This window comes from Zonotrichia leucophrys, chromosome 14 (genome assembly GCF_028769735.1).
Source record: "Zonotrichia leucophrys gambelii isolate GWCS_2022_RI chromosome 14, RI_Zleu_2.0, whole genome shotgun sequence".
Taxonomy (NCBI): Eukaryota; Metazoa; Chordata; class Aves; order Passeriformes; family Passerellidae; genus Zonotrichia; species Zonotrichia leucophrys.
This window is the reverse complement of record NC_088184.1, coordinates 1,514,741-1,650,253: the sequence shown is the minus strand read 5'-3', so window position 1 is coordinate 1,650,253 and position 135,513 is coordinate 1,514,741. Positions and strand designations below refer to the sequence as shown.

Genomic DNA, 135,513 nt, shown 5'->3' with positions numbered 1-135,513 from the left:
AGCCTGCCCACCCTGCCGGCAGCACCCCGGGGCTCAGGGGGTGCCGGGGGGCACAGGGGTGGCTCTGAGATCAAGGGATCCCCAATAGGGTCAGGGTGACGTTCCCGGGATTCAGGAATCCCCAGAAGGGTCAGGGGGATGTCCCTGGGGTTCAGGAATGCCCTACACTGTCCGGGTGATGTCCCTGGGGTTCAGAGATCCCCGGTAGGGTCAGAATAATGTCCCTGGAGTTTAGGGATGCCCTACAGGGTTAGGATGAGGTCCCAAGGTTTGAGGGGGTCCCACCGGGTTTGATGACACCCCTGGGACCAGGGGGAGCCCCATAAACTCAGGATAAAACCCCTGGGGCTCAGGGGTACTCTGTAGGGTCAGGATGATGCCTCTGGAGTTTAAAACTCAGGATGAAGCCCCTGGGATCCAGGATGCCCCACAGGGTCAGGATAAGCCCCGTGGGGCCGGAGGCACCTCCACCCCACAGCCCTGGGGGCTGATAACCCTGAGCACACCCCCCATTGCTGCACCCCAAATCCCGGCATCAGCCCTGCCTCCAGCCCCATCCTGTGACCCGGACAGAGCCAGGGAGGGATGCGGGGGCTGGAGGCGACCCCGGCCCGCAGCGGGGCCCCCTCGGCCCCTCACCCCCGTGCGGCTGCCGACAGCTGCAGGGAAGCGGCGTTCCCAGCACAGAGCCGCACATTCCTGGCGCTCGGGGCTGCTCTGCAGCCGCCGCGGCCCCGCCGGGGGAGGCTGCCCTGGAAAGAGGAGGATTAAAAACTCTTTGGCTGCAGTGACACATCGCAGCCGGTCCCCTCGCACGGCCACCTGCTCGTCCCGGCGCTCCGAGATGCTGCGGGCGCCGCGAAAGGGCAGGAGGGACCGGGCACCCCCTGTGTGAAAAATGCATGTATTTTATTATTGGTTTTTCGCAAATATTCAAATGAATATTATATGTGTTGTGTTAGAAAGTGATGCTGTATTAATTCTCTTAAGCAGTGTGTTAAACATAGTTTTAGGTTATAAAAATTGTTAAAATAGAAACTGCTATGTAGGATATTGTTATTTTTTTTTTTTTAAGAAAGGACTTGCAGCAAAATAGCAGCCACAGGACATCTGAATCTTTCAGAGAAAAAGAATTTATTGCTCCATTATCAGAAGAAATGAACTTCTTCCTGCCTCGAAGGTGCTGTTAGGATTCAGAGGAAGAAGTTGATGATGACCAGACAGAATCCTGTGTTTGAATGGAATTTATGCATCATGTATGAGGTGTATGAATATGCAACAGGTTATTGCTTTTAAGGGTTAATCCTAATCGTGCTGCCCAGAAAAGGTACCTGGACTGTCTGTAACTCTGTTTTTATAGTCTCATATTGTCCTAATTCAAATTGTCCAAATTATTATTACTGTAATTGCATTACTATCTTTATAACCATTTTATTACTATTAAACTTTTAAAATTTTACAAACGAGGGATTGGCGTTTTTCACCCCCTGCTCAATGCCAGGGACAGGGCAGGAGGGCTCAGCCCTGCCCGGGTATTTCCTCCTGAATTCATTCACTCTGCAGCACCGCTCGGGCAGCTCCAGGAGCGCCTCATCCCCCACGGACCATCCTCCTCATCCCCCTCCTCCTCATCCTCCTCATCCTCAGCCCCCCGGCTCCCCCCGGCTCCGATTTCCCGGGATTTTCTGCTTTAAGCAGCTCCACCTGCCAACAAGAAAGAGCAGAAAGCGGAAAATCGGGGTGATCCCCGTGAGCCCCGAGTTGGCCACGCCGAGCCCTTGGAGGGAGCAGCCCTGGGATGTGTTTTGGGGGCGGCTTCAGCTCCCCCAGTGCTGCTCTGGGGCCGTGATTAATGGGGTCTGGCTGTTGTTGGTGCCCCGAGCTGTGTGTTCGGGGTAGAACCCGTGTGTGGGTGTGTGTGCATCCTCATCCTGCTCCGTTCCCACAAACCAGGCGGAGGTGGGAGCAGGAACGCTCCTGCCCTGGGCAGCTCCACAAAGAGGGGCTCTGCAGCATTGAGGAGGGGGGATCCCACTCCCCAGTTCTGCTTCTCTGCACCCAAAGCCATTCCCAGGATGGGGCTGGGGGCTCTCCTCCCCTGGGAACAGCCCCAGAGACACTGAGGCACATTGTGAGGTTGGGGTCCTGTGGCAGGGACATGGGGGCCACCAGACCCCCCAGGCTCTCAGAGGACACCCCGATGTGGAGCTGGAAGGGGACCCCCAGCAAACCCCACTGTCACAGACATCTTTTATGAAAAATCCTTTCCTTTGGATTTTTCCTCCTGGGAAGCTAAAAGGCCTCAGGAACAAAATGTGAACAATGGTTATCTGCTGCTGTGGAATGCAACAGGTTTGTCTGTGATTGGTCTCATGTGGTTGTTTCTAATTGATGGCAAATCACAGTCAGCTGGCTCGGACTCTCTGTCCCAGCCACAAGCCTTTGTTATCCTTAGGAAAGGATTTTTCATAAAATGTGTCTGTGACACAGGCCCAACAACCCCACATAGCTGTGCACAACCCCTACAGCTGTGCACAGCCCCACACAGGTGTGAACAGCCCCCAACAACCCCAAACAGCCCTAAACGGCTGTACACAGCCTCCCAACAGCCTCACACAAAAGTGTGCACAGCCCTCCAACCCCTACAGCCCCACATGGGTGTGCACAGCCCCCCAACAGCCCCATGCACAGCTGTGCACAGCTGGTCACAACTGCACCCCACCGTGCACACCCCACACAGGACTGTGCACCAAAGCATAACCACACACAGATCCATGCACAGCCGAGCAGGAGTGCCAACACGTGTGCAGGGCATGCACACCTGCACACAGCTGGGCACAGCTGCACATGGCAATGCACACCCATGCACACCTGCACACAGCTGGGCACCATGCACACAACCCTGCTCACCCATGCACACCTGCACACAGCTGGGCACAGCTGCACATGGCAATGCACACCCATGCACACCTGCACACAGCTGGGCACAGCTGCACATGGCAATGCACACCCATGTACACCTGCACACAGCTGGGCACAGCTGCACACGGCAATGCACACCCAGCCATGCATACCTGCACACAGCTGGGCACCATGCACACAACCCTGCTCACCCATGCACACCAGGACAGCTGCAACAGCCCTGCAGGACCGTGCTCAGCAGCACAAACCTGTGCACAAGCACACACACAGACACTCCCAGCCCTGCACAACAACACCAATAGCTTCACACAGCTGTGTTTGTCTGTGCAATCTCACGTGCAGCCATCAGAACCCTTCACAGGAGTGTGCACAGCCCTGCACAGCCACACAGAGCTGTGTGTCACAGTACAGGCACACAGAGCCATGCACAACTGGCTGTGCACAGCTGAACCACGATTCACCGCTGCACACAGCGTGCTCAGTCACACACAGCTGCACACACACGGCTGGAATCACTCACAGCCCCACACAACTGCACATCTGTGCAAACATCCACACAAACTGTGCACAACACACACAGAGCTGCAGTCACTCACAGCTCACACAACTGCACATCCACACAAGCTGTGCACAACGCACAGAGCTGTTCACAGTACACACACGTGCTCATCGTGCACAGCACACAGCAGCACACCCCTGCACACAACAGCTACACACAGCCTGCACACACACACACCACACAGAGCAGTGCACAGCCATTCACCACTCACAGCTCCACACAAACGTGTGCACAACAACCGTGCAGAACTGCCCTGGAGCAAAACCAGCTCTGCACAAACACACACACAGAGACACACACACACAACTGTTGATACACACACACAGAGTTGTTATCACACACAAAGAGCTGTTATCACATACACGCACAGCTGTCATCACACACACAGCTGTTATCACACACACACACACACACACACACACACACAATCACTCACACCCCTGTGCACACCCGCACACTCCATGCCCGGCTGTGTCCCTCCGCAGCCCCGGGGCGGGGGCAGCGCGGATTCCCCGTGCCCGTGTCCCGGCGGAAGGCACCCGGCCGTGCTGCCCTCCCCTTCCGGTGGCCATGAAGCCGGCCATGGAGCCGGCCATGGATCCGGGCTGGGATCCGGGCGAGCCGGGCGAGCCGAGCTGGGCCCGTCCCGGGGCGGCGCTGGGCGGCCGGGGGCTGCTGGCTCTGGCGGCGGCCAGCGGGGCGGCCGTGTGGGCAACCTGGGCCGTGCTGCTGATGCCGGGCTTCCGCCGCGTCCCGCTGCGCCTGCAGGTACCGGCACCCCGATACCCTGTGCCTGCAGGTACCGGTACCCCGAACCCCTATGCCTGCGGGTACCGGCACCCTGATCCCCTGTGCCTGCAGGTACCGGCACCCTGATCCGAGCCTGACCGCTGTGCCTGCCGGTACGGCACCCTGTGCCTGCGATACCGCACCCCATCCCCTGTGCCTGCAGGTACCGGCACCCTGATCCCGAGGCCTGTCCCCCTGACCCGCTGTGCCTGCCGGTACCGGCACCCCTGACCTGCTGTGCCTGCAGATACCGGCACCCCAATACCCCGATCCCCTGTGCCTGCAGGTACCGGCATCCCGATACCCTGTGCCTGCAGGTACCGGCACCCCGATCCCCTGTGCCTGCAGGTACCGGCACCCCGATACCCCTGTGCCTGCAGGTACCGGCACCCTGATCCCGAGGCCTGTCCCCCTGACCCCTGTGCCTGCAGGTACCGGCACCCTGATCCCGAGGCCTGTTCCCCTGACCCCCTGTGCTTGCAGGTACCGGCACCCCAAACCCCCAGGACACCGATCCCGGCCCCCCTGACCCGCTGTGCCCCCGCAGGTGCCGTACCAGCCCTCCAGCCCCCGGCAGGTCGCCAACACTCTGGCGCTGCTGCAGGGCCGTGCCGGCAAGACCGTGGATCTGGGATCCGGAGATGGACGGCTCGTAAGGATCCTGGGGGAAATTGAGGTGTCCGGGGTGGGCCAAGGGCAGGGAGGGTGGAGGGGACACTCCCACCCTGCTGCTGCCGGGTTTGTGCCTGCCTTCTGGGTGGCCAGGACCATCCCTGGTGATCCCAGAGCGTCCTTGATGGTCTTAGACATCTGTAGGTGGTTCTCAATTGTCATGGGTGTCCCTAGGTGTCCCTAGACTGTCCTAGGAGGTCCTAGACTGTCCTAGGGGGTCCTAGGTGTTCCTAGGCTGTCCTAGGTGGCCCTAGGCTGTCCTAGGTGGTTCTAGACTGTCCTAAATAGTCCTAGACTGTCCTTGGTAGTCCTTGGTGACCCAGCACTGTCCTAGGTGGCTCTAGACAGCCCCAGGTAGTTCTAGGCAGCCCTAGGTGCTCCAGGGTGGCTCTAGATGGCCATAGGGGGTCTTTGGCAGCCCTATAAAATGCATGCAGGGAGCAGGGTGGCAGTGAGGGCATGGGTGGTGCTGAGCTCCAAGGTCACCCTGCCTGTGAGCCAGCAGGATGGGGTGGGTGCAGCTGGGCAGCAGCCCCTGCCCTCCCAAACCCTGCCCCACACTCAGCACTGAGCTGCTTTGGCTTTCAGCCCTCCCTCTCTCCCTGTGCAGGTGCTCGAAGCTTACAAGCAGGGGCTGAGGCCAGCCCTGGGCTATGAGCTCAACCCCTGGCTGCTGTGCCTGGCCAACTACCGTGCCTGGAGGGCTGGTTACCACGGCAAGGTCTCCTTCCTGAAAAAGGATCTGTGGAAGGTAACAGCATCCCGAGGGTCTGGGTGTGCTCAGGGCAGGGCCAGAGCTCTGTTTGCATCTCCAGGATGGATTTGCTGATGGCTGCTTGCTCCTTCCCCATCCCACACTGCTCCTGGGAGGTGGAAATCCATCCTCCTTTGCAGGGAATGCCAGCTGGGGCAGCAGCCCGTGGCCAGTTCTGCTGCATGGAGCAGCTCTGAGGAGAGGTCTGGGTGCTGCTGACAGGCTCACCTGCAGGGATGAGCTTCTCAGGCTGCCATGAGGTATCTGCAGCCTGAGCAGAGAGAATCCATCAGGGAATGTGGGTCTGGGAGGTGCTGGAGGCAGGTGTTTCCCAAGACGTGCTGCTTTCACACCCACACTTCCCCAGCCCACACCTTTTGTGGCATCTTTGATCCCTGCAAAGTTCCAAAGATCACCCACAAGGTTTGGACGCTCAAGCAGCTGTTCCTGCTTTGCCTGCTGCTCGTTATTCCCCTTTTCCTTCTGTTTTAAGGTGAATCTCTCTGACTGCCACAACGTGATCGTGTTCCTGGCCCCCAGCGTGGTGAGTCAGCCCCTCACACCCTGAGTCCTTCTGGGCCAGCTCCAGGGGGCTTGTCTTGGGAAACAGAGGTGAAATAAGGGTGGAATGGGTGGAATAAGGCCAGGTGGGCATCCCTGTGGCTGAGTGGTTTGGTGCTGCACAAATTTGGATTTATGGAATGATGGAGGTTGGAAAATCCCTCTGGGTTGAAGTCCTGCAGTTCCTCCAGCACTGAGCCATGTCCCCAAGTGCCACATCCATGTTAAAGCCCTGCAGGAAAGGTGACCCCACCACTGCCCTGGGCAGCTGTGCCAGTGCCTGACAGCCCTTTCAGGGAGGAAATTTTCCCAATATCCAACCTGAACTTCCCCTGGTGCCACTTGAGGCCGTTCCCCTTGTGCTGTTGCTCCAGGTCCCAGCCTTACCCCGGGCCAGTACCAGCCCTCTGCTTTGAAGGGTAGATGTCCCAGAGGATCCCTGGTGGCACTGCCACTGTGTGACCGTGTCCTAATGCCGCCTCCTGTCCCTGGCTGTGTCTCTCTCCCCAGAAGCCTCCCTTGGCCACCAAGCTCCTGGCAGAACTGCCCGACGACGCGCGGGTGGTGGCCGGCCGCTACCCCTTCCCCTCCTGGAGCCCCAGCTGCACCCTGGGCCAGGGCCTGGACCAGGTCTGGGCCTATGACATCAAGGAGGTGCGGAGGGAAGTGCAGGACAGGGCCCAGCAAAGCCAGGGCTGAGCCCAGCCTCGTTAAGCCTGGTTTAACAGCAGCCTCCTTAAGCCTGGCATTAAGGGTCAGTGCCACTCCAGCCCTTGGCTGAGCTCAGGACAGAAGTGCTTGGCCAGCATTTCTCCTGGGGACTTGCAGGGTGGCAGATCTTCATTTTCCAGAGTGTGAGCAAAGCAAGAGAGGAGAAAATCAAACCTGGAAATCCTGGGGTTAACGCAGGATTTAAGGGATGAAACTCCAGTGCCTCTTTTTAGATGACTGCTGCTTTATTTCAATTGAAGTTTTAAAAATAAAGTTTTGATTGATTGTTCCTCTGAGGTTTTTGCTTTGTCTTTGAGCTGCTGGATGGTCCTGGAGTTGGAGCAGCTGCTGCTCCTGGCTTTGCTCTGCCATCCTTTCCAGCTCACCTGCATGCAGGATCAGTTTGGCCCTGCTCATCAGTCTAATATTCCATTTTCCACTCAAGCACAGGGGAAAATGGGGTTTTCCCACCACAGAGGCACAGAAGCATGGAATGGGCTGGGTTGGAAGGGATCTTGAAGGGACCTTGAAGCTGCTCTTGTTCCTCCCCATGCCATGGGCAGGGACACCTTCCACTGTCCCAGGCTGCTCCCAGCCCTGCCCAGCCTGGCCTTGGGCACTGCCAGGGATCCAGGGGCAGCCACAGCTGCTCTGGGCACCCTTTCCCCACCCTCCCAGTAAAAGAGCAGCTCATCCCTTTGTCCAAGCCCAGAACAAATACTGGTCTGAGCCAGCCTGGCTCTGTCTCAGGTGAGGGGAGCAAGGCAGGAGCAGCCCTTGGTCCAGGTCCAGGTCTCATCCAGGGAAAATATTCCATCAGGAGCAGGAAGCTGTCCCTGCAGTGCACTCCCAGCAGTGCAGAGCTGCCTGGGATCCCTGCCTGTGTCCCAGGGGTGCTCAGGGAGGAGCAGAATTCCTGCAGGGCACAGCCCAGCCGCCGCTGTCTGGTCTCATTTCAGTCCTGTGAATTCAGAGCAGAAACACCCACGAGGTTTCTCTGGCTGTTCCCGCTCCCAGCCTGAGCAGGATCCGTGCCTGGCACTCCATGGGGCACAAACCTTCCCTGCAGTGGGCTGTTCCCAAGGCTGGGGCTGCTCTGGCTCCTGGCTGGCACTGCTGGCACGGGGCACTGGGGGCACCTCGCTGCCCTCTGCCTTCCTCAGGCGCAGGATCTCCTGCTTGTACCTGCAGTGGAGGTGCCACTGTCACCATGAGCAGCGTGGAAGTGCCACTGCCACCACTCACAATGGGCAGTGTGGAACTGCCACTGCCACCATGAGTAGCATGGAAGTGCCGCTTTCACCACACATGTGGAAGCCCAGGACACCACAGGGAATATTTCTCTGTCTGCTCTGGGGTGCCCTGACCCCCAGGGGAGCACTGACTTTGACCCTCATCCATGGAGAAATTTTCCCAGACTTCAAGATAAACTAGAATCCACAGAAATGTAAAATAGATTATAGAGAGTAGTGTAGGTGTGTCACTTGGTGAGAAATTGAGGTTTTGGGATTTTTAGTGTGTTGTGGATGGAAGCAAGATGGAGGGCACAGGGTGTTGTCCTGGGTTTCTTCTTCATGCTCCTTCTTCATGGGTTTGGGTGGCATTTTGTAATTGGGCAGAAAAGTCTGCATTGTGGGCTCTGTGGGATCAGATATTGGGTTAAAAGGGAAAATAATCCAGGTGTCAGCTCTTAACTGGATAGTTTAGTCTTAAGAGACCTTGTACCAAGAGATTGTTGGCCATTTTGTGCCTTGTTGCTGAACTCACAGTAGTGAAACTGTTTTAATGATAAGAAATAATAAATACCTGAGTCCAAACATGAATTACTATCTCAAGTGCCTTCAGTCCAGACTCAGAGAAACCCACAACTGGCACCCCCACACTGCTCCCTGGGCAATGAGCCATGCCAGGGGCTGACCTGGCACCCAGATCCCGCAGCCTCGCCCAAGGAAAAGGTGTTCATGGGCTGTGCCAGGCAGGGGCAGAGCCTGACCCAGCCCAGGAGCAGGGGGATCGTGCCCTGCCACCCCTGCCCTGCTGGTCCTGTCCCTCCCTGCTGCTCTCCCTGCTCCAGGGCAGGATGAGCCAGGGAAGGGGAGCACAGACCAGTGTTGTGGTGTGTTGCAATATCCTGTTTTACCTTCTCCCTTCCCCTCGCCCCTCGCTGAGTGTGCCCTGTCAATCAGGCTAACATACCAGCAAGGCGTCGTGTGATAGGTGTCCCTAGTACCTTGAGACCCTGCCCCTTCACCTGGTTGGTGACTCACCTGTCCCCTCCCCTTCCCCTGTGCTGAGCTTAAAATGTGAATGAGACCATGCGGCCTCCATTCTGTTACCAGCAGTGGGCCAGTGCAGACCTCTGTACTCTTGGAATAAACATCTGGCTACCTTCTAGCAGAATCCATTCCCTTTCTCTCTACCATCGCCAGAAGCTCTCTCTCCTGAGAAGAACGGAGTCCTGTCTTGTGCCCCGCTGCACTTTGCCGCCAGCCAAGGTATCTCTGGGGTAAAACACCGCAGTGCTGCCTCTGGCCCAGCAGCGAAGGTCAGAACTGGCCTGGGCACCATCTAACTGGTTATATTGGGATACATATTCCAATAGACCAGGGGCAGCTGGGAGGACTGAGGTTAGAACCTGGGAATAAAAGAACTCTGAAGGTTTTAGGCTTTAGGTTCAGCTTTGGGTTTTAGGTTCCTATGAAGGTTGCAGGGAAACCTTTAGAGTGCCTTCCAGTGCTTAAAGGGGCGCCAAAAGAGTGGGAGAGGGACTTTGGACAATGGCATAAAGTGACAGGGCATGGGGAATGGCTTCACAGTGCCAGAGGGCAGGGATGGATGGGATATTGGGAATTAGGAATTGTTCCCTGTGAGGGTGGGCAGGCCCTGGCACAGGGTGCCCACCCTGGATCCCTGGCAGTGCCCAAGGCCAGGCTGGGCAGGGCTGGGAGCAGCCTGGGACAGTGGGAGGTGTCCCTGCCATGGCAAGGGTGGCACTGGATGAACATTTGTGTCACTTCCAACCCTTTCCATGACTGTGATTCCTCCCAAGGATGGGCGAGCTCACAGGATGGACACCTGTGGTGTGTGGGGAGTGTCTGTCCTTCTGTCCTGCTGCCCTGTGGCACAAGAGGGGGTGGCAGCCGCCTGCACAGCTGCAGGAGCAGTGGGACATGGGCAGTGCTGTGGCAGGGCCAGCAGTGGGCACGGGCCAGCACTGGCACAAGCCTGGAGGGGGCTGTCCCCCCCTGTCACCTGGCAAGGTGCTGGTCGATGTAGCCCTGCAGCTCCAGCACCTGCTCCTCTGCCACCACAGCCCGGGTCAGCAGCTGGCTCCTCTGCTGCTCCAGCTCCTCCTGCAGGGCACACAACATGGAGAAAACGTGGAAAAAAAGAGAAAAAAAGAGATAACTGCCATGGCAATGATGCTGCTCAGCCTCTCTCTGCTGTGTGAGTCCGACCTTCCAACCACTTCCCCATCACTCCAACCTCTCTGCCATGATTTCTCCCTTCTTTTGGCCACAGAGGCAGGCCCCGTGCAGGTGTGGAGCTTTACACTCCCAAGAAACGAGCTTTACACCCCCAGGGAATGAACTTTAAGCCCCCAAAGAATGAACTTTACACCCCCAAAGAATGAACTTTGCATCCCCAAGGAATGTTGGAGCACTCCCTCAGGTTGCTGTGTACAGGGAAAGGCAGCACATGGAAGGGAATATCCAGGACATGGAAGGGAATATCCAGGACATGGAAGGGAATATCCCTGCAGCCAGCAGGAACCAGTCTGGGAAGCTGATTCAGATTCAGCCTAGACTTGAACCAGGTCAAATAGAATCAAAGAATCGTGGAATTGTGTAGGAATTCACGAGGATCCAGGTGTTAACCTGGCACTGCCAAGGCCATCACTGATCCGTGTCCCCAAGTGCCACATCCACATGTCCTATAAATCCCTTCAGGGGTGATGACCCCACCATTGCCCTGGGCAGCTGGGCCAGGGCCTGACCACCCTCTCCATGAAGGAAATTTCACTATGTCCAACCTGACCCTCCCCTGGCACAGCTTGGGGCCATTCCCTCTCCTCCTGTCCCTGTTCCGTGGGAGCAGAGCCCAACCCTTACCCGGCTGTCCCCTCCTGTCAGGAGCTGTGCAGAGCCACAAGGTCCCCCCTGAGCCTCCTTTTCTCCAGGCTGAGCCCCTTCCCAGCTCCCTCAGCCCCTCCTGGTGCTCCAGACCCTTCCCAGCCCTGTTCCCTTCCCTGGACACCCTACAGCCCCTCCATGTCTATCTTGTCATGAGGGGGCCAGAACTGCCCTCAGGACTGCAGATGTCCCAGCAGTGCCAGCACAGGGCAGCAATCAGCCCCAGTTTATTCCAGAGATGCCAAAAGGTTGTTCTGAAACATGGGCAGGACTGCCAAGGGGCTGCTCTCCTTGCTTTAGGAGCAGGGACAGTAAATTAGCCTGGAGACAGCACCAGCTGGGAGGGCTGAGGCCCAGCAAGGCACCATGGAGAGTGATCCCCAATGGGAATGGGCACGGCCCTGGGGCTGCCAGGGCTCCAGGAGGGTTTGGACACTGCTCCAGGGGGGCCCAGGGTGGGATTGTTGGGGTGTCTGAGCAGGGCCAGGGGCTGGGCTGGGTTATCCTGGGGGTCCCTTCCCTTCCCACTCAGGATTTCTGTGACTCCATGGAAGTTTCTCCCTCAGGCTGGAGCAGCCCCAGGGCAGGGCTGAGGCAGCACATCCCTGCCTGGGGGTGAGAGATCAGCCTGGCCTCCAGTGGCTCTTCCAGCCTTCACCTGGGTGTTGAGTGTGAATTCCCGGAGCTTCCTCCTGATCTCTGCCCAGCCCTCCTCATCCAGCTGCCTGCCAGAGAAAAGCTCACATGGATCATGCCCAGACACCAAATCCAGCCCCTGCAGGGACCACACAGCTCCACACAGGTCACACATACAGATATATAAATCTATATGTGTCTCCATGAATGCAGACATACATACACACACATATATGCATAAACTCACATCTACATCTACAGCCATACATCCAAACTGACCATTTTAGGTATATGAGCAGTTTTCAGTTAATTGCATGTTATTACTTTTTAATAAAGGCACTGGTTACATATATAGAAAATCTGTTGAGTGGAAATATTGTTCTGATACAGATGTGGCTGATGTTACAGAGTCATTTTCTGTAGATGCCATTTTAATATTTGGGAGTATTTTTGCGCCTTTTTTTTTTTTGTTGTTGTAAAAAAGATATGGGGAAAGAGAGAAGAGAAATGCAGCCAGGAAATTAGGATAAAAAGGAGGCCGAGTCCTCCAAAAATCAGAGAGATCCCAGGGAATGCCCCATGGCCTCTCCCTTTATTCGAATAAAGCTAAAAAAGGATTCCTATGGCTCCTTTTTGGACATAAACCTCTGGAGTTTGTGGATTAATTTCCCCAACAGCTGGCCCCAAGCCCAGCCTGGGCTCTGCAAAGGTGAGAGGCTGTGGGAATTGGGGCTGGGGGAACACCAGAGCTCCCATCTCCAGCTGGAGGAGCCAGGTAACAGCACATTGTGGGAATCCACAAAATCAGAGGGGTTTGGGAAAGCTGCAAAAGGCAGCCTCAGAAACAGCAGAACTGTGATTGGAACTAAGCAGCAGCCATGAGATTGGTCAGCAGAAAAATGATTTAAAAAGTAGAAAAGGACAAGGACAAACAGAACAATAGTCTGTGTATTAATGCTTGTCTAGAATAACTCCCTAAGCTGCAGAAAAGTTTATCTAGCAAGATATTAGGAAGTTTGAAGCTTAATAATGGAGCTCTGTGCATTGTGTTTTAAGGCTTTAAGCAGGTATTGTATCCAAAATAAGCAAGCATTGTTTTAACTGTGCATGTAGTGGTTGGATAGAACTACTGTCAATGTGCTTTTGCTTTGTGTGATTGGTCAAAAAGCTTTTAAAGTGAGTTGTAACATTGAGTTCTTGGTCTGCTGCTGGCATCTTCCCATTGTCATAGCCATGGAATGAGAGTGATGGTGGAAAATCAAACAGCTCAAGGCACGTTGGTGATTTGTACACATTTCTGTAATGTGCAATACACACAAATTAACCCAGCAGAATTTGGAGCGTGTGGGGTCTCATGGCAGTTAAAATAAACCCCAAATGATGAGATGCATCACTGAAATTCAGGTTCTGGACCTTGCATGCCCTTCTCCTGTGGTGCCTGCCCAAATTGCTGCATTTCCTCACGGACACTGCTATTTTCAGTGTGGAACACATGGCAGAGCCTGGTTGGGGCTCAAGACACCTCTCCAGAGCCCAGGGGCTCTGGCACTCACCCACTCCTCAGTGCTGGCATCCAGCTAATGGAATATCTGACATGTTTTCTAGGTGACCATGTCTTCTAAAGGGCTGAAAACCCCAGCTCAGGTTTCTCCTGTGCTTTGTTCCACCCCTCTATAGCTGGTTGAATTTTAGCAGGATAATGGAGCAGGGGAAGAGACCCATCAAAATTTAGGAATTTCAGGGTTTATTGGGAGGCCAGGGCGGTGTCAGCACGGCGGCACCAAAGGATTCCAGCCCAACTCCTGCACTGGGAAGGAGGAACAACAGGGCCATCCCAAATTGGTGGTGTCTCACAGGCCTTTCTCAGGTTGTGATCCACCAAAGCACTTGGGCATGTGCTTAACTTTGGCTTTTGAAGAGGCCAGTGGGGCTAAAAACATGATTAAATCAAATATGTGCTTAAGAGCTTTCTTGGATCCAGGCCCAGTGACCAAGGCTCTTCCTGCAGGAGAGGGGACAGCTGCCTCCTCTTCCCAAAGCAGCCCCAGCAGCTCCCTTCCCTGCCTATTGCTGCCTCCAGACAGGCAATCAGGATCCCTCAACCCACACATCCATGGGAACGTGGAATGGCAGATATCCCAAGGCAGAAACAGCACTTACTGCTCCGGAGGCACTGCGAGGGCAGAGGCTCCTTTCAGGCTTTTCTGGAGGCAAAGGAAGAGCAGAATTCCTGTGAACACGAACCCATTGCAATCCCAGATCCTGCCATCATCAAGACCTTAAAGTCCATCCAGTGCCACCCCTGCCATGGGCAGGGACAGCTCCCACTGTCCCAGGTTGCTCCCAGCCCTGCCCAGCCTGGCCTTGGGCACTGCCAGGGATCCGGGGTGGGCAGCCTGTGCCAGGGCCTGCCCACCCTCACAGGGAGGAATTCCTTCCCTACATCCAACCTAAATCTCTCCTCTGTCAGTTAAATCCATTCCCTTTGTCCTGTCACTGTCTGCACATGTAAAATGACACTATCCCTCTTTTCTGTGCCCTTGGAAGTGGCACAAGATATCCAGCACTCCCACAGCCACCAGTGCCTCGCCAAGGAAACCAAGGGTTGTACAGTCTGAAGGTTTCAGGCCTCCCCTCCTCTGAATTTCTAAATAAATGCATCCTGTGCAAATCAAGGCCCACATTTGCCCAGTGGGAGGACATTTGCCCGTCCCTGGCAGTGCCCAAGGCCAGGTTGGGCAGGTCCTGGACCCACCTGGGATAGTGGAAGGTGTCCCTGCCATGGCAGGGGTGGTGTCACTATCATATTTCCTGAAAAATCCTCTTTACCCAGGATTTTCTACTGGAAAACTGAGAAGCCTCAGCTTCTCCTGTGTTTACTACTCTAAAATGTAGTCTAAAGATTGTTTATCCAACATGTGAATTGTTTTAATTAATGACCAATCACAGCCAGCTATGTCAAAGCTCTGAAGAGTCACGGGCTTTCATTATCATTCTTGTTAAACCTTCTGTCTGTATCTTTCTCTATTCTTTAGTATAGTTTCAGTAATAATATAATATAATATAATATAATATAATATAATATAATATAATATAATATAATATAATATAATATAATATAATATAATATAATATAATATAATATAATATAATATAATATAATATAATATAATATAATATAAATTAGTGTATATATCTACTAACATATACTAAATGTAATATATATAGTATATATTAATATATACTATGCTAATATATATTTAAGTATTAATATAATATAATAAATTATAATATATTAAAATCTATATTATATATTTATATAATGTATTATATATAATTTTTATATAATTTTAATATAAATATATATTTATACATTATTTTTATAAATATATAATATATAATATATAATATATAATATATAATATATAATATTAATATATTATAATATAACATATATTAGCACATATAATACCATATATATAAAATTATATATATAATATAATATATATTAGTATTCTTTAATATAATATAATAACATAAAATAAGAAATCACCCTTCAAAAAACATAGAATCAAATTCTCATCTTTCACCTAGTCCTAAAACCTCCTGCAAATACCACAAATAGTAATCCTGAGTGTGGCATTGATCCCCCCTTTGTGGAGTCACAACACAGGGGTGGAAGAAGAGGAGCTTTAAGGCCCCTTCCAACCCAACCCATTGCATGATTCCATGATTCTGTCACATGGAGGTGACTGTTGTGTCCCCTGCCTGTGGCCCAGGCATAGCAAACCCTCAGGGAGAGCATGGATGTGGCACTTGGGTGTGACAGCACTCACAGGGGTCCCAGGATGAGGGAAGAGATGAGGATCTGACTCCATGTTTCAGAAGGCTGATTTATTATTTTATGATATATATTATATTAAAGCTATACTAAAAGAATAGAAGAGCGTATTTCATCAGAAAGCTGGCTAAGAATAGAAAAAGAAGGAATGAAAAACAAAGGATTGTGTCTCAGACAGCTGACTGTGATTGGCCATTAATCAGAAACAACCACATGAGACCAATCACAGATGCACCTGTTGCATTCCACAGCAGCAGATAATCAATGTTTACATTTTGTTCCTGAGGCCTTCAGCTTCTCAGGAGGAAAAATCCTAAGGAAAGGATTTTTCATAAAAGACGTCTGTGACACTTGGGGACACAGCTCAGAGGCGGCCTTGGCACTGCTGGGGGAACAGTTGGCCTTGGTGATCTGAGAGGGCTTTTCCAAGCTAACCAATGCTACAAATGCCTCAGGGAAGGGGCTCATGCACTGTTCCCAGCTCCCTCCCTACCTGCTGCAGCTCCTGCAGCTGCAGCTCCAGCCGTGCCTTGTGCTGGCGCAGGCCGTGCAGCTCCCGGGAGCTGTTTGCCAGCAGCTCGGGGTCAGGGATGGTCAGGTGGAGCTCGGCAGGGCCACCGTCCATGGCAGTGCTGCCCAGGGCGCGGATCTGCTCCCGCTGCAGCCTGAAACAGCACAGGGTCACTGTCTGCCTGTCCCTCTGGGTGACACCACCAGAGCTCTGCTGCTCCTGGGGTGCCACTCACTGGGACCTGCTGGCTCTGGTCACCTGCAAAGGGAAAGTGGGAGAGTTTCTGAGGGGAGCTTGTCCCAGAGCTATTTGTGGCTTTTCTACCACGGGTATTTCTGCTGCTTCCCACAGCCCAAGCTGCCGAGAGCGCTGCGAGCGCTGCAGGGACGGGCTGGGAGGTGGAGCTATTTGTGGTACCTCTGCCTTTCCACACCATCCACCGTGGGCTCAATCTCTCACCCTGCATTGGGAGTGGGAGGAACATATGTGCAAAGCAGCTCCACGGGGTCCAGAGCACCCTGACGTGCAGCTGGAGGCAGCTTGGTGCTGGATTGCCAGGAGCAGGGGGATCAATGTGCATTCAGGGCAGGGATCATGTGCATTCAGAGCAGGGAATGTCATTTCGATACAGGAGCAGGGATCATGTGCATTCAAGAGCAGGGATCATGTGCATTCAGGGCAGGATAATGTGCATTCAGATTACAGAGCAGGGGGATAATGTACATTCTAGATTACCGAGCAAGAGATAAATGTGCATTCAGATTACCAGGAGCAGGGGGATAAATGTGCATTCCAGATTGCCAGGAGCAGGGGGATCAATGTGCATTCAGGAGCAGGGGGATAAATGTACATTCTAGATTACCAAGAGCAGGGGGATAAATGTACATCCCAGACCCTCTGCTCCACCTGGGAGCCCTGCCTGCCTCCTGCCAGGGCAGGATTGGCTGCTGTGGGGCTGTTCCAGCTGGACCTGAGGAGGAGGAGGAGATGCTGGGGTTTACCCATAGGCAATGAGCAGGTTCTCGTGTTTCTTGGCCAGCTCCTTCAGGCGTTTCCTGTAGCCCCGGGCTGCCCGGGCCAGCTGCTCCTCCCGGCGCCTGTAGGAGGCCTGGATGTCCCTGAGCATGCTGTCCACAAAGCTCTGCATGGCAGCGTGGTCAGCTGGGGCTTTGCTGTGTCCTGGCACGCTGCTGGGTTTGCTGTCCATGTAGTTCTGTAAATGCACAGAGAGGGAAATCCAGGGGGAATGGCTTCCCACTGGGTTAGAGGGGATAGGGGCAAGGAACTGTTCCCTGTGAGGGTGGGCAGGCCCTGGCACAGGGTGCCCAGAGCAGCTGTGGCTGCCCCTGGATCCCTGGCAGTGCCCAAGGCCAGGCTTGGAACAACCTGGGATAGTGGAAGGTGTCCCTGTCCATGGCAAGGGAGTTGGGCTTTAGGGTCCCTTCCAACCCAACCCTTGGACAGGGCATGGAGTCACATTCTCTAGTGGAAGGTGTCCCTACCCATGGCTGGGAGTGGCACTGGATGGGCTTTAAAGTCCCTTCCAACCCATTCCATGGTTCCGTGGCAGCTCCCCCATCCAGATTTCCTGTATGGCCACATAAAATTATCCGTGAGCTTCTGCTGGGAGTTTTCTTGGTCAGATTACAGGGATTTCAAAACCCCTTTCCTTATGTATTTACTCTAATTTATTGGCTGCAGCCTACAAGAGGAGTGTGCCAGTATGGAGACACCTGAGGGAACAACTGGGGCTGTGTCAGGGGAGATTTAGGTTGGATATCAGGAAAGGTCCTTCCCCCAGAGGGTGCTGGCACTGCCCAGGCTCCCCAGGGAATGGGCACAGCCCTGAGGCTGCCAGAGCTCCAGGAGAGCTTGGACAGGGATGCCCAGGGTGGGATTGTTGGGGTGTCTGTGCAGGGCTGGGAGTTGGAATCCATGATCCTTGTGGCTCTCTCCCCACTGAGGATGGCTCTGAGCCCCTCCCGGGGGTACCCACAGCCAGGTCCCCCAGGCACTGTGCCAGCCGGCACCGATACTCCTCGTTCAGCTCCTTCAGCTGCAGCTGCAGCCGCGCGTTCTCCGCCTCCACCTCGCGCAGCCGGGCCTGGGCCGAGAGCAGCACCTGGCACAGACACAGAAACCCTGCTGAGACACCTCCTAAGGGCTGAGGGCCTTCATTCCCAGCTATCTGCCTTCACTAGAGCTGGGAAGCTCCCGGGTTTTCAGAGGAACCCACTGGAAATATTTATAATCCCCATTCCCCTGCCACTTTCTGTCATTTGCCACCCCGCACCCCGGTGATGCCACCAACTCTTTCTGAAAAACCAGCGAGCAAAATTCCTCCCACAGGCTCTGCAGGCAGCGCTTCCACCACGTGCAGGGGGAACCTGCACGGGAGGAGCTCGGTGTGCCCAGCTCCCTGCGGAGGGAGAGGAGCTGGGGGGCCGGGATTGGGGCGCCCCAGCCCGGGGGATGCTGTGGGGCTGCATCCCTGCTCACCGCTGAGTGCTCGGCCCCGGCCGCTCCCTTCGCCTCCTGCAGCTCCTGCCCCAGCGCCAGCCTGCACACACAGCGGGAGAACGGCGTTACTGAACTGCCCTAACTCCTTCTCTGTGCAAAATGCATGTATTTTATGGTTGGCTTTTTTGCAAATATTCAAATGAATATTGTATGTGTTGTGTTAGAAAGTGATGCTGGGTTAATTCTCTTAAGTACTGTGGTAAATATAGTTTTGGGTTATAAAAATTGTTAAAATAGAAACGGTGCTATGTAGGATATTTTTTTAAAGAAAGGACTGGCAGGGAGATAGCAGCCACAGGACACCTGAATCTTCCAGAGAAAAAGTATTTATTGCTCTCTTATCAGAAGAAACAAACTTCTTCCCACCTCGAAGGCGCTGTCAGGATTCAGAGGAAGAAGTTGATGATGACCAGACAGAATCCTTTATTTAAATGAAATTTATGCATCATGTATGAGGTGTATGAATATGCAACAGGCTGTTGTTTATAAGGGTTAATCCTCTGTTAATGTGTGTCCTTTTTCAGGCTTATGCTGCCCAGAAAGAGGTACCTGGACATCCATAACTCTTTGTATTTATTGTCTCATATTGTCCTAATTCAAATTGTCCAAATTATTATTACTCTAATTGTGTTACTATTTTTAAAACATTTTATTACTATTAAACTTCTAAAATTCTATAAACAAGTGATTGGCATTTTTCATATTCTCCATCCCAAGGCCAGGCTGGATGGGGCTTGGAACAACCCTTGATAGTGGAAGGTGTCCCTACCATGGCAAGGGAGATGGGCTATAGGGTCCCTTCCAACCCAACCCATTCTGGGGTTCTGTGATTCTCCATAGGTCCAACACTGGCAGCTTTGGGAAGAAAATCACTTTGTAATGACAGAAATCTCCCAGCAGCAGCTGCCAGCCTCCAAATGTGCATAAAGCAGTGCCACAAAACCTGTCCCCAGTGAGGATGAACACCCTGCACAGTTCAGAGGGTCGAGTCCTGCAGCATTCCTGATGGGGCAGTGTCACAGACATCTTTTATGAAAAATGCTTTCTTTAGGATTTTTCCTCCTGAGAAGCTGGGAGGCCTCAGGAACAAAGTGTAAACATTGATTATCTGCTGCTGTGGAATGCAACAGGTGCATCTGTGATTGGTCTCATGTGGTTGTTTCTAATTAATGGCCAATCACAATGAGCTGGCTTGGACACAGAGCTGAGCCACAAACCTTTGTTATCACTCTTTGCTATTCTATTCTTAGCCAGCCTTCTGATGAAATCCTTTCTTCTATTCTTTTAGTATAGTTTTAATGTAATATATATCATAAAATAATAAATCAGCCTTCTGAAACATGGAGTCAGGTCCTCATCTCTTCCCTCATCCAAGAACCCCTGCGAACACGGTGACAGGGCAGCCTTTCCTGGGACATCAACCCCATTCCAAGGTGATGGAAAAGCCCCTCTGTGGGCAAGGGCTGGGCTGCATTAATCTCTGGGATGTCACACATTTGCTGTGTGTCACAGAGAGTGGATTTTCAAGGTGTCCCTGAACATCACCAACTTTCACCTGACAGCTCTGAAGAGCCTTGAAACCATCAGGTTTTCCTTCCAGGCCTCATTCCTTCCCTGTACCCCCAAAGGCAGGCTGCCTCCCCTCCTGCTCTGTGGGTCACATCCAGTCCCACAAACACCTGGCCAAGCACAGGGACACTCACACTCGCTCCTCCAGCTTCTGCTGCTGCTCCTCGTGCCTTTTCTTCAGCTTTTCCAGCTCTGCTTTTATGTGATCCTGGTTTCCAGGCAACTGAGGGACAAACGAAGAGGAAGATGAGGCAGAAGGCTGAGTGAAGAGAGGACAAAGTGGGGAGAAGCTGGAGCTGAGCCCTTGTCCAGCCGGGCAGTGCCATGCTGGGGGAGGGCCTGGTGTGGCTGGGAGGGGCAGGAGTGGAGTTTGCTGCCAGCCAGGGCACGTGCAGGGGCACATGTGTGGCTCTCACGTTGAGAGCCAGATTCCAGCAGGAGCTGGTGGAGGAGCCCAGGCTGGTTCTGCAAGGGCTGCAGATGGGGAGGAGGCAGGGACCATCTCTGTGCGCTCAGTTTTGGGTGCTTCATCACCCCCAGATTTCTCAAGTGTGAAAAAGAAGAGGAAAAATTTCTCCTCTGCATTTGGTGGCTTCTAAGCTGCTGCCTGTGTTCCCCTGCCAGGGCACGGACCCAGGGAATCACCTCTGCCCTCCCCAGCTCTGCCTGCACATCTGCAGCTATTCCTGTCTCGTTTTGTAACTGCAGGGTTTAAAAAAAGGATTTAAAATGAATCAAGGCATCAGCTGATCCACAAAACTCAAGTTAGCAGCAGGAGGTGCCAGCCAGGGTTGGAATCCATCCCCCTCTGCTTCCTGCAGCAGACCCCTGCACACACTCACGTTTCTTTCCAGCTCCTGCTGCTCGTGCTCAGGGGCAGCTGCATCCTCAGGCTGCTTTGGGGAGAGACAAGAAGGGGCCTGGTGGATCCCTGTTCTCTGAGGGGCTGGTGGAAGGGCAGAGAGTCCCTCACCTTGCCCCTGTGAGCAGAGCGGGGCTGTCCTGCTGCTCTGCCTCTTCCCAGCCCCGGGGAGGAGGGATGGGCCAGGCCAGGGGGGAGGCTGCTCTCCTTGGCCAGGCTGAGCAGCTCCTGGGTCAGCTCCTCATTCCTCAGCACCTGCAAGGTCAAACAAGAAGGAGAGAACTTCTGAAATCCCCCTCTGATCAGCACATCCCTGCTGCTCCTGCTGTGTGCTCCAGGCAGGCACCCTCTGCCCTCCTCAAATCAAGTTTGAATTTTGGTTCTGTCTCCCACGTCCACAGTGGTTTTCTGCTTCTCGTGGAAATGCACTCCAGGCAGCAAGGTTATTCCCATGGAGTGTTATCCCTCTGCACATCCCACACTGAAGCCCAGACCCCTGAGCCAGCCCTGGCACAGCTCTGCCACCACCTCTGCAGCCTCCAGCTCCCTCCTCACCCCTACCCTGCACCCTCTGTTCAGCTTCCCAGCACTTCAGGAATGTCCTTCCCCATGGAGCAGCTTTGAGCAGTGCTGGGCTCCACAGCACAAGGAGAAGAGACAAGTTTTCACCATCCATCCATCCATCCATCCATCCATCCATCCATCCATCCATCCATCCATCCATCCATCCATCCCTCCCCCTCATCCATCCATCCATCCATCCATCCATCCATCCATCCATCCATCCATCCATCCATCCATCCATCCATCCATCCATCCATCCATCCATCCATCCATCCATCCATCCCTGCAGATGACACATTCCCAGTTGGATGGGATTTCTCCCCAGCCCACAGCCGGTGTGGGCAGTGTTTCAGAGTGCTGCTGCTGTGGAGTGACACATTTCCAGAAGATAAAGAGGATGTGAACAAGGGAAGCTCCGTTCCAGGTGATCTGGAGGGAACACTGGGGGAATTCATGTCTCCCGGGAGGGTTTCTGTGTAGATAACAAAGCTCTGATGGGGTTTATGGCTGGGGACAAGCTTGAGTAATTGTTACCATGGCAGTGAATCGGAGGATGGGAGGCAGAGGTCATCTGAGTCATGCGTGGAGAGAATAGCTTATCAAAAGATAGCGCGGGGCGGGCTGGGGGAGAGCGGGGAGAAAGGAGATGACAAAGAGGTGAGATATACAGCTGTGAGACCTGACAGCTCGGCACAGACAGCTCCGCTTGTTCCCGGCTCCCAACGATCCATCTGCAGCTGTCACCCTGACAGTTTGATCGCAGGGGTCACAGGGACCGGTTTAGCCAAAAGAAAAAGGGGCAGTGCCCGGTTTGAGTTGGGCTCCGCTGCCTTTCCCGAGCTCCCGAGCCTGGCGCGGCTCCAGGGAAAACCCAGAGCGCGTTTGGGTCCCCTCGGGGGCTGCGCCGAGCCCGGGGCACAAAAGGAGAAGGAAACGGGGAGCGAGGGAAGGTCAGAGCCTTGAAAAGGAAGAATTTACAGCGAGTGAGGAACAGGCCCGAGTGCCTGCCCGGCATCTCCGGGAGCCCTTCCCGGGCCGGTCCTGCGGGATCCCCGCACAAAGGAGCCGCCACAAGCCCGGGCTGCGGCTGCTCCCGGCCCCGGGGCCGTCAATGAGCTCCGAGCCGCTCCTGCGCCCAGCAGCCATGACAACATATTGGCAAGGTCACAAGTAGCACTTGTAATTGGGAATGTGTAAAGGGCTCATTGTCTGCCCCAGAGGAGCGCCGGGGAAGGGGAGGGGGCAGAACCGCAGGCTGCTGTTCCCGTTTCCTTTGGGAAAGTCCGCACTGGGAAAATAATGAGCAAGAGGCCCATGTCCCGACAAGTGCCAGGCTGCCAAGCTGGAGCCTCGCTGGCTTCAGGCAGGGATTTTTGGGAGCTGGAGCCAAGGAACTGGAGTAAACTCCTCGGCACATGGAGGACATCCAAGGAATTCACCTCTGGCTTCTGGCCCTGCTTCAGCACTCGGAGCAGCCTGCTCTGGGGAAGGTGTCCCGTGGCAGGTGTCACACACAACTTTTATGGAAAATCCTTTCCTTGGGATTTTTCCTCCTGAGAAGCTGAGAGGCCTCAGGAACAAAATGTAAACAATGATTATCTGCTGCTGTGGAATGCAACAGGTGCATCTGTCATTGGTCTCATGTGGTTGCTTGTAATTAATGGCCAATCACAGTCAGCTGGCTTGGACAGAGAGTCCCAGCCACAAAGCTTTGTTATCATTCTTTCCTATTCTATTCTTAGCCAGCCTTCTGATTCTATTCTTTTAGTATAGTTTTAATGTAATATATATCATAAAATAATAAATCAAGCCTTCTGAAACATGGAGTTAGATGCTCGTCTCTTCCCTCATCCAAGACCCCCTGTGAACACGGTCACAGCAGGGGCTGCAATCAGGTGGGTTGGTTTAAATTCCTTCCACCCCAAAGCATTCCTTGACTCTACGGTTCCTCAGGATGCTCTCTGGCACTGAATCCACGTGCTTTCACCTCTGTGCCACCCCAGGATCCATGTGAAAACCGTGTGTTATTGCCTCCAACCCGCTAAACCCATCATTTAGAGACGTCAGCTGCCTGAAAACGCCGGTTTTGACAAACACATTGCACCCCCTTGGGGACGAGAGGCAGCCGAGAGCGCTGCTGGCTGAGCCGCTCCTCCCTGCGCTGCAGCGGGATCGCGGGCTGGGATCCCCCCCTGCAGGAGCTGAGCTGTGAGAAATCCCCGGTTCCCAGCTCCTGGGAGACAAACGCTGCCTGCCCAAGGGTGATCACTGTCCTGCCCTGCCACAGCCCATGCGGACACTGGAGCCGGGCAGCATTCCTGCCGCACATCCTGCATGGAAAACCAGGTCACTGAGCTGCGGCAGCAACGCTGCTGGGGGAGGGAGGGAGCAGCATCGTGTCACTCATTCCATCCGTTCAAAAACAGCAGAAGCGGCAGGGGGGAGAGGAGGGGACAGAGGAAGGGCTATTGAAGTAGCCACAAAAATACACAAATCTGGGTCCAAAACCTCCGGTTAATCCTTGCTGAGCGAGCAGGCAGTGGGAAGGTGTCTGTCCCTTAAGGAACTGTCAGGAACTTGCTTGAATTCGGGGTTTTTATAAACTTTCCGACCTGAAAGCTGCCGGGCCCCTTCCCGCCGGCCGCAATGAGAGCGGCTCCAATCCGTTCACGTGCGGGCTGCGCAAGCCAAGCAGAAAAAAGGGAAACAAAGGGGGCTGGCAGCGCCGGGGGAGCGGCCCCGCAGCCCCGCCGTGACCCCCGGGCAGCGCCGGGGAACGGGAGGGACAGAGGGAGGGATCTGCCGGGGGGGACGGCACGGGCGAGGTAGCGATGCCCTATCCCAGGTCCTGTCTTCATCCTTGTCCCCATCCCTGTCCCCAGTTTTATCCTCAACTCTGTCCCCTTTCCTGTCCCTATCCCTGTCCGAATCCCTGTCCCTAGCCCTGTCCCCAGTTCTATTCTCAACTCTGTCCCCATCCCTGTCCCCATCCCTGTCCCCAGCCTGTCCTCATCCCTGTCCCAGCCCTGTCCTCATCCTGTCCCTATTCCTGTCCCAGCCTGTCCTCATCCCTGTCCCTATTCCTGTCCCATCCGTCCTCATCTCTGTATCCATCCCTTACCCATTCTGTCCCCATCCTGTCCCCAGCCCTGTCCCAGCCTGTCTCATTCCTGTCCCCATCCCTGTCCCCATCCCTGCCCCCATCCCTGCCCCCAGCTCTGTCCCCAGCTCTGTCCCACTCCTGTCCCCATCCCATCCCCATGCAGTCCCCATCTCTGTACCCAGCCCTGTCCTCATCCCTGTCCCTATTCCTGTCCCCAGCTCTGTCCCCAGCCTGTCCTCATTCCTGTCCCCATCCCTGTCCCAGCCCTGTCCCCATCCCTGTCCCCATTACCAGGGCAGGTCTGCAGGCCCTGTGAGGAGGAGCTGGGTCACACCAAACCCCAGGGACAATCCCCAGCCCAGGCTGTGCCGTGTCACAGCTCAGAGCCTGGACATGTCCTGGGTGTGCTGGGACCCTGAGCCCCCCCTGGGCTGGGCTGGGCCCCCCTGGGCAGCAGGAGGGGGGGATTCTGCCCCCCCAGGTGAGACCCCACCTGCAGAGCTGCCCCAGCCCTGGGGCCAACAGCAGCAGGACCTGGAGCTGCTGGAGAGAGTCCAGGGGAGCCCACGGAGATGCCCCAAGGGCTGGAGCCCCTCTGGAGCCAGGCTGGCAGAGCTGGGGGTGCTCACCTGGAGAGGAGAAGCTCCAGGGACACCTCAGAGCCCCTGCCAGGGCCTGAAGGGGCTCCAGGAGAGCTGCAGAGGGACTGGGGACAAGGGATGGAGGGACAGGACACAGGGAATGGCTCCCACTGCCAGAGGGCAGGGATGGATGGGATATTGGGAATTGGGAATTGTTCCCTGTGAGGGTGGGCAGGCCCTGGCACAGGGTGCCCACCCTGGATCCCTGGCAGTGCCCAAGGCCAGGCTGGGCAGGGCTGGGAGCAGCCTGGGACAGTGGGAGGTGTCCCTGCCATGGCAGGGGTGGCACTGGATGGTTCTTGTGGACTTGGTGACATTTAAGAGATCCCTCAACAAGAACCTTGGTACAATTGCATAAGAAACCTCTCTAGACCTGAGCTGTGATGGGGCTGCACAAATGAAAGCCAAGCAAGGCTCCTGCAGCCAGGGAAGGTGATGTGGAGCTGGAACTGTGGGATAACCCCTGGGATGAGCTGTGGGATGACCCCTGCAGCCTCCTCACCTCCTTGTCCAGCTCCCTGCCCAGGGCCAGGTAGTTGCTCTTGAGGATGATGAACTCCTGCCCCAGCTCCTGCCGGCTGCTCTCCAGGCCCTGCAGGCGCTCCCGGAGGGAATCCCGCTCCTCCCGAAGGGAATCCCGCTCCTCCCGAAGCGAATCCCGGCCCTGCTCCAGCTCCTGCACCCGCCTCTCCAGCTCCTGCATCTGCACAGGGACAGCAGGGTCAGGGCAGCACCGCCAGCCCCAAACCAGAGCGGATTTCATGGGAATTCCTCGGGATCTGGGGGATTCAACTCCCTCTCAAGCCGGGAGGAGATGGCAGTGGGCACAGGGGTGTGCTGGGGGCTGCAGAGCTGGGGAAGGGCTGGCAGGGCTGGAAGGGGCTGTTCCCAAAGTGGTACCATGGTTTTCAGCTGGAAGTTCTCTGTCTCATAACGCTCCTTCATCCTGTTTGTCTCGATCTGGAGATCCACCAGGTCCTTGGAAATCTGGGGGACACAAAGGCAGTGAAGGCCATGGATGGGTTCTGAGGCCAGTGTGGTGTTTGAGCACAACACAGCCCCCACAGAAGGAGGAATTAGGAATTCCTCCCAGATTTCCCACTGTGCATCCAGTGGCCATCACAGCTCAGTTCCCTCCAGCTCCCAAAGTTTTACCTTCAGTTTTTCCTCCTCACTCAGGACCATCCTGGCTGGGAAGTCCATGCTGGAGCCAGGCAGTTCCCCCATCTCCTCCTGTGGGTCTCCAGGCTGCTGCCCCTCCTGGTTCCTGTCCTCCAGCTGCACCTGGGGGCACAGAGCAGCTCCAGCTGGGCCCTCCTCTCCCCCTGCCCATCCCAACCCTTTCCATCCAGCTTCTCAGAGCCTGGACAGATCCCAGCCAGGCCCCAGCAGCCATTTCTCCCCTGTGGGGAGGATTTCCTTGGCAGAGTGCTGGTTCTACGGGCTGGGGAGGGGCTGCAGACGTTCACAGCTGGATTTTTGGGCAGCAAGGTGCTCTGTCAGGATACTCACACTCTCATTCTCTGCAGTAATTCCAAGATCCATGTGCTCAGAGGCCAGGGCTCTGCTCAGGGCTGGGCAGGCAGTGGCTGAGGAGCCCAGGAAGGATCTCCAAGGAGGTGCAGCACTGTTGCTACCAACTCTGGTTACCAGAGGCTCCCACCTGCATTTTAAGGTGGCTCCAAACCTTCCAGCCACCCTGGGTGTTGGAATTCAGGACATCCCTCTGACTGCCCTGGATGGCTCAAACCCCTGCCAGGGAGCTCAGAGACCTTGGCACAGAGCCCAAGACACCCGTGACTTTGATTTTAACCCATGGAAAAAATTACCAACCTTAAATGAGGATCTGCAAGCCATGAAAGTCTAAGTAGAATGATAGTTAGTTTGTCATGGGGTGAAAAATAGATTTTTGGAGTTTTTAGAATGGGGGTTGAGGGGGCAAGATGGAAGAATATGGGCATGTCCTGTCCTTCTTCTTGTCCTCCATCTTCTGGGTGATGGTGGCACTTTTGGATTGGTTTAAGGTAGAAGAAGCTCACTGTCTAACATAGGTGGGAGGTATTGGGAAGTTATTGTAAATATTGTTTATGTAGTTTTTAGTATAAAAAGATAACACCAGTGTGCCTCTGTCTGACCTGCTGAACAGACCTGGGCAGGTCAGGAGATAGAATTTTATAGATAAGAAACAATAAACAACCTTGAGAATGAGAAATGAAGAGTTCTGACTCCTCCTTTGACTGCTGGGCTGGGAAAAGAGATTTTCTAACCTATCTCAGGTCACTGTGAGCAGCAGAGATCCCAGAGCTGGGAGCTGCTGGAGGGAGAGCCCTGGCACTTCAGGAGGATCCTGCACTCCCAGGGAACAATTCCTGCCCTTTATCCCATCCATCCCTGCCCAGGCACTGCAAGGAGCAGCTCAGGAACAGCCAGGGCAGGCAGGGAGGGGTTCCAGCCCTGCAGGGACCATTCCCAAAGCTGGCTGCAGGGATGGGCTCCATCTCCAGGACTGGGACATTCCAGGGCTTCAGGGGTGACAGAAGAGAGGGAGAGGGAATTTGTACATGGCCAACAGTGATGGGACAAGGAGGGAGATTTTAAAGAAATAGAGGAGAAATTGAGAATTAATAAAGAGCAGGGATGGATGGTATATTGGGAATTGGGAATTGTTGCCTGTGAGGGTGGGCAGGCCCTGGCACAGGGTGCCCACCCTGGATCCCTGGCAGTGCCCAAGGCCAGGCTGGGCAGGGCTGGGAGCAGCCTGGGACAGTGGGAGGTGTCCCTGCCATGGCAGGGGTGACACTGGGTGGGCTTTAAGTTCCATTCCCACCCCAACCGTTCCATGATTCCAAGGGCTGATTAACCCACTAGTTAACCCACTAAACCATCCACCTACTCCAAGCCCATCCCATAATATCTGATTTTCTTCCAGGACACTCCCCTGCATCCCTGCACTCCTTGAACCTCCCGTGCCACCTCAGGCCCCAGGACTCTGAGCTCTGGGTCAGCAAAGACCTTTCCCAACCCACCCTTCACATCAGAGCTGCTGTGTGGGAAAAGAGGTTTCAAAGCAAAGATTGCACTGAAACCAGCCTGGATCAGCCCAGACAGTGCCAAATCTGGGCTGTGCTGCTCTGGGGGCTGCTGCTGCCTCCAAACTGGGACCTGCCAGGCTGGAATGGGACAAATCCCTCAGCCAAAAGTGTTTGGAAAATCTCCAGGGTCACAGTGAGGGTAACAGGAGAGGATAACATGGAAAACCTTGAAAAGGGTGAAATCAGATGGGCTGGGAGACCTTCAGGGGGCCCTTCCAACTCAAAACTCTTCCATGATGCTAAAACGAATTCCAGCTCTTAATCTCCTCATTTCAGGCTTATTATTGCTGCTATTTCTGGAGAGTGGGTGAGTTTAGGTAAGAATCTGTCTCCCACAGAAAAAAAGCTTTGACAATATAATGTTCAAAAAAGCCCAGAGCTCTGAATAACTCCTCAGGATCTGTCAGAGCTCAGCAGATGGGAGGGAGAGGGGCCATCCATGACAAGCAGAGCTCCTCACCTGTGCCAGGCTGCTGGGGGAGCCCCCAGACCCTCAATGAAGGTGGGCAGAGGGGCTGAGCACTCGGGGGGCTCAGGGGAAGGAGAAGCCAGCAAACCCTGCAATTCCAGCTTGTTTTGCTGCAGAAGAACTTAACAGACCTGAAGTAATTTCATTAAGGTAATGGAAGTGTTGATGAGAATTCGCAGTCTCTTCACACCCAGCCCGAGCCCGATTCGCACCCTGCCCACGGCTCTGGGCACGGGTAGAGCCGAGCAGCAACAACAGCTTCATCCCGGGGGGGTCTGAGCCCCACATGGGCACCCCAGGGATGGGCACCCACAGCCCCAATGGGCACCCCAGGGATGGGCACCCCCACCCCACAACCCCACATGGGCACCCCAGGGATGGGCACCCTAAGGATGGGCACCCCCACCCCACAGCCCCAATGGGCACCCCAGGGATGGGCACCCACAGCCCCAGTGGGCACCCCAGGGATGGGCACCCCAAGGATGGGCACCCACACCCCTCAGCCCCAATGGGCACCCCCACCCCAGAGCCCCACATGGGCATCCCAGGGATGGGCACCCACAGCCCCAGTGGGCACCCCAGGGATGGGCACCCCCACCTCACAGCCCCGGGAGCTGCCCCGGACCCCCTGATTTGGGGGAATAACTCCCCCCCATCCCATTGCTGCTCTCGGAGCCCACTCCAATTAACGGCAATTAACATATGCAAACACGGGGTTAATTATGCAATAAAAACCTGCGTGCCAGGTGCCCTACCGGCACCAGGAGTGACAGTGACAGGAGTGACAGTGACAGGAACAGAAGTGACCACATTTTCCCAGGGGCTGGGAATACAAAGCCAATTTTGCGCCGGGCAACACCACCAAAAGCAGATTGGGGCTGAGAGGTGAAGTTTTGGGGTGACGCTGAATCTCCAGCACCGCTCCGGGCTAAACCACGGCCAAACCCCGGCTCTGTGCTGAGGATTTGAGGTGAGGACTCTCCTTGTCAGGAGCACCTTAAACCCAGCCCCGGGAGCGCGGCTTTAGGAGATGGAGCCGCTCCTACACCCAGGGATATTTGTCACTTTGAAATTCATCCAGTCACTGACCAGAAAACTGTGCTCGTATATACTTTTGGTTTGGGGTGTCCCCTGCTCGTTGTCCCCGCTCTTCCAGCCCTGGCAGGGTCACCCATGGCCCTGTGCCCCCCGGGGACCCCGGGCGGAGCAGGGGAGCAGCTCCGGCACAGCCGCTCGGGCTCAGCGCAGTGATGGCTCCATCTGGCTTCCAGCGGCTGCAAAGGAACCCGAGCCCGAGCCCGGATCCGTCAGAGTCCCCCGGGATGCTCGGGGAGCCCTCTGTGCCCTCGGGGTGCCAGGGGTGAAAAATGCCTATTTTATGATTGGCTTTTCGCAAATATTAAAATATTATATAGTATATAATATACCTTAAATATAATATAATATACCTTAAATATAATATACCTTAAATATAACATAATAATATAATGTAATATAATATAATATAATATAATATAATATAATATAATAATATAATATAATATAATGTAATATAATATAATGTAATGTAATGTAATATAATATAATATAATATAATATAATATAATATAATATAAATAACATACTATATACTATTATATATTATATATTATATAGTATATAGTATATAGTATATAGTATATTGTATAATATATAATTAGAATATTATGTGTGTTGTGTTAGAAAGTAATGCTGTATTAATTCTCTTAAGGACTCTGTTAAATATAGCTCTATGTTATAAAAATTGTTGAAATAGAAACGGTGCTATGTAGGATATTTTTTTTAAAGAAAGGACTGGCAGCAAGATAGCAGCCACAGGACACCTGAATCTTTCAGAGAAAAAGAATTTATTGCTCTCTTATCAGAAGAAATGAACTTCTTCCCGCCTCGAAGGCGCTGTTAGGATTAAAAGGAAGAAGTTGACAATGACCAGACAGAATCCTGTGTTTCAATAGAATTTATGCATCATGGATAAGGTGTATGAATATGCAACAGGCTGTTGTTTTTAAGGGTTAATCCTCTGTTAACGTGGGTTCTTTTTTAGGCTTGTGCTGCCCAGAAAAGGTACCCGGACTGTCTGTAACTCTTTGTATTTGTTGTCTCATATTGTCCTAATTCAAATTGTCCAAATTATTATTACTCTAATTGTATTACTATTTTTATAACCATTTTATTACTATTAAACTTTTAAAATTTTAAGAAAACAAGTGATTGGTGTTTTTCACACCGGGGTTGCCCGAGCCTCACTGCCCCAGGGATGGGGAATCCCTGAGCTCCCACTGATCCCCCCAGTGAATTTTCTCTTTATTTCCAACCTAAACCCACCCTGTTCCAGTTTAAAATCGTCACCGTGTCTCTTGGCTTGAGGAAAAGCTTTTCTGTGATTTTTCCAAGCCCTGAGCTGCCACAAGGAATTCTCCAGGCTGGACAGGCCCAGCTCCCCCAGCCTGGGTGAGGGAGAGGAGGAGGGAGATGCAGAACCTCTCTGAGCTCCCCCAGAGAATCAGCAAAGGTTCTTCCAGCCCCAAACCATCTCCAGGGTCCCCTCTGGGTCTGCTCTGGCCCAGCCAGGCCTGCCCTGGGCCGGGATCCCCTCCTGGGGGTGTTTGGATGCTCCAGGGGGCTGAGGGGAACCCTCTCCCTGCCCTGCCCCATGCTGGGTTTGTGGGTGCTGTGGGAAATGGATTTGGAGAGAGTTCTTAGGGTTGGATAGAAGGTTTGCATGGGATATGTTTCTATGTAAACTTTGAGATAAGAAATGCCTGGGTCAGAAAAGGGATGGCAGTCCCACAGGCTGCCAGCACCCACAGTCACCCCACGTCCTGTCTGTCACCCCCTGGCACCTCCTGGCGCCTCCCTGCAGGGCTGGGAGGAGACTTGGGATGGGGCAGGGCTGGGATCTGGGGTAGGAGGAAAGCTCTGCTCCTTCTGCCATTGTCTCACTGTCCCTCAGGAGGAAAGCTCTGCTCCCTCTGCCACCTTCTCACTGTCCCTAAGGGGGAAAGTTCTGCTCCCTCTGCCACCTTCTCACTGTCCCTCAGGAGGAAAGCTCTGCTTCCCCTGCCACTCTCCCACCCTGTCCCTCCCCCTGGCACCCCGAGGGCCAGGCTCTGGAGACCTGAGCTGGCACATGGTGAACATCTCTCCCCTCTCCCTGCCCACCCTGGCATTGCCCTCACGGTGGGCTGGGCACGGTGGTGCCTCCATTCCCTCCGCCCTCCCCACCCAGTTCCACTCTGACAGCCACTGCTGTCCTGCCCTTCCCTGCACCCCAAATCCCCTCCCAGGGTCCCCCTTTCCCCACACCTCAGTGTTTGGGAATTTCTCCATCTTTGCCCCCAGCAATGGCCCTGACCTGCCTGAGTCACATCTTGGGGACGTCCTCACCTCTCCAGTCCAACCAGCCCGGCCAGGCAGGTGCTGGTGGCACCACGTGTGCCAGCAGGGCAGAGCTGCCATCCCTGGAGCATCCCTGGGGCTGCCAGGACATGGGCACCTTTCCCAGCTCCCACACGAGGCTCTGCAGCCCTGGCAGGGCAGCTGGGGGTACTCAGAGATGCCCATGGGGACCTTTAGAGCAGCTGCCACCACTCCCCAGTGCCCACCTGCAGGACCAGAAACGTGGGTGAGCATCGGGCACGGTGCCACTCCTGGGCTGGGTCCCTGCTGGTGTCCCCACCCTGTGGTGCTGGTGTCACCCCTCCCCTCTCTCTGGGACACGTTTTTGGTCCTGAACGAGGAGCGCTGGTTACCCTGGCAACACGAGATGCTCTCCTCCAGACAGGGACAATATTTGGCAAGATTTGCTAAAAATACTCCCTAAGTCAGCTGTGACAGTGCCACACGTGTCACCTCCCTGCTCCCCAGGCCTCCTTGGGTGGTGCTGTCCCTGCAGAGTGTCCCTGGTCACTCACCCTGCCTGGTGGGCCCTGCTGGGTCCCAGAGCAGATGTGGCCCAGCACTGTCCCCTGCCCAGCCCGGGGACACAGCAGGGACAGCTGGTGGCATGTCCCACCCAAAGGGACTGGGCAGCTCCCTGGGGAGGGACTGCAGGGGCTGCTGGGGAAGGTAAATGATTCCTTAGAGTTTAAATAGCTTTAAAAACTACTTTTTAAGGATTTTGCTGCTTTTCCCTAATACCATTACAGCCTTCTCCATGGCAACCAGGGGAGGGGCTCAGACTTTGCTCCCGGCTGGGAGTTCATTGCTGGAGGGATCACACAGGGGTCCCCATGGCCAGGGACACGCTGGGAGGGAGGGACAGGAGCCACAGGCAGGTCCCCAGGGTGGCTGTGGGCACATGGGGGGCCCGGGGTGCAGCTGCAGGGTCCCAGCAGCTCCTGCCACACCTGGAGCCCAGGCTGCCAGGGGGGTTTGGGGTGCAGACAGGCCTGGAGGAGCTGCCTCAAGGAGCTGGTCGCAGACAACTTTTATGGAAAATCCTTTCCTTAGGATTTTTCCTCCTGAGAAGCTGGGAGGCCTCAGGAACAAAATGTAAACAATGATTATCTGCTGCTGTGGAATGCAACAGGTGCATCTGTGATTGGTCTCATGTGGTTGTTTCTGATTAATGGCCAATCACAGTCAGCTGGCTCGGACAGAGAGTCCAAGCCACAAACCTTTGTTATCATTCTTTGCTATTCTATTCTTAGCCAGCCTTCTGATTCTATCCTTTTCTTCTATTCTTTTAGTATAGTTTTAATGTAATTTATATAATAAAATAATAAATCAAGCCTTCTGAAACATGGAGTCAGATCAACATCTCTTCCCAAATCTAAAACCCCCTGTGAACACTGTCACAAGGAGCTCTAGAGGTGGAGATGGGCCCAGCTCCTCCCTGCAGCACAGCCACTCTGGGGAGGGATTTCCTTATTTACCATCCTTATTTTCCCTTTGCATCTCATTTGGTATTTCCCTGGGGAGGGCTACTGCAAGCAGGGATAAACCTGCTCCCAGCTGCAGGCAGGGCTTGTTTAAACTTCCCAACGAGGTTTTGTGGGTTTTGGCTGGCTGACCTGTGCTGGTTCAGCTCTTTTTAGCTTCCAGATTGATTACACCTTGTGTCAATATGTGCTCAGTGCCTATTAGGGGGTGCATGTATCCCTATGCCCCATTTCTCCCTCCTGATCTATAAATTCCCAGAAGACAGGATTAAAATAGAGGGGGAGGAGGATTCCACTCGGGCCAAAAGGGAAGAGGGGAAGCAGAGCCTGTGGGAAAGTTGGGTGGCAAGGCTGGAGCCTGGATTTGTCTCTCCAACCCCTTTCCATGGGCATGGCAGTGCCTGGTGAGGGGCTGGGGAATGCCAGGCTCCCAGGGGAAGGGGCAAGGTGGGGTGCCCATGGTGTGGGAATGGTGGGGAGAGAATCCCTGCTCCTTCCAAAGCAGCCTGGGGGAACCAGGGCTGGGAAAAGCAGGGCAGAGATTGCTGGTGCTGGATGCCAGTGGTGCCAGCCTGGTGCATCTCCAGGGAGAAGGGGACAGGGGAAGATTCAGCCATGGCTTTTCCATCCGGCCACAGGGCTCCTCTTGCTGGGGCTTTTCCTTTTATTTCTTTCCTGGAAACTGGTAAAAGATTCCACAGAACCTGGTTGGAGCCTGGTGGGGAAATAACCTGGGACACAGGATGAGGTCAGTGCCTCCCCGGGGTGGTTTTGATGAGCTGCCAGGGCAGAGTGTGATGTGCCAGCCCTGGAGCATCACCCGCCCTCATCCCCCTGCCTGGGGCTGCCAGAGGAGCAGGGGACCCCCAGAGCCTCCACCCCACAGGGAGACCCTGGCTGTACTCTCAGTTTCCCCTTGGGCTCAGGGGCACTGGGCAGAGCAGGGTGGAGAGCTGCCAGCAGCATCCCCAGCACAAGGCAGGACAGGAGGGAAAATGGGAAAATGCCATTTTCCCATTGGGGCTGAGGGTTCTGCCCCGAGGGTTTTAGTGCCACACAGAGAAGGGTTTTCCCCTTTTCCCATCACCATAAACCCTCGGGTGTTTCAGCCCATCCTGCATTAAGGCTGACCCCCAAACTTCAATCCCTGTGTCCTGTGGATGCTCCAAGCCCCAGCGTGTGGCTTTTGTGTCCTGATGGAAAGCGAGGAGCCACTGCCAGGGCTCATCCCAGGGCAGGGAGGGGTCAGTGCTGCTGCTCAGGAGCTCGGGGCACGGTGCTGGGGCACCCTCTGAGGTTGCCCCATTCCTCCCTCCGTGCTCAAAGCCCACACAAACCCCATCCGTGGCAGGTCCCCCGACAACTCGCTGCGTGCCCTTGTCCCGAGCTGCCCCCAGGCAGTCCCAGAGCCCGTCGCGGTGCCCGGGGCTCCAGCAGCAGTGGGGTTAAGCCCGGCCGGGCGGGAGCCTGGACAGGCGTCAAGGTGGTTGCTCCATCCATCCCTGCGCAGTCCGAGGGGCCGGAGAGCGGAGCGGGAGCGGGAGCCCTGCCCTGCCCTGCCCGCCGCCATGAGCGCAGGCAAAGGTGAGCCTGGAGCTGCCCCTCGGCCTGGGGGACACGCAGGGACCGGGGGGGGACACGCTGGGGCTCTGCCCGGGCTCCGGGCACCCTTGGCTCTGCTCCTCCTCCGCTGCTAATCAGACATTTGGGGGGACCCGAGCTGCCTGGGGGGGCTGCGGGGCAGAGCCCAGACGTGGATGGGAGTGCGGGATGGGCAGGGACCGCGGCACCGGTACCGGCACCGGGACCCTTCGGTGCCCAACGAGTCCGGGGGCACCGGGGAGGGACGGGGACAGGGGTCCGGAGGCCTTTCCCCATGAAAGGGAGGAGCTGCTGCTTCAGTATGGGGATGAATTCGGGGGGTCCCTGCACCCGAGGGGTCACAGCAGCACTGGGGGGGATCTTGGACCGTTTCCCAGGGGATCCAGCTCTGGAAACCCCCGCAGCTGCAGGGCCGGAGTGACCCCTTTATTCCACCCAGTCCCGGTGGTGCGGGCACCCACCAAGGGGTCCCAGGAGGGTCCCAAGGATGTCCCAAGGGGTCCCCAGGGTGTCTAAAGGGGGTCCCAGGGATGTCCCAAGGGTGTCCCGGGGAGCGTCCCGGGGGAAGGTCCAAAGGGGTTCCAAAGGGTGTCACAAGGGGGTCCCACGGGGGTCTCAAGGAGGTTCCGAAGGTGTCCCAAGGGGTTCCCAGGGTGTCTAAAGGGCGTCTCAGGGATGTCCCAAGGGGTGCCAAGGGGGTCTCAAGAGGGGTCCCAAGGGAGTCTCAAGGAGTTTCCAAGGGTGTCCCAAGGGGTCCCCAGGGTGTCTCAAGGGTGTCCCAAGGAGGTCCCAAGGGGGGGTCCCAAGGGGGGGTCCCAAGGTGTCCCCCAGAGCAGCCGCAGCCCTGCCCTGACGCTGTCCCCTCTCTCGGTCCCCAGCAGGCATCCCCCTCCTGCTCCCCCTGGCCCTGCTGCTGGCCGCGGCCTCGCAGCCCCCCGGCGGGGACCCCCCGAAGGACGGGGGGGACGGGGAGGCCCCGCGCTGCCCCAGCCCCTGCGCCTGCAGCCTGGACGATTACAGCGAGGAGCTGAACGTGTTCTGCAGCGGCCGCAACCTCAGCCGCCTGCCCGAGGACGTGCCCCACAACGCCAAAGCGCTGTGGCTGGACGGCAACAACTTCACGGTGCTGCCGGCCGCAGCCTTCAGGAATCTGTCAGCCCTGGACTTCCTGGACCTGCAGAGCAGCCAGCTGGGCTCCGTGGAGCAGCACGCCTTCCACGGGCTGCGCAGCCTCTACCACCTGCACCTGGAGCGCAACCGCCTCAGGCACCTGGCCCCGCACACCTTCCTGCACACGCAGAACCTCGTGTCCCTCAGCCTCAACAACAACCACTTCAGCAAGGTGGAGGAAGGGCTCTTTGCAGGGCTCTCCAACCTCTGGTACCTCAACCTGGGCTGGAACTCGCTGGTGGTGCTGCCTGACAAGGTGTTCCACGACCTGCCCAACCTGAGGGAGCTGATCCTGGCTGGCAACAAGCTGCCCTACCTCCAGCACCAGCTCTTCTGCAGCCTCACCGAGCTGAAGGAGCTGGACCTGAGCGGGAACGCGCTCAAGGGCATCAAGATCAACATCTTTGTCAAGCTGCAGAAGCTGCAGAAGCTGTACCTGAACCACAACCAGATCAACGCCATCGCCCCCCGCGCCTTCATGGGCATGAAGTCGCTGCGGTGGCTGGACCTGTCCCACAACCGCCTGGTGCAGCTCTACGAGGACACCTTCCTGGGGCTGCTGAGCCTGCACGTGCTGCGCCTCTCCACCAACTCCATCGCCGGCCTGAGGCCCAGGACCTTCAAGGACCTGCAGTTCCTGGAGGAGCTGCAGCTGGGCCACAACCGGATCCGGGGCCTGGCCGAAAGGAGCTTCGAGGGGCTGGGCCAGCTGGAGGTGCTGAGCCTCAACAACAACCAGCTGCAGGACATCAGGGCCGGCGCCTTCCTGGGGCTGCACAACGTGGCTGTGATGCACTTGTCAGCCAACTGCATCAAGGTGCTGCCCGACTTTGTCTTCAAGGGGGTCACCAAGCTGCACAGCCTCCACCTGGAGCACAGCTGCGTGGGCAGGATCCGGGCCAACACCTTCTCGGGGCTCTCCAGCCTGCGGCGCCTCTTCCTGCAGCACAACAGCATCTCCCTGATCGAGGACCAGAGCTTCAGCGACCTGCACGAGCTCCTGGAGCTCGACCTGAAGCACAACAGGCTGAGCCACCTCTCGCCCCGGCTCTTCACGGGGCTGAGCAACCTGGAGTACCTCTTCCTCTCCTCCAACCAGCTCCTGGAGATCTCCCAGGACACCTTCAGCCCTCTCCAGAGACTCTTCTGGCTCGACCTCTCCCACAACCAGCTGGAGACACTGGACAACAGCGTCATCTCCCCCCTGGCCAACCTGCGGTACCTCAGCCTGAGGAACAACTCCCTGGAGACCTTCTCGGTGTCGTTCCTGTGCCCTCCCTTCTCCCTGGAGCAGCTGTGGCTGGGGGGCAACAACTGGCACTGCAACTGCTCGCTGAAGGGGCTGCGGGACTTCTCGCTGCAGCACCCGGCCGTGGTGCCGCGCTTCGTGCAGTCGGTGGCTGAGGGCGACGACAGCCACGTCCCCATCTACACCTACAACAACCTCACCTGCCTGCAGCCGCCGGGCCTGGCGGGGCTGGACCTGCGGGACACTGCCCAGGAGAGCTTTGCTCACTGCTGAGCTGGGCTGGCCCTCCCAGGGACCTCAAACCGGCCCTGTGCCACCCCAGCCACAGCACACATTTGCCAACACCTCCAGCAGCCGCCGATGCTGGATGGGCACCAGCACCCCTGGGCTTCAAACTGAGTGTTTCAGTCCTTTCATATTTAAATAGCAGCCCCCAGGGCACAGTATGGTTGCCCCCAGCTCCCAGCAGGAGAATCTCTGGAGGGGGGAATGCTGCACCCCAGCCCTGCAGCCACAGCAAGGGGCAGCCCTGCCCAGGCCAGGACTTCTATGAGGCAAAACAAAGCGTTTTCCTGCCATGGAGCAGGAAAAAAAAAGCCCCCCCGAGCTTAGGGAAGGGGCAGAGGACTTGCTGCAATGATTCCTTGCAGCAGCAGGTGTAGGCAGGGCACAGAAAGCCACTCGTTGCTCACCTGATAAATGGCAGCAGACAAATAAACCTTTGGAGCTATTGCAACCCACCTTGTAAGTTATGTTTTTTCCAAAGCTCGTGCTGCCCACAGCCAGGATTCCTCCCCAGAGCCCCTCAGGTGAGGGATTCAGGCTCCCAGGGGGCTCCCAGCATTTCCTGCAAGCTTTGGGGGGTGGCTGTTCCCAGGGAGGGAGCAAGAAATGCCCAGCTACCCCACAGAAGCCAACAGCCCTGACAGATTGCAGCTACTGCCCAGCTCTCCAAATCCCAGATAAGTGTCCAAAGGTCAGACCAAATTTTCCTGGAAAATTGCATGAGGGGAAAGCTGCTGGAGTGTGGGTCCTTGTGCAGCGGGAGCAGGGCTGGGTGCTGCTCCTGCTCCTGCCTGCTGGAATCTCCTCAGTGGAAATCCAGGATTTCCCAAAACCTCAGGGAGGGGGAGTCCCCAAGGCAGAGAGGGAGGCAGGAGGGGCTGAGTCCAGGAGGGAGGGAGGTGAGATGCAAGGCCACCACCTTCACTGCTTCTCCTCAAGCCTGCAAGAGGAGGGCAGCTCCCATGGGAAGAGGTGCAGGGAACAGGACACTGGGGAGTGAAAGAAGCAGGAAAGGGGGGACACAGAGGAGCCCCAGGCTGGGGGAACAGCTCCATGAAGGGCTGGCTCACAGCAAGACAGATCCTGATGCTGTTATAGGAGAGATTTAGCTGAATTCCAGCAGGAAACCAGGGAACAGCAGGAAGCACCTTGATGTATGTGAAGGGCCAAGACACAGCAAGGCCTGAAGCCATGGAAAAACAGAACTTTGCAGACCTGCATTTTAAGAAAAGGGTTTACTGCCTGGAACCTTGAAAAATATTCCTGAGTCACAGAAGCCCAGCAGGCCCGAGGGCTCCTTCCCAGCACGATGGGATGCAGCTCCCAGCCAGCTCCTGGAGGGGTTTGCTCAGCCCAGCCAGGCTGTGCTGTGCCCTCATGGCCCATCAGGGACCAGGGAGCTGAGAATTCCGAGCTCAGGGCCTGGCCTGGCTCCACAGGGAGCACCCAGCACAAGCCAGCCCTGTGTGATCCATCAGGCAGGGGCAGCAGAAGGCAGCAGCACATGGAGCCATGATCCAGGTGGTCAGAGCCATGTGGGAATGCTCAGGGAAGAACAGCACTGGACTGCAGCTCCAGAGTGTCTCTGAGTCTGAGGGGATGTGGCTTCTTCCCTCTGGGACTGCCAGCAGCAGCAGGAATCTGTGCTCCCCCCTCACACCCCAGTTTGAGTTGAACAGTTCCTGCATCCCCTCCCTGCTGCTGGGGCTGCCAGTGTGGCACCAGTCCAGCTCCACAGCCTCCTCAGGAGCTCCTCTGCGATGTATCCAAGATCTGCTGGGCAATGTGAGTCAGGGCAGGGAAGGCAGAGCTCTTGGGAAACTCTTGGATGAAGTCTCTGCCTTCTTCCAAGCTCTGGCTGAGCTGGGGGTCCAGGGGGACACAGCCTGTGGGGCAGGGAGGGAGAGTGAGAGCTGGCTCCCTGCAGGGCCCAGGTTGGCAGGCAGGGATAAAACACACACTGCACAGTCAGCTCCAGGGAAAATGGTGGGGAAGAGCCACCACTGCCCTCCCTGGGCTCTCCAGGAGATCATTCTCACCTGCAACCCCTTGGACTGGCTCCAAGAGCCCACCCCACCCTGGTGCTTCATGAGAGGGGCTCTCCCACCTGATCCCAGCCCTGCCCAGGGACAGGGTTCAGCCCTCAGCCCCCATGTCTCAGGAAGGCTCCAGACATTCCAATGTGGCTCTCATGGAGCTCCAGGCCTGTTTACACTGTCACCACAATGTCAGCAGTCAGAGCAGGCTGCTGGCACCACCACCTCTGCCCCAGCAGGGCCAGGGGCCCACCCTGAGGAGTTTGGATGGCAGAGAAGCAAAGCACAAACCTCAGCTGTGCCCAGGTGCCTGGGGCTCCCAGCCCAGCCCCCCTGCTCCTTCTCTGTGCTCAGCCCTCCCAGAGCACCCTGAGCAGAGCTCTGCTGCAGAGCCACTCACCCAGGAAGGGCACCCCGGCGTGCTTGGCCAGCTCCTCGCCTCCCCCTTTGGAGAAGATGTTTGTGCATTCCTGAGGGAGGAAGAGGAGTGAGTCAGGAAGGCCAGAGCCCTGTGGGACAGGGCAGGAGCTGCCAGCCCTGAGCAGGGCCAGCTCCCCTCCACCCTGCAGCCCCGGGCATTCCCTGTGCCCTGCCCTCCCCTCTCCTCAGCACAGCAGAGCACAGAGCTGCCTCACAGCATCACCCTGGTGCCATTTCCCAATTCCCCACCCCAGCACCCCAAGGAAGGGCCCAGAGCAGCCCCAAGGCTGCAGAGTAAGATCAGGAGAGCTCACAGAGCAGTGGGGGCACACGAAGCCGCTCATGTTCTCCACGATGCCGAGGATGTGCAGCCCTGCCTTCCTGCAGAACGTCAGCTCCCGCCTCACGTCCCCCACGGACACAGCCTGGGGGAACAGCAGCACTTGGGGATCCCTCTGGGCACCCTGTGCCTCCAGAGCATCCACAGCCAGCCCTGTGCACACCTGGGGTGCATTTCCCCCCTGCCAGGAATTGCAGCCCCGTGTCCCACCTGAGGGGTTGTGACCAGCACTGCCCCCAGCAGCTGGTGGGGCCTCAGGGCCTCCACAGTGGAGATGTGCTCGTCAGACGTGCCTGGTGGTGTGTCCACAATGAGGAAATCCAGATCCCCCCAGGCCACATCGGTGACAAACTGCTTGATCAAAGCTGTGGAAATAAAAGGGACAGATAAAAAAACCCCAAACCACAACTGGGTTCAGCAGGTGGCTTGGGAGTCATGGGACAGGAGAGGGGACAAGGCTGTCTGTCAGCATGCTGCACTGTCCCCATCTGAGTGACTTTAACCCATTCCTTCATTCCCCCAAGGAATACCCTCTCCAGGAGGGCTCACAGGGGGCTCCCCCAGCAGCAATTCCTGGTGTTACCATTTTTCTTGGGTCCCCTCCAGACCACGGCGTCGTCGGGGCGCTCCAGCAGGAATCCAATGGACATGAGGGCGATGGCCTTGTCCTGGCCCACGAACACGGGCACCCAGCCGCTGTCACACTGGTGCACAGCGCTGTCCTGCACCCTCAGCATGCGTGGGATGCTGGGGCCACACAGGTCCACGTCCAGGATGCCCACCTGGGGACAGGCACAGCCCCTCAGACAGGCTCAGAGCCCCCGGCCACCCCGCTTCCACAACAGCCACTTTGGAAAACACAAATGTTTTAAATTTCATCTCCCTCCTGACCTCCTGCTCCCCAAGGAGCATCCCCTGGGTGTTTCCAAGTGCTTTATGCCAGAACCCAAGTGGCACAGGCTGCACAGAGCCTTTAAAAAGGTCCTCAGGGAATTCAATGTCTCCTGCCCACACATTTCCTTTTTACCCCCATTTTAAGAGTCCTTGAGCTCACCCACTTCACCTCACAGAGGGAGTGAGGGTAACGCAAAGCAGCCAATTTATGTCCCAGTGCCAATTTCAACACTAAATATTGGGTGATTTAATAAAATAGACAAAGAGAAATGAACTGCAGTACCTGAACTGGATCACAGAGAATCCACACGCTGCCCACCAAGGACACCCACATGGGAAGGGTGGGCATAACCCAGCCCAGCTGAGGGCAGGAAGGGCCAAGGCAGAGCTCAGCACCCCAGGGCTCACTCACCCTCTTCCCAGCGTGCCGCAGAGCCAGGGCCAGCTCGGTGGACAGGGTGCTCTTCCCAACACCGCCCTTCCCCGACAGCACCAGCACGATGTGCCGCACCCCGGCCAGGTTGGCTCTGTCTGCAGGGGGACACAGAGCCATGGAATGTCCTCAGGGGGAGGGACCCCAGGGATCATCCAGGGCAGCTCCTGGGCCTGCACAGACACCCCAACAATCCCACCCTGAGATCATTATCCAAGCACTCCTGGAGCTCTGGCAGCCCCAGGGCTGTGCCCATTCCCTGGAGAGCCTGGGCAGTGCCAGCACACTCTGGGGGAAGAGCCTTTCCTGATGCCCACCCTGACCCTTCAGCCATTCCCTGTCCCAGTGATCGGAGCTGCCCCTCAGGAGGAGCTGCAGCCTCGCTGAGCTCTGCCCTCAGTGTAAGGCAGTGGGAAAGAAGAGGTGGACATGCCACAGGCTTTTTGTCATCAGAACAGGGACAAAGGGAACAATGGCAATAAACACCGTGTGTGAGGAGCAAAGGCTGGTCCGGATGACCTAAGTGGAAATTGGGCAGCAGAGGAATAAACAACACACGGGGCTCGTGAGGCTGAGCCGGGCCATGGCCCGGGGCTGACGGTGAGCTCAGGGTGAGCTCAGGCCCTTGGCGTTTCCTCCCTCCGTGCCACACCAGTCGCTTCCTGCCGGGCCCTGCTCCTCTCCATCCCTCCCCGCATTCCCCGCTGTGCTCTCAGCGCTCCCGGCTCTGCTTTGGGCTCAGCTCTCCGGAGCAGGAACGCTCGGGATCGGAGTCCCCGGCCCGGGGCAGCACGGGGGGGGGCGGCCGGGCCGCTCCAGCCGCAGCCGGGCCCGGACTGAACGCACCGGGGCTGGGCTGGCCCGCAGCAGCGACACCGGCGGCATGGAGCCCGCACGGACAATGGCAGAGCTCATCAGCAGCTCCGCCGACGGTAAAGCCACGGGCCCCGCAGCGGGGAGGGGGAGAAGGGGCCCGGGGAGGGCAGACGGGGCCCCGCAGCGAGGGGCGCCCGGGACACCGCGCCAGGCCCGCTTACACGGCACTGTCTGCACGGGAGCCGGGCCCGGCCCAGAGCCCCCCTCACCAGAGTCGGGCCGAACACCGCGACACCGGCTGGGCCTGAGCACCGCCGAACTCCGCGGAGCCGGGTCCTGACCCCCGCCAGGCCAGGTCATTCCGGCTAGGACGCCCCCCGAGAGGCGGGTAGGGGCCCCCAGGCCGAGACTCCGGATCCCGGTTTCCCCCGGCCGCGGCCTCCCCGCCGCTCACCCCCAGCCGTCTCCTCCATGTTGCCTCCCCGCATCACCCGCTTCCGTCTTCCTCCGGCACACGGCCCGCCCTTTCTGACTGACAGGTATTCTGTCCAATCGCAAGGCGCACTTTCACCGGACAACCCGCCCTCCAGAGCTTTACAGCCAATCTACTTCTCGTGCTCCCTTCGCATCACCCAATGGGCTTAGTGCTTTCCCTTCGCGAGCGGCCGCCCAATGGCGCCGCTCTCTGGCGATTGGCACATGGAGCAGCCAATACAGCCGGGCTCTCTCAGACCCCGCCCCCTTCGTCCTCCTCCGCCTATGAGTGACAGAGCCCTCAGCCAACGGCTATGGGGCACGGCGCGGCCGTAGCCAATGAGCGCTCGAGGGCGGTGCCGGGAGGGGATTGTTTATGTCCCGGGAGAGGAAAGTAGGTCAGAGCGCCGCGGGCCGGGCCGGGGTAGTGCTGGGCCGGACTGGGCAGGTGAGCCGGGGGCTCGGGGGACGGGCCGGAGCGGGGAGCCGGGTCTGGGGTTTGGCTGTGGGCGGGCCGGGGCTGTGCGACCCAAGCGCCGTGGCCTGGCCTGGCCCGGGCCGGCCCGGCCCTGTCCGGCGGCCTCAGCTGGCGGCGCAGCCGGGCTGCGCTGCCCGCTCTCGGTGGAGCCGCTGCTGCCGCGGCCCGGGAGCCGAGTCGAGCCGAGCCGGGCCGGGCCGGCCTCCCCACCGTGGTCACCCGGCGCCGCTCGATGTCCGGGTCTGTGTGGGTCACGCCTTGGGCCCCCGGAAAGGCCTCAGCGGGCCCAGGGCCCCGCAGGGGTGAGCGGCTCTTGGTGGCAGCGCTGCTGTGACAGCGGGAGCGGGACAGGGACCGGCCCTGTGCTGGCACTGCTGAGACAGCTCCGGTCCTGGGCCAACGCTGGTCATTGAGGGGCTGGAGCACCAGGAGGGACTGAGGGAGCTGGGAAGGGGCTCAGCCTGGAGAAAAGGAGGCTCAGGGGGGACCTTGTGGCTCTGCACAGCTCCTGACAGGAGGGGATGGTGGTGGGTCAGGCTCTGCTCCCAGGGAGCAGGGACAGGACAAGGGGGAACAGCCTTAGGCTGGGCTAGGGGAGGGTCAGGTTGGATATTGAGAAAATTTCTTCATGGAAAAGGGCATCAGGCACTGGCACAGCTGCCCACAGGGCTGTGGTGGAGTCACCATCCTTAAAGGAGTTTAGAAGCTGTGTGGATGTGGCACTTGGGGACATGGTTCCGTGGTGGCCTCAGCAGTGCTGGGGGAATGGTTGGACTTGTTGATCCAAGAGATCTTTTCCAGCCATAACAATTCCAAGTGTGACTCTGCCATTGGTGCTGGGATCTCTCTGCTGGATCTGAGCCCCAGCCTTAGTGAGGGCCTGGGGGAGCAGGGCAGCTCTTTAATTGTCACTTCTACACCTGCCGAAGTCCTGGGTTGTTCTTCTCCTCTTGCAACCCCTGACCCTGGAAGGGCAGGAAGAAAACTCTGCAGCTCCAGCTGCACAGAGAGCTGGGAGCAAGGCCTGAGGCTGCTGTGCCCAGAGCCCAGAGTCTGCAGCCCTCCCCTTGATGCCCTGTGCAGGCTGCCCTAGAACAGAGACTGGACAGTTACAGAATAAAGCAGGGATTTGTTAGGAGGCCTCAATGGATCCACCTTGGGCAGCACAAGAGCCCAGCCAGGGCTGCACCCAAGGTGAACCAAAATGGGCACAAAATGCCTGACTGATCATAAGGTCTCTCACTTTGATCAGTTCTGCTCCATTTGCATATTGGAGTTAATTGTCCAATTCCAGCTTTAGCCCATGCAGTCCCATCCTCCTTGTTTTCTCTCTCCAGCCCACAGTGTTTGTGCTTTGGGCCTGAGATTTGGATCATTTGTCCTTGATCCCCAGCTAGAGAAGGAATTGTTTTGTCTCCTTACTCTGTGAAGAGAGCTCACCATCCCCTAAAAGCTCAGACCCACACACTAAAGCAGCACAGAATGTGAAAGCCAAAACCTGAAGCATCACTTCCCTTCTGCCTGTTGTCCTTGGGGCAAGTTGGGACAGGTCTGGCACAACCCTGGTTTCCTTCCAGTGTGCAGGAGAGTGATTTCTCTTCCTCTCCAAGCACTGAGAGCAAAGTCTTCCATCAGAGGGCAGTTGCAGGAGGACAGCATTCCCTGGGGACAGACAGGCTGCAGGGCCTGGGGCAGGAGCCAGGACAGCTGCTGCAGGGTCACTGGGCAGGAGGGAGGCTGTGGCTTGGAGCAGACTGCTCTATGGAAGGTGTCCGTGCCCATGACAGGGAGTGGATGAGATGAGCTTGAAGGTCCTTCCAGCCCAAAGAACTCTGATTCTGACAGCCCTGAAGCTCCCCAGGCCAGGTGGAAGGTGGCTGCAGGACCCAGTTCCTGCAGAGGGGCAGCTGCTGCCACCACAGCTGGATACTGGGAGCATTCCTGGGGCCAGCTGAACACTGGTTCAGGGAGGAGTTGACCCTGGGTGAAGGAAGAGGTTGAAGTTTGCAGGGGCTCTTTATGTGCAGAGAACTGTGACCATGTTCACAGGGGTTCTTGGATTGGGGAAGAAAGGATCTGACTCCATGTTTCAGAAGGCTTGATTTACTATTTTATGATATATATTACATTAAAACTATATTAAAAGAATAGAAGAAAGAATTTCATCAGAAGGCTGGCTAAGAATAGAAAGAGGAAAGAATGATAACAAAGGTTTGTGGCTAGGGCTCTGTGTCTGAGCCAGCTGACTGTGATTGGCCATCAATTAGAAACAACCACATGAGACCAATCACAGATGCACCTGTTGCATTCCACAGCAGCAGATAACCAATGTTTAGATTTTGTTCCTGAGGCCTCCCAGCTTCTCAGGATGAAAAATCCAAAGGAAAAGATTTTTCATAAAGTTGTCTGCGACAAGGAACTTCCTTTGCTGATCTTGTTCTGGTTCCCCGGGGCGTTTGGTGACCCGGGGAGGTGCCAGAGGTGTGGCAGCAGTGTAACCATCCCTGTGTTCCTCCCCAGCCTACCTGCGTGGGGGCAGCATGGCGCGGCGCCCGCGGAGCAGCCGGGCCTGGCGCTTCGTGCTGAGCGGGGTGCGGCGCGAGGCCGACGGCCGGGCCGGAGCGCGGGGCTGGGGCTACGACTCCGACGGACAGGTAGGATGGGCTGGGGGCTCTGCGTGCCGTGGGGGCGTCATCTCATTGCAGGGGTTCCATGCTGGTGTCTCCTTATTGCAAAAGTTTCGTACCTTCTGTTGGGGAAGATGAAACGGGAAAGCCTTATAGATATGATTGTCTGGCAAAAGATTTTGGGAATGTAGAAACTATAATGAGATTGAAATGAAAGCAAGGTTTGAGATCCCTCAGTTACTGAACAACTGGAAAACAATGGTGTGGCCAGCTGAAGGTGATCCCCTTTTGATGGAACAACACCCTCTGCTTGCAGACAGGCCCAAGGGTCAGAGCAGACCCTACAGCTTGGCAGAAGGGGCCCAAAGAGGAGTTTTTAGGGTTTAAAATGTAACACAGTATGGTAATGTAATGATTCTTACAGGCTGTATGGAAATGCTGTAGGATTTGTATCTTGTACTAGATTGGTTAGTGAGAATTAGAATATTCAACAGAGAAGATTTATTGTATTGTAATGGGAACCTCACTCTCTCCCCTCTCTCCCCCTCTCTTCTCTCAGCCTGCTCTGAGCTGTGGCTGCAGCTCCCAGCAGGGCCCTGCCCCAGGCCCTTTGCAATGAACCCCAAGTTCCTGACCTGGCTGCAGAGATCTCTGTCCTGACCATCCTACCCCTGACACTCCTACACCTTCTTAGTGTTTTCTCATGGGTGGCTCCTCTGAGCACTGACTCTTTCTCCTTCACAAAGCAGCCAACTCACCCCAGTTCCCTTCTCATTCAGCCCCCCCATTCTTTTATAGCACTCTTCTTCTCATTGCTTACAGTGGCCTGTTAAAGTCACGCCTGCTCCTAATCTTTGATAATTGGCCCAGGGGTAAGATCACTTTCTACACTACCTTTATTTTCTTATATTCTACCCCCTACAACAGGGAGTGTTTTCCTGCCCCTGATACCCAGTCTGAACTGACCAAAAGCAGGAAGATTCAGTAATGGTCAATATTGATACTAAACTAAAAACTTTTTCAAGCATAGAATGGGTGTGTTATACATAAAATATGTACAGTATTTTTATGTTGTCGTTAGGTTGGACGTGACATACACATGATCAGGGTCCAAGAAGAAAAAAGTTTTTTATTTTGCATGTTCTATAGTTTATATACTCTTAACAAAGCGTGATCTGAGGTCATTAACTACATCACAATAACTTATTATATTCATTAGTGCAAAGCAATTAGTGTCAATATAATTGGCAAAAGTTTTACAGAAATTTAATAAGGCTCATATACACATCTACTTATGCATGTAGTCTAGCTTACAAAGATTTTCATGTATCTTTTCTAATCTGTTTCTATGCTGATGGCCTTGTCTTCTTTGCTATGGATACACCTGAAAATCATCAATTGTTATTTCTTCTATTAACTCAGCTTTGCTTGCAGGCCAGCTGTCAAGCCCCTCCGTATTTTTATAATTTTTTTTTGGAAGCAGAGCTCTAGATAAGTGTTTGAAGTGGATCAGTTCCCTAATCATGCTGGCTGTGCTCCCTCTGGGCAGTGAGGGGCTTGGAGATGGTGGTGGGGACTGCAGGGCAGTGTCTTCAGACTGAAATGTCCTCACATTTCCTGCTCTGCAGTGTGAGCCTCACTTCTGAACCCAGTCCAGGTGTGCTGGAGATGGGAACACAGCAGGGAGAGCAAGAGTAAAACAGTGCAAGGAGTGACTGATTCACCTCTGCCATCCTTCCCGATTTCCCTGGTCCTTGAGTGTGTGAGCTGAGTTCCCTGTGCACAGGTGGGACACAAGGAGCTGCTCCAGGAGCTCAAAGCTACACTGAAGCCAGGAGGCTCTGCCAGAGCACAGTGTCCAAACCCAGGCACTGTGCTCCCTGAAAATGAGCAGTTTTCTGTCCCTGCAGATTCCCAGGGGAATTCAGGATTTCTAGGCAGCAGTACTTGGGAAAGTTAGAAGTCAGGAAAGACACAACCCTGCAGGCCAGAGCAGGCCTGGGCAGTATGTATGTAAGCCCAGGCAGTTTCAATTCCCTATCAATCATACACAGCTGCCAGAACATGAGTTTTAAGGATTTTTGTCATTAAATGCCCCTGACCATGGTTAATAACAAGCAGGTACACCTGAGCAGCACATAAACCTGGAGTAACTCTGCAACCAGTGGTAAGAGAATCCCTTAGGCAACACCATAACACAGGAGTGAAACTGGGCTGTGCTCTCACTGTGTCCAGTCCAGGATCACTGTGGTCTCTTGGCACTAGGGAGCAGTAAATCAGGTTTTTGTGTTCATGAAAGTAAACAAAAGCCCTTTAATCCTGCCCTGGGCTCCCTGTGGGCCTGTCTGCAGTGCTGGCCTGAGGAGCTGCAGCCATGCTGCTCATCTGGCTCCCTTTGTCCTGCCCCTTCTCCTCCTGTGCCTCCCAGCCTCTTCACAGCCTCTCCAGAGCAGTGCTCAGCTCTGCCATGGCTGGAACCTGCCTGGTGAAAGCCAAAGCTTTAGCACAGCATTTCCTTCAGAATGTGTGTGTTGCAGATTTGGGCTGTCACCCTGCTGTCACAGCTCCGTGTCCCTGGCAGGCACACAGGCAGAGTGCTGACAGGTCCCTGAGGCTCAGCAGGCACTGTCCATGTCCCAGAGCAGGGTGATCCCATGGGCACAGCCTCTCCCTGTGTGACACAGGCCTGGGGATGTCCCAGAGCAGGGTGATCCCATGGACACAGCTTTTCCCTGTGTCACACAGGCCTGGGGATGTCCCAGAGCAGGGTGATCCCATGGACACAAGCTACCTGTGTGACACAGGCCTGGGGATGTCCCAGAGCAGGGTGATCCCATGGACACAGCTTTTCCCTGTGTGACACAGGCCTGGGGATGTCCCAGAGCAGGGTGATCCCATGGACACAGCTTTTCCCTGTGTGACACAGGCCTGGGGATGTCCCAGAGCAGGGTGATCCCATGGGCACAGCCTCTCCTGTGTGACACAGGCCTGGAGTCCGAGCAGGATCCAGCCAGCTCCGTGGACCAGCCTGGTTCCCAGAGCAGGGTGATCCCATGGACACAGCCTCTCCCTGTGTGACACAGGCCTGGGGATGTCCCAGAGCAGGGAGATCCCATGGCACAGCCTTCTCCCTGTGTCACACAGGCCTGGGGATGTCCCAGAGCGGGATGATTCCCATGGACACAGCTTTTCCCTGTGTGACAGCCTGGGGATGTCCCAGAGCAGGGTGATTCCATGGGCACAGCTTTTCCCTGTGTGACACAGGCCTGGGGATGTCCCAGAGCAGGGTGATCCCATGGACACAGCCTCTCCCTGTGTCACACAGGCCTGGGGATGTCCCAGAGCAGGGTGATCCCATGGGCACAGCCTCTCTCTGTGTCACACAGGCCTGGGGATGTCCCAGAGCAGGGTGATCCCATGGACACAGCTTTTCCCTGTGTCACACAGGCCTGGGGATGTCCCAGAGCAGGGTGATCCCATGGACACAGCTTTTCCCTGTGTCACACAGGCCTGGGGATGTCCAGCAGAGCCCTCAGGGAGCTCTGCCAGCCCGGCTGCCATGGCCAGGGTACCCAGCCATGGGCATTCCTGTTCTCCCCAGCAGCACAGCGACTCAGATTCGGAGCCAGAGTTCTCCTCCCTGTCTCCCTCCATCCCGAGTGCCATCCCTGTGACTGGAGAGTCCTACTGCAACTGTGAGAACCAGAGTGAAGCTCCCTACTGCTCCAGCCTGCACGCCCTGCACCGCGTCCGTGACTGCCGCTGCGGAGAGGAGGATGAGTGTGAGTGTGAGGGGCTGGGGATGGGGGATAACGGGGCCTCTGCTGGGATTTGGGGTGTTCCCAGTGGGTCTGGATAGCACAGTCCTGTTCAGCACAGCCTGAGTTCCCAAGCAGCTCCCAGCTGCAGGCTACCTTAGCAAGCTTAGGTGATAGCAGCTCTTTTAGTGATTATCAGCTCATTGTGTGATTTCAGCTCTTTGCTTGCTCGGTGCCTTAGGCAGACGCAGGGATGTTGTGGTGCAGTGTAATAGCCTGTTTCAGCTATCCCAGTTCCTTCCCCAGGTGTGCCATAACCTCTCCCTTGCCCCCTGCTGACTGCTGTCAGTCAATCTTGGCATTCCAGAAAGGGTGTTGTGTGATTGCCTCTCAGCCCTGGGGACATTGGGCCATCCAGGTGTCCTTTGTCCCCTGAGACTCCCCCCCCCTTACCTGGTTGGTGGGATCCCTACCCCTTCCCTCTCCCTGGGGGTAAAAGACACGGTGACCACGGGGTCAGGGAGTTCTGTTGGAGCTGTTGCTGCATTCAGAGGCCTGTGGGCCAGAATAAAGCTCTGGATCCAAACCCTCCATCAGAACCAACTCCTTTCCTTCACCTTGCCTTGAAGCCTCTCCACCAGAGCTAAACCTGAGCTCCTGCTTGCCTGGACTTGTCCCAAGTGCCCAGCTGCAACATCCAGGCAGCCAAAGGTGTCTCTGAGGTGAAACCACCACAGATGCTGCCTTTGGTCAAGCAGCAACGGCCAGAGCAGCCCAGGCACAATCTACCTGGTAATACAGGGAGAGAGAGGAGAAGGCTGTGTGAGGTTCCACAGCCATGTCTTTATTGAATCTTCTGCCAAGGTTCTCAGGGACAGCTCCTCTGCTGAGCTGGGCAAAAGTAGCCCTTTATATAGGGTACAGGGGTTTTAGGAATTGTCCAATAGTGAGGGTCAAAGGAAAGTGACCTATAGTCTTACAGAGAGATAAGCAAGGGTCTGGAGGGGGGAGAGGGGCTTCTAAGGTCCAGCCATCATGACTGGGCATTTCCTATTTAGGCTGCTGAATGCCATGGTGGCATTGCAGACCCTGGGCTGGCAACAGGGGGTCCCCTGCAGTGTCCTGCTCCTGTCCCAGCATCCCTGTGTGCACATCCTGAGGCACAGAGGATTACCAGCCCCTGGCTGCTGTCGTGTTTCAGGCTCAGGGCTGATGCTGTCACGGCGTCAGCGCTCACCCCTGGGACCTGCTTTCCGATCTGGATTAGGGCCCAGTGACACAGAGCCCTGCTTAGGGCCCTCCTGATCCCTGCAGGGGCTGGCAGGGTGCCTGGCTCAGGGCACAGGGTGGGCTTGGGCTGGGGGAGAGCCTGTGGCAGGGCAGAGCCACCCCTTGATCCCAGGAGGAGTGTGGGGAGAAGGGAGGCTCTGCCCGTGTCAGCCAAAATTTGGCCTGGTGAATACTGACATTGCAGCACTGGCCCATCCCTGGTGGGACACTGCAGAGTAGTTCAGGCCTCAAGCAGTTCTCTGATGTGCACAGCTTAAGATTTATCCTCTTAAAGAATAAGAGAAATAGAAACAAACCCACTAACAGGCCTTCAAAACAAACATCTTGCTGTGCTTTGACTTGGGGCTCATTCCCTGAGTGTCTTTGCCCATCCTTGTCCCCTGTGTGCTTCCCCAACAGATTTTGACTGGGTGTGGGATGAGCTGAACAAGTCCACGGCCACGCTGCTGACGTGTGACAACCGCAAGGTGAACTTCCACATGGAGTACAGCTGTGGCACGGCCGCCATCCGCGGCAACAAGGAGCTGGCAGAGGGCCAGCACTTCTGGGAGATCAAGATGACCTCCCCAGTGTATGGCACTGACATGGTACGTGTGGGGCACCAGAAATGCCCAGGAGTTTGGACAGGGGCTGGCAGGATGAGGTTCCACCATGGCAGTGAGGTTTGAGGCTGTGTGGAAGTGCACAAGTCCATGGGGAGCTGATGAGATGCATCCCTGGGATCTGAGGGAGCTGGTTGGTGGATGAAGTGGTTTAGCCACTATCTGTCATACTGGAGAAAATGTGGCAGCCTGGTGAAGTTCCCAGTGACTGGAAAAAAGGAAACATAACCCCCATTTTTAGAAAGGGAAATAAGGAACATCTGGGGAAGTACAGGCTGAGCAGTCTCACCTCTGGGCCTGGCAAACATGGAGCAGATCCTTTGGAAGCTATGCAAAGAGTGGATGTGATTGATGGCATCCATCATGGCTTCATTAAGGGATTCTGTGGCCTTCTGTGATGGGGTTGCAGTGTTGGAGGAGGGAAGAGGAACTGATGTCATCTACCTCAACTTGCACAAAGCATTTGGTGCTGCCTTGCATGGCGTCCTTGTCTCTAACCTGGAGAGACTTGGATTTGACAGAGGGACCACTTGGTGGGTATGGGATTGTCTGGATGAGCACAGGCAAAGAGTTGGGAGTTGACAGAGACCAGTGAGTGACAAGTGACATTGCTCAGGGGCTGGCACTGGGACCAGGATTGTTTCACATCCCCCCTGGGCTGGGCTGAGCTCTGCTATGGGCAACAGGAGGGGGGGATTCTGTCCCCTCAGGTGAGACCCCACCTGCAGAGCTGCCTCCAGATCTGGAGCCCAGCACAGGAAGGACCTGGAGCTGCTGGAGAGAGTCCAGGGGAGCCCATGGAGACACCCCAAGGGCTGGAGCCCCTCTGGAGCCAGGCTGGGAGAGCTGGGGGTGCTCACCTGGAGAGGAGAAGCTCCAGGGACACCTCAGAGCCCCTGCCAGTGCCTGAAGGGGCTCCAGGAGAGCTGCAGAGGGACTGGGGACAAGGGATGGAGGGACAGGACACAGGGAATGGCTCCCACTGCCAGAGGGCAGGCATGGATGGGATATTGGGAATTGGGAATTGTTCCCTGGGAGGGTGGGCAGGCCCTGGCACAGGGTGCCCACCCTGGATCCCTGGCAGTGCCCAAGGCCAGGCTGGGCAGGGCTGGGAGCACCTGGGATGGTGGAAGATGTCCCTGCCATGGCAGGGGTGGAATGAGATGAGCCTTACAGTCCCTTCCAACTCAAACCATCTGTGACTCTAAACAGGACAGGGACCTTCTCCAGCATTTTACCTGTGCCTCCTCACTTAGCAAAGGAAATCAGAACTGGGAGCCTTCAGTTCCACCCTGAAACCTCTGCCTTGGCTTCACCAGCCCCTCTGGGTGTTTTGGGCTGAGCCAAGAAGAGGAGGGAAGAACTGGAGGTGGAACCTTGCTTGTGTCTTGTTTGAAAAGACGCTGAGCTTGTGCTGTCCCTCCCTGCTTTGCCTGGCAGATGGTGGGGATTGGGACATCGGACGTGAACCTGGACAAGTACAGGCACACCTTCTGCAGCCTGCTGGGCAAGGACGAGGACAGCTGGGGCCTCTCCTACACAGGTAACACAGCCAGGGGGGCTGGCTGGGCAGCAGTGGCACAGGAGGTGCCACCAGGCAGTGAATCCCTTTGTTAAGGACACCAGAGCAGCTGCTGGCAGCTCCCAGCCCTTGGAGCATCTCTCCTGGCCCACTGTCACAGACATGTTATATGAAAAATCCTTTCCTTAGGATTTTTTCTCCTAAGAAGCTGAGAGGCCTCAGAAACAAAATGTAAACAATGATTATCTGCTGCTGTGGAATGCAACAGGTGCATCTGTGATTGGTCTCATGTGGTTGTTTCTGATTAATGGCCAATCACAGTCCAGCTGTCCGGACTGTCTCAGTCAGTCACAAGCCTTTGTTATCATTCCTTTTCTATTCTTAGCCAGCCTTCTGATGAAATCCTTTCTTCTATTCTTTTAGTATAGTTTTAATATATATCATAAAGTAATAAATCAGCCTTCTCAAACATAGAGTCAACATTCTCATCTCTTCCCTCATCCTGGGACCCCTGCAAACACCATCACAGCCCACTTTTTGCAGAGTCCTTAGAGCTGGTGTGGGACCCTGCCAGGGCACCAGGGTACTACTGTCACACCAGCCCTTTGGGGTTTCAGTGCTGCTCCCTGTGCTCTGGAGTTGTAAAACCTCACTTTTGCCTTTCCACCAGCCCCTCTGGGATGGGAGGGCAGGGGTCAGAAATGCAGGGATGGTTCTGGCACTGAGTGAGGCTGTACCAGCAGCATGGCAGTTGGGGTGAATTTCTGGAGTGCAGGTTTTCCACAGAACGCCTTTTTTTGGGTTATTTTCAGGACTGCTGCACCACAAGGGGGACAAAACCAACTTCTCCTCGAGGTTTGGCCAGGGCTCCATTATTGGGGTGCATTTGGACACGTGGCACGGGACACTGACCTTCTTCAAGAACCGCAAGTGCATAGGTGAGAGCCAGGGATGGGGTGGGAGCACCTCGAGTCTGGCTGCAGCAGAAAACACTGGGAAAGCAAGGTGTGAAGTGAGTGGGAGGAAGATGACATTTGTTGTTTAATAGATTGAGATTTTGGAAAGCTTTTCCCAACAGCTTTGCAGTTAATGGGTTTGGGGTTGGTGGGAGGGGGGAGATCCCTGTGTCTAAGCTAACATGCCCTCCCTGGTGCTGTGCCCTGGCAGGGGTGGCAGCCACAAAGCTGCAGAACAAGAAGTTTTACCCCATGGTGTGCTCGACGGCGGCCAAGAGCAGCATGAAGGTGATCAGGTCCTGCGCCAGCCGCACGTCCCTGCAGTACCTGTGCTGCTTCCGCCTGCGCCAGCTCCTGCCCGACTACGTGGACACGCTGGAGGTGCTGCCCCTGCCCCCAGGACTCAAGCAGGTGCTGCACAACAAACTGGGCTGGGTGTTGAGCATGAACTATAGCACGTCGAAGCCTTCCTCCTCCTCATCCTCGGGGAGCGACTCGGACAGCTCGTGCGGCTCGGATGCGGAGGCCTGCCAAAGGAAGAGGTGCAGGAGGACATAATGGCTCTGCACAGCACGTGGGTGGGCTTTGTTGTGGTGTCTGCAAGGGCCAGTCAAGCCTGATGCACCTCTTCCTTCTGGGGACATCCATTTCCACGTGTTGGCAAAGATTTCTCCAGTGCTGTGCGAATCTTTGGCCTTGACATCCATCACAGGCAGTTAGAAGAGCTGCTGGCTCCAAGAGGTGCCAGCTCTGACACAAGAAATTTGTGGTGAAACATCTGAGCTTCATCTCCTGACTTGCTTTGGAAGCCAGCACCTCTTCCCAAAGGATCTCACTTCTCCCTGTTGGCACAGACAACATTTAAGAAGTTGGACTTGATGATAGGAGCTGGACTTGATAATCTTCACAGCTCCCTTCCCACTCAGGATGGTCAGGCAGTCTCGTGCTTGGAGTGTGCTGGATTCCAGTCAGATACAGACCTGACTCACTGAGACACAATCCCAGCCCGTCCTCCCCTCTCTCTGTGTGTAGGTTTGGTGTCTGCCATGACCTCATCCCACTCTGGAGCAGCAGTTGCAGGGAAGGGGCTCCCAGAGACCCTGCTGGGAGCAGATCCAGGAGCTGAGCTGTGCCTGCTGTTCCTCGAGCCCCTGGGGACTTTTAATTGCTTTGCATGTTGGTTTCTGCTGCTTCTCCTCTGTCCAAAACTGTGTTAAAGTGTAACAATAAATGTAGAAGCTGTCTGTTGTTCTCTTGGGGCCCTTGAAGGCAGGAGGCTGCAGGTGCTTGTCAGAAATAGCCTGGGCAGCAGCGTGGAGGGGAGGGTTGGGTGTCAGAGCTGGAGGAGGTGAAGGCAGCAGAGATGCCCCTGTCTCTGCCCTGGGCAGGGTTTTGTGCTCCCCACTGAAGCAGAAGCCTGGCTGGGGGGTGTTCAGTGGAGCCAGGCTGGTGCCTGTGGCTGTGCACTGGATGAGAGGCTGCAGGGTTTGTAGGGCCTGTCCTCTGGCAGGTCACACTGGGAAAAACACCCCAAACCCCCAGCCCAGAGCCTGGCAGTCAGAGCAGCCCCTCCAAGCCTTTGTGGCCCTGCTGAGGGGAAATGCTGGATTAGGATCTGGATGAGTGCCTCACTGTGCTGTGGCCTCATGCCAGTGCCAGGGATGGGCTCTGTGCTCCCACAGGGCTGCTGCCAGCCCAGACCAGTCCCTGCAGGGCCCGTGCTCAGCCTGGGGGGCTTTCCCAGCCTTTGAGCTCCCCTCTGGTGGGCTGAGGGGTCAGGGCTGAGCTGGTGCTGTCAGCCTTGCAAAGGGCACTGCGAAGTGGAACAGGGCTGAGGTATGGATGGGAAATGGCTTTTACCCACTTCTCTGTGGGTTTCCTTCCCTCATGTTCCAGCTGCTGCCTTTTCCTCTGCTCCCATCACAGACCCCCACAGGCCCAGGTAAAACTCCTTGCACCATGTGCACTTCCCTGCTGAGCTCATTCCCAACCCTGAAGCAAAGCTGGCTCTTGCTGCTCTGGGGCCAGGCTTTGAATGAGAATTTCACTGCAGCAGGTCAGGCTCTGTCCATGGCCTGGGCTGGTGCTGCAGCCAGAACAAGCTGCTTTGCTTTTGCCCTTCCCCAGGAATTGATTCAAGCAGCAGCAGCTGCAGGCAGAGCAGGGAGGAAGGGGCTTTGGAGGGGCTCCCCTGCTCCTGCAGCACTGGAACAACTCCAGGGTTTCTGTGCCACTGTGGAAAGCCCCAGTGAACAATCCCAAACCTCAGCAGGCACCCCTGACCCACCCCCATCCTGGCTGTGGCTATTTCTGGGTAATAATGGAGCTTTGGGAAAGGAGAATCCCATCCTAACCCACCATTTCCCATGGATTTTCTGGAGCACAATCAGCATTTTCTCGTGTTGGGAGTTCAGTGAACAAACTGCCCTGCCCTGAGCTGTGTTACCCAAAGGAATGGTTCCTCTCCTCTCAGCTGGGTTTGACAGTTGGCAGATGCTTTCCAAAGTGACTCAAACAGGACCCACATGTCCCTGGAAGCCACAGCAGGATCTACAGAAACAGATCCCACAGAGAGCCAGAGCAGGACATGGAAGGTCAGGATAAACACTGAGGAAAATACACGGCCTGTCCAGCACCTCACCTGCAAGGACAGAGCTACAGCAGCCCCTGTTCCAGCATTCCTCAGCTCTCACAGGAGCCAGGCAGCTTTCCAGGCAGCAAGAGAAAAGAGGAAATGAGAGCCAAGAGGGTGAAGAAAGCATCTGTAACGAGACATTTATTGATGTGCAAGTCTCTGCTCTGAAGGAGAATCAGCTGCTTCCCCTGGCTGGGCTCCCACCTGCAGCTCAGCCACAGCCAAGCCTGGCAGATAAAGGAGTGACCCACAGCAGCCACAGTCCCTCTGTGGGGAGCAGGACAGAGGCAGAACAGGGCTGGGCTTAGAGATGTCCCATGTCACTGGGATGCTCAGAGGGTGTCACTTGTCACCTTCTGTGCTGCATATAAGCACAGAAGAGGAGGGAACACTTAGCACAGATGCTCCAGAAGACCCCAATCTTCCCTGCAGGACTCAATCCCTTTGTTACAGTGAGGAGCCGCGACTGAGCCTTCATCCAATTGTATCAGGATGGGGGAGATAAAGCTCAGAACAAACAAATCTCTATCACTTGGAGACTGACCTTGCACACACTCAGTTGTGTGCTATCTCTCCAGAGAGAGCTGTAAGGCCACTTCATAACATCCTAGGATGGTTTGGGTTGGAAAAGTCCTTAAAGTGCCATGGCAGGGACACCTCCCACTGTCCCAGGCTGCTCCCAGCCCTGCCCAGCCTGGCCTTGGGCACTGCCAGGGATCCAGGGTGGGCACCCTGTGCCAGGGCCTGCCCACCCTCACAGGGAACAATTCCCAATTCCCAATATCCCATCCATCCCTGCCCTCTGGCAGTGGGAAGAAATTCATCATCCATAGAGGCTCTGCTGAGGCCAGAGACCAAGGCTCCAGGACAAGGAAAAAGACAGGAGAGTATTTGACTACCTGAAATTATATAAAAAAAGGTTCTGTCAGAGGTCCTCATCCAGTAGGAGATTTATATGATTAATGTTCACAAAAAACAAGCACGTGCTGATAAAAATGCACCTTCATCCACTGGCTGAGCTGCTGTCAGAAGGGTCAGAGCATCCCAGCCTAATCCTGCTCCTGCCATTCTCAGTCAGGAACAGCAGAAAGCTCAGGGGTGTGGGGGGAGTGAGACCTTGGTGAGCTAAAACAGCTCCCTGAAGGATCAGAGAGCAAGGTGTGGGGTGTGCCATGAGGAGAGCTTGGTGTCCTGAGGAAAGCCCCCTCAGCTCTGGAGTGACACATTCTCTGCCTGAGGGGCTGCAGCAGCCACTGGGACATCAAACCAGAGCTGAGGCACAGACCATGGGGCACAGTGACTGCCCCAACAACCACTGAGCTGCCCTGGCTGGGTGGGCAGCCAAAGGAATCCCTGGGAACATCCAAGGTGATGTGAGCAGGGCCTGGGAAGTGGGACCACAGCAGGGAGAGGCCTGGGAAAGCCAACAGGAGGGTGAGCAAATACCACTGGAACAAGGCTCTGGTTTAATCACAGACAGGGCTTGCTTCCCTGGAGTGCTGGTGGCACATCCAGAGCTTGTTGCTCTATCAGCACAGAGATTTTGGTGAAGATTCCCCTGACAGCCCTCCCTGCCCCTGCCCTCCAAGCTTTAACAGGCCACAGAGGGCTTTGGGGGCTCACCTGGAGCAGGGAGGGGTTGCTTCCACTGCAGCTGCTGCAGGGCTGACTCTGTTCTACTGCTGGAATTGTCACTTCCACACCTGCCAGAGTCCTGGGTTGTCCTTGGGAGGGCAGGAAGGAAACTCTGCAGCTCCAGCTGCACAGAGAGCTGGGAGCAAGGCCTGAGGCTGCTGTGCCCAGAGCCCAGAGTCTGCAGCCCTCCCCTTGATGCCCTGTGCAGGCTGCCCTAGAACAGGGACTGGACACAGTTAAAGAATAAAGCAGGGATTTGTTAGGAGGCCTCCATGGATGCACCTTGGGCAGCACAAGAGCCCAGCCAGGGCTGCACCCAAGGTGAACCAAAATGGGCACAAAATGCCTGACCGATCATAAGGTCTCTCACTTTGATCAGTTCTGCTCCATTTGCATATTGGAGTTAATTGTTCAATTCCAGCTTTAGCCCATGCAGTCCCATCCTCCTTGTTTTTCTCTCCTCAGTTCATGTTTTTTATGCTCTTGGGCCTGAGATTTGGATCATTTGTCCTTGATCCCCAGCTAGAGAAGGAATTGTTTTGTCTCCCTGCTCTGTGCAGAGAGCTCACCATCCCCTAATATGAAGCTCAGAGTTACACACTAAAGCAGCACAGAATCTGAAAACTATAAAAGCTAAAACCTGAAGCATCACCCTGGCATTAAGCTCTGGGCTTCTTCTAAAGCCTCTTTCTGCCAAGGGCTAATATTTTTTCCCCACTCAATCTTCTTTCCTTTCCTGGACATCTCTAGAGCACGGGGGTGAAAAGCTTTTCCTGAGGTCATCTCCCCTCCTTCCCTGGTGCTGAGTCACCACTGCATTCACCACCAGGACACATTTTCATCTCAAAAGCATCTTGAGACACACAAATAATCTGGGCCCTTCCACTGACAGCATCAAGGACAGGCTGGCAGGCACAGACAAACAACCCTGTAACTTTCACTGAGGTTTCCCAAAGCTCTGAGCTTGGGATGTGAGGGAATTATTCACTTGTTTGGGTGTTTTGTTGTTGCCCTTGTCAGAGAGGTGCTGGCCCAATTGCTGCTACACACAGCACATGGTGTTACCCCATGGCTGCAGCAGGCAGAGAAGTGGGAGGTGAGATGTGTAACACATGGAGCAAGGCTGGGGTGAGCCAGGACAGCCCGAGGTTCTCACCCTCATCATCCCTGCTGGCCCTGGTGTCACTGTCCCTGAGAATGGCCAAAACACCCTGGATGATATGGCTGAGCAGGCTGTGGTGTTTGGTCAAAGGCTGGACTGGATCTTGGGAGGTCTTTTCCAACCTTAATGATTCTCTGAAAGCACACAGGGGTTGGACACTTCCCTGGGAGAGATGAGCCCGGGCTGGCCCGGCAGGGGAGGGAGCTGGGATGGGAGAGGAGGGAGCTGGGATGGCAGGGAGGGAGCAGGGATGGCAGGGGAGGGATGGGATGGCAGGGGATGGAGAAGGGATGGCAGAGGAGGGAGCTGGGATGGCAGAGGAGGGAGCAGGGATGGGAGAGGGAGCAGGGATGGCAGGGGATGGAGAAGGGATGGCAGGGAGGGAGCAGGGATGGCAGGGAGGGCAGGGATGGCAGAGGGAGCAGGGATGGAGCAGGGAGGGAGCTGGGATGGAGCAGGGACGGCAGGGGATGGAGCCAGGGGGAGCAGGGATGGCAGGGGAGGGAGCCAGGGGGGAGCAGGGATGGCAGGGATGGAGCAGGGATGGCAGAGGGAGCAGAGGAGGGAGCAGGAATGGCAGGGCATGGAGCAGGGATGGCAGGGGATGGAGCTGGGATGGCAGGAGATGGAGCAGGGATGGCAGGGGAGGGAGCTGGGATGGCAGGGGAGGGAGCTGGGATGGAGCAGGGATGGCAGGGGAGGGAGCAGGGATGGCAGGGGAGGGAGCTGGGATGGAGCAGGGATGGCAGGTAGGGCAGGCATGGCAGAGGGAGCAGGGATGGCAGAGGGAGCAGGGATGGCAGGGGAGGGAGCTAGGATGGCGCAGGGATGCCAGGGGAGGGGATGGAGCCCGGCTGCCCAGAGCTGTTTATTCAGCTGCTGCAAAGCTGCTCATGGTTCTTAGCTCCCTGTAAGCCATGGGTCCTAACCCCTCTTGGTTCCTGCACGTTCAGCCAGGGCAGGAATTTAGCTCAAGGGATGTCAAGGCAGGATTTAGATGGTGTTGGATCTACTTTGTGGCTGCTGTGGCATCCCAGGGAGCACTGCTGGGGGACACAGGCTCTGCAGGGAACTGGGGGAGATCCAGGAGCCCCTCTCACAGCTGAGCAGCTGGGGGTGGGTTAGAGAGGGGAGGCTGCATTCAGGCCCCTCTGAACAAGGGGTTCAAAGAGTGCCTCAGAGCTGGCAGATCCCCCTCAGTCCCACTGACAGGTGAAGGTGCAAGCAATGGATGCAACCTGACCCAAGGCAGCCACCACCTCCCTGCACAGCATTCCTTCACAGAGCTCACACACGTGGGACTGGGCCATCAGCTGACAGAAAGCTTCAAGGACCCCAGGTTTTACCCCCAGAATCTCCTTGTGAGGCAGAGGAAGCTGCCTGGGAGCTGGGGCTCTGCACTGCCAGGCTCAGGGGGCACTGCCTGCCCTGCCCTGGGCACAGGGCTCGTGCAGGGCCTCACACACTCACACCCAGGGCTGCTGTGTGTAAAGAGGGCAAGGTCAGGCTTAGTCCCACATCTGCCACCTCTGATCTGACCTGGAGCAGGAGATCAAGGTGTGGCAGCAGCTCCCCTGTGAGTGAGGGGAGACCCCAAACCATGGTGAGACCCACTGGCTGCCTCTGCTGGCAGAACTCCACAGGCCACAGTGGGTTTTTATACAAAACCATTTATCCTCACAGGCTTAGGTGAGGAGCTGAGGAGGTGGTGAGACAGGAGCTGTCCCTGGGAAATCATCCCTGATGCTCCAAGGGCTGGAGCCCCTCTGGAGCCAGGCTGGCAGAGCTGGGGGTGCTCACCTGGAGAGGAGAAGCTCCAGGGACACCTCAGAGCCCCTGCCAGGGCCTGAAGGGGCTCCAGGAGAGCTGCAGAGGGACTGGGGACAAGGGATGGAGGGACAGGACACAGGGAATGGCTCCCACTGCCAGAGGGCAGGGATGGATGGGATATTGGGAATTGGGAATTGTTCCCTGTGAGGGTGGGCAGGCCCTGGCACAGGGTGCCCACCCTGGATCCCTGGCAGTGCCCAAGGCCAGGCTGGGCAGGGCTGGGAGCAGCCTGGGACAGTGGGAGGTGTTCCTGCCATGGCAGGGGTGGGATGGGTTGGGCTTTCTACTCTGGCCTTGCAGGGCACTGGATGGACTGGGAACTTCTCAGGGGAGAAGCACAGGCTGCCCAGACAGGTATAAATAAAATCTGCAGTACTGCACAGAAGTGAGAACTAACACAAAGCTCTGCTCCAAAGTGCAAGCGTTTCCCTGGGCTGGGTACCCTGAGTGTTTCTTTCCAGGAAATCTTGCATGGACTCCATGAGAATGGAAAAGCCAAAAGCAAGGAAAGGCAAGGTTTGAGCTGTTCCCTCTGAGGAAAGAGCACCTGTCCTGGGGTGAGAGATGTATCCCTGGAGACCTTCTGCTGTACTCACACAGCTATTCCCATTTCTGTATCAGAGCTTTGTTCCAGGGTGGAGCAATGGCACTTTGGAACGGATCCTCTTTTCTGTTCCATGTTCCCTTGCTGTGGAGCCCTTTGTGTAGCTCTGGCTCTGACATCTGTATCCCCTGTGTCCAGCAAAAGGTGCTTCAGGAAATCCTCTGCCTCTACCAACCCTAAAATCCTAAAAGGTGAATAATTTCCAGCAGGATCAGTGGCCCAGGATGAAAGCAGACAGGTCTGCAGCTGTGCAGAGCCCACACTGTGAGAGGCACCAACACTTCAGGCTGTGCCAGTGCTATGTGAAAGCCCATGGCTGGACTGAAAGGTGAAAATCCTCCCCAAAAACACCAAAAAAGGTGCAAAAAGAGCCTGAGAAGGGAGGCAGGCAGAGCCTGAGAAGGAACTTTTCCAACTGCAGGAGTTGCTGAGCGTGATGAAAGGAGACAAAAAGCCTTTGTCTGCACTGCACAGGGTTGCATGGCCACCTTATCTGCTCCTACATGCTCTGGAGTCTCTTACATAAGCACAGGATCTGCAATGTTCCATCCAGCAGGAGCAAAAATAGAGCTGTGCCTCCGCCTGCCATTGCTGCAGCGGGGGCGAGCAGGGGAGCAGCCCCTCCCTGCCACCCTGGCATCCTCCACACTGGCACCAAAGGTCTTTGGTGCCACAGGGTACCTCTCAGCTTTCCACTCAGAAATCCAAAAAGTGATCACTGGGCTTTCCAAACGAGGCAGCACATTTTTTCAGATCTCCCCTTGCCCAGATCCCCCCTGTTGAGCCCTTGCAGATGTGCAGCTGCTGCCTGTGGCACCATTCCATGCACACATCTGGGAATGCTGAGCACCCAAGTGAGAGCTCTGTAGGAAGGATTTGTAGTCTCATTCTTGCTTACTGCAGCTTCCAGTGCTCACCCTAGATACACACCTGCCTAAAACACTGGCTCAGGAAGCTTCTGCCTGGGAATCAGGCCCAGCTCCATCTCCCAAGCTACTCCCCACATTTCTGGGACTCCTAGAGAGGAAATCAAAGCTTCCTCCCCACAGCACAGCATTGCCAGAGAAGATGGGAAGGACTCACCCAAGCAGAGAGTGTTTGGCATGTTTCTCCTCCAAGTTCTGCTGCAGGGAGCTGCCTGAGGCTCAAAGGAACATTTACAGTCCAAGGAAATGAAAACCTGCACCAGGATCTTTGAGGAGACCTGTGGAGAGTGACAGAACAACCCTGGGGAAAATGAGGCATTTCATCAGCATTGACAAACAGCAGAAATAAAATGAGTGTGAAATGAGGGCTGCTGCCTGTGTGTTAGTCTGGCTGCCTGCAGCACACATGGGTGCTGGCTGGGCTGGGCTCTGAGCTGCTGATTTCATCACTGACACCTCTGCAGGCACCTTGAGAAGTGTCCTAGAATAAATCTTACGAAATTGACAGCAACATTATTATTTTTGAATCAGCCTTCTGTGAAGGAAGACTGAGATCAGCCATGGGGCTGGAGTTAGGAAGCTGGGTTTGAGCACCTGCCACACTCCTTCAGCCCCACTGCACCCCCTGTGTGGAAGAGGTTTCACAGTGACTCCTGTGAACCAGAGAGAAGCTTGATAAGAGGATCCATGTTTGCCCTGGAAGAATTTTCTACCAAGGTTGTTGACATAGAAACCAAGAAAGAAAGAAGGATAAAATAAGAGAAATCTGCAACTGTCTATTCCAATGAGCACTTTGTTTGTCTTTCCTGACCAATGAGTAAAGTGTAAACTTAGGAGTTTTGTAAGAATGTATAAAAAGCATGCATGCTAAAATAAAGACAGGTTTGAAGCCTTCTGAAAATGGAGTGTGGCTTTGTATTGTGACCATCTCAACTGTGACACTCCTGCACACCAGGCTGGACACACACAGATGTCACCGGCAGCACACGGACAATGTGCTCTTAATTAGTGGCTCTGTGAGCAGCTCAATGAGAGCTGACACCTCATTGCAGGCACCGTCCTCAGAGCACTCTGCGACCTTTCCAGACCGTGTGAGGGCTGCTTCCCTGCACAGACACCTGCTCCAGACGGGGTTTGTTCGAGATGTTCCAAGAAAACAGCCAGGCTGTCCCTAAGAACGCGAGGGGAGGGCTGACAACGCTGCCTGTGCCCCTGAAAACCCCAGCGATGATTCTGGGATGCCCGGACGGGACGGGACGGGAGCGGCTCCGCGCTGCCCGCGCTCCCTCTGCCGGCACCGGAGCCCGGGAACAGCCCGGGAACAGACTGGGAACAGACCAGGGAACAGAACAGCCCGGGAACAGACTGGGAACAGACTGGGAACGGACCCGGGAACAGACTGGGAACAGACCCGGAACAGACTGGGAACAGACTGGGAACAGACTGGGAACAGCCCCGAGAACAGACTGGGAACAGCCCCGGGAACAGACTGGGAACAGACCAGGGAACAGAACAGCCCGGGAACAGACTGGGAACAGACTGGGAACGGACCCGGGAACAGACTGGGAACAGACCCGGAACAGCCCCGGGAACAGCCCCGGGAACAGCCCCGAGAACAGACTGGGAACAGCCCCGGGAACAGACTGGGAACAGACTGGGAACAGCCCCGGGAACAGCCCCGGGAACAGCCCCGGGAACAGACTGGGAACAGTCCCGGGAACAGACTGGGAACAGACTGGGAACAGCCCCGGGAACAGACCCGGGAACAGACCCGGGAACAGCCCCGGGAACAGCCCCGGAACAGACTGGGAACAGCCCCGGAACAGACTGGGAACAGCCTCTGGATACAGCCTTAGGAACAGCCTCTGGGAACAACAGCCTCTGGATGCAGCTCTTTGGGAACAGTCCTGGGAACAGCGTCTGGGAGCAGCTCTGGGAACAGCCCTGGGAACAATGCTGAGAACCTCCCCGGGAACAGCCCTGGGAACAGCCCCGGGAACTGACCCAGGAACAGCCTCTGGCACCGCCCTTGCCTCCCAAGCAGTGCCCACAGCTCCAGAACAAACAGAGTTTATCCTACAAAGGCTTTTCCACGGGTAGAATAACAACCGTACTGGAGCAAAGGGGTCAGCTTTCCTCAGGCAAAGCCACGCTCTGGATCTCCAGGATGCCCCACTAATTATTGATTGGTACAAACCCGGGAATAATTTACTCAAAATGATGTTGGATAAAGCAGCTGGATCCCTGCTGTTTGGACATGGATCCCTGCTTGTCCCAGCGAGAGCTGAACAGAGGAGAGGGAGCAGAACACTGTCTCTGAACACAAGAAGCAGGATGGAAGCAGAGCCAGCACTCCATGAAGCCCCCAAGCAGCTCTGGGAGCAAAGCCAGCCCTCCACAGGGCACCTGGTGCAGGTAGTTCATGTGCTGGTGTTTCCAGAGGCTGATTTTGGAGGGAGCTGAACCAAGAGGTGAGTTCCTAAGAGCAGGAAATGGAGCCTTGGAGTGCAGTGCTAACGAGCCCTGAGGCTGAGAGGGCACTGACAGCCGGGTCTGACACCCCAGAATGGAATCAGTGCATGGCCCTGGGGAATTCAGAGCTCCTCTTCCTGAGCTACCTGCCCGGGCCAGAGGGGCTGCTCTGTACCACAGCAGCTGCCCCACACCGGCCTGGTCTATAGTGTGCAGTCACGACCGCAATGACAGTGACAGCGGAGGCAAAAGCCTTATAAACACCCGGGACGCTGTGGCAGCGGCACAGGGGAGCTCAGAGGCGGCAGCAGGGAGGCCGCGGCCGGGACATCTCGCCCCGGTGGAGCCCCGGCGGCACCAGGCCCCGCCCGTTGCCATGGGAACGGGCCGTTCCCGGTGTCCCCGTGTCTCGGCCCCGCCGCTCCGCGCCCCCGGCACGATGGTTCCGCGGCGGGCGGGGACAGCGCGGGGGGAGCGCGGCCCCTTTAAGAGCGGCGCCGCCATGATCTGCCTGGTGCTGGGGCTCTTCGCCGGCCTCTTCCACAATGGTACGGAACGGGACGGGACCCCCGGCCGGGGTCTGAGGAGCGGGGACCCCCATTCCCCTTGTGCCTGAGGGCCAGGGACCTCCCTTCCCCGGGAGAGACTCCGCGGCTGAAGGCTCAGGCCAGGCCCCGCTGTCCCTGTGCCCTCTGCGGCCAGCACCGCCCTGCCCCGCCCTCCCCTGCGGGAACCTGTGCCCCCTGTACTCCCCGGGAACCCCCCGTGCCCCCCGGGAACCCCCTGTGTCCTGTACCCCCTGGGAACCCCATGTGCCCTGTGCCCCCTGCCACCCCCGTGTCCCCTCAGCTGAGGCCCTGCCACCCCCTGTGCCCGCTTGGCTGTGGGCCCGCAGGCGCCCCCTTCCCTCCTCAGAGCTCTTCCCTGTCCCTGCAGCCCTCGGCGGGGTCCATGAACGAACATTCGTGGCCATCAAACCGGACGGGGTGCAGCGGCGCCTGGTGGGGGAGATCATCCGGCGCTTCGAGAGGAAGGGGCTGCAGCTGGTGGGGATGAAGCTGCTGCAGGTGAGGGCCGGGCGCAGCCAGCCTGGGGGTCCCTGGAGTGGAGGAGCCCCTGGGCCCCCCAAGCCTCGGCTGTGCTGGTGACTGCTGGGGTTCTGCCTGTACAGCCTGCTGGTGTCACTCGCAGCTCAGAGGAGAGCTGGCACTGGGAGGGTGATTCCAGCTGTGGGGAACATGTCTGCCCTTGGTTGTGCCCGTACTCCAGGGCTGGCACTGTAATCCAGCAGCTGGAAATGCCTGTCTGTGTCAGGCTGCTGCTGTTTCACTCCTGGAGTTGGGCATCTGTGCAAGAGCTCCATTCTGTTGATTTCCTGCATCCCTGAGGTGCAGCCCTTGCCCAGGTGCCCCTGAGGGAGCAGACTGAGCTGTGTGCTCTGTGCAGGCCTCGGAGGAGCTGCTGAAGGAGCACTACAGCGCCCTGCGGGACCGGCCCTTCTACGGCCGCCTGGTGAAGTACATGAGCTCCGGGCCCATCGTGGCCATGGTGAGTGCTGCCAAGGGACAGGGACACAGTGCCAGGCGTGTGCCTGCTGGCACAGTCGAACTGAGGTGATATTGTTTTGCAGAGATAACCAAAAACTCCACAACTTTGTGGAAGTTGTAAAGCTGGTATGTTTATTACAGCACTGGATGCATGTGGAGATTACTCTCCTTAAAAGTCATGTGTACCTCTGGGAACTTCAGGTCCCTTTTTATCCCCCTCTCAAATACATATACATACAATTTCATAATTGGTTCACACATATTCATTTTTCCGAATTTCGAGTGACGTTTGCTGCTAGTTCTTCTTTGTCAGAAAGAATTCCTAGGTCAGGTTGACCTGCTCTCACAGCAGTCTCTCTCTATTACCCTCTGTCTCCCCCCCCCTTATCTCTGTCCTTCACTGAAGCAGTTTCTCTGAGCCTAGGCTTTGCAGTCAAGCTAAATAGCTATGTTTTCTAACCACAGACTCAAAGATGTACATTTCACCTAAATCAAAATGGATTTCTACTCTGGAGAATTTTTACTCTGTCTCAATATCCCCACTCAGAGGGTCTCTTGAAGCTGTACTGAACTGCAGGGATGTTTTCTGTTGTAAATTAAATCACAGAATTGTTTAGGTTCGAAGGGATCCTTAAGGTCTCATTCCACCCCCTGCCATGGCAGGGGCAGCACCTTCCACTAGGCCAAGGTTGCTCCAAGCCCCATCCAGCCTGGCATTGAGTGCTTCTAGGGATGGGGAGAAATCCACAGACAATTTGGATTATTTCCCACAATCAGCTTTGGAAGAATAATTTGGAGACACCCTTTGCTGGCTGTCACCAGGGTGGGGAGTTCAGAGGGCAGCTGTGGAAGCTGATGCTGCTTTTGCTCTCCTGTAGGTCTGGCAGGGCCTGGATGTGGTGAAAACCGTTCGCTCCATGATCGGGGAGACCAACCCAGCTGAGTCCAGGCCTGGCACCATCCGAGGAGACTTCTGTGTTGAAGTTGGCAAGTGAGAGCTGTGACTTTTTCTTCCCTCAGCGTTTCAGGGCATCCTGTCCAGGCATTCCTGTGCTAAGCCTGCCAGGAATGAGTCTGCACTCCCAGAGCAGAAGTTTTCCCTTTTGTGCTCAGACCAGAGCTGAGCTCTGCTTGCCAGGGTTGGCTTTAATAGGAGGAAGAGCCTGGGTTGTGTCTTTCCTTCCTCCTGAGTGCTCTGTTGAAAGCAGGTGGGCTTTGCCTGTTTTCCTCTGCTAATCAGGACTGTCAGGCTGTGAAGAGGAAGGGAGGCTCCCACTCAGTCCTTTCATGGGAGCAGGTGAATATCCATGGCTGGTGACCTTGGGTGGCCCCAGCCTGGCTCTTACTGAACCATCCTGCCTTAGATCTGTTTCCTGGTGCCTGACACCAAACCTGCTTTGATGGAAGGTGGAAAATCTGGAATCCCTGACATAAAAAATGCACATCCCAGAGCTACAGCTACTTGCAGCTCCTCCTGTAGCAAACAAAAGACTCCTCAGCATAGGAGGGGGGAGTGCTGGGAGCTGGCACTGCTGGAAGGATGAATGGTGTGGGATAGGAAGGGATATTGGGGTGTAGGAGCATCAGGGGGTAGGATGGCTGGGACAGAGACAGAGATCTCTGCAGCCAGGTCAGGAACTTGGGGTTCATTGCAAAGGGCCTGGGGGTAGGGCCCTGCCAAACACAGCTGAGAGCAGGCTGAGAGAAGAGAGGGGGAGAGAGGGTGAGAGAGTAAAAGGGTAAGAGGGTGAGGTTCCCATTACAATACAATAAATCTTCTTCTGTGTTGAATATTCTAATTCTCACTAACCAATCTAGTACAAGACACAAATCCTATAGCATTTCCATACAGCCTGTAAGAATCATTACATTACCATACTGTGTTACATTTTAAATCCTAAAAACTCCTCTTTAAACCCCTTCTGCCAAGCCAGTAAGGTCTGCTGTGACCCTTAGACCTGCCTGCAAGCAGAGGGTGTTGTTCCATCAAAAAGAGATTACCTTCAGCTGGCCACACCATTGTTTTCCTGTTGTTCAGTAAAAGATCTCACAGCTTGCTTTCATTTCAATCTCACTTATAGTTTCCATATTCTCAAAATCTTTTGCCAGGCAATCATATTTATCAGGCTTTCCTGTTTCATCTTCCCCAACACTGTGGGACAGGACTGGCTCCACCACTTGAATCAAATTGGTTAAGGGAGAATTTTACAGGCTGCAGCATCCCTCTCCCACCTTTCCCAGCTTGATGAAAGCTTTCTCCTCACCCACAGGAACGTGATCCATGGCAGTGACTCAGTGGAGAGTGCCCAGCAGGAGATCTCGCTGTGGTTCCGGCCCGAGGAGCTGCCGTGCTGGGAGGACACGGCTGCACACTGGATCTACGAGTGAGCAGCAGGCCCAGGGCAGCTCATCCTCCTGCTGGGACACAGCACATTTCCATCCATCTCCTGGCAGCTGCTGGGCTGGCTGCACATCCTCTTGGGATTCCTCTTCTGCCTGTGGATGCTGGGAGCTGGGCTGTGTGTGGAACTCTGCTTCAGCTCCTGCCAAGGGCAGCTCTTTCTTTTTTTTTTCTCTCTGCTCTAGTAAGTAGTTGGTATTGTTGCTCTGTTTGCTGCAGCATCTTAAATCCCAGGTAGCTCAAGTTGATTAATTGTAGCAAAACTTGGGCTCTTGGCCCTTTCCTGGGTGTTCTCATCCCTGCCTGGAGCAGGAGAATGCGTTTTCCTTGCTGCTGGGAGAGGTGCTGGTCACAAGGTGATGGGCTTGACAATTTACCTGCTTTTCTAGAAGGCTTTTCACCAAAGGCTCTTAAAAAACCAGGCTGCTGTAGGATAAGGGAGCAAATTCTCAGTTTGGAGTTCATTCCTAGGCAAGGAATGAAGGATGGGACAGTTCTCTCTCCCTTGGTGGGAGCCCTGGGTGCTGGGCTGGCAAAAGCTCACCCAGTTTCTGATGTGATGAGTGAGTCCATGGAAGGAAGATTCTCCAAATGCTGCTAAACACACAATTCCTCAGGCTCTGCTTCCTGGGCTGTGGCTGTGAGTTGGAAGCAGCTCCTTCAGGCCTGCTCTGGTTCCCTGGGGCTGCATGGCCCTGACCCAGCCTGACACCAGACTGTCCCTCCCTGGTCACTGATGTGAGGCAGCAGCCACAGGAACAGAAGGGGAGAGGGAGGCAGGGAAGGGTTTGTGGATGTGGGGCTCAGATTTAGGGGAGTATTCAGCTCTCTCTTGTGCAGAGACTGTGGAGTCCTGGCACTGAGCTCTGGAAAGTGCCAGGATCTTCCTTGTCCCCCTGAGAGCTTGCAGAGGAGCTTTCCTGCTGGGAGGGTATCTGGAAACCAGTTTGTAATGGGCTGGACATCACCTGTGAGCTGTCCCTGGGCCACCCAGCTCCTCAGAGCTGTGTCTGAGCTCCCTGTGCAGCCTCACCACAGCAAAAGGACAGGGACAGTGATACAGAGTCCTGCCATGGAACAGGGACATGGTTAAACCAAGGGAACAAGATCCCAGGGCTCTCCTGTGTGCAGGATGAGCTTGCCCTGTGCCCTGGAAGCCTGTCCCTCTGGGTGCTCAGCTTTGTAGGTGCTGGGGAATGGGGGCAGCTCTGGGGGAGCAGAGTGAGGTCACCCTCAGCCCTGCTCTGTGCTGGCCCCAGGTGTGGGGCTGAGCAGGGCAGGGGTGGGAGGTGTCCCCCAGTGAGTGGGGCTGTCCAGCTGCCTCAGCCAGGGCTCCTCCTGCCTTGGGGCCTTCTCCAAGCACTGTGCCCAGCTCTAAGTACCTGACAGATCCCATTGCTCCTGGAACTTGTCCACTTGGCTGAACCTGGAGTCTGGCTGCAGGAGAAGGCACTGGTGAAGACTGAGGTGGGAGGAAGGCTGTTGTAATCTTCGCTGCAGTGTTGTTCTTGCCTCTCTGCTGGGGCTCTTCTCCATTCTCTGCAGCACAGCCCTTCCTGCCTTCTCAGAGGCTCTTGACCCACCCCTATTTATTTCAGTTACCTTCACCAGCTACAGCTGCTGCCCAACTAAGGACCCTGCAGCTGCAGCTCGTTTGGAGCAACTCGGACTCACACAGATCCCACAATACAAGATATATTCAGGCCCCCACAGAAGGCCATGTTTGTTGTTTAACAGATTCATTGAGAAGAGCTGCTGGTACCAAGAGCTGCCAGCTCTGACACAGGAAAGCTCTGCCCAAATAGCTGAGCTTCATCTCCTGCCAGTGCCTCCTCCTGAAGGATCCCTCTTCTCCCTGTCTGCACAGACAAAACTGAAGATGCCTCCTGGTTCAAAGTGCACTGAACTCCAGTCAGATACAGACCTGACTCACTGAGACACAATCCCAGCCTGCCCTCCCCTCTCTGTGTGTGTAGGTTTGGTGTCTGCCATGACCTTGTCCTGCTCTGGGGCACAATGGAGCAGCAGCTACAGGGAAAGGGCCCCCACAGACCCTGCCAGGAGCTGAGCTGTGCCTGCTGTTCCTCGAGCCCCTGGGGACTTTTAATTGCTTTGCATGTTGGTTTCTGCTGCTTCTCCTCTGTCCAAGACTGTGTTAAACTGTAACAATAAATGTAGAAGCTGTCTGTTGTTCTCTTGGGGCCCTTGAAGGCAGGAGGCTGCAGGTGCTTGTCAGAAATAGCCTGGGCAGCAGCGTGGAGGGGAGGGTTGGGTGTCAGAGCTGGAGGAGGTGAAGGCAGCAGAGATGCCCCTGTCTCTGCCCTGGGCAGGGTTTTGTGCTCCCCACTGAAGCAGAAGCCTGGCTGGGGGGTGTTCAGTGGAGCCAGGCTGGTGCTGCAGCACCCCATGCTCATGGCAGCAGAAACAGCTGTGCTCCTGCAGGAATTACAAAACCCCAGAATAGTTGGGGCTGGAAAAGACCTCTGGAGATCACTCAGGTCCCTGTCAGAGCAGGGTCACATGGAGCAGCCATCACAGGAATGAGTCCAGGTGGGTTTGGAATGTCTCCAGAGCAGGAAACTCCAAACCCTCCCTGGGCACCTGCTCTGTGCTCTGCCACCCCTCAGTGTAAAGAAATTCTTCCTCATCTTGAGGGGGGACTTCTTGTGTTTTACTTTCTGGCTGTTGTTCCTCCTCCTGCTGCTGGGCATCCCCCTGCCCATCCTCTTGGGGGATGCCAACCCTGTGTCAGGCCCTGCTTTCTGCTCCTGGGGCCTCCCTGGATTGCCAGCTAAGGAGTTGGGTCTGAGCTGCTGCTGTCAGCCAAACAAACACAGAGCATTTGAAAATGGAAGATGGTTAAAAATTTTATGGGACAGGAAATGGCTTTTGACCTGTTCTGTCCACAGTTTTTCTCCATGTTCTCTCTTTTAGACCTGTCCTCTCCATAATTTTGCTCCATGTTCTCTCTTTGGACCTGTTCTCTCCATAGTTTTTCTCCATGTTCTCTCATTGGATCTAATCTTTACTTGGGCCTGTTTTCTCCACAGTTTTGCTCCCAGGTGTGTCTGCTGGGCTGCTCTCCAGCCTCTCATCCCCCAGACTGTGTCCAGCCCTGTGCAGGTGCAGATTCCAGCAGTGCTGCTGTTGGATCTCACTCAGGCTGTGCCTGCCCAGCTCCCTGTGAGGCCCTTTGGGTCACTGTTGTTGGCAAACTTGCTTAATGGATGGTAAATTCCTGGATTTGGAGCATTTATAAAAGCATTCAAGAGCACCAGCCCTCCAACAGAGCCCTGTGTATCCCCACTGGTGACTGTCCTTTGTCCCTGCCCTGGAAAATCCAGTTCCACAGCAATAATGGGATTTTCTCCACTTTCTCCCTGCATTTGGAGGGGTCTCCTTTCATTCCAGCTTTGCTGCCATATCCAGCCACCCAAATCATGGGATTTTGGGATCTTCCTGCCCATCTGGGTGTTCCAGCCCCTTCCCCACCATCCCTGGAAATTCTGGGAAAACCAGGCTGGATACAGGGAAAGCCACTTGGGGCCATTCCTGATGTGACCCCATTTGCTGTAATCCTTTGAGCTTGACCTGGCAGTGCCTCTCACCCATGCCAAGGGTGGAGCTGTGTGAGGCACAGCTTATCCAAGAGAGTGCTGGAGATGGTACAAAAGCTTTGCTAAAACCCCAAGCCACCCCATCCACTGCCTTCCCAAAGATGGCTGGGAGGAGGAGCTGATACCTCAGAGGGACCTCACAGGGGCAGAGGAACCTTCTGGAATCCAGCACAGGCTCCTGCAGCTGGGGAGGAACAACCCCAGGCACCAGGCTCTGAGGAGAGGAGTGACACTGAGTGCTCCTGACCAGCCCAGGGGGGTGAGGAGGGGATCCTGCCCCTGTGCCCAGCCTGTGAGGCACAGCTGGGATGCTGTGTCAGAACAGGAGGGACATGGAGCTCCTGGAACAGGCCTGGTGGGGGCTCTGAGGATGCTGAAGGGGCTGGAGCATCTCCTGGTGAGGAAAGGCTGAGGGAGCTGGGACTGCTCAGCCTGGAGGGGAGCCCCAGCTGAGAGGGGGCTCAGCTTTGGGTGTAGGGAGGGGCAGGGCAGGGCCCAGGCTCTGCTCCAGCAATGGCACCAGAGCCACGGGCAGAGACTGAGCCCAGCAAGTGCCAAATGAACACAAAAAACTTCCTTGTACAGTGGCACAGGCTGCCCAGAGAGGGAGTGGAGTGTGTTCCTGGAGATGTTTCAGAGCTGTCTGGGCTGGCCCTGCCTGAGCAGGCAGCTGGAACTAGGTGAGCCCCTGTGGGCCCTTCCAGCTGAACCATTCTGTGGCTCTGGGCAGTCACTGCCTGAGCCTCTCAGGGAATGAAGCAGCTGAAGCAGGACCTTCCCCTGTGAGCCCACAGTAGCTGTGACTGCTGCCTGCGTTGTCTCTCAGGGGTTTTCAGTAACTCCCTAAATAACCTCCAAGATTTCAACACTGAAGTGGGACTGGCAGGCTTGTAGGATGCAGGGTCTTCTTCCTTAAATCTGCTTGAGAACTGGGATATTTATCACCTTCCACTCAACAGACTGTCCAGACTCCCCAAACCCTGAAACACCATGGAGAGGTCGCAGGGTGACACCAGCAGTGCCCTGGGGTGGAGCATTTTTATAAATGCTCCAAATCCAAGAATCCCATCGTGTCCCGTCCAGCCGGAGTGTCCTGAGCAGGTTCAGGGGTTGCTGTGAGTCCGGCATCGTCCAGCACAGGCCTGCAGCCTTATCCATGCGAGCCCCTATTAAGATATATCAGATTATTCTGTTGTCCCTTATCGTTATATTCCCTACGCTGCATTTCATTCTGTGGACGAAACCTCAGCTTGTTTAAGAGACACGAGGGGCAGGACGAACGCAGCTTCCTGGAGGTTTCACGCTACTGATTTTTATCAGACTCCACCAAACGCTGCTGTGTGAGTGAAGCGGACTCGAGCAGCCTTTCCGTGCGCTCCCTCAGGGGCCGCCGTTCCCTCAGGGGCCGCCGCCATCTTCCCGCCCCAGCCTCCGCCGCGCGCGGGCCGCCGGGACGGGGCGGTGCCGGCGCCGGGGATTGGCCCGCCGCCATCACGTGGTGAGGGGCAGCCGTCCGCGAGCCTTTCCCGCGAGGTGTGGCCGCGCCGGAGGCCGCTGATTGGTCGCGCTGCGAGGCGTGGCCGCTGGAGCGCTCGCTGATTGGCCGTGGCGCGCGCGGCCCGGCGCGAGGGTAGCACCGCCCACGTGACGCGGGCGCGGGGCCGGAGCGGGCCCGGAGCGGCGGCTGAGGCGGCGTCCCGGCGGCGGTGAGTGAGGGCGGGCCCGGCACCGGCACCGCGGCCTCGGGCGGTGCTGCCTCCCCGGGCCCCGCTCGGCCCTGGGCCCCGCTCGGTCCCTGTCCCAGAGACAGCGGTGAGCGGGCCTCCTTGCAGCGGGACATCGCGCGGCCGGAGCGCAGCCCGGGCCCGGGAGGTGCAGCCCAGCCCGGTGTTCGTGCCCAGGGCTCCCGGGCCGTGTCAGAGCGACTCTGGCGGGCTCGTTTTGTTGCCCGCAGCTGGATTTCCTTCAGCCCTTACCCATGGAGCGGTGTGGTGTGAGGAGAGAGAGCCGCGATGGAGCTGGAGCGATAGCGAGGAACTGCCAGTGCTGGAGGGAAGATTGCTACAAGGCTTGACTTCTTTCTTTCTTTCTCTCTCTCCTTTTTCTCTCTAATGATTGCAGCGAGCGCTCGCAGCACGGCCCTTTGTCACTTCCCGGGAAAACTCCGAAAGCAAAGCCCTCGTTCCGCTGCCAGCATCCTCCGTTACCCGCGCTGAAGCCCCACAGGCCTCTCCTAATGCCATGGGGACGATGCCGTGAGGCCTGGTAAGGCTCGGCCATAGCCATGACAGAGCCGCACCGGGTGTCGTTCACCACTCTGCACGGGCCCCTGAGCAGCAGCTTCCTCAAGAGGTCTCGGAAGGACGAGGCAGAGCAGCCCCCGGAGGCGGAGCCGGCGGCCACGGCCGTGCGCATCACCCTGACCCTCTTCGAGCCCGACCACAAACGCTGCCCCGAGTTCTTCTACCCCGATCTCCTCAAGAGCTGTCGGGGGAAAGTAAAAGGGAGTTCTTCAGGTGACAAGGTGAGTGTTCCTGCAGGATCTGTGTGGATCTGTGCTGCAGCTGAACGTCTGCAGGGCTGTCTCAGTTGTGAGAGCTGGGTCTGTGTTCGCTGAGAGTGCTGCGAGGTGGGAGGAGGGTGGGTGAACATTGACCCACAGGCTGGGGTGCTTGTTGTCAGGCCGTGCTGGGGCACTCCTTTGCCCTGCTGGAGTTTGGTGTTGTGCTGTGGCAGGTGTGGGATGTGATGCTCGTTCAGTGGCTCTAAAGTGAGTTTTGGTACCTGGGCAGCTGGCAGTGATAAGGAGCTGTTTTCCAAAGAGCACCACAGGAGATATGAATGAAAACTCCTGTTGCATCTAAAGTTGAGTTAGGAGTGTTTGTCTATGAAAAGAAACTTATTGGATTCTGTTCCTTTTACTGTTTGCCTTCAGGGCTGTTAGCAGTCAGTTGATGTTTTATGCCATTTAATTTTTGGGTTTTTTTTCTGGGGGTTGTGAGAAGCAGAGGCAGGTACAAAACGAGCTGGGAGAGCACCCAAACCACAGGGACACTGTCAGAATCCCAGCATAGTTTGGCTTGGGAAGGGCCTTAAAGCCCATCCCATCCCACCCCTGCCATGGCAGGGACACCTCCCACTGTCCCAGGCTGCTCCCAGCCCTGTCCAGCCTGGCCTTGGGCACTGCCAGGGATCCAGGGTGGGCACCCTGTGCCAGGGCCTGCCCACCCTCCCAGGGAACAATTCCCAATTCCCAATATCCCATCCATTCCTGCCCTCTGGCAGTGGGAGCCATTCCCTGTGTCCTGTCCCTCCATCCCTTGTCCCCAGTCCCTCTGTAGCTCTCCTGGAGCCCCTTCAGGCCCTGGCAGGGGCTCTGAGGTGTCCCTGGAGCTTCTCCTCTCCAGGTGAGCACCCCCAGCTCTGCCAGCCTGGCTCCAGAGGGGCTCCAGCCCTTGGGGTGTCTCCATGGGTTCCCCTGGACTCTCTCCAGCAGCTCCAGGTCCTTCCTGTGCTGGGCCCCAGGGCTAGGGCAGCTCTGCAGGCGGGGTCTCACCTGAGGGGGCACAATCTCCCCCTCCTGTTGCCCCCAGCAGGGCTCAGCCCAGCCCAGGGAGGTTTCTGGGTGCTCACAGCCAGGGCAGCTCCAGCTCTTACCCTCCAACACCCCAAATCCTCCCCCAGGGCTGCTCTAAATCCCTTCCTCTCCCAGTTTTGGCTGATCCCACAGGTTCCAGGTGCTCCAGCATTTGGCTTGGCTGAACCTCATGAGGTTCCCATGGTCACAGCTCTCCAGCCTGCCCAGGTCCCTCTGGATGCCCTCCCACCCCTCAGGTGTGTCAGCCACCCCACACAGCTGGGTGGCATCCCCTGGCATGCTGAGAGTGCCCTGATCACACTGTCCAGATCACTGATGAAGATGTTTCTCAGGGGGATGTTTCTCAGCATTGTCCTAAAGGTTGATTTATCTGAGCTTCTGCCCAGCTGCTCCAGTCAGGATGGGTTCAATTCCTGCAGTTTTGGTGGCACTGTGACAGGACTGGCTGTCATTGTTTTACCCCTTTTGTTTCTGCAGAAGAAAGACCCAGCTGATCCCTTCAATGATGAGGAAAAGGAAAGGCACAAAGTGGAGGCTCTTGCTAGGAAGTTTGAAGAAAAATATGTAAGTGTTTTTTCTTTACATTATGTTATTCTTTGGGCTGGGCAGTGCTGTTCAGGGTCAGTGCTTTTAATGCTCACTGGCTCTCGAGTTCCTGTTCTCCCCCAGTCCTTTATCCTGGCTGCCATGTGCTGCTTTTTATGTTCTTTTTCTGTCTCAGGGCTGCAAAAATAGTTCAGATTCATTCTTAAATCAGATGAGTCTGATTAAAGCAAATTACATGAACTGAAGTGAGCAGCAAATCACTTACTGTGATTGATAAAATTGAGTTTTCCTTAAGTAAAAATGGATTCCCAGGCCTTGTTGCTGTGGCAGGGTGGAATGTTCAGAGTCTCTGAGCATGGGGCTGTGATGAGGACAGTGCTGCATGGATCTCTCTTACCTGTTCCTTTCTGTTCTTCCTTTTGCATTATTTCTGTGGGTGACACTAAAACCACACTGTGCTTTTTATACCCTTTGGCACTTGGGGGCAGCAAGTTGTGTTGTTTTGTGGCACAGATTTGGCCCATGGGTCACCCTGGCACACTCTGTGTGTGTTTGATGCCTGCAGCACTGGGTCTGAACCTGCTGGAGCACTTAGGCAAGAGCAAGCCCTGTGGAAGAGAGCTCTGGCAGGATTGTTGGAGGGATGCAGGCCCAGTTCAGTGTGGAGTCTGGCTGGCAGTTTTTCATTTGGCTGCACTGTTCTGTTTCTCTATGACAAGGCTTAAAACTGGATTTGCACACCCTGGGAGCGCAGTGCGATGGGAGCCAGCCCTGCTTTGCTTCTGCTGTAGCTTTTGTGTCCTGGAGCCCTGTGTCAGGGTATCTGTGGGGTGCTGGGATGGAAGAGTGATCCCAGTGTCCATGTTTGTTGCTCAGGGTGGCAAGAGGCGCAGGAAGGACCGGATCCAGGATCTGATTGACATGGGCTATGGCTACGACGAGTCCGACTCCTTCATCGACAACTCGGAGGCTGTGAGTGCTGGGGGTGCTGGGGCTGGGAGGGCCTAAAGGAGGCTGAGGAGAGGCTGAACCTGCTCTGGACTGAGCCACGAGGCTGCCAGGGCCAGGGAGGGAGAGCTCTGGGGCTGCTGCAGGGCAGGAGGTGCTGGTGGGCATCCAGAGTGTTCCTGGGGGAGCACAACCTCCTTGTGACCAGGGGCAGGGCTTGAGGACACGGCTGGAGCTGAGCCAGGGAGCTTTAGGTGGGATATCAGGAAAAGGTTCTTCCCCAGGAACCTTTAATCTTAACCAAGAACTTTAAATATTCTTTGTAATGTATTTTTTCCTGCGTGGTCAGGCACTGGAACAGCTTTCTCAGAGCCACAGCACCAAGCCTGTGTGAGCTCCAGAGCATTTGGACAACACTCTCAGGGATTGGGATTGTTGGGGTGTCTGTGCAGGGCCAGGAGCTGGGCTCAATCTTATGGGTCCCTTCCAACCCAGCATGTTTTGTGATTCCATGAATCCCACTGCATCCTCCAAGCAGCTGAGCTGTGGAATGAAGTAAGCAGGTCCCAGTGGCAATGAGGTGTTGTCTGTTGTTTGCAGTATGATGAGCTGGTTCCTGCCTCTCTCACCACCAAGTATGGAGGCTTCTACATCAACTCAGGCACGCTGCAGTTCCGGCAGGCCTCTGAGTCTGAGGATGACTATGTCAAAGAGAAGAAGAAGAAGTGTCCCAAGGTCAGGAAGGAGCTTTCTCAATGATTCCCTCTGTTACAGCTCAGAGCTTGCTGCATGAAAGTGTCTTAACATCCAGAGTGGGAGAGATTTCTGACTTGGTGTGGACAGAATAGGGATAGGCACTTGAAATCCCATTGTATCCTAACATTTCTGAGTAAAATGAAGCATGTCTGGCATGGATAAGGCTCTGGTGGGGTTACCTGGTTCCCAGAGCAGAGGTGACAGCAGCTCCCTGTCCCCCTGGAAGTCACAGCATTATGGGGGTGCTGTCAAATGCTGAAGGCAACACATGCCAGGACAGTGGTGAGGGGTGCAGGGGGTTGGGTTAATGATCCTGTGTTTTCACATGCCTGGGAGAGGCCCCAGAGTGGCTCTGGGAGTGCTGGTGGTGTTGTGGGAAACTCTTTGATTGTGACTCGTTTTTAACCCTCTGCAGAAGCGGAAGTTGAAAGACGGGGGTGAAAAAATAAAGAAGAAGAAGAAGGATGATTCTTATGACAAGGAAAAGAAATCAAAGAAGTCCAAGTTTCCAAAAGCTGGGTAAGGAGGGGAGGAGGGAATTCTTGCTGTTCAGCACCTTGTTCCAGGTTGCTGCAGTAGGAAGCTGTGGGGTGGCTTCAATGCACATTGCAAACACCAGCACATTTTCCAAACCCCTGTTGCTTCCCAAGTGGGAAAGAAAGGCAGGGGATGATCAGGGAAGGAGCACAGCTCCAGAGCAGCAGTGTGAGGAGCTCCACAGAGCAGAGAGAGGCACAGCTGGCTGCAGGAGTGGTGGTTTTGGAGCTCTGTTTAATGGGAACAGATCTGGAGAGGAGAGGGAAAGATAACAACTGTTGGGATGAAGCTGTGGGAGGAAAGGCAGGTGGGAAGGGCTCAGGGCTGCCAGGGAGGGAGAGGTTACAAGGCAGGCTGTTCACTGCTCTCTCTGGGCAGTCCTTTGTACTCCTGCCCAAAGTATTTCTTGGATGAGTGCTCAGCTCTTTTATAGCTTTTGGGCTGTAAAATGGAATGGTTTTTCTTTTTGTTCTGAGTCATCTTGTGCTGTAGCTCTGTCCATGCTTTGATCTGCCTGGCCTGTCTCTTTCAGTATCTATATCTGTTGCTTTTCATTAATTTCCTGTATTTTCCTCCTAAGTTTTTTCCTTCTACCTTTAACTATTCTTTGCAATTTATTTTTTCCTGCATGGATCTGCTTTTGGGCAGCAGCAGCCCATGTGTCTGACATGGTATCAGTGTGTGATTCCTTCAAAGTGAGCAAGGAAAGGAATTTGCTCTCCTGGTTTTAACACAGCAGAAAGCTTCACACTGATTCTGTCCTTCCTCGTTCCTCTGTACTAATTGTGCATTTCCCAGCCTTCCTTGCTGGAATAACAATAATTTCATGTAGCTAAATGAAAGCAGAGCTCTGTGCAGGTGGTTTAGGCCCCAGCACCTCTCTGCAGTGAGTCAGGACAGCCTTCTCTGAGCTGAGATGAACAGCCAGAAAGAACCCTGAGACTTGTAGAAGCTGTAAAATATTTTTTCTGCTGTAATTGGTTAAGGAGCTAAGACTTTACAGGGAATTGTGCCTGAAGTGAACTGGGGGACAAGGGACCCTGTCTGCTCCTTGATCTTGTATTCAGTCCCTTTCCCCCCTTTGTTTGCAGCTTCACAGCATTAAATGCAAGTAAGGAGAAGAAGAAGAAGAAATACTCTGGAGCTCTCAGTGTCAAGGAGATGCTGAAGAAGTTCCAGAAGGAGAAGGATGCTCAGAAGAAGAAAGACGAAGAGCAGAAAGCGGTGCCCCCTTCCCCAGCAGACCCTGCAGGCCCAAGGGAGGCAGAGGCCATGGCTGACCCCCTGCTGTCCCTCTTTGGGCACGCCAGTGACAGTGACCTGCTGCAGGCAGCCTCAGCCATGGACTCCCTGAGCGAGCTGGACCTGGAGCGGCTGCTCAGCGAGTCCCCCGAGGGCAGCCCCTGCCCCGAGCTGGAGGATGGCAGCGACCCTGCCTTGGAGCAGGAGTTCAAGCAGCCCCCATCACTCCCCGAGGGGCTGCCTGCCCCCCTGGAGAAAAGGATCAAGGAACTGGCTCAGGTACAGCAGCTCCTGGGGACACTGGGGCTGGTGGGGGCACAGCTCTGCTGGGAGGGTGACAGGAGCGTGTGACAGGAATGGGTGTGTGTGTGTGTGACAGGAGTGGGTGTGTGTGTGACAGGAGGGTGTGGGTGTGTGTGTGACAGGAGTGGGTGTGTGGGTGTGTTTGACAGGAGGGTGTGTGTGTGTGACACAGGAGTGGGTATGTGCATGACTGTGTGTGTGACAGGAGGGCACAGCTGTGGGTGTGACAGGAGGGTGTCTTTGTATGTGTGTGACAGTGACACAAGGGCACAGCTCTGTGTGTGTGACAGGAGATCACAGCTCTGTGTGTGTGTGACAGGAGATCACAGCTCTGTGTGTGTGTGTGACAGGAGGGCACAGCTCTGTGTGTGTGACAGTGACAGGAGGGCACAGCTCTGTGTGTGACACGAGGGCACAGCTCTGTGTGTGTGACAGTGACAGGAGGGCACAGCTCTGTGTGTGTGTGTGACAGGAGGGCACAGCTCTGTGTGTGTGTGACAGGAGGGCACAGCTCTGTGTGTGTGTGTGTGACAGGAGGGCACAGCTCTGTGTGTGTGTGACAGGAGGGCACAGCTCTGTGTGTGTGACAGGAGGGCACAGCTCTGTGTGTGTGACAGTGACACGAGGGCACAGCTCTGTGTGTGTGACAGTGACAGGAGGGCACAGCTCTGTGACAGTGACAGGAGGGCACAGCTCTGTGTGTGTGACAGTGACACGAAGGGCACAGCTCTGTGTGTGTGACATGAGGGCACAGCTCTGTGTGTGTGTGTGACACGAGGGCACAGCTCTGTGTGTGACACAAGGGCACAGCTCTGTGTGTGTGTGACAGTGACAGGAGGGCACAGCTCTGTGTGTGTGTGTGACAGGAATGGGGCTGTGTGTGTGACAGGAGGGTGTGTGTGACAAAGGAGGGCATGTATGTGTGTGTGACACAGGAGTGGGTGTGTGTGTGACTCTGTGTGTGACAGGAGGACACAGCTCTGTGTGTGTGACAGGAGGGGACAGCTCTGTGTGTGTGTGACAAGGAAGGCACAGCTCTGTGTGTGTGACAGGAGGGCACAGCTCTGCTGGCTGTGTGTGTGTGACAGGAGGGCACAGCTCTGTGTGTGTGACAGTGACAGGAGGGCACAGCTCTGTGTGTGTGACAGGAGGGCACAGCTCTGTGTGTGTGTGTGTGACACGAGGGCACAGCTTTGTGTGTGTGTGACACGAGGGCACAGCTCTGTGTGTGTGTGTGACAGGAGAGCACAGCTCTGTGTGTGACAGGAGGGCACAGCTCTGTGTGTGTGTGACACGAGGGCACAGCTTTGTGTGTGTATATACGAGGGCACAGCTCTGTGTGTGTGTGACAGGAGGGCACAGCTCTGTGTGTGTGTGTGACAGGAGGGCACAGCTCTGTGTGTGTGACAGTGACACGAGGGCACAGCTCTGTGTGTGTGTGTGACAGGAGGGCACAGCTCTGTGTGTGTGTGTGACAGGAGGGCACAGCTCTGTGACAGTGACAGGAGGGCACAGCTCTGCTGGCTGTGTGTGGCAGCACTCAGGGACAGAGCACATTCCAGTGGGAGTTTCTCAGATCCACTGGGATCACACTCTCACTCAGTTTCCTCCAAGTGATTTTATTGTTGTCAAGTGATGTCCAAGTGCTGGATCTTGTCAGGTACTGAACGTGACACTTGAGATCACACCTGACCAGGATTCCTTCTTAACCCCTCTTAGAAAAGCATGGACTTGATGGAAGCAGTAATTTCCAAAGTCAGTTTGACATGAATGGACTGAAATGTGAATTACTGAGCCTGGAGGGTTGGTTTGGGCTGGGATTGAGGTAATTTTCTCCAGAGTGGCTGTTTTGGGGCAGTTTTGAACTGTGCTGTACAGAGAGCTGATATCCCAGGGATGTTTTGTTGTTGAGCAGGGAGTGCTCACCCAGTGCCAAGGCCTGGTGCTCCCACCCCAGGCTGCCAGTGAGGGGCAGGAGGAGCTGGCAGGGGACAGCCAGGACAGGGATCCCAACAGGGATATCCCAGACAGGGGGGTCATGCTCAGCAGGTAAAACTGGGGGAAAAGGAAGAGGGGGATGTTTGGAGTGATGGCATTTTTCCCACATGATACATGTGATGGATGGAGCCCTGCTGTCCTGGGGATGGCTCAACACCTGCCTGTCCTTGGGGAGTGGGGAAATAATTCCTTGTTAGCTTTCCTTGCTTGGCTTTTGCTTTCCCTGTTACACTGCCTTGTCTCATTCCATGGATTTTCTCACTTTTTTCCTCTGTGATTTCCTGCCCCATCCCACCTGGGTGAGGGAGCAGCAGCTGTGAGGGGCTGAGTTGCAGGCTGGGGTTAAACCATGACAAGGACAAATTCCACCATAATGTTTTCAATGTGCTGTGCTGGTCAGGACACTGAAGGGGTGCACAGTGCTGTGTGTGTGAAATAAGAGGGTGCAGCTGGAAGGCACTGGCACAGTTGTGCACTGGGAGAAGGCCTGGAAAGCCCTGTAGATGGGGCTTGAGGATTTGCTAGAGCCATTTCCATGTCACAGGCAGAGCCTTTGTTGAAGCCTGGGTACCACTGGAGCAGCACCAATTTGGCAATTTGAGTCCTTCAGCCATGTTTGACATCTGGTTGTTGGGATCCCATTTAGGGAGGAATGGATTCTTTGCTTCTTTTCTGCCAGGGCCAGGATTAAATCACCAGACAGTGTTTCTTGACAGACTCAGATGTTTTTTAGTTCTTATCTATGTCACAGTCTCACAAGCTGAGTTCTACAGTGCTTTGCTCTAACAAGGTAGAAAATGGATATGTATCTCTCTCTGCAAGGCCTTTTAAGGCTAAACTGTCCAATTAAGAAATGACACCTAAATTATTTTAACTTTTAACCCAATAACCAACCACCCATGGCTGCAATGTGGACTTTTTATCCAATTACACAAAATCACCCAAACCCATGGAGAAGAAGGTGAAGAGGGAGCAGCCTCTGCCCAAAACCTCCATCTTGCTTTATATATATTACTATATTCTAAAACATTAAACTCTAAGTTTTTCGCCACATATTACACACTTCTGTTCAAACTCCACACCCACAATCCCAGTTCTGCCATTCCATTCTGGAAGCTTCTCCACAGCCTCAGGTCAGTGCAGTGTTCTCTGGGGGTCAGTGCCTGGCAGCACAGAAATCTGAAATTCTCAGTGACCAGGGTTCCAGCAAAGGAGTGAAATATATTGATGTCTAGAAGGATGATCTTCTGTCTTTTCACCAGGGCTCCTGGGGGACTCACCCATCTTCTCCATAGTGTGGTGTGCTTTGGGAAGCTCCAGTCTGTTTTGGAGAAGGAAACCACTGGGTGCTGGTCAGGGATCCCCTCCTGGCCTGTCACAGTGTGCTCTCAGCCTTGTGGTGTGAGGGCTGTCACCATCAGCCTGTCAGCAAGTGCTGAGGGGTTGTGTTCCTGCTGCTGGGGTGGTTTTAAACATTGATTTTAAGTCCTAAACATGCCCTTGGAGCTCTGTGGTGGTTCTGCCTCCTGGGGCACTTGAGTGCAGAGCACCTCTTGCTGAAGTGAGGGTTGCTGAGTAATTGCTGTCACTGAAGATAAGCTGCTCTCAGAGAACTGTTCTGCTGAGTTGTGCACTGGGGGTGAGCAGATGGGAGGGGAGGAGGAGCTGAAGCAAGTATTGCCACAGCTGATAAAAGCTCTTGGTGGATGTTTGTGTTTCAGAAAGCACCAGAACAGCTGTTTGTGACTCTGTCTGAGTTAAAGGAGAATATTTTGGAAGTGCCATGGTATCAGGTTAATTGTTATGGTGTTGTGAAACAGTTTAATAGCAGAGTCCCCACTGATTTCCCTGCTTAGATTTTCCTGCTGCTGTGTCTGTTGTTGCTGGATTGTGGATGTTAAGGAAAGAAAGAAACTGAAACTGTGGGTGAGGGCTGTGGGACATGAGCTCAGGTGGCACTGAGGAGGTGCTGGACCTCTGCCTGAGAGCCAGATCTCTGTCCCAGAGGTGGGAGCATCTCCTGAGCTAAATGGAGCCTCCAGGCATTTCCTTTCTCCTTGAACTGCTTTGACTTTAACCCTCTCCTTCCTGGGTAATTTTCCTGTTGAGGATTCTCCTTAGCATTGAGTCTCCTCCTTTGACATCACCTGCTGCTGGCAGGGAGGAATCTTCACCCTCTGGGCATCAATTAATTGCTTGCCTGCCTCAACTTTGGAGTGGTAAATCATGGGATTTCAAAATCCTCTCCTGGTCTGCTTCCCTGTGCAAGGAATCACTAACTCATGGTGCTGCCTTGTGCCAAATCCCAGTTTTGTTTATATCCCCACTCAGAAAAAGCTGAAAGCTCTTGGCAATTTGCTACTACCTCATTCATCTCTTGGAATTATTTTCCTGCTGGACATATTTTTCATGGGTGTGATGTTTTTGGGCAGCACTTTGTGAGCTGCAGTCATAGCTCTGGAAGCTTCCTGAACTGGACTTTTTTTTTTGTTTCCATGGTGTTGACTGGGAGTAACACATCCCCTGTGGCTGTGACTCTTCTCTCTTCATGCCTTGGCTTGGTTTCCAGATGGATCTAGAAAACCTGGTGATAAGTCTCCTCAACCTTCCTTAGATGTGATTAGTCTGAGCTTCCCTGGTCCAGGGACAAGCTCTGAGCTCATATTCCTCAACATACTGAGAAGATAAAACCATGCTTGAAGCTGTTGCTGCCCCCATGGCAAGTTTGCCAGAGAAATCACTCCTTTGTCCTAGGAAACACTCCAGAGTGGTGATTCCAATCTGGAGAGGAGAATCCAGGCTGGGAAGGTCACCAGGTGTTACCAGGTCAGGCAGGGACCTGAGCTGGGGAGGTTCACACTTCTGCTGTGTTTTGCAGAGATAATCAAAACCCTACAACTTTAGTGAAAGTTGTAAAGCTGGTATGTTTATTACAGCACTGGATGCATGTGGGAATTGTTTTTTTAAAATGACATGTGTGCTTCTGGGAACTTCAGGGGTTTTTTTATCTTTTTTTCAGATACATATGTATACAAATTAACAATAGGTTTATGCATATTCATTTTTATGAATTTCACGTGACATTTGCTGCTAGTTATTTTTTAACAGAAAGAATTCTTAGGTCAGGTTGACTTGCTTTCACAGCAGTTTCTCTGTCTCTTTCTATCACTTGCTGTCTCTCCTTTTATCTCTGTCTTTCACTGAAGCAGTTTCTCTGAGCTTAGGCTTTTTGCAGTCAGGCTAAATAGCCAAGTTTTCTAACTACAGACTCAACTCAAAAATGTACATTTCACCTAAATCAAAGTGGATTTATACTTTGGAAAATTTTTACTTTGCTTTAGCTGTGACAGAGTTTGTGTAATAAAGCTGTGCCTTGTCTTGCAGTAGTTCTGGGGTGGTTTTGAAGACACCTGGTTACTTGTGCCAGCTGTGAAGTGCTGATGATTTGTAACACAAATTTCCTGACTTCCAGGCTGCCAGGGCTGCTGAGGGAGAAGGCAAGCAGAGATTCTTCACTCAGGACATCAACAACATCATCCTGGAGTAAGTGCTGGCTGCAGAGAGCTGTGGGAAAGGAGAGCATTAGGCAAAGCATTTTTTGGTAAATCCAGGAGCAGGTTCAGCAGGAATTGTGGGGTTGTCCTTGTACAGGTCTTGCAGGCAGAACATGCCCAGAATAACATGAAAGTCTCCTATAAATGGCTTTCAGTTGAAATATGATGAGCTAGGAGAGTGTTGGAGGGAATGTACCCAGGCCTCCTGTTCTCAGGATGCTGCCTGATATTTATGTGCCTAAATTTGGTCACTTGACTGTGAGTTTAGCTTGATGCAAGTAAATCTCTCCCTGTGAGAAATGCCAGGTATGTTTTTGCTACTTAACTTGCATGCTATGTAGAATTCTTTATAGCTGGGATAAGGCTGCTGTGTTCAACTGGTTCTCTGGGAAAACTGGAGGAATTCCATTCCTGCTCTGTGTTTTGAGGCCCAAATTACAGAGTGCCAGTGTTGCTCAGGCAGCTGCAGATAATGGCTGCATTCTTCTGCCAGAGCCTGGACAGGGCTGATGAATGCACAGGGTTTTGTGATCAGTGCAATTACACTGACACCCAGGCTTTAATTTCATTAAGGTTTATCCAGGCACTTGCAGGGAACTGCCAAGGGGAGTTTGGGACTATTTCCCTCTCATTTCCAGGGCTGATTATCACCTTCCAGCATTCCAGTGCTGGCTGCACAAACAGTCCTTGTCTGGTGGTGAACTGATCGTTTCAGCCTCACTCAGAGGAGATTTAGACAGATTTGTACAATTCTGCTGCATAGTTTGGATCAGGGGAACCCCAGACATGAATATAGATTGAGAGAAGAATTTGGGCTGTTGGAGAGATGCCCCAAGGGCTGGAGCCCCTCTGGAGCCAGGCTGGCAGAGCTGGGGGTGCTCACCTGGAGAGGAGAAGCTCCAGGGACACCTCAGAGCCCCTGGCAGGGCCTGAAGGGGCTCCAGGAGAGCTGCAGAGGGACTGGGGACAAGGGATGGAGGGACAGGACACAGGGAATGGCTCCCACTGCCAGAGGGCAGGGATGGATGGGATATTGGGAACTGGGAATTGTTCCCGGTGAGGGTGGGCAGGCCCTGGCACAGGGTGCCCACCCTGGATCCCTGGCAGTGCCCAAGGCCAGGCTTGGAGCAGCCTGGGACAGTGGAAGGTGTCCCTGCCATGGCAGGGGGTGGAACAAGATGAGCTTTAAGGCCCTTTCCCTTCCAATTCAAAGCATTCTGTGACTTTAATAATAGTGATGATGAATCACTTGGCATTTTTTACACTTTCTGATACAGAGAGATGGCTTAAAAAGCCAGGCTCCTAATTTGTGTTTGATTGTGCAATGGCTTTGGGTTTGGCACATGCTGATCTCTCTCATCTGCTCACTTGGAAGTTGAAACCCAAGGGATAAAGTTTGATTTTGTGTTGTCCTGAATTCCACTGCCACAGCACCTGACATAACCAGTGTGCACTTCCCATTTTATTGCCTGATCCTCCTGCCTGCAGGTGCCAGGGGGAGCAGATGAGACTGCAGACTGCCACCTGTTCCTTCTCCAGCAGATTCAAAGCACAGCTTGGGATAAAATCTGTTGATTCTAGAATCCAAAGAACCTTCACACAGTTTACCTTGTCCTTCATCCCTCTGTCCCTGTTGGGGAAGATGAAAAGGAAAGCCTTATAAATATGATTGTCTGGCAAAAGATTTTGAGAATATAGAAACTATAAGCGAGATTGAAATGAAAGCAAACTTTGAGGTCCCTCAGTTACTGAACAACTGAAAAACAATGGCATGGCCAGCTGAAGGTGATCCCCTTTTGATGGAACAACACCCTCTGCTTGCAGACAGGCCCAAGGGTCAGAGCAGACCCTACAGCTTGGCAGAAGGGGCCCAAAGAGGAGTTTATAGGGTTTAAAATGTAACACAGTATGGTGATGTAATGATTCTTATAGGCTGTATGGAAATGCTGTAGGATTTGTATCTTGTACTAGATTGGTTAGTGAGAATTAGAATATTCAACACAGAAGAAGATTTATTGTATTGTAATGGGAACCTCGCTCTCTTACCCCCTTACCCTCTCTCCCCCTCTCTCCCCTCAGCCTGCTCTGAGCTGTGTTTGGCAGCTCCCAGCAGGGCCCTGCCCCAGGCCCTTTGCAATGAACCCCAAGTTCCTGACCTGGCTGCAGAGATCTCTGTCTCTGTCCATCCCCACCGTCCTACCCCTGACACTCCTACATGTCCCTGCCTCCCAGTGCCCTCAGGGTGGCTCTGGTGGCTCAGGGCTGGCTGGCAGTCCTGCTGAGGCTGTGTTTTTGTCCCCAGCATCGAGCTGCAGACGCGGGAGCTCAGCAGCCAGGTGCGCTCGGGGGTCTACGCCCACCTGGCCGCCTTCTTCCCCTGCAGCAAGGACACGCTGCTGAAGAGAGCCCGCAGGCTCTACCTCTACGAGCAGGTGAGGAGGTGCCACCGGGCCTGGGGGTGGTGGCCCTGCTGGGGGGTGGTGGCCTTGCTGGGCACAGCGTGGCTGTTGCTGTCCCCAAAGCGCTGTGTCCTCCGTGGGGCACCGGCTGCGTGGGGGCTGGAGCTGGCTGGAGTTTGGTGTCCCAGCCATGGGAACATTTTGGGGGTTCTGTGTGGCAGCAGCTCTCTGGCCACAGAGAGAAACACACAGCTTTTCTCTTGGAGTCTGTGGCTGAGATGACCCCGAGGTGTTGGAAAGTCTCTTTGTCCCAGCCCAGAGATCAAAGGGAGAGTCAGGATTCTTCAGCTGTGGTTTTCAAGGTTGTTTAATCTCTGTTATCTATCATTCTATCTAACATTCTTTTATTTGTTATCTATCTATTTATTTGTTATTCTATTTATTTGTTATTCTATTTTTTTGTTATTCTATTTATTTGTCATTCTATGTATTTGTTATCTATCTAACATTCTTTTTCTGACCTGCTGAGGTCTGTCTAGCAGGGTTGAGGCACACTGACCGCCCTTGGGGTGGTGTTATCTTTTTATACTAAAAACTACCTGTACTTTATTCATAATAATGTTCAAATACCTATCACCTATGTTAGACAGTGTGTTTCTACTCTAAACCAATCCAAAAGTGCCACCATCACCCAGAAGCTGGAGGCTAAGAAGAAAGAAGGGCAAGGCACACCCAAATCCCCCCATCTTGGCTTCTGAACCCCCATTCTAAAAACCTCAACATTTTACTTTTTCACCCTGTGACAAATTAAGTATCATTCTACTTAAACTTTTGTGGCTTGTAAACCTTCACATAAAGTTGGTAATTTTCTCCATGGGTTAAAATCAAAGCCACAGGTGTCTCTGGCTTCATGCTAAGGTCTCTGAGTCCCCTCCCAGGGGCTCGAGCCATCCAGGGCAGCCAGAGGGGTGTTCTGGGTTCTGACACTTTCCCAGGCATCATTCTGGGAAAAACCTATAAGAATATCAGAGAAAAGAATGAGAAACAATTCTTAACTTACTGCTCCTGCTATTGTGAACATGTGTAATGTGGAATGTCTAATGGAGATTTGTTTACCAAAGGATGATTTGTTAATTAACTAATGGTGACAATGTTTTAATTAAAGAACTAATCAATTCCTCCTGTAGTGAACTGAGGTATAAAAGTATAGGTTTCTTAATACAGATTATTGCTCAGGCTTGTGTAAATGCAGGGAGTGTGTGTGAGTTACCAGGCAGTGGTGGCTGTTGTGCTGACAGCTCTGTGCTCGCTGCAGGGGGGGCGCCTGAAGGAGCCTCTGCAGAAGCTGAAGGAAGCCATTGGAAGGGCCATGCCAGAGCAGGTGGCCAAGTACCAGGAGGAATGCCAAGCCCATACTCAGGCCAAGTTTGCCAAGTAAGCTCCCCATTTGCTCATTCCCCCCTCTGTGGCTTTTCCCAGCAGGCTCCCTGTGGCCTGGGCTGCTCTCCTGAAGTTTGCTGCCTCTTTTTGTTCCGTGGGTTACACTTGCTGATGGGCCTGACTGAGCTGTGTGTGCTCTTTGTGCTGTCTGTGGCCATGCCAGCTACAGCAGCACTGATGGAACAGAGCCTGGCTGAAGGGTTTTGCATGTGCAGGCATGTCCTTGGGAACATGGCAGCCTGGGCACAGTCAGGCTGCATTAGTCCCATCATCTCTGTTACAAAATATTGGGAGATTTCTTAACCTTCAGCCCATAGCTCAGCTTGCACCCTAAGCCAGAGATTGCTGATACTGAGACCCCTGTCCAGTGCTGTTCAGAGATACTTAATCTACTTAATACTGCAGATTAAGTATCTATTTGTACCTGCAGGATGATCACTTCCACCTTTTCTGTCTCCATTTTAGGATGCTGGAAGAGGAAAAAGACAAAGAACAGCGAGTTTGTTCTGATGATGATGAGGATGAAGAAAAGGGAGGGAAGCGTGTCGCGGGCCCACGGAAGAAATTCCAGTGGAATGATGAAATCAGGTTTGAATAACTCAGATATTAAGCAAATTCATGACCTGTCTTACTCTTTGCAGTTGGCAGTGAAGCATTTTGGAGTCTGTGTTTTGTTTACAAAGCACCTGTAGGAGCAGTCAGCGTGGAGGTTCGTGGTGTTGGTTGTGGAAGCCATTTCTGCATTTATTGCATCTCACCCTGAAGCTGATTTCAGGCCCAGGCTGACCCTGAGAGAAGTGCTGAGAGCCTCTGTGCAGAGTCCAAAAGAGAATCAGATCTTTGGGAGCAGAAGGGATTCAGCTGAATTGCTGGCATCCTACAGCCCAGACTTTGACATGCCCAGGTTCTGGTTCTGGAAGCAGTTGAAGCTGTTGGGTTCTGCTGCCCCTGGAGTTGGGGCTGACAGAAAAGGGAGTGCTGAGAGCAGGGGAGAGTGACAAAGGGTAAAAGGAAAATCAGTCCTGCTGTCTTTTTCTTCTTATTCTGGAACAAATCAGTCTGTGCTGCTGATCCATGTAGGACACAGCCAGCTGTGCTTCCTTGCAGAGAGGTTCAGTGCTGTGGTTGTTACTGGTGCCTGTGGCTCTGGCACTGGTTTGCTGCCTCAGCTGCTTCAGAAGATCACACTGGGAAGGGGCAACAAGACTTTTCTCCCTGTGCACACACAGACTGTGCCTTTCCCTTCTCTTTTCCTGAGGAGGCAGTGCAGGGTTGTGTCTTGGTGAATTTATCCAGCCTGGATAAAGAGAATGATCTCCAAGTGGGAAAGGTCAATCTGCATAACTGTATGTGAAATCTTCCTGTTCCTCAGGGAGCTGCTTTGCCACTTGGTGAAGATTAAATTGGATGGTTATGACCTTGACAAGAATAAGGCTCAGTCTCTAGAGGATTATGTGAAGACCTTCCTAGAAGGAGAGGTGAAGCCCCTTTGGCCAAAAGGCTGGATGCAGGCCAGGTGAGCAAGAACCAAGGGATTCCTTGTCCCAAGGGACCTGGGAAGGCCATTAGTGCTACCCTTGCTCAGGGAATGGCTGGCTTCAGACTTAGATCAGAGTGCTCAGGGCTTTGGCATGTGGAATTTTGGAAATTCCCAAGGATGGAGTTTACCACAGCATCTCTGGGCTCCTGTTCTGGTACTTGATCACTCTTCATGAGATCTTTTCTCTTTATTTCCTGTAAGAATTCCCCTTGCTGCACTGAACTGAATATTGCCTGCTTTTGTTTTTTACTGTGCACCTTTGAGAGAGGTCTGGCTCCATCCTGTTCCTGTCCCCACCACTCTTTAGGTAGTGGAAAACTGCCATTAGACTCCTCCTGGGGCTTCTCTTTTTCCAGGCTGAGCAAACCCAGTTCCCTCCACCTCTCCTTGGCTGTCCTGTGTCCCTGTTCCTTGGGATGTTTCCAGTTTGCTGGCATCTCTCTTGGATTGTGGGGACCCTGAAGCTGGGTCTGTGTCCAGATGTGTCCTCCCAGGTGCTGATCAGACACCTCTGCAGCAGTGCTTCCCTTCCCTTGCCCCCCAGGAGCCCCAGGCCCTTTCCTGCAGGGCTCTGCCCAGGGCTGTTCCATGCCAGCTGCAGGACTTGGTGCTGGATCTCACTGAGCTTCACAAGGTTTGTGTTGGTCCCTTTCTCCAGCCTGGGAAGGGCCCTGAGGATGGCAGCCCTGCCCTCTCCCCTGCCTCTGTCCCTTTTCACCTCCCAAATGCCTGAGTGCAGCCAGGGCTGAGCAGCCTTGGTGCTATGGTGGTGTCACACAGGTGCCACTGGCAGTAGAACTGGCTCTGAGCTCAGGCCCACAGGCCAATCTCTGCTTTCTTGGCTCTGTATCACAAAAGATCCCTTTGTAATCACAAAGGATACATTTTCCAGACACTTTGGGAACTCTTCTCTGGAGTATTCTCAAAACAAGGCGAAGTAGAAAAGTTGTAGGGGCTTATTTAAGTCAGTAGAATCTGGTGTGGTTTCTGCACCCTCACTGCTGTTTCCTGCTCTTTCCCACTCTCCATCATCCCTGCCCTGAGCTGGCAATGGCAGAGAGCCACACAAATGGCACAGTCCCTCTGCTGGGGCTGTCACCACCTTCTGGCCTGCTTTGTTTTGCTCAGTACTTTCAAAGCAAGGACAACTCTGCAGTCTTACTTTGGAATCTTTAAGGTTCCTTCCAACCCAAGCTGTTCCATGATCTGTCTCTGCATTTCACCAGTGCTGTTTTCTCTGCTGGGTTCTCTGCTGAATTTGCCTTCTGGGTGTTGGGGGGTGAAGGAAGATGTAGGTAGCAGCTCCTGAGAGCAGTAAGTATGAGTGGCACATCAGAAATGCACTTGGAGAAGTCCATGAAGGCTGTTTGGTGCATGTGCACTGGAAGCTCAGTGCTCAGCATGGTTGTGGTGTGGTGGTGCAGGAGCTGAAAGGTGGCATGAGGAGGTGGGAGAAGATTCCTGCTTAGTTAATGAAGATATACCCAGCCTGAGGGTCTCAGCTTGCCAAGTTTTAAACACTTTTCTTTGAATAAATGGAAATTAAAATCTTCAAGTTTGATGGTGAAACCATTCTTGGGCATTCAGGTGTTCACAAAGCCTCAGTGTAGGAGGCACTTCCAGTGGAATTAAGGACAGTAAGTAATACCTCAGTAAAAGTGGATTTCCTGGTTGCTTTCCAATGGCTGAAGGACAATGGTTTCTCCTGCTGGCACCTGGAGTTGGACTTGATCTTTCTGGGTCCCATCCAACCCAAGATATTCTCTGACTTGGTGGTTTAAAGACAGAGGGTAGAGTGACAGTCATGGGTAACAATTCCTTGGATAAGTCAGCTTGATTCACTGTCATCATGGTCTCAGAAGTTCATCTGTGAGAGGAGCTTGAAGGTAGAGACTTTCATGGATGAGTTAGAGAGATCCTGCCATGAGTCTGTTTTCTCCATTAGCACTAAGAGGTGATTAACAGAATGTTAGGTTAACATAAGCTTGCTTTTTAAGAGAAAAAATAAGACAAAAGTCTGTTAATACCAGCCAGGAATCCCATTCCATGTGCCAGTACTGAAGGAATGTTTGTAGCTCCTCCCTGCCATGTAGGAGGGCAGCTGAATGGCAGCTGGTTTGGATCAGAGTGTTTTTGGGGGAGACTCTGCTTTACCCTCAGTAGTGCAGGCTTTGGATGAAGCTCAGTCTATGGCTGTGCTCAGTGAGTCCTTCCAGCAAGGGTTGTGGTGTACAGGGTCACCTCAGCTCCAGGCTGGGCACAAAGGCAGCACAGACCCTTCTCTCCTTCACTGCTGCCTGAGAGGCACGGGAAGGGAACTTTCTCCCTGCAGGCTGAAGAGCTCTTGGATGATGTCTGGCAGCAGGAAGGCCCTGAGTGATGATCCTGCCCCTCAGTTGGCTTTTTAAGCTGGCTGAGCTCTTTCCTTAGGCATTGTCCAACCACTGCCTCAGTGGCCTTTGCAGTGCCTACAAGCATTGCTGCCCAGAGAGAGAACTGTGTGGGGCAGCTCAGGATGATCCTCCTGGCAAAGGGCTGAATGTTGGTTTGCTCTCTGTGGTTTCAGTCTCACCAAGTCCCCTGCAGTGCTGTGCAGCTCTGTCTCCAGTGATCCCAGCTGCTCTACTGGGTCTTGCTGGATATCACTTCTCATTGCTCTCTTCCCTTCTTAGGACACTGTTTAAGGAGAGCAGGCGTGTGCACGGACACCTCACATCAGTCCTGTGAGTATCACAGCCTTCCTCTGGAGTGACAACTGCTCCTCTCCATCCCTGGGGCCTGGGGGATCCTGCAGGAGCACCTGAGCTTGCTTGGCTCCCCCTCATAGATCAGTGCTGCTTCCTTTGGGGAGGTCTAGGGACAGCAGCTGCTTGTGTGTGACATCTCCCAACACTTCCCTCAGGTGCTTTAGCCTTCAGCAAGCTCAACAATAACAGCTTTAAGGCCAGGTTAGCTCTGGTTCTACAGCCTGGAGTGAAGCCTCTGTGCTGGGCCTGGGAGGCTCAGGGAGGTCAGGTGAAGTGTGATTTCTGCAGCCTGTTCTGTTGGTCCTTGCTGGGTTCTGCATTCCCTCTCTCTTGCTGCCTGGTTCAAGGAGGGGCACCATGAGCTCACACTGATGAAGGTGGGTGCAGCAGGCTCACAAGAGCCATCAGAATCCACCTGGGCAGGGGCTTTAATCCAAAGGGTCTCGTGGATCTTGCTGGTGGTTGTTAACAGATGAGGACGTGGATTTAGGCTGGTGTCAGTTGGCAGACTGTCCTGTTCTTGGCACTGGTGAGTGAGGGGAAGTGGAATAGGGTGTGGAGTCATCCTTCCCCCAGCCACACACCCAGCAGCTCAGGGGTGTCTTGTACCAGAGATTACATCTGACCAGATCTGTTCTCTGGGAGTTTGGCAGATGCTTTTGCGTCTTTTGCTTCTTCTGGGAACCAAAAAGAAGGGTGTAACTTCTGCAGAACAGTCTCTGTGCCAGTTTCTCTCTGGGCCTCGCTGTAGGAGGGCAGCAGTGGGGTCCTGCAGCTGCTGCAGATGTGTGTGTGGGTGTTTCACTGCTCTGCTGCCATTCCAAGGCTCTGCTCCACTCCCTGGTGGGAGTTGGGGCTTCCAAGAGCAGCAGCCAAATGTCATGTGCTTTTGAATCCTAGCAACCTGAGATGCTGCCTCTGTTCCCTGCAAAGACTCAGTGGATCATCACCAGCAGGGCCCAGGAGTGCTCCCTGGCTGGCTCCTTCCCTGGGGCAGTCACTCAGCCATGTTTCTCTTGTCTTCCTCCAAACAGGGCGAAGAAGAAGGTTATAGCTCCTACCAAGGTGAAAGTGAAGGTGAGTTCTGTTTTCTGGTTCTCAGGGTTGGTATGTGCCAAATGGCAAGTGACTGCCACCCTGAACCCTGTGTTTGAGCTTTGTATCAGCTCCTGTGAAATGGCTCTGCTCAGTATTTGGCTTGGAAAAAACACTGGAACAGCAGCTAAAATTGATGGCAGTGGCAGCTGGGAGGGAAGTGGGAGCTCATGGGCACAGAATATGTGTGTCCTGCCTTTTATCCCCAGATTGTGAACCCTCCCTCCCCTTCTCAGCAGTAAACCCTATCTCTCCTGACTGTGCTTTCTGTGATGTTGTTCCAGGACTCTTCCTGCAAGCCAGACAAGAAGCTGTCGGTGTCTGTCCCCTCCCTGCACTCGAGCAGCACCTTGGCCATGTCCTCAGAGCCCCAGGGAGGAGCCCTGGGCATCAGTGCCCAAACCAGGGAGCTCCTGTCGCTTGGGACAGCCCAGGCTGCCAGCAGCACTGCTGCTCCTGCCACCTTCAAGGATGATTCCTTGGATGAGGACTTGATTCACAACCCCACCTCCTCCCTGGAAGCCGTGTCCAAGGAACTGGCTGTGCTCAACAGCAGGGCAGCAGGGAGCCCTGACTTTACTCTTCCTGCAGCTCCAAAAGCTGCACCAGAGAAGATCCCAGCTCTTGCATCCTCAGAGGAGAAGAGGACATTTCCAAAGCCCAACCCTTCCCCTTCATCGTCCTCCGGTTCCCTCCAGTCTCCTCTAAACTTCCTCGCTGAGCAGGCCCTGGCGTTGGGCCAGTCTTCTCAAGACAAGAAGACAGAGAACTCTAATTACAAAGAGCATTCCTGCCAAGCCTCCCCCAGCAAAATCCTTCCTGATGCCCACCAGGCCAAACAGAAGCACCACAGCGTGGTCAGGCCAGGCCACGGGCCGCCGGCCTCGGCGCCGGTGCCGGGCGCTCAGGTGAAGGTGTTCCACCCTGGTGCTCAGCTCCAGAAACCCTTCACCTCCCCAGCTCCCTTTGTCAAACTGCAGAATCCCAAATCCTCCACCCCCCTGCCCCAGCGCTCCCTCCTCCAGCAGGTCAAGTCATCAACCAAAGCTCAGAGCTTCCATTCCTCCGTGTCCCCAGGCAGCACCCAGAACTCCAGCAGCTCCCACAAGGGCCAAGGCTTGTCCTCCTCCTCTCTCAGCTACGCCGGGAAGCACTTGAGCGGCTCCGGCTCTTCAGGACAATCTTACAAATCCCCTTTTGTCGCTGGCTCCCTCTCCAAGCACGGGGCTTCTTCCAGCAGCTCCTCTGGAGCTCCTGCCAGCCAGGGCAGCTCCTCTGGGACTTTGCTCCCCGGTGTTGCAGCCCCGTCCCCGGGCTCGGCCTCGGGCCGCCCCGCCTCGGGCTCCTCAGTGAAGAAACCTCCCGTGGCCCAGAAGCTGACCCTGGTGGCACCTCCTGGGGGCTCCAACGGGGATTCCAGCGGGGGCACCCAGGGCGTGGCCAAGCTGCTGACCTCGTCCCTAAAGCCAGCTGTGGTCAGCAGCACCGCAGCCTCTACCTCTGTGCCGGTAAGGGGGCCCTGCTGCGCTGGCAGCTCCTGCTCACTGCTGCCCTGAAGGGAGGGGGCACTTCAAAACAAAATCTGGAATGACTCTCTGGATTTCAGCTGCTTTAGACTAGGAAGGTGTGGCCTTTGCCCTGGGCTTGCCCTCCACAATTCCAGTTTTCACTTTCAGCTTAAATAATGCCTTAGCTGAATAAATAGTGTGCTGCCTTCCAAAGGGCAGTTATTGCCCAGGCTATGTCATGGTCCTGCCCTGGCTCTGTGAGTTATGGGGACAATAGGGCTCTCATTTGGATTAAGAGAAAGCACAGTAAGGTAATTTATCACAAGAGATAAAATTCATTGCATAAACTAAAAGTATAATGATGAATTTACTATTAATTAGATCTACAAACTTAGCCTTCTTTAAATTATTCCAAGTCATTTTAGTATTATTGCCACTTTTGTCATGACTGGCCCATAGAATAAATAATCTGTGGTTATAGAACCATGGAATTATTCAGGTTGGAAAAGCCCTATAAGATCATGACTCCAACCACTCCCCCAGCACTGCCAAGGCCACCTCTGAGCCATGTCCCCAGTGCCACATCCCCATGGCTTTTAAATCTTCCCAGATGTGGTGATTCAACCCCTTCCCTGGGCAGCTGTGCCAGTGCATGACCATCCTTTCCGTGGAGAAATTTTCCCAATATTTGTTAGGATAGAACATTTCAGGAAGGACTTCTGGGTTGTCACTACAGACTTGTGTTATTACAATATTAATGATATAAGTGGTTTCATTTTTATCTATAGCAAAAAAGTAATAGTTCCTAATGTTATATCAATTTGTTGTTGGCTGCTCATGCCTGCCTTCCTTTGTACCCCATGGAAAGAGCTGGGAAATACAAGGAGTGTGTTTAAATGGAAGGCATGTACTGCTCAGCTGATGCAGCTTCTCTGTTCCTGAGCTAGAGAGCTCCTCAGTGGTGCCTGTCTCCATGAGAGAGATCCTAAATAACCTCCTGGGGTGCCTTGGGTGTCACACCTCAGTGCCTGGAGTTGTCAGCAGTGTGTGCTGCCATAAGTGAGTGGGAAGCAAACCCCTGGAACTCACAGGCAGTGTGGAAACTTTTCCTCTGCCTTATGGAGGCACAATTCCCAGCAAGGGAGTCATGGAGGCACATCCAGTGTGGCCACATTCAGAGGAGCTGGCTTGCCAATGTCCATCTGCAGTGGCCTCAAGTGTTGCCATCTCTTGGGCCCTGGCTGGGAGGGTGTTTTTCCAAGGGGGAATTCTCAAGCATTCCGTGTTTTGCAGATCTGTAAGTTGAATGATGCTGTGCCTTGATTCTCCCTCTCCTGACTGACCTTTCCCATTGCTTTGCAGAAAGGAACTAGTGGAGCTGTGCTGCTAACAAGCTCTTCCTCCTTAAGTGTACTGGCTCCATCCTACAAGTCCAACAACCCAAAGCTGCCAGCTGCCCTGAGCTCCACCCCGTTAGGTATTATCTCTCCTATTCATTCTTTCCCTCTCCATGTCATCTCCTTCAGTTCCGACTCCTCCCCCAAAGCAGGAGTTTCCAAGGATGCAATAGTTACAGGACCTGCTCCAGGAACTTTCCACCATGGCCTCGGGCACAGTGAGTATCCTGCTGGTCACCTGTGTGTCACCTGTGCTGTCACCTAGACCATCAGTGCTCTGCTGGGCTGCCCCATTGCACACCAGCCCATCTCTCTGGCTGTTGCTTCGTGCTGTGCTCCCTGCTTTTGTATCTCCAGCAGTTTGGAGAACATCCCTAGAGCTCACCCAGAAGTGCCAATAACTGGAACCCGACCTCTGCTAACTGCTGCAGCTCCTCTGCTCATTCTGTCTTGGATGTGTATTTGTTCCTTTTTCCCTGTCCTCTCTTTGTTTTTCTCTCTAGGTCTTCTGGCTGGTTTGCACTCCAGCCCCCACCACGCAGCGCCACTCCCACACTCTGCCCTGGCCACTCACTTACCACAGAGTTTGCCAGGTAACTTCTCAGATGTGTTTGTCCTTCTGCCTCGTGAGTCTCCCTCTATCTCAGCAGATCCAGGGCTGCAGCCAAAGGGGTTTCCATGTTTTCCAGCTCTGTGCTTGTCTCTAATGCCTCTCTGAGGTACACAGTGAGGGGCTGGGGGAAACCTGCTCTGCTGGAAGCTGTCCCTGCCATGGCAGGGGGTGGAATAAGATGGGCTTTAAGGTCCCTTCCAACCCAAACCATTCCATGATTAGGAAGAAATTCTTGGCTGTGAGGGTGGGCAGGCCCTGGCACAGGGTGCCCAGAGCAGCTGGGGCTGCCCCTGCATCCCTGGGCAAGGCTGGGAGCAGCCTGGATAGTGGAAGGTGTCCCTGCCATGGCAGGGGGTGGAATAAGATGGGCTTTGAGGTCCCTTCCTGACAAACCATCCTGGGATTCTGTGGTTTCTGGAATGATGAGTCCTCAGTGCTTACAGCAAGTGTTGCTTCCTGCAGATACTCTGAATTATCCTGCCAGGATGAAAGCTGTGCCTGTTTGCACAGCCTGCCAGGACTGCCCTGGAATGAATATTCCAGCTCTGGGGAGTTTTGTTCCTGGTGGCCTACATAAAATGTGTCAGACCAGACTGTCTTGTGTCTGTGCACTGAGTTAATTGCCAGCATCTCCTTCACAACAAGTTTGTAGTGTAAATGCAGATTGCTCCTCTTGCTGCTCACAACGTGAGGATTTGGCAGTTAAGCCTGTTCCTGCCCCAGTTTCATGCCTGCAGAAGTGATGCATAAAACAGGAGTTTTCCAAAGAAGAGAAGTAAGGAAAATTGAAATTCAGTGCCAGCAGATCATTCTTACCTGCTCCAGGGATCTGCTTATTCCCCTGATAATTCCCATTTCTGCTTTCTTGGGTGTGTTCTTTAGCACTTTGGTGCAGTTCAGTGCCATTATCTTGGACCTGCTCCTGCTGGGATGACCTTCCTGGGCTAAGTGAGCCTGATTTAGGGGTGCTAGCCTGGCCCTGTGCTGTGTGCATGGATAACCATGTAACCTCCTGGAGGAGTCATGGAATCAAAAGCCCTTGAGTGCTGAGCACGGTGCTTGTTGGCTGGAGAAGGAAGAGTGTGTTGTGCTCTCAGGAAACTGCAAAGAGTTGGTTTGGTTTGTTTCCTCTGGTTAAGTTTGATGTGGGTTGTGCCATGCTGGTGTGGCAGAGATAAAGAAGGTCCTGGCAGTGATCACTGGTGGGACAGAACCTTCCTTCCTGTTTGTAAATCACACTTCTGGAATGAGATCAGACATAGCACATGGCTTGTGGAGTTTATTCCATGTCACTGAGGAGCAGCTCTTTGTCCCTTTAGTTTAGGGAGTTCAGAGTGATCACTGTTGTTCAGAGGGCTTATAACAGAAGAATTTTTTGATGAATTCTTCAGCAGGGTGCAGGGCCAGAAGACAAAAGACCACTGGGAATAAGTGAAGGAGAATTGACCACGGATCCAGCTCAGCAAGGACCTCCTTTCTCACTTGGTGTTTTCACTTAAAGATTGGGGATGGAGCCTGGTGCTGCCATCTCTTGGAACATTCCCAGTTCTGGTGTTTTGGAGGAGAACACAGCAGATATTTAAGTGACTCCCATAACCTTAAAATGAATTCCTGTGTTTTGTGGCACCAGCTGTGTTTGGCTGTGCCAACACCTGCCCACAGCTGCATTGCTGTGTCTGAGCACTGGAGCTGCCTGGGAGGTTGCTGCAAGTGCAAGGAAACGTTGATGCCTTAAATAAAAGTGCTTTTATGTCCATGTACATCCAACAGCCTCTGAGCAAAGAGCATCCAGTGCTTGCCTGTGTGTGGTTGGTGCTTGTGTTGCTGGTGGAGGTTCCTTGTGCTGGGAATGTGGAGATGGGATGTGCTGGGCTGAGCTCTTGCATGCAGAGGAGCTGTTGTTGGCCTGGAGGAGAGGCTGCTGCTGCACTGCTGGGTGCCACTGCTGCTTAGCTGCACGTCTCAGTGCTCCCATTTGTCCTTCACAGTCTGAAGTGGTGTTGATTGCTCCTGGAAAACTTCTGCTTCCTTAAACTTCCTTCCTTTTTCTCTCTTTAGTGCATTTTCTCTTGTCCTCCACATCCATTCCTTTCTGTTCCATCAGTGGTGAGATTCCTATGGATCCTGTTGCTATCAGTGGGCACCTAAAGCCTTCATTTAAAAAGCACCTAATTAAATAGTTCAAAAAAATAATCAATAAAGCACTTAAAGCCCTAGCTAAAAGGGGTTTCTAGGTGAGGGGTTGGCCTCTTCTCCCACACAACCAGTGACAGGACAAGAGGAGACAGGGGGAAGTTTAGGTTGGACATCAGGAGGAGTTTCTGTATGGAAATGGTGGTCAGGCATTGGCAGGGGCTGTCCAGGAAGGTTTGGAGTCCCCATCCCTGGAGGTGTCCAAGGAAGGCCTGGACACAGCACTCAGTGCTCTGGGCTGGGGACAAGCTGGGGATGGGTCACAGGTTGGATTCCATGCTCTTGGAAGTCTTTTCCAACCTCAGTGATTCTGTGATTACAACAGCAAAAATGTACAACAGGTTATTTCCAACCACCTTAGGGGCAAGGCAACCACAGCATGTGTTTTGGGATTCCTGGAGGGGGAGGTGTGGCAGGGGGGATTTAGAGAAGGGCACAGGCTGAGGAGCTCCCTGGCAGCTGGGATTGTGCCTGGGGCTTCTGCTGGGAGCCCACAGGGGACCCTCAGTGCTTCCCTTGTCCCTTCCTCAGAGGCTGCTCCAGGGCAGAGATGTCTCCAAGCACATCCTCTTCTTCTCTTGGTGCTGGGAAGGAGGAGTAGGTCTGTAGGTCTTTCCAAACTCTGTGCAGAGGCCTGGCTGTCCCAGCTGCCCTTTGGGGGGTGCTGAGCCCCTTCCCAGCTGTTTTATTTTCTTTCAGATGCTTCTCAGCTTCACGGCAAAGGGTCCAATGCACAGCAGCGCAAGTTGTGACGCCTGCAAGGAGGGGAGCTCCAGCACCCATAGGATAAAACCCAGAGGAACAGCTCATGGACTTTGGATACCAGCTGTGTCTTTTGATTTCTTTTTTTTTTTTTTTCCTTTTTTTTCCTATTTCTTTTTTTTATGACAACTGGAGAGACTGAACTGCAACAAGGAACTCATCGGGGCATCTGCTCAGAGGCTTTCAGAGCTGAGCCCCACACCTGGGGCCACCTGGAGCCATGCCCTGATGAGAGGAGCCTTTTGTAGCACTGTTCATTGCTGCTGCCCTTCCTGCATTCCCTGGCACTGGCAGGAGCTGGAACTCTCAGGGAGGCTGGGCTGGTCCTGCAGTGGATTCCCACCCTCCTGTGTCTGTAGCTGCCAAGTACCTCCAAGTCCAGTTACCTCCTTGGTCTCCCTGTGGAGGGTATGAAAGGTGCTTCTTTCTTCTGCTTTGGATATACTTGGATAATTCTAGCACTGCCAGTGCTTTCTTGAAGACATTTGAGGAACTTTCCAATTGTACTATAAAACTGTGCTACACTTCATTGGAGGATTTAACATTTCCTGTGTGGTGAATCTGAGGAACCACCTGATGTTCCCCTCTGGAGGAGAAGGAAGACTCTCTAGAGACTAAAGACATTTTTAGATGCAGTCATCGACTTTTAGAATTCTACTTCTTTTGAGTTTTTGGATTTTTTTCCCTCCAAAGGGATGCTTTTTTCCTGCTCAGTTTTATCCTCATTGCCATCGAATGCATTGGATTGAATGGGACACCTCTTAGCATGTCACATGGATGGGAAGACATAATTCCAGTGCCTTTTATGGTGGAGCAAGAATGGACTAGTGACACACATTTCAGCCCTATTTTGTGTGCTCCTCAACCCTTTTTTAATCATTCTGTATTTAAAATGTATTCTGGTTTATTTAATAGAGCTTTTTATGGTTGCACATCAGAAGAAAAAAAAAAAAAAAGCTGCACTGTCTGGACTTGAGTGGTGACCTGGTGACTGAGCACAGTCCCAAATCCAGCAGGAGCACCAGTTCCCATCCCAGTCTGTGCAGGTGGGTCCCAGGCCCTCCCCTAAAGCCATTCTTTCCTAGGGTTGTGAGTTAGGATCAATTTGGTGGGCAGAGGGAATGAGTGAGATGAACCAAGGTCACGACCTGTCCAATGAATTCCAGAGAAAAGCACCTCAGTGGTGCCTGCACCAGGATCATGTGCTCAGCACAGCTGCAGGGACCGGGACCAGCTACAGTCTGGGGGTGTCTTCTCTTGTCCATTTTTCACTTCAGAGCTAAATACTCCCCCTGTGCACCCCCTTTCAGGCTAAGGGCAGGCTGGGGCTCCACCTGAGCTTTCTGAGGTTTGGTTTCCTGCTCTGCCCAGTCTGTCTTCTCTCAGGCCCCCCAGCCACGTCCCAGTTGTGCAGGGGTAGTGCTGATCCATGTAGAATTTACTGGTATTCCAAGGAAAAGCTTGCAGCTTCCTCCTTGAGCTTTGGGGAAGGATGCTGAGCCCAGGATGCCAGCAAATGTCTGCTTTAGTTTCCTCTGGTTTTTGTTAAGATCTGAGAATGACTGTTTTCAATTTCAGCTGATACATAACTGCCCGAGATCAGTGAGTTGATTGTATTTCAAATTAATGGACACAGCTCAGATTTCAAGTCTGTTTACAGAAAATACCTAGGTTGTAGCAGAAGAGCCAAAGACAGAACTGGTGTGGGTCAAAGGAAGCACAGCATTTCTTGTTGGACTCTGAGCAGTGCATGTCGTGTGGTTCCTGTTGAAGGCCTCATCCTGAGCGGTGCTTGGCACCTTCACCTTGCCCTGGGAGCTGAAAGCTTGGGACTCCTGGCAGGACAGGGGCTCTCAGTGAGTGACCTGAGGTACTGGTTCTCCTCCCTCTCTTTGCTTTCACTTGAATGCTTCTGCTGGGAAGCCCCCGTGTGCAGAATCTCTCCTTCTAGGAATTTAGCGAAGCCTCTTGCCTCAGGGAAACGTTTATGTGGTGGAAATTCTGTGGGATATTTTTTCTTTACATGCTATAGTGAGTGAGTGAGTGGTGTGGAGCAGAGTGGCAGCAAGGCAGGCCCACGCAGAGCAGCTGATGGGGAGCCAGGCTGGCACCTCTGCCTTGGGGAGGCAACTTGCAGCGCTTCCAGGATGGAATGGGGAGGGATAGGCTCCCATGGCACTTACCTGGGGATGGCAGTTCCTTTTGGCTGTAAGAGCTGCAGTTTACTATTCTATTTTTTTTTATGTGTGTGTTGGCACTGTCTTGCTGAAGATGGTGGGGGTGGTATGAAAAATGTTAATCTTGTACAGAACAACTCAATAAATTGTTTCAAACTTTCCAAAACGCTTTTTTCCCCATCTCCTTACCTCTAGTTCCCTGACTTTGCTCCCAAGAATTTCTATTGCAGCTTGGATGCTCATCTGTGAGTGAGTAATGAATTATTGACTCTTTTAAAGTCTCCCGTGTGGTGAGTGAATGGCAGCTGTGTTACAGCTGTTGCTTGGGTAGGAATGTTTCTTCTCATTCCCTCTGTTCCTAATGGTTGAAGTTGGCCTCTGCTGGAAAGGACATGTGGGGCTCAGACCCTGCAGGACCAGTGAGATCCTCCCTGATCCCTTCAGTCACACCAAGGTAAAATAGTGGAGTTAATCCCCAGAGCCAGCAGGGATAAGCAGGGAATGCTTATGATGCTTCTGTGGACATCAGAGCTCCCCAGGGTTTGGGATTAGCTGAAATTGGGGCAAAAGGGAGTGAATGGGCTCTCAAAGGTACCATCCCAGTGAAATCCACTGTTCTGCAGTCACTCCCATTCTTCAGTGCACTTCACTCCCATCCATTGCTGCTCATTAGTTCCAGCTTCAATGCTGCTCCAGCAATTTCCCCTTGGAAAAGAGCCAACAGCTAAAATGAGTATCTTAGTGTTTTAATTCTGACTCCTGAATGGCATCTTCTTGTACACCCAAAGATCAGGAGGCTGCCATAATTAATGAAAACCAAACACCTTCTGATTGGAACCACTGCATTTTTATTTTGTACTATAAATAGAATTCCCCTCTATTCCCCATTCCCTTACACAAGTAAATGAAACATGTAGCTGCATGTAACTCCATCCAGGAAAACACCAGCACTAACAGCTTGTAACCACGAGTGAAGGAGCTGCCTGTGGGAGGCCCTCTGCATTGGATTCCCCTGCATGCTGTGCACAACCCCTTGTGTCTGGTGGTTCTGCCATCTCTTCATGTCCTTTTCCTTGACCTCTGGGGTGTGTGAATGCTCCTCCTGGATCAGTGGCTGGTGCCATCAAAATATACCTTCATTCTTCCCCAGCAGCACAGGCACAGAGGTGAACAAATGGTGGTGGTGAGTCTTGGCGTGGTGATTCTGGGCTGAAACCTTGGTTTCCACAGAGCTGGTTTTCTCAGAGGATGAGCCCATCATTGAGTCAGTTGTCCACAGTGGGACTGTCTGGCTTATCACCATGCAGCTGATGTAACCAGCTCCTGCTGGTCACCTCGGACTCACCTGGACCTTCAGTCTCTCTCCTGACACAGCTTCGTGCACGACTATGTGAGTTGGAGTTGAGGAAACTGCAGGTTCTACTGAGTCTTTTGGACTTAAGGCACTTCACTGTCCTAAGGCTTTCTCTTGTTTTCTGGTAGGCAGAGAGGAAGAGGGGTTTCAGGAGGTTGGCAGATGTTTTCCACTACGGGCGGTGTTTCTGCAGTGTGTGACAACAAGCGGAGTGGCTGCGTAGCATGGCCGGGGCAGAGGCTGTAGCGGTTTGGAAGAGGCGGAGGAGGGCGAGGCTTTGCAGTGATCTGAGTGTCTGCAAGGTGCTGCAGCTCTCACTGGCTGCTCTTGAAGTGAAGTTTCTAGAGTGGAGCGAGCGCTGTGTAGTTGCTTCCGGACACCAAGACTGCCAGCTCCTGGATGGACATCTCCTTGTTGAGGTAACTGTCGTACTGGGCCGCCGTGAGCCTCCCGCTCTTCAGGGCGTCCTCGATGGAGAACTCCCTGCCAGACTTCCTGTCCAGGATCACAGACGATTCCCCGTTGGGACCCTTTATTGAGATCTCCTCCCAGTCACATTCCTGGCTCTTCAGTTTGACAAACAGGCTCCATTCAATGAGGCCAAACACGTGAGCTTCCTCTGGAGACATCTCTTTCCCGGTGTCGGGGTCGATGACCACGATGGAGCGCCTCAGGTGGTTCTCCCGCTGCTCCCTCTTGATAGCCACTGTCTTCAGGCGATTCTGAAGTTGCTCAATCTCTGCATCTTTTTCTCTGGATAACTGCTTCAGATCCTCTAACTCTCTTTCCAAAGCTTGGAACCTGGAGTCCAGGTTTATCCCACTGTCCACGTGGGTCATGTTTCTCAGATCCTGAGCTTCTGTTGCGGTGAGTTCAATCTCTGACTGCAGTCTCCTTGTTTCCATGAGTAGGTTCTGTTTCTCGAGGTGGAGCTTGTGGTTTTCCTCCCTTAACAAGTCTAGTTCCTTTGATGACTTGGAGTTGTTGAATTCCACCTCGGACAGCCTGGTTTCCAGGCGGTTGATATCTGCATCCAGCTCCCTCTTGCGCCTACTTTCTTCCTCCAGGTTGCTCTTCAGCTTTTGAATCTCGTACTCCGTGTCTCCTTTGTCCACTTGGACACTCTCTGAAAAGACCACTTTCTCCTTCACCTCCATCTTCTCCAAAGAAAGGAGCTTCTTTCTCAGGGCTTCTAGCTCAGTTTGCAGGACTTGCCTGCGGTGCTTCTCTTCTTCTAACTCCAGCTTGAGGAGGGAGTGCTCCTTCTCCTGCTGGGGATCTTGCTGAAGGATCACTTTCTGTTTCACAGTCACTCGTTCTGTCGTTTCTCTTTCCTGTTCTTCCAGCTCGTTCAGCCGGATCCTGAGCCTCTGCACCTCCAGCTCGGCCTCCCTGCGGGCCTGTCTCTCCTTCTCCAGCTCCTCCAGCTGCCGCTCCAGCTCGGAGCGTCTCCTCTGCAGCTTGCGCAGCTCCTCACGGAGCCCGTCGATCTGCTTCAGTTCGCTCTCGATGCTCTGCGAGAAGGAGTTCACCTCAGCTTTCAAGGCAGGATCCTGCTCATACTTCACTACTTCCTGCTGGACCACCTTCTCCTTCACCTGGGAAAGTTCTTCCTCCTTCAGTCTTACTTTTTCTTCTTGGAGAAGCCGTTCCCTCTCCAGGTCAATGTGCTTCATTTGTTCGTCTGCCAGCTGCACTCGCAGCGACTCTACCTCCTCTCTAGTCTTGGGGTCTTCCCGAAACTGGAGGATTTCTTGAACAACTTCCTTCATTTGCACTTGAGGTTTGGTGTCTTTCAAAGCTTGTATCTCTTGTTTCAGCTGGTAGATCTCCAGGTCAGCTCTTTCGATAGCTCCGGTCCTCTCTATGATTTCCTCCCGGAGTCGCTGTAGCTCCTTTTCAGTTTCTGGATCATTCTTGTACTTAATGACCTCCTTAATGACTTCTTTGACTTCCACCAGGGGCCCTCTGTTCTTCAGAGCAGCCAGCTCATTCTGGCAGCTCTTCAGCTGTTCGTCCCCACCGCGGTACCTCCTCTCCTGCTCTACCAGCTCCAAGCGAAGGTTGGCAACTTCATTCTCAGCCTTGGGGTCTGGGCGCACAATCTCACGCACCTTCTCCTGCACAACCACCTTGGAGTTCTCCTCCTCCAGCAGCTGGATCTTCCTGAGCAGCTCAGCCTTTTCCCGCTCGTTGGAACGGCCCTTGGACTTCTCATCTTCGTACTGGCGCCGGAGCTCGTTCACCTCCCTCTCAATGGCCAAATCCTTCTCCACCTTCAGCACCTCCTTGACGGTGATTTTGCCCTCGGCGATGGCCCGCTCCTTCTCCAGACGCTTGAGCTTTTCCTGGAGGAAGCTGAGCTCTTCCTCGTGCTTCTGCCGAAGGGCGCTCTCCCTCTCCTTGGTCTCCTGCAACATCCGGAATTCCATCTCCAGCTGGGGATCGTTCTGCAGCTTCAGCACCTCCTTCTCCGTCACCTTCTCCTGCTCTTTGTTCTTCTCGCTGGACAGCACAGCAATTTGCTGGCGCAAGAGGATGACTTCACTCTCCCTGGTTCCTTCCTGCCTCCTGAGCTCTTCCAGTTCCTCTTTGAGCTTCAGGATTTCAGCAGCTTGAGCCTTATCTTGTTCAATCCTCAGCACCTCTTTCACTATGTACTCCTGCCCTCCTTCCCTCTTCTCGTGCTCCAGGACTCGCAGCCGGATTTTCAGAGCCTCCAGCTCGTCCTGGAGCGCCTGGTTCTTGCGCTGCTCCTCTGCCAGGTTTTGCTGCAGTCTGTGGAAACTCTCCTCCAGCTGGGGGTCAGGCACCTTCTTCACCAGTTCCTTCTTCACCAGAGTTTCTTGGGGCTTCTGGTTTTGCAGGTGGACAATGTTGTTCTGAATGGCTTCAATCTCTGCCTCGAGCTGTTGCCGACGCTGAGTCTCATCCTCAAGCTCTTTCTTCAACTTCCAGACTTCTTCCACAGGCCTTACAGACTTTCTGGTCTGGGCAAAGTCTTGTGTCACCTGAATATCTGGCTGCTGTTGTTGGCAAAAGGATCAAAAAAAATTAGTCCAAAAAAATCCAGTTAATCACACTTTTGGTGCTTATCATCACAGAATCATGGACTCATTTAGGTTGGAAAAAACCTCCAAGATCATCAAGTCCAACCTGCGACTGATCTCCACCTTGCCACCCAGCCCAGAGCATGGAGTGTCACGTCCAGTTGTTCCTTGGACACCTCCAGGAATGGTGGAACACATCCACCACTCTCTGGGCAGCCCCTTCCAAGGTCTGACCACCAGTTCAGTGAAGAAATTTCTCTTGATGTTTAACCTGACCTTCTCCTGGCACTTGAGGCCGTTCCCTCTCCTCCTGTCCCTGCTCTGGGAGCAGAGCCCAACTCCCCAGCTGTCCCCTCCTGTCAGGAGCTGTGCAGAGCCACAAGGGCCCCCCTGAGCCTCCTTTGCTCCAGGCTGAGCCCCTTCCCAGCTCCCTCAGCCCCTCCTGGTGCTCCAGCTCCTTCCCAGCTCTGTTCCCTTCCCTGGACACACTCCAGTGATTCCATGTCCTTCTTTTCATGAAGGGCCCAGAACTGGACACAGAACTCCAAGTGCCTCAGCAGGGCCAGCACAGAGGGACAATCACTGCCCTGGTCCTGCTGGCCATTCCTGACCCAGCCCAGGAGATCGGAGCCTCCAACAAAGCAACAGGAGGGAGCTGAGCTGTGGCAAACCCTGAGCAGGGAGCATTTGCAAACAGACCTCTCTGTGGGTTCCCAGCCTGAGAAATCCTTTCTGCAACGCCTGCTGCTGTTAGAACCAAGCTCTGAGCCACAAGGGACACTAAATCTGCCACAGAATGGCAAAAAGAGAGTTAAAAACTATATGGAGCTTCCTAGGATGAGTTGGCAATGTGACTGGGGGTTGGTTTGTGTGATTTAAGTGTCTGCTGATTATTGATTTAGGGGGACAAGATACCAGCTAGACTTGTTCCCAGTTCAGCCTGTATTGGCAGAGCCCCACATGTGCCATTCACAGGTGTCCCTGGGTCCTGCAGGTGTGTCCCCTCAGCATCCCCTTGCTCCTGTGGTCACTCACCTGCCGCAGGAGGCTCTGGGCAAACTCCAGGTTCTGCAGCCTCTGCTTGTTCACAGCGTTCACTTCTGTGTATTTGGCTGCCAGAACAGCTTCCTGCAGAGCAAAAACGTGTTGGGAAGAGCTTGAGAAGGCCAGAAAAAACAGGTTCTAAACTGGTAGCTCTGGGTGCTCCTCTAAACACCTTCAGCAGTGAACTGCTGAGTTTTGTGGGGGGGAGAGGGATTCTTAAGCACAGACACACTCATGGTCATGCTGCGATTTTTCTACTCAAGATAAGCAAAAACAGGTGAAGTAAGACCAGGTGAGGAAGCTGAGGAAGAACCAGGTGGTTTTGTCTGCCTCTCTAGGCAGGATGGGTTTGAGTCAGGTAGCAAACAGATCCTGCATAAGTGTGAGTAGCTTGTGGCCTCATCTCACTGTAAGTATTTCTGTCTTTGGTGGTAAAATCTCTCTGAAAGTCTAGAGAAAGGAAAAACTTCCAGGCTTTTGGCTTTTCTCCTTGTTTTCCCTTCCAAAAGTGTTAAATCCAGCATTTTCCCTCCTTCATTCTGGCCAGCCCAGTTCAAAAAAAAGATGAAAAATCCCTTCCTTCTGATTCCCTGTGGTTCCCTGTGGGACCAAGGTCCCCACAGTAAATGCAGATATTTGCAGACCCCCAATGGTCCCATGAGCTGCCCTCTGCTTTGGCTCTGCTCTGGCCAGCCCTTGCTCACCTCCTCCTTCACTTTGGCAGCTGGGGACTGCAGCCTGGGCTTCTTGCTGGTGTAGCCATTGCGGCCGTTCTCCAGGTCCAGGATGGATCTCAGCTTCTCAGCCTCCAGCTCGTAATCCTGTGCAAAGACATTCCCAGGAGAAATGTGAAACTGCTGCATCCCCTTCACACACAGCTTCTCCTAAGCTGCCCTGGCTTTAACAACTTCACCCCTTGATCTGTTTTTTGGGAAGGCCACAAACCCCCACCCTCTGCTCTGGAGCCAGGCTGGCAGAGCTCCAGGGACACCTCAGAGCCCCTGCCAGGGCCTGAAGGGGCTCCAGGAGAGCTGCAGAGGGACTGGGGACAAGGGATGGAGGGACAGGACACAGGGAATGGCTCCCACTGCCAGAGGGCAGGGATGGATGGGATATTGGGCAGGAATTGGTCCTGGCACAGGGTGCCCAGAGCAGCTGTGGCTGCCCCTGGGTCCCTGGCAGTGCCCAAGGCCAGGCTGGAGCAACCTGGGACAGCAGGAGGTGTCCCTGCCCATGGCAGGGGATGGAATGAGATGGGCTTTAGTGTCTCGGGCAGAATTTCAGTCCTTACCTTCACTGCCTGCTGGTACTGCTGAGCTGTGGCAGAGACCTTCTGCACCTCCTGTTCCTTGCTTGCAATGTCATTGAGCAGTGCCTGGGTGCACAGAGATACAGGTCAGAGGCAACACAACATCCAAATGCATCCTTCAGCCTTTTTGGGGGTTACCATTAAATTCACAACCCTGAGAATTCCAACCTCCCTGAGCAGCCCTGCTTTGTGTGAACAAGGCACAAGAGGACCGCGGGACCTTAGAGCACAAAAATAAATCTAATAAACATTTCTATTTTTCTGTTTGATGTCCAGCAGCTATCTAAGATCTGTTTCTTTCAGTTTTGCTCCCTCTTCTCTCCCTGTGGCTCTGGGAATTACCGCTTGGTTCTTGAGCTTCATCTCCACTTGTTGGATGTTGTCAGTCTCCTGGGGCTCGTAGTTGGGGATGTTGCACAGGAACTGGTTCACCTTGTCGTAGTTGGTGCGGTAGTTGGAGTAGGCACTTTTTGCTTTCTGCAGGGTTTGTGTTCTGTGGGGGAAACCAGCTCAGCTTCAGTCCTGTCCCATCTCCTGTGTCTGCTGCAGACACCTCTTAACCCATCCCACCTCCCCTGGTCCCTACGACATGGATTTGAGCCAGGTTGTTCTCTTGGCACCTCTGTTACAACAATCTTTGTTTTCCCAGCTCTACCCAGGCACCACATGCCAGCAACCTCTCCCTCTTCCTCCTCAGACCTCCCTGGAATCCCTTCTGCAACTCCTCCATCCCAGGACCATGCTGCTGTGCCTCCTCTATTTCCAGCGTGGTTCCACCTCCCCAGCAGCCATCCCAGCTCCCAGCCCCGTGCTCTCACCTGTGGTCAATCTGCTTGCTGAGGTTGTTGAAGCGCTGGTTGAGCTTGTAGAGCTCGGCCTCCTGGCGCTCGATGTCGGGGCAGTGCTCCTGGAACTTGCTGGCCAGGGTGTTGGAGCACGTCTTGGTCCTCTGCAGGTTCTGCTCGGCCTCACTGAGCAGGAACTTCTTGGACTGGAGCTCGCTGCCCATGGCCTGTGGGGGAAGAGCAGGAGAGGAGGATTCTCTGGGGTTTCACACTGTTGTCACCCACACTGATCCAGCAACTGCACTGGAGCTGCAGCAGTGCCACCAGTTGTGGAAAAAACCAAACTCAAGGCTTACATGGTAAGCAGAACCACCTGTAAACCTGACAGGAAGAAAAGCTGCCTCTTACTCCCTCCTCACCTGCTGGCCTTTAAAAGTAACCATGCAAAGAGCAAAATAGCTGCTGCTCCTCATGCAAGGCTTAGATCCTGTTCTTGCCAGTGCAGCAACTGTGGAAAGAGCAATGAAAGCTCTTCCATGTTAGTGTGAATTTGGGATTTCATGGAAAAGCTGAAGGAGCACAGAAAATTCTGGCCTAGCCTGTTCTTGGTCTTTCTATAGCAGAAGAATTGCCAGTTTGGGTAGTTTTTCCAAGCAATAACTTCTCAAAGCCTTGCCAGCCCATCTTTCCAGTATCAGGCCACTGACTTGCTTTTCCCAGACCATTTTATCCTTCACTTTTCTAAGAATCACAGAACGTTTCAGTTTGGAAAAAATTTAAAGCTCATCTCATTCCACCCCTGCCATGTCCAGGGACACCTTCCATTGTCCCAGGTTGCTCCCTGTGCCAGGGCCTGCCCACCCTCACAGGGAACAATTCCATCCTAATATTTAATTCAAATCTTTCCTCTTTTAGTTTAAAGCCATTCCTCTTGTCCTGTCAGTATCTGCCCATGTAAAAAGCCTCTCTCCCTCTTTTTTATAAGCCTCCCTTAGGCCCTGGCAGGGGCTCTGAGGTGTCCCTGGAGCCTTCTCCTCTCCAGGTGAGCACCCCCAGCTCTCCCAGCCTGGCTCCAGAGGGGCTCCAGCCCTGGGAGTGTTTCCCCTGGACCTGCTCCAACAGGTCCATGTCTTTCTTGTGCTGAGGATCCAGACCTGGACACAGCCCTGCTGTGGGAGGGTCTCACAAGGGCAGAGTGGAGAGGGAATGCATCTGCATTAGTCCTTTCATCAAATCCCAAGACCTAAAGTTGGATTGGATTGGATTGGATTTGAGGATGGGAGGTGTTTGTGCCTGGAGCAGGTGGGGTCACTGCAGTCAAGGTGAGTTCTCACCCCCAGCTGAGGGAGCCCATCCTGTCACCAACAGATCCAAGCTTGGGAGTTGAGCAGAAATCACCACAGCTTTTGGAAAGTGTTTTTGCATGTGCAGCACACAAACAGGGCAGGAAACTCACCAGCAGCTCTTCCTTCTTCCTGTCCACCACCCTCAAGTCCTCCGGTACCGTGTCATCTATGACCAGCTTGTTCTCATAGGTTGACAGCAGGTCTCGGCCTTGCTGGAGGCTCCTCTCCAGGTTTGTGGCCACCTCAACTCTGTCAGGACATGAGGAAGGTGTTTAAGCACACCTGCACCCTCCTCCTGCAGGGCTCAGGCTGGGATTTAAGCCATGACTTACTTCTCCTGGGCAGCGCTGAGCAGCTGCACCACGCGCTCGTACTTCTTGTTGGTGTTGTCCACCTTGTTCCTCACCAGGGTGGCGCTGCCCGTGTTGGGCACGGACTCGATGAAGGCCTCGCACTCCTGGATCTTCCTGTTCTTCTCAGGCTCGATCCGACGGACCTCGTTGGTGATGTTCTGCAGGAGAACAAAGCAGGAGGAACACATCACCTCGTTGGTGATGCTCTGCAGGAGGAACACATCACCTGATTGGTGATGTTCTGCAGGAGAACAAAGCAGGAGGAACACATCACCTCACTGGTGATGTTCTGAAGGAGGAACACATCACCTGATTGGTGATGCTCTGCAGAAGGAGCAAAGCAGGAGGAACACATCACCTCGTTGGTGATGCTCTGCGGAGAACAAGAGGAGGAACGCACCCTCACTGGTGATGTTCTGCAGGAGGAACACACACCTGATTGGATGCTCTGCAGGAGGAACACATCACCTCACTGGTGATATTCTGCAGGAGGAACAGAGCAGGAGGATCACATCACCTTGTTGGTGATGTTCTGCAGGAGAACAAAGCAGGAGGAACACATCACTCACTGGTGATGTTCTGCAGGAGGAGCAAACAGGAGGAACACATCACCTGATTGGTGATGTTCTGCAGGAGAACAAAGCAGGAGGAACACATCACTCACTGGTGATGTTCTGCAGGAGGAACAAAGCCTTTAGAGCAGCTAGGTCAGGAGCTGGCAGCTACAGAGGAGCCACACTTGGCTGTCCAGGGAGAGGAAGGAAGTCAGAGCTGAGGATTTGTGTTTGGTGGAAGGTGCCTTCCAGCCCTGCAGGGCACAGAAGGATATTTTGGGCTGACTTTCTTTTGACCTGTCTCTCCTCAGTGAGGAAACTCCAGCTGGGGAGTGGTTCCCAGCACTCCAGCTCTGTCAGGGACATGCTGGGTTCATCTGGGCCGTTGGGCTCTGGCAGATGAATCCTTGCCTGGACATCAAAGTGCTGCAGGCAGCTGGGGCAATTTGCTTTCTCTTGTGGTAGCACCTGGATTTTGACACAGCCCTGGGCAAGTGATGTAACCAGGACTGAACTTCCTCCTAAACCAAGGGAGGTTTGTGGCATGGAGCCTGGCTTAATTAGGGGTCTGAAAAAGAGGAAAGGAGCTGGATGCTACTGGCACTGGAGCCTGGAGGAGCAGGTCCACAAGGAGAAACTGCCTGGGACCACAAGGGTTTTCCTGTTCCTCTCTGAGCTGGTGATAGTGGTGGCAAAGTTCACCAGGCAAAAATCCTGCATAAATTATTGGGTTAAATAGCAGGCCAGTATCATTCAATATGACAATATCCTTGGAGATATTCTGAGAGATCTTCACATCAGCACAGATCTCGGACTGAGAGCTAATAATGAGAAAGAGCAGAGCTCAGTCTGATGTAAATTTATTGTAAAGTATGATTCAAAGCTGCTCTGTGTGCCTTCATCCAGGGTAAAATAAATCAAGAAGGCACCTCCACTTTGTTTCCACTGTCAGTACACTCATAGGGGTGTAAATCCTCATCAGTGTAAATCCTGGCTGAATGTTGAAACTCAAAGGTGGGTTCAGAACATACTTTTGAATAGCAATTAAGAAAAAACCTACATCCCTTCTTGCTCACTGGCTATGATGAACTCCATTTTATGCTGCATAAATCATTGGGTTGGATAGCAGGCCAGTGTCATTCAGTATGATAAGCCACTGTAGACCTCTGAATCATGATAATGCACAGAATCATCCAGAAGCTGCTCCAGCTCTGGAAAGAAGTTTTGTTACTGTCCTAGCTTTCACAGCAGTGACTCAAAGATTCTTCAATGATTCTGTGTTGAATCGCTGTTCTTCTCAATAAAGAGTTTCATGTCTCAGGTCTGGGACACTTAGGCATGTGATTGGATGAAGGGCAGGATCAAATCCTGAGGGCTCCCCCCTCATCCTCACAGCCACCACCTGCAGCCATCACCTTTTCCTCATTCAGCTGAGCTGGCAAAGGTTTTGGGCTTCTGAGGCTGCTCATAGGGCTGCTCCCCATCTCTGCTGGAAGCAGCTGGGAGCATCCCTCCACATCCCACTTCCAGGGCTCAGGGAGCACCTTAAGCACCCCCGGCAATGGAGACCCCCCCTGGAGACGCTTTGGCAGCCCGGGCTCTGCCAGGCCCTGTCCCTCGGCCCCACAGCCCCACCTTGAGGTCCTTGGAGCGCTCGGTGCTGTCCTGCACGGCCCGGCTCTGCTCCAGCGGCGGCCGCAGGTTCGCTGTTATTGCTTTCTCCTGCTTCTCCAGGTCACTGGTGACTTTCTCCAGCCCTGCCAGCAGCTGGCGTCCCCGAACTGATGCAGCATCTGGACAGCAAGAGGAGACCAGATTAAAGCTGTTTATGGGAGCTGGGTGTGGGCTCAGTCCCACTGGTGAGTGCCAAACCCTCATCCTGCTGCATTCCCCCAGCCTGGCCTGCTGCGCCCACAGCCTGGCTGCTCTGCCCCCCACCCATCCACTGCTGTCCCCAGGACCCTCAGGAGATGGGAAGATCCCCATAAGGTGCTCCACCACCTCAGTTCAAGCCTTTTTGTGCCCCAGGCTGCCCTACTGCCCACACCTCCAATGCTGTCTGCCTTCAGCCCCTCATAGCGCTGCTGCAGAATGTTCTTGCAGTTGTTGGTCTTCTCCCTCACGCTCACATACTGCTTGGCAATCCTGCAGGAGGGGACAGCAGGAGGTCAGTCACACCCTCAGCCTCTCCATCACCCCATCACCATCCTGGTCCAGCTCTGGAGAGTTTGGGGGGGCTGCTCCCTCGAGGCAGCCGTGAGGCAGGTGGGGGAAAAAGCACCCTCACCCCATGTTAGGGTAGAGCAGCGTCTTCATTAGAACAGGGGAGAGGCAGCCAGCAGGAACCTGCCTGCTGAGGGAGGGTGGGCAGCTCCCCCTGCCACAATTGCCCCCAAAGCAGGGGGAGCCTGGGTGGGATCTTTGGGCAAGCAGGAATCCTGTGGGAGGAAGCCTGGGCTCCGAGAAGGCAGAGCTTCGCTGTGGGAACCCCTGGGGCACCAGAGCAGGGTGCAGCGCCGGTGGCAGGGCCCGGGGCTGGGGCTGGGGCAGGCAAGGGCCGGAGGGGCAGCGGGACGGTCCCGCCCGGGCTGGGGGCACGTACTGCTCTGCCAGGGCGATGGCTTCGGGGTCGGGCGGGGGGATCATGAAGCAGACCCCGGGGGCGCTGATGGTGTCTCCTGCGCTGTCGGCCACTTCCCAGAGGTCGCCGCTGTTGCTGTGCAGGGTGTAGTGGGCTCCGCGGCTGATCTGGCCCTGCGGGACAGAACCGGTCACAGCAGCACGGCCCGAACCACCGCCCGCAGCCCAGCCCCGAGCCCTGCTCCCGGCTCCTCCATGGGGAGCCTGCCCCTCGCCAGAACCTCCTGTGCCTGCTCCTCCCTGTCCCTGCTCCTCTGCCCCTCTCCAGAAACTCGTGTGCCTGCTCCTCCTGCCCCTCGCCTCAAACTCGTGTTCCTGCTCCTCCCCGCCCGCAGCCTGCAGGCACCGGGCCGTGCCTCTTGCGACAGCCACGGCAAGCAATTCCCACTCGGGCAGAGATGAGGAGGCGTTCCCAGGGCTGTGCCCTTGCCTTTCCTTTTCGGAGGAGCAGGCGGCTGAGTTGGCTGGAGCTGCTGGCCCCCATCTCACTCCTGTCCTGCCGTGGTGGCTGCCGGCTGTGCTGTCCCAGCCCTCGGACCGAGCCGGTGGGATGAGGGGATGAGGGGATGCGGGCTGGGAACGGCCGGTGGCGGTGGGACATTCCTTTGGTCAGGAACACGCCGGGACAGCAGCTCGGGGAGCGTGGGAATGTGACAGAGCTGCGCTGTCGCAACATCCCCATGGGGTGTGAGAGGCAGCGAGGCCGCGTTTCCCCCAGATCCCTCCTTCTCCTCCGCTGCAAAACCTGCTCTTCCCACCGGGGCCAGGGCGACCTTTGCCTTGTTCCCCCTGCAGGAGCCAGGGGAACCACTGCTTGGGCAAACCTGCTCCTTCCCCCAGTGCTGCTTCCCTGCCGTGCCCCGAGCAGCGCTGCCCGCCCGGGCCGGGGTGGGTGGGTGACGGATGGATGGATGGACGGATGGATGGATGGATGGATGGATGGATGGATGGATGGATGGATGGATGGATGGATGGATGGATGGATGGATGGATGGATGGATGGATGGATGGGTGATAGATGGATGGATGGACGGGTGCAGTACCTGCTCGCCCTCATACTCGCACAGCGCCTCCACGGGCACGGGCTGCGGCGGCGGCTGCCGGCGGAACCGCAGGGGCAGCACCTGCTGGCTGCGCTCCTGCAGAGACTTCACCACGGCCTCGTACTTGTCCAGAGCCTTCTCCTGGTCCTGGCACGGGGCAAGAAAAAGAAACAGTAGAAAACGGGAAGAGTGAACTCCTGGGCTCTCACAGCCAGGGAGGAGCTCATTTCCTCACAGCCAGGACAGAGACTGCGGCTGCTTCTGTGCTGAAGGCACCTCCTGCAGCCCTGGGTTCCTGTTCCAGGCGCTCCGGCACTCTCCTGCCTCCCTCTGCAGCCGGGCTGAGGGCTGGGACCGTGCCCAGGGGTTGCCATGCCAGCGGGCAGTGTCAGGATCCCTGTGCCTGCCCCACATGTGGCTGTGCTGGTGCCCCACTCCCAGCTCTGATTCCAGCCCTGTCCCAAGGCTCTCCAGCACCTCCCTGAAGGGGGAGATCCCAAGATGCTGAGTGGGATGGACCATGCAGGAGCAGAGCGGACGGCTCTTGGGAAGGGCTATCAGCTGTCCTGGGACACCTGCATCAGCTGGGCCTGCTGCAGCATGCTTGGGCTTGGGCTTGGGTTTGGATTTAGGCTTAGGCTCCGGCTCAGGCCAGCACAGCCCTTCCCACATGGGTGATCTCCAGCCCAGCTCACTGCAGCACAGCCAGTTCCACAACCTCCTCTGGCAGCAGGTCTAATTATGCTCCCACCCCTAACGAGTGCTAACTCAATAAGAGAACAAATAAAAACCAGCCCAGTGAGCAATTACGTTGCTAGGGGAGAGGCAATCTCTAGCCAGGGGGGAAGGAAGAGCTGGGGGAAGGCAGCAGCACAACCCTGCTGCTCCCCACGGAGAGAGCTGGGCCAGGTGCCCACATGGGCAGGGACATCCCTGTGCCAGTGCCAGGGGACAGTGGCTGCTGCTGCTGCCAACCCTGCAGCCCTGCTGCAGACACTCACATCCAGCTCCCGGAGGAGGGACTCCAGCTGGTATCTGTCCTTGAACTCTGGGCTGAATTTTTGGTCCAGGTCTGTATCCACCTTCTTCAAAAGCTCCTGAGCATCCTTGGCGTCCTTCTGAAACTGCAGAGAGGGAAAATTTCTTGTGAGAGAGGATCCTGCTGAAACATGGAGCACACCCTGCATGGTCTTCACACAGCCTCCAGGAGCTCCTCTGGGAATCTGAACACTAGAATATGTGGAGAAAGGCCAGGGATCACTATTTCCCTTGCTCAGGACATCAGACTGAAGGAAACAACAACCAGGAAGAAGCAGCTTATTCCATGCTGAGCTGTTAAGTCCCACCTTTCCCTGCCCTCACTTTTGTTTCATGGGGACAGCATCACCACGGTGTGTGGTGCCACCACCGCCAGCGCCAGCAGCAGGGAGAGCCCAGCCCTTCCTCACACAAACCATGCCCTGGGGCAGCTGTTCTGGCACATCCCCACAAAAGGCACTGCCTGGGCTGGGCACCGCAGCTCAGCTTTGGCAGGAGCTTCATGGGGTGGGGAAACACGCCCAGGCTGTGGGAGAGGAATCCAGCCCGACCTGCTCCCCTGCAGAGCCTCCCTGGCTGTCGGATGCCATTTATCCAGCAGACATCTGTCTGCCCAGCTCAGCTGGGACACTCAGCCCGTGTGCCCGGCTCCCCGGGGGGCTTTGGCAGCTGGGACTTCCTACATGGACCTGGTCTGCTCCCCAGAGGAACATGCAAGCTCTCCCCGTGCCGTTTGGGGGTGAGGGATCTCTGCTGTCCTGGGCACAGGGAAGCTGATACCCACTGTGGCTCAGGACACTTCTGTGGAGCAGAAGCTTTCTGCAAGTCATGCTTTGGCCAAGCAATCTTACCTTAGGTGCCTGAGCAATTATGACTTGTGTTCTATCAGCTCAAGGTGTTCTTCTAGCCTTAATCCTGGGTTTGTAGCACTCCATCTCTTCTACCCAGTTTGCAGAATAACAGGAATTTTTGTATTCTGGGATCTCCTGCAACCCAGCACCCACTCTCCAGGCTCCAGCAAGTCCCTCTCCCGGGGATGTGGTACCTGGTGGAAGTCCTCCATGAACTTCAGGTGGCTCTCCTCGCAGATGAGCAGGTTCAGGTACTCCTTCCAGTCGGCGTGCACGGCCTCGATGTGAGCCTGCAGCACAGGGACAGGGGACATCAGCGGGACCCCCGTGCCAGGGGAGCCTGAACTGCCCTCCTGGAGGTCCCAGTTTCCCTCCTTGGAGCAGCTCCTTGGCTGCCTCTGGAGCCACCCAGATGCTCTCAGGGGGAGCCCAGGATAGGAATACCCAAGGCTGGGATGATCCCATGGGAACACAGGCTGTGTGCAGGTGGCACATCCTTGTGTCCATCCTCCCACCAAAGAGGGAAGGGTTCCACCACAGTTTATCCTCTCCAGGTGGGCACAAGGTAACTGCCACAGGAATGAGGAAGATGGGAAGAGCTCCTTAGGCTTATCTTTTCTCCTCCTGTGGTGTTTACAGATCTGCAAGTGAAGGAGGCTTTTTCCCCCTTGGCATCCCAGGAACTAAAGTCACGAGTGGTGTTGGCACTGGGTCCCACTCTGGAGAAGGGCTGGGTGAGTCTCCCATGCTCCAGGGTGGCTGGGGAGCTGGGAGCCATCCCTGGTGCTCACCTCGATGGCGTTCTTCCCAGGGTGGTTCTGGGCCAGCAGCTGATCCCCATCAGCGTGCAGCTTGTTGATGGCCTCCTCCTTCTCCTCCAGCTTCCGGTGGATGAAGTTCTGGATGGAGAGAGGTGACATATTGATTCCCACAAAAGGGAGGGGGCCCTGGCTGCACTCTGGGGCTGAGCAGCTCCACAGGACAGTGTGCTGTTCTCCCACTGCAGCTTTCACTTTTCCTTCCCTGGCAGATGTTGCTAAAGATGTGACTGCTGCCAAGCCAGCGCTGAGATACAGGACAGGAGGCTGAGGGAGCTGTCCCTGTCATGGGGACATTTCCCCATCACGTTATCTTTGGCAGAGCTAAGGATTAACCTCACTATCCCTGTACTACCACCTGCACATCTCAAAGCCCTTCACGATGGGCTGGGGGAGGCTGAGGCATGGGAGAAGGAACATTTCCTGCCCCCATGCAGCTCCTGGCCCCGTGCCCAGCTCCCCTCTGCCCAGGCCAGGCACAGACCTCATACTGGCGGCGCCGGCTGGGGTAGTCCAGGTTGTGGTCGCTCCAGTCGTAATGGGTCCTGTCCTTGGCCTGCTGATCCAGCCAGTAGAGCTTGTTGGTGCAGCGCTGCATGTAATCCTGCAGCGAGTGCAGGTCCTGCTGCCGCTGCTGCGAGCCGGCCTGCGGAGGGACACACGGACAGCTCAGCCCAGAGCTCCTCCCTGTGCGTCCCCCAGGGCCACCCCAACAGAGGAACCCTCCAGGAGTCACCTCCCAGGGCCACCCCAATGAGGGACCCCTCCAGGAGAGACCAGGGCCACTCATGAGGGACCTCCAGGAGGACCAGCCACCCCAAAGAGACCTCAGGAGGGGATCCCACCTCATAGACTAGGGGATCAGGCACCAATGAGGACCCCAGGGGTTCTCCCAGGGTCCCAGAGGCTCTTACCAGCAGCTTCTGGTATTTGGCTTGGAAGTCGCTCATGCTTTCCTGGAAGAGGAGCAAGGCAAGGGTTAGGAGGGGTGCCTGGAGACACTTGGGTGCTCTGATGGGGGCTCGAGGGTGCAGGGGGATGTGGATTTGGGCTGGAAGGGGATGTGGTTTATGGGATTTGCCTCATTGTAAAGCCAGAGCTGGTGTGCAGTGCTGGGCTCTCAGGCTGGGAGGGGATCTGGGCACCCACCCAAACCTGCTGTAGCCCCCTGGATGGTGGGACAGGGACACCCTCCCTTTCATCCTGGGCTCAGGGCAGCAGGGAGAGGGGCAGGAGAGCTGACCTTGCTTCCTTCCTTGACGATGTGGGGCCCGATGGCCATGACCTCATTGTGGAAGATGTTGTGCTCTTCTACTTGGCTGTTGACCAGCGGCAGGTCAGTCCCAAAGCCTTTGCTGCTCAGAGCATCCTGGGGTGCACAGGAGTTGGGGTTAGCAATGGGAAGTGGGGGGAGGCTGCCAAGGCCTAGGAAGCTCCTCTTGGAGTTGCCCTGGAGCTGGGCTTGGATGGGCTCCAGTGGCTGCAGTGCAGGGATGCCCCAGGAGAGTGTGGGTGAAATCAGCTGTGCTGGAGGGCAGCCATGGGAAAACCAGTTTGGGGGGTTAAATAAACCCTTCTCTGGCTGGAGGAGTGGAGGGAGTGGGATGAAATGAAAAGTAAAGGCTGTGGAGTAGAGCTTAAAGCAGGTGGTGACTGAGGATGCTGAGACCAGGAGTGGTGCCACCTCGAGCACTGACTCCTGGTGCCACAGCAGCCAGCCTTGTCCCACCAGCTCTCCCCCTCCCCTGCCACCCAGCTCTTTGCAGCTCCCGCTGTGGAGCTGCCCAGAAGCTTTCCAAGAGCCAGGATCTCCATGGGGAGCTGCAGGAGTCCCTGCCCAGCTGGTGGCACTGGTGGCCCCTGTACCTGTTTCTCCTCGATCACTGTTGACCAGTTGACCTGGGGCTCGATTTGCTGCAGGGGGAAGTTGTAGATCTGCTCGTGTTTCACTTTCAGGTTTGCCACACGCTCCTTCAGCTGCCGGATGCTGTGGGAAGGGGAAGGTGAGGGTGGAATCAGGATGTGGGCATGGCTGGCATTGGCATTGCTGGGTGCAGCTGATGCTCTCCAGGCCCCCTGCATGGTGAGCTGTGCTTGGGGAGAGCCCAGGCGGGCTGGCAGCAGCTGGGCTGTGCAGTGGGCAGGGAGAGGGCACCCCCTGTGCTCTGCCCTCTGCCAGGGGCAGTGAGCTCAGGGCACTGGGGCAGTGTGGGGCCACCTTGCCAGGCTGCCATCATCTCACACTCCCTGTGCCCAGGATGGTGTGGGTCACACACCCTAACAGGAGCTTGTAGCAGACTCCATGGAATTGGCTAAGGCTCTGTGGAGGGCTGAGACTTAACAGTAGGAACTGCTGATTTATGATGAGACAGCAAAATAAGCTCCTGTCTTCTGCCTCTCAACCCATAGCTTATCTCTGTAACCCCATAGGTCACTTTTCCCCTAACCCTTACCATTGGACATGTCTGGATCCCCCTATACCCTATAAAAAGGGGCTGTTTTAGCCCATTTGGCAGAAGAGCTGTCACTGGAACCCCTTACAGATCCCTCAGTAAAATCATCACTGTGGAATGCCAGGACCTCTCCTTCTCCTCTCTCCATCAGCTTCTGCCCCAGCCAAAGGCACCCTAGTGAGCAAGCAAAGAGCTGGAATCCTAAGAGAGCTGAGAATCACTAAAGAGCTGAAATCACTAAGCTTGCTTAGGGTAGCCAGTGGCTGTGAGCTGACTGGGTATTCAGCACTCTGTCTCCCAAAGAGACTGAGTTATCCAGGTAGGACTGTCTTGCTTGGGGTTAAGCCTGATCTGTGGGCTGGGGGCTTGGGGAGAGACTGACACTCCCCCCCTTTTCAGGAGCTGGCATGCAGAGCAGCCCGTGGTGACCCCCACCCTGCATTCAACCACTATCTCGACAAATTTTGAACTTTTTTCCCACCTAAAATGGTTTCATAGTCTGAGAATTATGATACATTTTTTACAAGGAATTTTTTAAATCTTTGTTGGAGTTAAGAAAGTTAAGGACTTAGGTCTTTTTCTTCTCTTATCAATATTGCAATGAAATTGATAAATAAAGACCAACTCTTTAGCTCAGCAGAGCCCCTGGAGAGGCCTCCCCTCACCCAAGGGCTCTGGGGACAGTGGCCCATGCGTGTCACTCACTCTTCTGTGATCATGTCCCCCTGGGGGTGCTTCATGTGCCGGGCCACGGCCGCATCCCCGTCCAGCACGTAGAGCAGCTTGTCCGACTCAGAGAGTTTCTGTGCTGTCAGCTCCTTGTACTGTGCCAGCTGGCACGACTTGATCTTGTGCAGGTCCTGCATGATGGGGACAGGAGGAAGGGTCACCTCTGGGTGCCAGGAGGTCATCCCAGCCCGCTCTCCCCTGGCGCTGGAGAGGGGTAGGAGCTCTGCTGTCTCCCACCCACCTGGGATGGATTTTACTTTCCATCTCCTGTCACAGGATCATGGAATGGTTTGGGTTGGAAGGACCTTAAAGACCATCCAGCTCTAACTCCTTACCATGGCAGGGACACCTTGCACTTGACTAGGTCACTCTAATCTCACCTGCTGGGGGAGGGCTGGGGAGCTGCATCACCTCGGGATGCATCCTTTGGGATGAGGAGGATGGCTCAAGCCTTTGGGATCAGAGGATGGCTCAGGCCTTTGGGATCAGGAGGGTGGCTCAGGCCTTTGGGATCAGAGGGTGGCTCAGGCCTTTGGGATCAGGAGGGTGGCTCAGGCCTTTGGGATCAGAGGGTGGCTCAGGCCTTTGGGATGAGGAGGGTGGCTCAGGCCTTTGGGATGAGGAGGGTGGCTCAGGCCTTTGGGATCAGAGGACGGCTCAGGCCTTTGGGATCAGAGGATGGCTCAGGCCTTTGGGATCAGAGGGTGGCTCAGGCCTTTGGGATCAGAGGATGGCTCAGGCCTTTGGGATGAGGAGGGTGGCTCAGGCCTTTGGGGTCAGGAGGGTGGCTCAGGCCTCTCCTCCAGCCCATCTCCCTGCTGGATGCACACTCCACTCTGCACAGTCCCGCTCCCCTGGTTAAGGGGGAATTTTGGGGGGGCCCCGTAGCCTGGAACACCCTCCCACCCTCTTCCCACGAGCGGGGGGACCCCAGCAACCCTTGAATGACCCTTGCAGATCATCACAATCCAGGTGCCAGTGAGGGCTGGGCAGCACCCACACGTGCCCAGGAGAGGAGGGGAGAGCCCGGGCAGTGCCAGGGGCTGGGGCAGGGGGCAGAGGGGCTCAGGGAGGAGCTGTGGCTGTGGGACCGTGCCCTACTTACATTCTGCATTCGGGAGTCGGTCTCCACAATGTTTTTCTCCACCTGGTCAGCATTTTTCTGCAGGCGCTCGATGAGCTCGGTCAGCTCTTTGCTGGAGATGCTGGGGACAGAAGGGGGGCTCAGGTCACCCCTCGGGGGCGGGCACGGCTGCTGGGGGTGACCCGGGGGTGGCCGGGGGCCAGCGGGGCCTGCCAGGCTCTGCAGCTGTGTGTGACTCACTGCTGCCTTCCAGCTCTGGCCAAAATGCTCAGCCAGGGGGCCGGGAGGGGGTGGCTGGAAACGGGAGCAGGGCCTGAGCCTCCCTCGGCCTCGGAGCAGGGAGAGAATCACAGAATATCCTCAGCTGGAAGGGGCTCACGAGGAGCATCAGCCCCTGGCCCTGCACTGACACCCCAACAATCCCACTCTGTGCCTGAGAAAGGGGGCTCCAGTGTGGAAATAGAGGAGCTGGAGCAGCAGGGAGGGCCCATGCCCACAGAGAGCCCCTTGGAGGGTGTTGGCCATGGGCAGCCCCTGCTGCAGCCCTGCTCTGCCCCTCTGGGCTCAGAGTTTCCCTCTCTATTCACACTTTAAACCCAGGCAGGGGATGGGATCACATACGTTGCATCTCCTGCACTGGTTTTGCTGCCAGGGTGACACTGGCCAGGCTAGCAGGGTGCAGGGCCAGCCCAAATTCCCATCCCAGTGCAGGGACAGCGGGGCTGGAGCAGAGCAGAACAGCCCGTGACGCAGGCTCTGCATTGCTGGGCTTATTTTAAACATTTCATCCCGTGTCTGTCACTGTGGCTGCAGGGAGAGGCTGCACATGCCAGGAGCCTGTGCCAGGCACTGCCCAGCTCTCCCAGCCCTGACCAGGGGCAGGAGCAGGGTGTGCCCCCCAAATCCCCTCAGCCAGAGGGGGCTGAGGCTGCTGGCAAGGCTGGGGTGTCCCAGCTGTGCTGCTTTGCCATCTGGGTTGGCTCAGTGCAGTCCCAACCACCTTCGTATGAGCCTTAATGAGCTCGTTATGTGGTGGCAGAACGAATCTTTATGGGGCTCTTGGAAGTGTCAAATGCTGCTGGAGACGATGAGTGGGGCTGGCTGGGGGAGCAGCAGCACCCCAGCAGTGCTGGCGCATGGCACAGAGAGATGCACATGCATCCCCAGGCAGAACCATGGAAATTGTGAAGGTTGGAAAACCCTCCAAGTACATTGAGTCCAACCATTCCCCCAGCACTGCCAAGGCCACCACTGACCCGTGTCCCCAAGTGCCACATCCACACAGCTTATAAATCCCTTCAGGAACAGTGACCCCCATACTGCCCTGGGCAGCTGTGCCTGTGTCTGACCACCCTTTCCATGAAGGAATATTCCCAATATCCAACCTAAACCTCCCCTGGCACAGCTTGGGGCCATTTCCCTTTGTCCTGTCCCTGTTCCCTGGGAGCAGAGACTGATCCTCCTGTCAGGAGCTGTGCAGAGCCACAAGGGCCCCCCTGAGCCTCCTTTGCTCCAGGCTGAGCCCCTTCCCAGCTCCCTCAGCCCCTCCTGGGGCTCCAGCCCTTCCCTGGACACTCTCCAGCCTCTCAGTGTTGGGAGGGCTCAGAACTGCCCCAGGATTGGGGCTGCAGCTCCCCCAGGACTCTGGTGCTGAATTTCAGGACGTGTTCCTGCCTGCCCTGTGTGCTGTCGCTTCAGTGCAGCAGAACAAACCCAAACCCCAGCTCTGGGCTTGTTCCTCCCTACCTCAAACCTGCCCCAGGCTGCAGGAGCCTTGTGGCATCCAGAAAAGTTCACACTTCCCTGGGAAGTTCTGCTATGGGCATGGTTTACACTGATTTTTTTCTTTTTATAGAAGCTGCATCATCAGGATGGTACTCGGAGGTTTGTGCCCGTCCCTGTGCCTGCTGCCTGCCTGGCACCTCCTGCACCAGCAGCAATGAGCCCAGGGGGCATTCCTGGCACAGGAGACAAGGAAGGGGTCGTTGGGAGCTGTATTGCAAAAATTCCAAGGGTGATTCTCATTCTGTGTTCAATAATCACAGCTGGAGGGTGCACGGGGAGATGGGGTGTGGATGCTGGCTCCTGCTCCAGTGGTAGAAGCAGCTCCTCAAAATCCACTTTGGGGTTTCTTCGAACCTTCACCATCCCACAGAAAGCAGGGCAGGAGTCAGGTGGGATCAGTGGTTTGGATCACTGACTGAAGTGTGCTGCACGTGTTTGGGTCTCTTTGGGTGATGGTTGCTCAGAGCTGGCAGCTCCTGCACCCTGGCAGAGCCTGAGGCCACCAAGGAGCCTTCCTGACCCTGCTCTGGAGCCACCTGAGCTGGGGGGGTGAGAGGGGTTCATCACCCAGCTTGGGGTGCTCATTCTGAGGGCTGGGGCTGGTACTGAGCTGGGCACAGCTGGCAGCTCCTGCTGGTTCCTCTCCCTGGGCCCTGCCTTGGGCTCAGGGACCCCAGCAAGCCCAAGGATGGATCTTCAGGGTTTCAGCATGGATGTGAAAACCATCCTAAAATACAGCAGAAGTCTGAGCTTTTTCTAGTTCTACCTCTGACTGAAACCTCTAAACTGTATGGAGGAAATAAACCCAAGGCAGGGAATTTTGGATGCATGGCTGTGGCTCAGGCTGACCTGGAGAGCTGAGCCTGGAGCCTTGGCCCAGCCTTTTGCTCACTTTGCATCACAAAACTGATCTCAGGTGCTGGAAGCAGGAGTGCAGCACCCAGCCCTGAGCCTCCCCTCACTGCCCAGATGGAGTGGGGTGAGGATGAGCCCCTGCTCTCCTTCCCTCTGCTCCTCTCTCGGGCTGGAGCACGAGCTCTCCTCATCCCTGTGCCCTGCCAGCCCCTTCCCAAGCTGGGGGTGCTGCCCCTGGACCCTCTCCTGCCCTCAGTGAGTGCCAGGGCTGGGGCAGAGTCACCCTCCAGCCCCTGGGGACAGTGACAGTGACAGTGACAGTGACAGCGGTGACAGTGATGGTGACAGTGACACTGACAGGTGACAGTGATGGTGACGGTGACAGTGACAGGGACATCCCCTCTCCATCAGGGCAGGATGGAGCAGGGGAGGGCAGAGAAGGGAGGTGATGGTGATCCAGAACCTGCAGTGTCTGAGTGAGCAGGGCCAGGAAATGCAGCCTTGCTCAGAGCAGGCAAGGACATGCTGGGAGTGCTGTGGGCATGGCTGGGCTCTCCTGGCACACCCGAGGAGCTGTTTGCTCTCTGCTGCTCTGTGGTTTGTGTGAGAGTCACAGCTGAGGCTGTGGGACAGGGAACTCTCATAAACACTCCCATGGGAGCTGCAGCTCAAACTGCAGTGTTGGGGAGCTGTTGCTGTGCTCCCCGTCCTGCCCTGAGCTCAGCTCTGCACCCCCAGCCACTGCAGGGATAACAAGTGGGCAGGAATAAACAGAAATAAGAGAGAATGGGAACCCCTCATGGGAGAGCTCTCTTATTTGTGTATTTATTTCTCCACACTTGTCACTTTGGTGCCACTTCATCAACCAGCTTGGACACCACTGATGTGAGAACATCAGGCCTCTTAATTACCATCAGGCCTGTTAATTACCATCAGGCCTGTTAATTACCCATTGTCCCTGCCACAGCTGGGGCTGTGTGGATAAACCAGAGGAGGAGCACAGTCCCTGCATCCAGCTGGATGTCAAACAGGGAAAGCTGAAGTCTGGCTGGAACCTCCATGCCAGGGGATGGAGGAGTTTGGCTTCATCTACTGCAAGGGGGAAGAGGCTGGAGTGCCAGGAAAAGGAGGAATGGCTTCCCACTGCCAGAGGGCAGGGATGGATGGGATATTGGGAATTGGGAATTGTTCCCTGTGAGGGTGGGCAGGCCCTGGCACAGGGTGCCCACCCTGGATCCCTGGCAGTGCCCAAGGCCAGGCTGGGCAGGGCTGGGAGCAGCCTGGGACAGTGGGAGGTGTCCCTGCCCATAGCAAGGATGGGATGAGATGAGTTTGAAGCTCCCTTACAACCCAACCCACTCCATGCTTCTGTGCAGGAGAAGCACAAATGGATGGGCAAAGCAGTGAGGGAGCCTTGGCTGCCCCAGAAAAGTGGGTGGGTGGGATTGAGAGGACGTGGCTCCTTTGGGAAGCTGCAGGAAAGGCCATGGATGCATCCAGGGAAGACAAAGGGATGCCAGGGCCCCAAAGCAGCCTGGGGGGATGGCTGGAGCATGGAGCAGAGCAGGACTTGGCCAGAGCCCAGCTGGGATGGGCAGCACACATGAGACTGAGCAGAGCCAGGAGTGAAGTGCCCAGGGCACGGCCCCTGTGGGGCTGCAGCACAGGGGGAATGCAGAGAGCTCTGCTGGAATAGATAAGGCTTTGTTTGAGAGATGAAAATAAATAAATAAAAGCCTGGAAAAACTGGCTTTGCCATTTCTGGAGAACTTTAACCTTCTCTGGTCAGGGAGGAAAAAATGATCTCTCATGGAAAGCTGTGCTCAGCAGAAGAGTTGATTTTTGTCAGTGGCATTGCCTGGCTGGGGTGAGGGACCCCAGATCATTCCCATGGGCAATGGGGGCTGGTTTTGGGGTTTCTCCCAGCTGGGGGACCAGGAGGAAGCAGCTTCATCCATGTACCACAATTCTGCCCTCAGGACCTTGCTTTCAGAGGGGTTCAGGTGTTTCTGAAAGCTTAGGGGGGATTTTTAGGATTCAGGGTTTTCTTTCTTCTGTTTTCTTAGAGTTTTGGTGATTTTTCTTAATATTTTAGTTGAGATATTTTTACGAAGAGATGTTCTCAACAGACAAATATGATGATAATTATTGTAATGTGAAAACTTTGCTGCTAAAAACTGGGCTTTTCCTCTATTCCTTTTTCTTTTTCTCTTCTCATTAGGTTCCACCCTCAGTGGTAAGATCAGGTTTTGGAGCAAACCTCCCTGAGATCTGTTTCTCCAGGATGTGCAAAGGCCTTGTGCTTGCTGGCAGGTGGTAGAAAATCCCTTTGATTTCTCAAGTTTCCTTTTTCCAAACAAGGAGGTTTTTTCCTTAATCCCTCCAAGGGAGGATGTTCAGACACTCCTGAGTTTTGGCAGCTCCAGCTGACTGAGTTCCCTGGGAAGGCTCCTGCTGGGAATTTGCCCCATGAGCCTGATCCCTGCTGGGAGGGTTGTGGGAAGGGATCCCCTGCTCAGGGGTGCTGCTCTCCTGTCAGGAACCCTTCCCATCCCTTCTCCAGGTGGGATGGCTTGGCAGGGCCAGGGGAGCTGGGTGAGGATGGCTCTGATCCCACCCCTGGCATGGACAATGAGCACAGCAGGCAGTGCCCACCCTCTGCTGCTCAATTCCATCCCATTCACTGCCCATGCACAGAGATTTCACAGAAAGCTCTCCCAGGTCAGCCCTGCTGCTGGAGTCCAGAATTCAGGAGGAATTAAACTGAATGAACCCTCCAGAAGGCCACAGAGCTCTAAATGTCCTTAAAGCTCCTCAGCCACAGCTCCCATGCATGAAACTCCCTCCTGCTGCTTTTAATGACCCTGGAGTGAAGCTGTGGCACAAGGGCTGGGCTCTGGCTGCGGTGATTCAGGTTTGGGAGAGATTAGGATCTGGCTGAAAACTCAGAGCAGGCTCTGTCAGGCTGCCCACGGCAGGGTGAGGCTGGACAGCAGGGCTGCTGTGCTCAGCCCAGCCAGTTCCAGGGGTATTTATCTTCCCTGCGAGCAATGGTGATATTTCTGTAATCTGCATGGAAATGAGGGCAGGAACGGGGCGGGCAAAGGGAGCTGGCTCCGCCCGCAGCCTGAGCAGCTCCTGACTCACCTGCTGACTCCAGCCCTTCCAAACAGCCTCTGGAAATGGGGCCAGCCCTGCAGGCAGAGCTGTCCCAGTGCCTGCACCCCTCACCTGGGCACTGACACTGCTGAGGGTCCCCAGGGCTGGGAGTGCTCCCACCCCGAGCACCCCGAGGATGAACAACTTTCCTGCTGGCAGGAGGGAGAGTTCCAGCAGCAGCCGGGAAGGCTGAGCTGGTTTTTATCATAAAATGATCAAATGGTTTAAATTGGATGGGCAGGGACACCTTTCACTATCCCAGGCTGCTCCAAGCTCCATCCAGCACCTCCCTCACTGCCTCCTGCCTGCCCAGCCTGGACTAACAAAGAAGAAGAAGGAGCCAACCTCTCCTGTGTTCTAAGCATGGCAAGGGTTTGAGGAACGTGGTGTGGAAGGAGGGTGATGATTTTGCCCACACTGTGGCTCTGTTCAAGGCTTTGCCTTCCCTTCCAGGGACACACATCCATGTAACAACACTGGGCACAGCTGAATTCCCAGGGCCTTCCCGTGCTCAGGGATGAGAGCAGAGTGAAGCAAGCAAGTCCATGAGACAAAAGAGATGAGAGGACAAAAGAGCTGTCACCATCATCCTCCAGGATCCCCAGCCAAGGCAGGAGATGCCCAGGGCTGGATGGGGATGGCTCCTGAGCCTCGAGGCCAGGCAGATCCCAGAGCTGCAGCAGATATTCCTGAGGAGAGACCTGGACCCTGGTGCTGCTGGATCCTGAGGGCCACTTTGGGGGTGGGACAGGGCGGCTGTCACATCCAGAGTTGTTCATGGGGAGGGTGCAGCTCCTGGTGCCAGTGCTGTTCATGGAGATGTTCCCATCCTGGGCTTTGTCCCGAGGCTGAGGAAGCCACCAAGGCTCCCGGGGCTCCCGGGGCTGGCAGGACACGCTCGGTGCCCCCCTCTCTCTCTCTCTCTCGCCAAACCGGTGCCGGTTCTCGCCCCGTCCCTCGGTGCTTTGAAGGCTCCGTGCCGGGCACCGCGCCCTGCCCAAGGCGCAGCCCCGCCGATCCGGCCGCGCTCCCGCGGTGTCGAAATCGCGGTCCCCGCTGCCGGCGGGGGCGGGAGGCTGATTTGGGGAGTGTTGCTCTGTTTTCCTGGCAGCAGAGCGGGGCGGGAGCCGCCTGGCAGTGCCTGGAGCAGGGGACGGGGCAGCAGCTCCTCGCTGCTTCTTCGCAATCCTCCTGCAGCGAGTTGTTGAACCGGTCGGGCACCGGCTTCCCCATCTTGATGGTGGGGCTGTTTCCACACGGTGGGAGTGTTCCCTGGATTCACAGATGTTTGTAAACTCCGAGGCAGGAATTAACAAATTGTGGCTAATAAGCACAGCTCTCCCCGAGGTGTGCACGGACAGCCGGGGCGCAGGAAGGGAGGGAGGCTGGCCCCGGGCACAGCCCTGCGCGGCTTCCTCAGCCACCACCAGCCAGAAAAACAGAGGTTCCAGCCTGGCCCGCAGCCTGCGGAGGTGCTCTGGCACCTGCCCAGGGCCGCTGGGCTGCAGGCAGGGAGAGGAGGAGGAGGAGGGAAGCGCCTTCCTTCCTTCCTGCGCCGATCCATCATCCCCGGCGGATGGAGAGGGCTCGGGGTACCCGGGGCTGGAGTGCAGAGTGGGGACCCGGGCACAGCCCCACGGTGGGGACCCGGGCACAGTGCAGTCTGTCTCCTCCTTCTCCACAGCCTCCTGACCGTGCTGTGACAGTGCAGGGCAGGTCTGTCTCCTCCTGCACCCGGGGTCCCGGGCTGCCATCCCATCCCATCCCTGCTGGGGGGTTTCTCACTTTCGAGCCGCCCACTGATCCCCCGAAGCTCAGAAATGCTCAGAAGGTTGGGCATCGGCACCATCCTCACCCGGGGGACGCCGCGGCCGCCAGGGAGGTGCGGAGCCTCCGGGGCTCGGTGCCAGCCCCGTGTGCCCCTGCCCGCCCTGCCCGGGGCAGGATGGGCAGCACAGCGTGCCCGGGGAGCCCTGCCGAGCCGGCCGGGGGAGCCTTGCCGGGGCTGGAGCTCAGCAGTGCCCGGTGCCAGGGCAGCAGTGGGCAGGGTACCCCTGCCACGGGCACAGCCCCGCTCCCGGGGCAGGGAGCAGCCAGGAATCCCCTGCTCGGGAAATGCCGGCGCCTGCTGGGCTGACCGGTCCCTCTTGGGTGCCCGAAGGCCCCTCAGCCCCAAGCGCTCCCCAGCTCCCTTCCCAAAGGAGGATTTTGGGAGGGGGCAGCTGCTCGGGCTCCACCGGCAGGGACTGGTGCCGATGGAGAGGGATGGGAGGGGATGAACGGACACGGGCTGGGATCGTGAATCCTTGAATCACTCAGAATCCTGGAGCGCTCCACATGCTCCAGAGCCCCTGCAGCTCCTCTGGGAAACACAGGGCACGTTTCTGATTAATCCCAACATCCACCTCTATGGAAAAACATCCCGGCGCAGGCAGGGGCTGGGGACTGTCCACCGCCCAGCCCAGAGAGGCTGAGCATTCCTGCGCAGGGATTTTTACACCTTTTCCCTTTTATCAGTGACCTTTCACAGGGCGCATTCAACACCCTGCTTTTCTTTCTTTCTTTTTTTTTTTTCTTTTTTTTTTTAACCAACCAGTACAAGCGAAACGCGTCCCCACCCGTCAGAGCGAGCCGAGGAAACGACGATGGACCAAATCCTCGGTCCGGAGGGAACAGGGGCCAAGGTGGAGAACAACCAGCCTATTTTCCCTAAGATCTGACGCAGCACACACCTGGCAAGGGAAGGAACCTGCTCGCCGGAGCTGCTGCCATGGGAGGGGAGCTGGGAGAGACAACCCCAGCGCTCACAACCGGAGCAGGAGACGGACCCAGCTCGGGGAGGAGCTGGCACCGCACGGGGGGGGGGCAAACACCGCAGTTCCCACTCGGCTCTCAGGGCTCCACCAGCACCCAGAGCGTGCCCGCACCTCGAGGCTGTGGGAACACTCCAGGGCTCCTCTCCTCGGGGGTGCCCACACTTTAGAGTGTCCATACCTCGGTGGTGCCCACACCTCGGTGGTGCCCACACCTCCGGGGGCACCCACAGCTCCGGGGGTACCCACTCCTGGGGAGGTGCCGACACTTGGGGGTTCCACACCTCGGGAGTTCTCACACTCGAGGGTGTCCACACATGGAGGGATTCCCACACCTGGGGGGTTCCCACTTCTCGGGGGGATCAGCTCCGCCGAGCGGGGGGGATGCTGCGGGACGGGATCCCCGGGATCCCCTCTGCCCGTCCCGCGAGGAGCGGGGCTGCCCGGGGCCGGGTCACTCACCTCTTCTTCTGCACGGAGGGGCTGTATTTCCCTTTGTTGCGTTTCCTGAAGATCGAGTGCATCTCGTCCCCGCACGGCGCCCGCCGCGCTCCTCCTGCCCGTCCCCGCCGCCGCCCGCAGCCTCTGCGCCGCCACCGGGCCGGGCCCCGCCGGGAGGCGGGACGGGGCAGCACCGCCTCTGCCTCCTCCTGCTCCTCCTACCCCTCCTGCCTCCTCCTGCCGTGCCCCTCCCAGCCCGCAGCATCCTCCCCTAGATTTGGGGGCGCCCCTGGGAGGGTCCCGGCAGGCTTGGACCCTCCCAGATGTGCAGGGCCAGCCTGGCACCCCCGGAGCCAGGGCAGGGGACCGGGATGGGCACAGGGGGCACCCGGGAGGTTTCTGTGTTTGGGGATGAGCGGTGCTGGGAGCGTCCCTGCTCCTTCAGTGACATCGGCACTGCCGGGACACCGCCGGTCCTTTCACACTGAGGGGCTGGAGGGGGTCCAGAACAGAGCTGGGGAGGGGCTGGAGCACCAGGAGGGGCTGAGGGAGCTGGGAAGGGGCTCAGCCTGGAGCAAAGGAGGCTCAGGGGGGCCCTTGTGGCTCTGCACAGCTCCTGACAGGAGGGGACAGCCAGGGGGTCGGGCTCTGCTCCCAGGGAACAGGGACAGGACAAGGGGGAATGGACTCAAACACTGCCAGGAAGGTTCAGTTTGGATACTGGGAAATCTTCACGGAAAGAGTGGCCAGCGCTGTCCCAGCTGTCGGGGCTGTGGTGGGGTCCCCATCCCTGGGGAGGTTCAAAGCCCTCTGGATGTGGCACTTGGGGACAGGGTCAGTGGCAAATACGACGGTGCTGGGGGAGTGGTTGGACTTGATGATCTGACAGATCTGCTCCGACCTCGAGGTCTCCATAAGGCACGGAGATGCCTCCCCCAGGCCCCCCGCAGCCTAAGAGGTTTTGCTCACACATGCACACAGCAGTCAGCAATTAGGGCCAGCTCTGGCCTTTTTATCCCGGGATTTTGTGCCCATGCGGGATTA

The 135,513-nt window shown here is 55.1% G+C and overlaps 8 protein-coding genes across 15 annotated transcripts; 5 read left to right on the top strand and 3 right to left on the bottom strand.

Annotated features, from left to right (window-relative positions):
- Positions 1 to 4,040: 4,040 nt before the first annotated feature.
- On the top strand, positions 4,041 to 7,257 carry ANTKMT (adenine nucleotide translocase lysine methyltransferase). The gene is made up of 5 exons (XM_064725498.1): positions 4,041 to 4,249; positions 4,818 to 4,922; positions 5,553 to 5,693; positions 6,190 to 6,240; positions 6,768 to 7,257. Exons 1-5 carry the CDS (start codon positions 4,052 to 4,054, stop codon positions 6,954 to 6,956), a joined length of 684 nt encoding a protein of 227 aa, XP_064581568.1. The 5' UTR covers positions 4,041 to 4,051; the 3' UTR covers positions 6,957 to 7,257.
- A 373-nt stretch (positions 7,258 to 7,630) lies between these two features.
- Positions 7,631 to 26,944, bottom strand: CCDC78 (coiled-coil domain containing 78). The gene is made up of 16 exons (XM_064725477.1): positions 26,861 to 26,944; positions 26,504 to 26,632; positions 26,249 to 26,335; positions 25,851 to 26,051; positions 21,152 to 21,295; positions 21,021 to 21,074; positions 20,313 to 20,401; positions 18,589 to 18,649; positions 18,086 to 18,211; positions 17,091 to 17,302; positions 16,072 to 16,243; positions 13,898 to 13,941; positions 11,760 to 11,826; positions 10,221 to 10,321; positions 8,027 to 8,153; positions 7,631 to 7,929 (listed from the first exon to the last, which is right to left on the bottom strand). Exons 1-16 carry the CDS (start codon positions 26,891 to 26,893, stop codon positions 7,924 to 7,926), a joined length of 1,653 nt encoding a protein of 550 aa, XP_064581547.1. The 5' UTR covers positions 26,894 to 26,944; the 3' UTR covers positions 7,631 to 7,923.
- An 8,372-nt stretch (positions 26,945 to 35,316) lies between these two features.
- Positions 35,317 to 38,234, top strand: IGFALS (insulin like growth factor binding protein acid labile subunit). The gene is made up of 2 exons (XM_064725476.1): positions 35,317 to 35,415; positions 36,312 to 38,234. The coding sequence occupies exons 1-2, from the start codon at positions 35,400 to 35,402 to the stop codon at positions 38,123 to 38,125; spliced, it is 1,830 nt and encodes a 609-aa protein (XP_064581546.1). The 5' UTR covers positions 35,317 to 35,399; the 3' UTR covers positions 38,126 to 38,234.
- Positions 38,235 to 39,353: 1,119 nt separating this feature from the next.
- On the bottom strand, positions 39,354 to 43,653 carry NUBP2 (NUBP iron-sulfur cluster assembly factor 2, cytosolic). The gene is made up of 7 exons (XM_064725493.1): positions 43,531 to 43,653; positions 42,240 to 42,358; positions 41,517 to 41,715; positions 41,144 to 41,298; positions 40,908 to 41,018; positions 40,574 to 40,643; positions 39,354 to 40,023 (listed from the first exon to the last, which is right to left on the bottom strand). Exons 1-7 carry the CDS (start codon positions 43,562 to 43,564, stop codon positions 39,881 to 39,883), a joined length of 831 nt encoding a protein of 276 aa, XP_064581563.1. The 5' UTR covers positions 43,565 to 43,653; the 3' UTR covers positions 39,354 to 39,880.
- A 256-nt stretch (positions 43,654 to 43,909) lies between these two features.
- Positions 43,910 to 56,027, top strand: SPSB3 (splA/ryanodine receptor domain and SOCS box containing 3). Of its 2 annotated transcripts, none has more exons than XM_064725485.1 (7): positions 43,910 to 43,998; positions 46,549 to 46,682; positions 50,260 to 50,437; positions 52,103 to 52,290; positions 53,746 to 53,848; positions 54,640 to 54,765; positions 54,995 to 56,027. In XM_064725485.1, exons 2-7 carry the CDS (start codon positions 46,569 to 46,571, stop codon positions 55,339 to 55,341), a joined length of 1,056 nt encoding a protein of 351 aa, XP_064581555.1. In that variant the 5' UTR covers positions 43,910 to 43,998; positions 46,549 to 46,568; the 3' UTR covers positions 55,342 to 56,027. The 2 variants fall into 2 exon arrangements, with proteins under 2 accessions (XP_064581555.1, XP_064581554.1); XM_064725484.1 differs by having other exon boundaries at positions 50,257 to 50,437.
- A 10,459-nt stretch (positions 56,028 to 66,486) lies between these two features.
- NME3 (NME/NM23 nucleoside diphosphate kinase 3) lies at positions 66,487 to 72,181 on the top strand. The gene is made up of 5 exons (XM_064725490.1): positions 66,487 to 66,595; positions 66,984 to 67,114; positions 67,494 to 67,595; positions 68,473 to 68,585; positions 69,865 to 72,181. Exons 1-5 carry the CDS (start codon positions 66,487 to 66,489, stop codon positions 69,980 to 69,982), a joined length of 573 nt encoding a protein of 190 aa, XP_064581560.1. The 3' UTR covers positions 69,983 to 72,181.
- Positions 72,182 to 75,249: 3,068 nt separating this feature from the next.
- Positions 75,250 to 105,122, top strand: UBN1 (ubinuclein 1). Of its 7 annotated transcripts, none has more exons than XM_064725444.1 (18): positions 75,250 to 75,318; positions 75,734 to 76,136; positions 77,688 to 77,774; positions 78,633 to 78,728; positions 79,305 to 79,439; positions 79,876 to 79,979; positions 81,089 to 81,518; positions 87,013 to 87,083; positions 89,397 to 89,526; positions 90,809 to 90,927; positions 91,399 to 91,521; positions 92,306 to 92,449; positions 95,146 to 95,196; positions 96,255 to 96,297; positions 96,600 to 97,823; positions 99,186 to 99,438; positions 99,724 to 99,813; positions 102,726 to 105,122. In XM_064725444.1, the coding sequence occupies exons 2-18, from the start codon at positions 75,897 to 75,899 to the stop codon at positions 102,776 to 102,778; spliced, it is 3,393 nt and encodes a 1,130-aa protein (XP_064581514.1). In that variant the 5' UTR covers positions 75,250 to 75,318; positions 75,734 to 75,896; the 3' UTR covers positions 102,779 to 105,122. The 7 variants fall into 7 exon arrangements, with proteins under 7 accessions (XP_064581514.1, XP_064581516.1, XP_064581518.1 ...); XM_064725446.1 differs by having other exon boundaries at positions 101,225 to 105,122; XM_064725448.1 differs by lacking the exon at positions 99,724 to 99,813.
- Positions 105,123 to 105,801: 679 nt separating this feature from the next.
- Positions 105,802 to 134,625, bottom strand: PPL (periplakin). The gene is made up of 22 exons (XM_064726043.1): positions 134,491 to 134,625; positions 125,438 to 125,537; positions 124,309 to 124,463; positions 123,017 to 123,137; positions 122,394 to 122,519; positions 122,065 to 122,106; positions 121,635 to 121,796; positions 121,124 to 121,231; positions 120,527 to 120,622; positions 119,445 to 119,567; positions 118,444 to 118,590; positions 117,363 to 117,514; positions 116,808 to 116,905; positions 116,396 to 116,553; positions 114,186 to 114,364; positions 113,964 to 114,102; positions 112,541 to 112,734; positions 112,065 to 112,215; positions 111,705 to 111,788; positions 111,118 to 111,234; positions 110,405 to 110,497; positions 105,802 to 109,345 (listed from the first exon to the last, which is right to left on the bottom strand). Exons 1-22 carry the CDS (start codon positions 134,550 to 134,552, stop codon positions 106,661 to 106,663), a joined length of 5,292 nt encoding a protein of 1,763 aa, XP_064582113.1. The 5' UTR covers positions 134,553 to 134,625; the 3' UTR covers positions 105,802 to 106,660.
- Between the last annotated feature and the right edge of the window lie 888 nt (positions 134,626 to 135,513).

Bases quoted from the DNA above. Each gene is read 5' to 3' on its own strand.
- ANTKMT (XM_064725498.1), top strand. From the start codon at position 4,052: ATGAAGCCGGCCATGGAGCCGGCCATGGATCCGGGCTGGGATCCGGGC. The intron at 4,250-4,817 runs GTACCGGCACCC...GTGCCCCCGCAG, and splicing joins GCGTCCCGCTGCGCCTGCAG to GTGCCGTACCAGCCCTCCAG. The intron at 4,923-5,552 runs GTAAGGATCCTG...CTCCCTGTGCAG, and splicing joins GATCCGGAGATGGACGGCTC to GTGCTCGAAGCTTACAAGCA.
- CCDC78 (XM_064725477.1), bottom strand. From the start codon at position 26,893: ATGGATCTTGGAATTACTGCAGAGAATGAGAGT. The intron at 26,633-26,860 runs GTGAGTATCCTG...CTGTGCCCCCAG, and splicing joins TTACTGCAGAGAATGAGAGT to GTGCAGCTGGAGGACAGGAA. The intron at 11,827-13,897 runs GTAAGTGCTGTT...TTTCTCTGGCAG, and splicing joins CTCGCAGTGCCTCCGGAGCA to GCAGCTGGATGAGGAGGGCT.
- NUBP2 (XM_064725493.1), bottom strand. From the start codon at position 43,564: ATGCGGGGAGGCAACATGGAGGAGACGGCTGGGG. The intron at 42,359-43,530 runs GTGAGCGGCGGG...GTCCCCCTGCAG, and splicing joins CATGGAGGAGACGGCTGGGG to ACAGAGCCAACCTGGCCGGG. The intron at 40,024-40,573 runs GTGAGTGGCTCT...CCTGCCCCACAG, and splicing joins CGCCGGGGTGCCCTTCCTGG to GCTGTGTCCCCCTGGACCCC.
- SPSB3 (XM_064725484.1), top strand. From the start codon at position 46,569: ATGGCGCGGCGCCCGCGGAGCAGCCGGGCCTGGCGCTTCGTGCTGAGC. The intron at 52,291-53,745 runs GTACGTGTGGGG...TTTGCCTGGCAG, and splicing joins CAGTGTATGGCACTGACATG to ATGGTGGGGATTGGGACATC. The intron at 53,849-54,639 runs GTAACACAGCCA...GGTTATTTTCAG, and splicing joins CTGGGGCCTCTCCTACACAG to GACTGCTGCACCACAAGGGG.
- NME3 (XM_064725490.1), top strand. From the start codon at position 66,487: ATGGTTCCGCGGCGGGCGGGGACAGCGCGGGGGGAGCGCGGCCCCTTT. The intron at 66,596-66,983 runs GTACGGAACGGG...CTGTCCCTGCAG, and splicing joins CGCCGGCCTCTTCCACAATG to CCCTCGGCGGGGTCCATGAA. The intron at 67,596-68,472 runs GTGAGTGCTGCC...GCTCTCCTGTAG, and splicing joins CCGGGCCCATCGTGGCCATG to GTCTGGCAGGGCCTGGATGT.
- UBN1 (XM_064725442.1), top strand. From the start codon at position 75,897: ATGACAGAGCCGCACCGGGTGTCGTTCACCACTCTGCACGGGCCCCTG. The intron at 89,527-90,808 runs GTGAGGAGGTGC...TGCTCGCTGCAG, and splicing joins GGCTCTACCTCTACGAGCAG to GGGGGGCGCCTGAAGGAGCC. The intron at 97,824-99,185 runs GTAAGGGGGCCC...ATTGCTTTGCAG, and splicing joins CAGCCTCTACCTCTGTGCCG to AAAGGAACTAGTGGAGCTGT.
- PPL (XM_064726043.1), bottom strand. From the start codon at position 134,552: ATGCACTCGATCTTCAGGAAACGCAACAAAGGGAAATACAGCCCCTCC. The intron at 118,591-119,444 runs GTGAGTGTCTGC...GCCCCGTGCCAG, and splicing joins CCCTCCTCCGGGAGCTGGAT to GACCAGGAGAAGGCTCTGGA. The intron at 116,906-117,362 runs GTACGTGCCCCC...CCCCTCCTGCAG, and splicing joins GCCATCGCCCTGGCAGAGCA to GATTGCCAAGCAGTATGTGA.